General features: G+C 42.9%; 5 protein-coding genes and 1 pseudogene across 7 annotated transcripts in view; 3 read left to right on the forward strand and 3 right to left on the reverse strand.

Annotated features, from left to right (window-relative positions):
- Nucleotides 1-1,062: 1,062 nt before the first annotated feature.
- Nucleotides 1,063-7,192, reverse strand: LOC310788514 (galectin-2-like; the record flags this gene model as incomplete). Its single annotated transcript, XM_083650056.1, has 5 exons — nt 1,063-1,209; nt 1,639-1,810; nt 2,522-2,601; nt 2,799-2,866; nt 7,096-7,192. The coding sequence occupies 5 exons, from the start codon at nt 7,190-7,192 to the stop codon at nt 1,063-1,065; spliced, it is 564 nt and encodes a 187-aa protein (XP_083506182.1).
- A 480-nt stretch (nt 7,193-7,672) lies between these two features.
- pick1 (protein interacting with prkca 1) lies at nt 7,673-107,546 on the forward strand. 2 transcript variants are annotated; one of them, XM_083649681.1, is made up of 13 exons: nt 7,673-7,723; nt 98,972-99,037; nt 99,230-99,341; nt 99,617-99,745; nt 100,687-100,753; nt 100,979-101,068; nt 101,245-101,298; nt 101,607-101,669; nt 101,763-101,896; nt 102,393-102,485; nt 102,623-102,673; nt 103,120-103,264; nt 105,217-107,546. In XM_083649681.1, exons 2-13 carry the CDS (start codon nt 98,997-98,999, stop codon nt 105,489-105,491), a joined length of 1,254 nt encoding a protein of 417 aa, XP_083505807.1. In that variant the 5' UTR covers nt 7,673-7,723; nt 98,972-98,996; the 3' UTR covers nt 105,492-107,546. The 2 variants fall into 2 exon arrangements, with proteins under 2 accessions (XP_083505807.1, XP_083505806.1); XM_083649680.1 differs by lacking the exon at nt 7,673-7,723 and adding an exon at nt 98,376-98,512.
- Nucleotides 84,239-93,730, forward strand: LOC310788516 (interferon-induced very large GTPase 1 pseudogene; annotated as a pseudogene). The gene is made up of 3 exons: nt 84,239-84,316; nt 87,948-90,987; nt 91,883-93,730. The product of its transcript is annotated as an interferon-induced very large GTPase 1 pseudogene (transcript).
- LOC310788628 (galectin-2-like) lies at nt 96,117-97,481 on the reverse strand. Its single transcript, XM_083650153.1, has 4 exons — nt 97,415-97,481; nt 97,139-97,218; nt 96,702-96,873; nt 96,117-96,288 (listed from the first exon to the last, which is right to left on the reverse strand). Exons 1-4 carry the CDS (start codon nt 97,421-97,423, stop codon nt 96,142-96,144), a joined length of 408 nt encoding a protein of 135 aa, XP_083506279.1. The 5' UTR covers nt 97,424-97,481; the 3' UTR covers nt 96,117-96,141.
- Nucleotides 107,547-108,182: 636 nt separating the features above from the next.
- plbd1a (phospholipase B domain containing 1a) lies at nt 108,183-117,422 on the forward strand. The gene is made up of 11 exons (XM_083648726.1): nt 108,183-108,305; nt 109,763-109,985; nt 110,323-110,406; nt 111,258-111,399; nt 111,606-111,746; nt 113,478-113,622; nt 113,995-114,195; nt 114,447-114,587; nt 114,685-114,870; nt 116,054-116,160; nt 116,322-117,422. The coding sequence occupies exons 1-11, from the start codon at nt 108,233-108,235 to the stop codon at nt 116,496-116,498; spliced, it is 1,620 nt and encodes a 539-aa protein (XP_083504852.1). The 5' UTR covers nt 108,183-108,232; the 3' UTR covers nt 116,499-117,422.
- An 8,854-nt stretch (nt 117,423-126,276) lies between these two features.
- Nucleotides 126,277-144,179, reverse strand: part of gucy2ca (guanylate cyclase 2Ca) — a gene marked incomplete at both ends in the record, with an annotated part of 21,056 nt that continues 3,153 nt past the window's right edge. The window contains 22 exons of the mRNA XM_083650058.1: nt 126,277-126,487; nt 126,744-126,820; nt 128,389-128,483; nt 128,577-128,675; nt 128,774-128,948; nt 129,705-129,897; nt 131,800-131,958; nt 132,145-132,236; nt 132,380-132,468; nt 132,721-132,858; nt 133,325-133,457; nt 133,731-133,817; nt 134,422-134,526; nt 135,626-135,697; nt 135,825-135,887; nt 139,513-139,606; nt 139,934-140,015; nt 140,248-140,368; nt 141,521-141,606; nt 143,061-143,205; nt 143,374-143,479; nt 143,624-143,717. Coding sequence (XP_083506184.1) covers nt 126,277-126,487; nt 126,744-126,820; nt 128,389-128,483; nt 128,577-128,675; nt 128,774-128,948; nt 129,705-129,897; nt 131,800-131,958; nt 132,145-132,236; nt 132,380-132,468; nt 132,721-132,858; nt 133,325-133,457; nt 133,731-133,817; nt 134,422-134,526; nt 135,626-135,697; nt 135,825-135,887; nt 139,513-139,606; nt 139,934-140,015; nt 140,248-140,368; nt 141,521-141,606; nt 143,061-143,205; nt 143,374-143,479; nt 143,624-143,717 — 2,516 coding nt within the window. The remainder of the gene's footprint in view (nt 126,488-126,743; nt 126,821-128,388; nt 128,484-128,576; nt 128,676-128,773; nt 128,949-129,704; nt 129,898-131,799; nt 131,959-132,144; nt 132,237-132,379; nt 132,469-132,720; nt 132,859-133,324; nt 133,458-133,730; nt 133,818-134,421; nt 134,527-135,625; nt 135,698-135,824; nt 135,888-139,512; nt 139,607-139,933; nt 140,016-140,247; nt 140,369-141,520; nt 141,607-143,060; nt 143,206-143,373; nt 143,480-143,623; nt 143,718-144,179) is intronic.

Genomic DNA, 144,179 nt, shown 5'->3' on the forward strand with positions numbered 1-144,179 from the left:
AAGCCAATGTTTACCCGTTTGTATCAGGAATACAAGCAACGATTTGCTTTTTTTATTACCTTTTTACTATTATCTACAAATATTATCTGAACATGACATAATTTTTATTTTTTATTTTTTCGTTTTAAAAATGGATCAAACATAACTGATAAAGGATTTACATTTTCAAACGTATTAAACTATGGTGTGCTTTAACTGTCAGTTAAACCATTAATATTAATACTTTTCATATGTGCATATCAGTAAGTCTTTCTTTGTATTTTTTTTTCTTCTACTTCTTTTTTTACTGTTATCTTAGTCAACGCCAGACCCATGAGAGTTATTACGCTGGTACACTACGTTACTGCATGCTGCAGATCTCTCTTTGGGTCTGGGACACTCCCCTCACCAAACTGGTCACGGAATGTTGGCCAGTGATTGGCGAGTGGTGGATTCACCATTCACCAATCAGTAATGACTTTGCGACCAGGGAGGCCCACCCACCCTGAGACCGCCTATCTACGTGCAACATCAAGCATTTTGAACCACTCTCTCATTGGTGCTACAACCTGTCACTCATTCAATTTCAAACCCCCCTAAACTCACCCTCAAATACCATGCTGTTGCTGTGAAGGGGCACAGAGTCATTTATGCAGTATGCGGAGCGCAGCGATTCAATGTAATATTTGAGTCTGGACAGACTACTGTTATCTATCACATCTGGAAGAATTGATCAAACAACTGATGAAGGCTATTATATTTTGTTATTTTATTTGTTATGTTATTTGTATGTTATTTTAATTCTTTAGTATTGAACTACCGATATGTCAATGTGGTAAACTAATCAATACAGTTGACAATTCAATGACAACCCAACAAGATCACTTGATTTGAAACATTTTATGTTGTTAACATGCAGAATGGGAATTTGTGAAATAAAATACATATTTCAGATCATATCCCTTGAAAGCACTGATCTCTTATTGATTGATCTTTCTGATTATAATTGATAGTATTATCATACATTGAACATTGAACTAGACTGATCAATACAGCATGCATGTGTGAAGATAGTTGTGTCTCTTAGCATATCTGGAAAGAGGTGAGTTTGAAGTCCCCTCTGACTCTGATGTAGCTGATGATGTCCATGCCCTCACGGTTGGGGAACTGGACTTCCTGTCCATCAGGAAGCTTCACTTCAAACATGTCTCCAGCCAGCTTCAACACAATCTACCACAAGAAATGTGTTCATTACAATAACTTTATGCCAAGAAAGTGTGACACTGTTTAATACAATAATTCACTGTCACTCGCCACCTCTAAAAGTTATTTAGTAAGCAAATACTGTAAAAACAAAGAGAGCAAACACATCCCTGTCAATAGACTGTTTTCACAGCAGCCATTTTGACATGTTATAGCAGGGTAAACACAGGTGTGTAACTAATGTTAATGATGGTTCCATTCCATTTAGGTGTTCCAGTGTCATTCCAATGAACCGCATGCACAATGCCCAATGACCTGGATTACATAATGTTATTAGTTCCACAAATATATGCATCACCACTTAAGCTGTATAACAAGATGCTAAATGATCCAAAACCTCCACAGTACTTCTCATTGGGTCACCACATCATCTCCTCCTCCATCCGTTTGTCTCACCTTGACCTCCGAGCCCCTCTGTAGGGGGTTGTGTAGTTCTCGCTGCTCATCTCCCCAGCAACCAGCAGTCTTTGAGTTGCACACAAGTACAGCTCCATCATCGTTGTCAAGGAAACGTGGGTTAAAGTGCAGTGCCAGCTCATCTGCATCACAGCCGAGGTCAATCTGGAACCTAATCAGATCATGGATTAATACCGCATTCATGACAACTCGGACCGCTGGAAGTTTCAATTCGGAACCTCCGCCCCAGGCATATTTGGGTTCATGCTGCACTTCCCGGTCGGAGGGAAAACACAGGGAAAAACCAAGGAGGGTTCTGGGAAGTGGAGGCGGTAATGCAACATTTTGGATGAGATGTGTGGATATGACGTCAACTCGGACAAAGTGGAGCTCTGAATGATACCCGAATTTCCGAGCTGGAATTTCGGCCTGGACGACCGTTCAATTCACTTTTTACAGGTCGAAACGGAACCCATTTTTTCCGGTCGTCCGAGTTGTCTTGAACGGGGTATTAGTGTGTGTGTGTGTGTGTGTGTGTGTGTGTGTGTGTGTGTGTGTGTGTGTGTGTGTGTGTGTGTGTGTGTGTGTGTGTGTGTGTGTGTGTGTGGTGGGGGGGGTGCAGTACTTTGAACAAGGAGTAGATTATATGTGAACATCCTCACTATAGTCATACAAACAGGTCTCTACAGTAGGCTATCTGCCAAGGTTTTAACTAACATGCTCCACTTCCTATGAAAGTCATAATTCTTCCTGATTTATAATTGTCCATCTCAGCAAAGACCCAGAATGCTTTTGGAGATAAGTTTTATCCATTAAAAGGTTCCAAGGGTGAATAGATGCAAGTAGGTGTTTCTAATGTTCTGTAGGCCTACTGTAAGCTTACCTGTCAGCATCATGCAGAACTCTCCCCTTCAGTTTCAGCTGATCTCCAGCTCTCAGATGCACATTCTTCAATTCCAGTTCCTGCAGGTCAGGGTTCCAACAATGTTCATTTGAAAATGTGAGATTTCACATTTTCATTGTTCATTCATAATGGCAGATTACAGTAAACTATGTGCACAGCAACAGGATGCCTTTTTTTTTTACACAAAAAGAGCACAGAGTGCAGAGGCAAAGTTCATTCAGATACAGTAAAATAAAAACGTAAAAAATAAACTTACCATGCTCATTTTGGCTGCTGGTGTTGAGGAATATCCTTGGAGCAAGATGGTCTTGGGTCCAGACACTCCTGGAAGACAGAAAGTGGTTTGGTCATTTTCAACTCCTTATTTATATGTTGAAGCCAAAGGGGTCAAGAAAGGAATGTGCCTGTTAGGGCCTAATCATCATCATTATCATCATTATCAAGTCTATTCAGTGCAGACAGAGCACTTTCAACCACTCTGTTCATTCATTGCTGATGAACTTACTTTGAAAATATGATCAACTGCCTCCTTGATCATTGAGTAAACAAAACTGTGAGTAATGTCACTGTAAAGTGATTAAACCAACTCATCTACTGTTGTATCTGAAAAGCTTTGTCTTTTTATGGCCTAAGGAAGTGGTTCTGGGTTCGGGGACCCCCAATGGTCCTTGAGGGGGTTCCAATGTGTCCCCAGCAAAGAAAGGGAATAATTTAGCTTCCCTATAATTCCATCCCTAAGTAACACAATGACAGGATCATGACTATTTTGGTCATGGGTTTCATACACTATAATAAAACATCTAAAAGCACAAATCTTATTAGATGGGGGACCCTGGGTCAAAATCTTAATCAAATCAAATGCGGTCTAATTTGCGTCCATTTAGGGCTCCTCCTTTACGTGAAAAGGGTTGAGAACCACTGTGCAAAGGAATAATGATGCCTTTATAAAACATATCTAAACACAAGCAGTTTGATCAAGATTGATTTATTAATTGCATGACATTGATTTTGAAAGTTGTTTTTGTGTGCAAATGTGCATTTGCGTTCTCTGACAATGGCGGAAGTGACGGAGGCAGTAAACAGAGGAGCTGTCAACTGATCCAGAAATGAAGCATTTTAAGACAGATATTTTGGGTTGTATGCATATTTGTTTATTTTTTTTTTAAAAGGATCCCCATTAGCTGGACGCCTTGGCGTCGAGCTAGTCTTCCTGGGGTCCATGACAGACAAACATAGAACATTAAAACATTCAAATCATTAGTAAAATCATATCAATACATTAGAAACATTAGAAACATACATTAGAAACATAGCCTACATTAGAAACATCAATACTTTCATAACATTAAAATTACATTAAAATATAGCAGTCCTACGGTCATGTCAAAACATTCATAATCAAAACACTGGAAACAATTGCTACCACATATTTGGTTGGTCCTGCAGGTGTGATCGTAGGCTTCTCTTAAAGCAAGCCAGTCCACTGATTAAAGAAATGTTTCCTGGAAGATTATTCCACATCTTCACAGCCCTATAATTTAAAGCTCTTTTTAAGCTGTTTGACCTTGGAAGGGGAAGGGTCATCTGCCCCCTGCTGGCCGCTCTAGTAGCGTGCAGGTGAGTCTCAGCACTGTAGACAATTGTTCTAGAAATAAATCCAGGTATCTGAGTGTTGATGACTTTGTGAAAAAACACAAGTGTGTTGGATGTCAGTCTTTTCTCCACACAAAACCATCTTAGCTTTCTATGCATTTCGGCAACATTGGTCCTCGAGGAGCAACTTAGTGCAAGTCTAGCTCCTTTGTTTTGAGTTATTTGTAACTTCCTTATGAGGCCCCTTGATGCAGATGACCACACACCAGAACAATAGTCTAAATGACAAAGAACCAAGGAGGAAACAATTTGATTAAACAAAACAGAAGGAAGAAAATGAGCACACTTTCTCGCAGCAGCGACTGCCGCTCCCATTTTGCGGACAATATTGTTAACATGGTCAGACCAGGACAATGCACTGTCTAGCCAAATACCCAGTAGCTTTGCCTTTTTCACTTGTTGGATAGGGTGACCCTCTATGATTAGATTAAGTTTCGGATCTCGAGCTAGCTTTAGCTTTGATCCAAATACCATTGTAACAGTCTTAGATGGATTCAGTAAGAGCTTGTTTGTTTTAACCCAAAGATATATGCAATTCAGCTCCCTTGTCAGAACCTGCTTGAGCTCTGTGCATGTGGGGGAAGCATAATAAAGGGTAGAGTCATCCGCATACATGGTCAGAGACGCCTCTTTAACTGCCAATGGCATATCGTTTGTAAAAATTGAGTAGAGGAGAGGGCCGAGGCAACTCCCCTGTGGAATTCCGCAGTTTAAATCCCTACTTTTTGATAAAGAGCCATTAAAAAAGCATCTCTGTGACCTGGATGTCAGGTAGCTCCTCATCCATGAGATGGCAGAGGGTCTGAACCCATAGTGTGTCAGTTTATCGATTAAAAGGTCATGATCTATCAAATCAAAAGCAGCACTAAAATCAAGCATAACTGCGCCAACAAGCATAGATTTGTCAATTGATGCCAGCCAACTATCAGTCATTTGAAGCATGGCAGTACAGGTTGAATGACCCGCCCTGTATGCATGTTGAAATTCAGTAGTAAGACTGTTTTCACTGAAGTATAGCTGAATTTGCTCGTAGACAATCTTTTCTAATAATTTGCTAAGTACAGGTAAAATGCTGATCGGTCTACTATTTGGACCATTGAACGGTAATTTTTTGTCCTTGGGAAGAGGTAAAATTTTCCCTTCCTTCCATAATGCTGGGCAGACCCCACTAACTAGACATCTGTTTAAGATGTGACAAACAGGCTTGGCAATGTGTTGTGCTGATATTTTCAACAGTTTACTGTCTAGAAGGTCTGTACCTGCTGACCCATACAGTGGAAGGGCATTTAACAATATTTCCACCTTTCTGACATCCACCTGAATAAACTCAAAACTGCAACCTTTGTCTTTTATGATTTCCTCTTTGATTAATTTTTCAGAATTAGAGATGACAGTGTTGTCCATGCTCTCTCTCAGCTTGGTAACTTTATCAACAAAGAAATCATTAAAATAATTGGAAATATCTAGTGGCTTGGTCAAATAGGCACCTTCAACTTCAATGAAAGAGGCCTGACCTTTCCCTTTGCCCATTATTTCATTTAGAACGTTCCATAACTGTTTGCTGTCCTTACCACAATCAGTTATTCTCTGTTGGTAGTATGTCTTCTTTTTTTGTCTATTTATTTTAGTGACCTGGTTTCTTAGTTTATTGTAGTACTGCGTATCACCACTAGAGCACGAGAGAACGGCAACCTTCTTAGCTTCATCTCTCTGCTGCATTAATTGTTTTAATGGATCATCAACCCAAGGTGCACATTTAGTTTTAGCAGTAAATTTCTTTAGAGGAGCATGTTGATCAACAATATTCATAAAACAGTCCATAAACATTTTCAAAGCCTGCTCTGCATCTCCAACAGTATATAAGTCATCCCACTGAATGTTATCAAGTTCAGACAGAAAGGTATCCTCATTAAATCGCTTATATGATCTAGAACATATAATCTTAGGTCTCGCTTTAGGTAACTTAGTTGTTCTTGTTACAGCAATTAGATGATGATCACTGAAACCGACTGGGATGGACACTGATTTAGAACACAAAGCAGGGGTATTGGTATATATGTGATCAATGCATTTTGAGGACTTGGCTCCTGTCTGATTCACAGATATTCTGGTCGGTTGTAACATTAATTGGGATAATCCACAAGCATTTACATTGGATACAAGCATATTCTTCAAGGAGCAGTTTTCAGACAACCAATCTACATTTAAATCACCAAGCAAATACATTTCTCTGTTCTCTTCAGTAACCTTGTCCAACATCACACACATATCTTTCAAGTGCTGTATATTAGAGCTAGGAGCTCTGTAGCGACAACCCACTAGTATGGGCTTCAAGTGTGGCAGTTGCACCTGTAGCCATATTGCCTCAATGTCATTTTCACTAAGATCATATCGTTGTTTTACAGGAAAGTGTTTGCGTATGAAGATTGCAACACCACCACCAAACCTGTTTCTATCCTTTCTATATATTGAAAAGCCATCCATTGTCAGCTCCGAATCCTCAAAGGTGCCATCCAAGTGAGTCTCTGAGACAGCAAGAATGTCAATCTTGTTTGATTGCAAAATGAAGTTAAGTTCCTGCGTTTTATTCCTGAGGCTACAAATGTTAATATGTGCCAAGATTAAGCCTTTAGGTAGTTTATTGATAGACATGTTCATAATGATGCTAGCATATGTCAGATGGAGAAGGCCTCACGCCTCTCTCTAGTGGCCATAGCATGAGAAGCTGAAATAGATGCCACGAATGGAAGAAGAGGGGGATAGGTTCACTCATTTGGGGGGAGCTGGGGATTCACGAGGTGGGTGGACGACTAGCTGGTCATATCGTAGATAAGCCACCATTCCCTGGGCGCGCGCCTCTTTGAGCTTTGGCCAGAGTTCAGCTCGCTTCTGTCTCACACGTTCTGTGAAGTCCTCATTGACGTAGATCTTGGTGCCTTTGAGTTTTTTTCCTCTCCTGAGGATTTCCTCTTTGTCCTTGAATCGAAGTAATTTCATGACGATTGTCCGAGGCCTGGTGGATTGTTCATCATATTTTCCATTGCGATGTGCACGTTCAATCTCAATTAATTTTGGGTCAAGTTCCAGCTTATCAGCCAGCAGTTGTTTGGCTTTGGATGCTGTAATTTGCCATGTTTCATTTTTCTCATCGGGTATTCCATCAATGAGAATATTGTTCCTCCTAGACTGACCCTCCAGGTAATCAGATTTATCATTGAGTTTGTCAATACAGGATTGCACAGGCAGAGACATGTCAGAGATGGACTTAAGGTCGGCAGAGTTATCATAGACCTTTTTTTTTTAGCTCATCCAAATCCTTCTGAGAGTACTGCAGGCTGTTTTTAACATCCTGGATGTCTCTCAAAATGTTGTCAACCCTTTGGTTGGTGGATTCGACAAACATTTGGACAAAGGTTTTAAAGTTTTTCTCTTGTTGATCCATTAGCTCTTTAAAAAAATGTTTCTGTTGTTCCAGCAGCATATCAGGGGACATTTACATGAGAATAGACAGTTCGTTTTGTAATCAAGGTAAATTGTGACTATTGAACCCCTGTGTTATGTCATTTCTCATGTAAACATCAAAGTCAGATGTATGTAACATTATGGGTTTACCACAGGTAGGAGTGACACTGTCAGCAATGTTAACAGACATGGACTATGAGTTGGAGGAGGACAAGTTGTAAGGCACAAGTATATTTGTCCTTTTCATGATGTGGGCCACTCATCATCATCTGACCTTTGCCCTCCTCACTATTGGTTGTTTGTCATTTTGGTAATTGAGGAATGATTCTGCTGATGCAATTACTGTAACTTTCCCAATAATTGTCAGCTAAATGCGTGAAATATTAATATAAAATGTTGATTCCTAAACAGGGGGATACCAACTGTACCTGGCACCGTGTCTCGGAAGAAAGATGGTCAGAACCTGACCTGATCAGCATTGGGGGTGGGATACAGTACTGTCTCTACATTGTAGACTCTACAAGCTGTCTGACTGCACCTACCTCTACAATGTACAGGTAGGCGCAGTCTGACAGCTTTGGGGCTTTTCACACTACACTCTGGGGTAAGTAAGTCTGTTAGCCTGGGGCTATGAGAGCTGTTAGCCCAGGGCTAAGAAAGCTTTCACACTTGCACAATCCTGGGCTACTCAAAAAGTGGGCTAACCCCGACTTCAGCCCTGACCAGCTGGCCCTGCTCTGGAGCAAGGTCAATCAGCCTTATCATTAGCAGTATTACTGAGTCATTAGTACCTTTTTAATCTGGTTTCTATTGTTTCACAGGTCTTTGACAACACCCCAGCAGCTCTGGGTGGGACGCTGGCAGCTGGTGATGAAATCACAGGGGTCAACGGCAAACCTGTGAAGGGAAAGACAAAGGTGGAGGTGGCCAAGATGATTCAAGCTGTCCAGGTACACAGGCACTGGGGTTGGAGTCATAGGCTACTCCACAGTCATTTACAGTCCTATCTTAAAATGTTTTTGACCCTGTATTCTGTGTGGGTACACTACACAGTACAGATTGTGACCAATTCCATACAGCCTTAATATTTAGTGGTTGAAATGGGTGATCAGCAAATTGGAAAAGACCTGCCAAATGCAGGCACATTTGTTACTCTCTGATGAATTTGTTTACCAAGCACATGCTCTTAAAACCACATTGGCTGCTCCAACAGTTCCAATTGTGGAAACCACTGTGAATGATTAAAAACATTCTTCCTTTTTTTATATATATATATATATATATATATATATATATATATATATATATATATATATATATATATATATATATATATATATATATATATATATATATATATATATATATATATTTCATTTCTATTTTATTTTTCAGAACAATATACAGAAAGACAAACACGCTCAGACACGGTAAAAGAAAAGAAAAAGAAAAACATACATATTATCAAAATTCAATACTACATCATAATTACCAGCCGCATAAGGTGCTTATGTGCTTATGAGAGATATTATGCCTGAAGTCCCACATAAGGGGACAGTGAGAAACTGTCCAGGCGAGCGAGTCACCCGTCTCCCCTAACCTCATCGAGGTATGTTAGAAATGGGTCCCAAATGGTAAAAACATTCTTCCTCATTGAACACCAGTGCCTAATTAGTCACATGTTAATTGTTGTACAGCCATGGAAATCATCAGGAAAAGATTTGATTTCATGTACTTGACTGCCCTGGTACCCCCTTGGTTCTTGGTTGTCCCTGTTTAGCCCTGCACAGCCCCCCACATTGACTGGTCTGCTGTCAAGGTAATATCTTGGATTACATTGTGTCATGCTATTTGTCTTTTCGCTGCCCTTGCTCCTGCTTCTCCTGTGCCTGTAATAACATTGAATCTAAGCAACAGCAAGCCTGAAAAGCTGTGCCAAACAAACATTAATATCTCAAAAACTATACATCATCACTTAAATTTAGACTTTGTGAGTGTTAGCAGAAGTAGCTCAAGGGTCTGATCTATAATATATGTATAGTGTTAAAGTTGTGTGAACTGTTGCAGTTGTAAAATGTGTTACTATAAGGCTCTTTCACACACAGATCACGCAAAATTGTAGTTCGGGAAGCCCGTAAAGCCTGGCAGCCTCGCCAGGCCCGTAGCTACCATTGAGGACACCGAGGTCATGACCTCGGTATTTTCCACACCAAATTTTTTTTTTTTTTTTTTTTTTTTTAAATAGCCCTGGTCCCCTATTAATCTGTCATTGATGTTTTAATGCGACAGTTGATCGGAAATGCAACAATTTGCTTCCTCTCTGTGTGCTATAGAAGGAAGAGAGATAACTCACAACATTCAGATTTTGCATTGAGGCTAGATTGGGGCTAGACTTTGGGAACAGTTCTATTGAAGTGAATGGGTAAGTAAGTCCCCTGTAAGTGATGTTTGTGTAGATGGGCCATTGTATTTAATTGAGCAGTATTCTGCCATGTGACCTGTATGCAGAATATAAATTATATCATATGGGGAGACATTTATTTTTTGTATCATTTTAAAGCAACAGCACAGTAAAGAGGATATTAATCTAACATGATGTATGTAGTTCTTTATAGATCTAGCCTCTTCATTTTGCTCTCAAAGTGCACCAGATTGAAGCATTTTACTTTAAAATGGACAAAATTTTCTATCCGGGGGGGCATAGCCCACCCTGGTCCCCCCACGCCGCGCTAAAATGACCTCGGTATTTCTCAAACCCTTGCTACGGGCCTGAGCCTCGCCACAGAAATTGCTTTCATACAGAGCCAAGCAGCAGGGCCACATTCCCGTGCTGCTGTGTACTTTCAGGTGAAATCCCCTGCTCCCGGATTGAAAGGCGAGCGGAGGGATTTCCAGCTCCTCCTAGCCAAAATGAATATTTTCATAGGTTAGTGTAGCCTGGCTACTGTATGATGAACGAATTCATTCAACAACAATACTTCCCTCCTTCTCCTAGTCCGCTGAGCTGGGAGGATAGGTGCACTCGCATGGTGGGCGGACTCGCCAAAACGGGCTCCGCCGCCGCACTCGCATGGTGGGCGGGCAGATCGATATGGTGTCCTACTAAAATTGAAACGATACACGACCGCCCGCATATCAAACAGCTGCAGTCTGCATAACGTTCGTCGGGGGAATAGTATAGGCTATAAATGCACATGACTACTTAACGTTAGTAGTTTTTGTAAGGGAATGCACAGAGCTGATTTCGAGGGGGAATATCATCAGACCAACTCGCCACAGACAGCTATAGCCCTCTGAAGCTTATTATTATATCCGTTAATTTTACCTACTAATGTCAACATCGTTTGAGCATAAAGCCTAACCGCACGGAGCATTCCTCCTGGCGTCCCTGCAGTCATGATTGTATAGGCTACTTTTTTTACTTTCACTCCTGCACTTTCTTGATACATGAGGTGATTTCCCCTGTAATTTTTTTATGAATGAGCTGACCATTCGCACCTTTTCCGGCTCGCTGCGACGACGCTTTCAAATGGAGGCGGGTTGCCAATCTGCATGATATTATTCTTAACCAGAGACATGGTATATTTGAAAAGAAATGAATAAAAAAGTGAATACGATGGAGCCTTTAATGAGCAGTTACATACAGCTCTATGAGATCATGCGGTGTAACTCCTTCACCACAGGATGGCAGTATATAACAACCCAATGTGAGCTCTTCCTGAAGGGACAAACTCATATGTCTCCTGGACACTTCAGGCTCCAACTGTAGGGAGGAGGCAGGAAACAGGACATGCAAATAGATCAAACAGGACACCAGTGGAAGAGGGAGAGAAAGGGAGAAACAGGACTTCATATAGACACAAATGTCAAGTGAAATTAAAGTGAACAGGACTTTGGAGAAAGAAGAGAAAGTAGTTAAATCTCCCAGGGGCCAGGGGTATAAAAAAAAACGGTTCCGAGGGATCAGGATGTTGGTAAACAAATGGCTTCAACAGCTTTCCGGGGCAACTGCCATTCATTTAAACAGCAGTTTATAAAACCACACCCCCTGTAACTACTTCATACTCTTGCATTGCACCGTAACACGGGCGTTACGTTTCTGATTTTTTGCTGTTCATCTGTCATTAATGTGATGAATTAGGTGGTTAAATCTGCTACATACATGCTACATACCAAATTAATCGTCTGAATCTTGCGCATCGAACCCTGTCTTCCTTTTTCGAATCAGATCAACACAGCGGAAGTTATAGCCGTCTTTGTACAAAGACAAAGACAACATTTCAGATTATTTGGCTTTTTCAAATGGCTTATTGGAAATCCGCCTAGGTATCTCCCTACAAAAACCACTGCCAAATACTCATGTTTTGGTATTTTTTCATCTTCTTTGAGTTGGGATGTGGTAAGGCCTGGGGCTATGTCTCCATTGGGTTTCTAGCCATAAATACAACAACCACAGGTAACTGTTTACACTCTAAAAGTGTTTTTTATTCTAGACGAGAATCAACCACTGTGTTTGAGCTGGTGTTACTCAGGGTCAGTAACACATAGAGTCAAGTCTGACACTTGGAACAGAAACTTCAAAGTCTTACCTTTCAGAAAAGGTCAGTCAGTTGTCTGTACCCCTAGCGGTTCAGCCACAGTAAGCAGTTTAGTTTGGGTATGTCGTTTTCACCATTTTCTTCAGAAATAGGTGGCTTTAGAAGAGCTAGACATTCCATACAAGTGACCACTTTTACGACTCTATTACCTTAATTCAGCTAACTTCATGTTGTCTACTGTTTGAGAAATCACAGTTTATATTTTATGTTTTTTAGCCTTCATAATGGGTCCCTATGGAGCCAGCCTTGGGTGTGTCTCACTCTAGCAGGCTGTACTTTTGACTAAAGGCTCTTTCACACCGGCCTTGAAAGCCGAAAAATGCACGGAAAATAGGATTTGCGCATCCGATGTGAAAGTCGTGAACGCGCTTTGGTGGATAATTGTTTTACGCCTTTTGTCCCGCGACTGTAGGTAGTAACAGATTGGCCAATCAGAATTACTCAGAAGCACTCAGATAGAGAAGAATATAAACATAGAGACATTATATGAACCATAGAATAGACATAGAACACACACACACACACACACCACACACACACACACACACACACACACACACACACACACACACACTCACACACAAACATACACTGTATATATACTGTATATATACGTGTGTGTCACACACACACACACATATATATACAGAAAGAAAGAAAGTATATACAGAAAATAAGAAAATATTAAAATAGAATTAGAAAAATACATAATAAAGTGCATACAAGTGAATGCATTGGATAGAGATACTGCAGGTCCACACATGACGCTCCCACACTGCATTACAGTGCAAGAGCATCATGTGTGAACCCACAACACATCCACCCAATGCACTCCCTAAAGGAAACAACCTAGCAAAAGTTCTTCATTCAAGCCCTTGGGGTGTTCTGTCTGTAAGGTATGTATCCAAAACGCCTCTCTTTGTAACAGGGCCTTGTCTCTGTCACCCCCCCTCTTTAGTGGACTGACATGTTCTGTACCCTGGAACCTGAGGGAACACACGTCGTGACCAAACTCATTAAAATGCCTGGCGACAGAGGACTTTACATCTCTGTTTCTAATGCTACTCTTGTGTTCTGAAATGCGAGTTTTCAACTCTCTGATAGTTTTTCCAATGTATACTAGCCCCAGTGTTGGGAGTAACTAGTTACTAAGTAACTAGTTACTGTAACTTAACTACTTTTTTCAGTAAGTAGTAATCTAACTAATTACTTTTTCAAATTCAGTAACTCAGTTACAGTTACTAAAATAGTAACTGGGCTAGTTACTAGTTACTTTAGGACATGAAAATAACGGACAACTTCAGAGGATTACCCAGTTTCTGATCCTCAGACCTAGTCCGGGGAGAGAGCTGCAGCCAGAGCCCCAGAGGCTAATGACCTTGATAGGCTATAAGCCTCCCCAATAAGCGAAGGCTCAATGCCACACTGTGGCACAGCAACACTAACATAATGTGTGCATTAATAACAATCGAAGCGGACTTTTAAAAGTAACGCAAAAGTTACTTTCCCTAGTAACTAATTACTTTGAAGTAACTGGTAACTTTAAAGTAATTAAATTACCTTTTGAGAGAAGTAACTAGTAACTGTAACTAATTACCAATTTTCAGTAACTTTCCCAACACTGACTAGCCCACATGGACACTTCAATAGATACACAACAAATTTAGTTTTACACGAAATCCTACTCTTAATCGAGTACTTTCTTCCAGAGTGAGAATGGAAGAATGTCTCTCCTCTGATCATAGCATTACATTGAATACAGTTAAAACAAGGAAAATTACCATTCTGTACATCAGACAAAAAATGGGAGGGGCCAGGGGGGCGTGTGTAACAGTCAGCTCTGACGACCATATCTCGGACATTTCTAGCCCGTTTTTGAGCAAACAAGGGAGGCTCACCAAATAAATGGCCCACTTGGGGGTCACTTTGCAAAATGTTCCAGTGACTTAAAATACATTTTTTTATTTCCTGAGAAGCAGGTGAAAAAGTAGCGGCACACACTATTCTAGACCCTCAGGCAGGGGCGGACTTCGGGACCAACAGGTCCTCACGTTTCAACCCCCTAAGGCCCCTATCGTTGCATCGGCCTAGTTTCTATGACGAGCGCCTGGCGCAGTGGGCGTGGACCAGCGCACTTGATATCTTGGTCTTGGCGCTAGACGCAGCCTAAAGCATTACAACCACGCCTTTTAAGCGTAAAATTATGCACCGTCATGCTCATTGGATAAGTGCAATAAACGAATCGCACGCTTGCCTTTTAAGCTCCAATTCCACTGGTCCAGCAAAACCAGACAGAAGCCAGGCGCTCTGCCCCCCCCCCCCCCTCCCTTCAACCAGTCTGTCTGTCTCCATATAGGCTATTATTCCATATTATTATGCTTCTCAAACCAATCTAACTGCAGTTTAAATACTGCAAGCATGTAAATAGCTACACTATAGCAAGATCAAAGTGAAAAGAATGTTCTAAAGGCATCAGCTAGAAAAATATAGCCTATCCCTATATGATGAGATTAATTTTATATTGGTGAAAGTTTGTCCAGAACGATATCGTTTTCTCTCCCCTGCTGCAGGTAGAATGATGCACGTAAATATACCCTACATTATGTAAAGTCATTGCATAAATGTGTTTTTATTGTAAAACTAAATGTGAAGTAGGGCCAAGTTATTGGAGCGGACATCACAGTATATAGGCTAGCACATGACAGTAGAAGCGTTCTGCTATCACTTATCTAAATCACGTTAAATCGACAAGGGATATATATAGGCCCAGGAGGACATATATGTTTCACTTAGGGTGGTGTTTTAATTTCGATGTTTTATTTGGTCCAATATTGAAATGTTCTACAATTGCAGGCTGTGTTACCATTACACATTATTTTAGATCGACCTTTTATATCTATTTCCCCTCATTTGGTTGCTATTTAGTAGCGAAATGGAGTACCCAATTGCATGCTGGGACATTCACAGGCAGTGAACTTACAACTGCTATTTCCTATAGGACGTGTGTTGTGTCTGTCTGAGCGAGGGAGTCAGAGAGAGACAGTCGTATTGTGCCTGTCAGACTGAGGAGAGAGGGAGAGAGTAACACAGAGAAGGGTGACAGAGGAGAGAGCCAGAGGGGAGGGAGAGAGCCAGAGGGGAGCGCTCCGCGCAGCTGGCGCACTGAATAGGCCTGCTTTTCAAAAGCGCAAAGCGCTAAATTTACGCCAGGTGGGAAGATAGCAGTACGCCGAGATTTAAGGCCGACACGCCCACTTTGGCCCATTCTGGGACTGCGCCACGCCCATTCGGCCTAAAGCGCATTTGGCAGCGTAAAGCCATATTGATATCGTCCCAAAACAGGCGCAAGGCACGTTTTTTTGCGTTTAAGGCCCGTTTTATCGCCGAAGGCCTGTGGGAGAATAGGGGCCTAACTCTCGTAGGCTGTTCTCAAGGATTGTGTTGTTAAAACCTTTTGCCCTAAACCTTGTACATAGTTCAGCAGCCTGCTCTTCAAACATGTGGTCAGAGCTGCAAATCCTCCTGATCCTCAAAAGTTGACTGTATGGCAAACCTCTTTTGAGGCTGGGGGGATGATAACTAGAGTAGTCCAAAAAACTATTCATGTCTGTCTGCTTTCTATACACCTTTGTCAGTAGTTGTTCAGATTTGTTTACAGAAACATCAAGAAAGGAGACAGTGTCTTCATTGTATTCTAGTGAGAATTTAATAGATGGTAGTCTGGAATTAATATATATATTGAACTCCTCTAGTTGAGAGTGTGTCCCAGAGAACAGAAAAAATATATTATCAATATATCTGAACCAACACTTCAAAAAAATGGAGAAGGGGTTGTTATTATAAACAAAGTCTTCTTCAAACTTTCCCATAAAGAGGTTTGCATAATTAGGGGAGCATGGACTACCCATAGAAACCCCCTGACATTAAAGGTATACAGTAAGCATTCTCAAATTTAAAATAATTGCTATTAACTCATTCACCGCCAGTTTAGGACTGCCAATATTTAGCACAGGCCAAAGATTTTCATAATTGTTGGTCATCTTTCAAGACTCACAGTAAATTATCTATTAGCACCAGAGTGATTTGCAATACCTCAAAATGAAGATGTACGTCTCTGGGTTCACCAGGGAAAAAAAAGTGAGCTTTTAGCATGTTCTGTACTCTACTTATAGCCCTTTATATACACCCTGTTTTCCCCCAAAATGTCTCTCTGAGAAAAGAAATTGCAGAAAATGGCATTTATGTATTTATGCACACAATCTCATGCAGAACTCGCTCTCAATTCTTTTATTTTGAACTGTATTGACATCAGACATGTAAATATTATTCGTTAGGACACAAATGACAAAAAAAAATATATATATATATATATATATATACACATGAAGTGCTTTTTTTTTACATTCAACAATACAGTTTACTCGGTGTGAGTGAGTGTGCAGACAGACAGACAGACAGACAGACAGACAGACAGACAGACAGACACACCGACAGACAGACAGACAGACAGACAGACAGACACACACACACACACACACACACACACACACACACGATCCCCCTTTTAGATTTCTAACCCCACATATGATAAGCAATAACCACGCCCTGTGGCGCTGGGATTGGCCAGGAGCAACACTGGAGGGCACGCAGCCCAGCGATTACATGAACCAACTGAATAGCTCTTGAGAAAGGACAGCGGGCTGCTCTGACTCCCGCTTCTGCCTTGTGCCTTGCTGTTGTGTGTTTATTTTGCACCCTTCCTCGTCCATGTCTCCCTGTCATATCCCCTGCTATCTGATCGTTCCCGTTTTCCCCTCGGCTATTCAACACGTCCTCACCGCCCTCGCAAACTGATCGATCATTTCCTCATTCCTCCGATGATCAAACACATCTCTTGATTACTTTCTCCCGGCTGGCACAGAGGAAGGCGACTCCAGCTCGTGCAGCGCGCCGAGGCGCGTTTCAATGGCGTTTCTCCTGTCTGCACAAGGAAGCGTTACCAGTTTTCTGCTTTTCCTCCTGCTCAATTTCAAAACAACAGCTGCGGTATGTGTTTGTTCACGTGTTGTCTTAGATGATAGGGACCTGATACCATGTGACAGGCTGGGGAAGTGTTTAAACTACGCCCTGCAGTAATAAAAACAAAAACACGTCATTGGCGGGGAGGGCTATTTCTGATAACACGTCAAAGACGTCATTGGCGGTGAATGAGTTAAGGATCAAGCTTGATAAATCAACCAAAAAGTCAGTGGGGGGCTGAAGCGTCTGTCTTCTATTCAAAAAATGTGTTAGAGCTTGCAAGCCCTCCACATGAGGAACATTAGTGTAGAGACTGTTGGTACATAAAAATACATTCTCATCAGTGAGCTGTACAGCACCTAACCTATTCAAAAAGTCAGTGGTGTCTTTTAAATAAGAAGGAAGATCAGATACCAACACTTTAATGTGTCTGTCAAGATATTGAGAAATAGGCTCAGTAAGAGACTGTGTGCCAGCCACAATAGGCCTACCAGGCACTGGCTCAACACAGCTCTTATGGATTTTAGGCAAAGTATAAAACACAGGTCGCACAGGGTGCTTCTGTAACATGAATTTGAATTAATTCTGGCTGATAAGAGAATTAGAAAGGGCTGTACTAAGAAATTGCTCAACATTCTGAAAAAATTTAAGTGTGGGGTCACCCATTAGGGGAGTCCATCCTCACTCTGGAAGAAAGTATTCGATTAAGAGTAGGATTTTGTGTAAAACTAAATTTGTTGTGTATCTATTGAAGTGTCCATGTGGGCTAGTATACATTGGAAAAACTATCAGAGAGTTGAAAACTCGCATTTCAGAACACAAGTGTAGCATTAGAAACAGAGATGTAGGGCCCTATTCTCCCACAAGCCTTCGGCGCTAAAACGGGCCTTAAACGCAAAAAAACGTGCCTTGCGCCTGTTTTGGGACGATATCAATATGGCTTTACGCTGCCAAATGCGCTTTAGGCCGAATGGGCGTGGCGCAGTCCCAGAATGGGCCAAAGTGGGCGTGTCGGCCTCAAATACCGGCGTACTGCTATCTTCGCACCTGCCGTAAATTTAGCGCTTTGCGCCTTTGAAAACCAGGCCTATTCAGTGCGCCAGTGCACTTGTGCCTCTCCCCTGTCACCCTTCTCTGTCTCTCTCTGAAACCAGGCCTATTCAGTGCGCCAGTGCTCTTCTGCCTCTGAGTCACCCTTCTCTCTCTCTCTCTCTCTCTCTGACTCCCTCGCTCAAACAGACACAACACATAGCAGCACCCAGCTTCCCATAGGAAATAGCAGTTGTAAATTTACTGCCTGTGAATGTCCACTCCCAGCATGCAATTGGGTCCTCCATTTCGCTACTAAATAGCAACCAAATGAGCCGAAATAGATATAAAAGGTAGATCTAAAATAATGTGTAATGGTAAGACAACCTGCAATTGTAGAACATTTCAATATTGGACCAAATAAAACATCGAAATGAAACACCACCCTATGTGAAACATATATGTCCTCTTGAGCCTATATATACCCCTTGTGGGTTTAACGTGATTTAGATAAGTGACAGCGGAACGCGCTTCTGTGATGTGCTATACTGTGATGTCTGCTCCAATAACTTGGCCCTACTTGACATTTAGTTTTACAATAAAAACACATTTATGCAATGACTTTACATAATGTAGGGTATATTTATGTGCATCATTCTACCTGCAGCAGGGGAGAGAAAACGATATCTTTCTGGACAAACTTTCACCAATCTAATAGGCTATATTTTTCTAGCTGATGCGTTTAGTACATTATTTTCACTTTGATCTTGCTATAGACAGTGTAGCGTATTTACATGCTTGCAGTATTGAAACTGCAGTTAGATTGGTTTGAGAAGCATAATAATATGGAATAATAGCCTATAATGCAGACAGACAGTCTGGATGAAGGGAGGGGGGGAGGGGCAGAGCGTTTGGCTTTCGTCTGGTTTTGCGGGATCACTGGAATTGGAGCTAAAAAGGCAAGCGTGCGATTCGTTTATTGCAGTTATCCAATGAGCATGACGGTGCATAATTTTACGCTTAAAAGGCGTGGTTGTAATGGTTGAGGCTGCGTCTATCGCCAGCACGACGATATCAAGTGCGCTGGTCCACGCCCACTGATTTGAGCTGCGCCAGCCGCTCGGCCTAGAAACAGCGCCGATGCAACGATAGGGACCGTAAAGTCCTCTGTCGCCAGGCATTTTAATGAGTTTGGTCATGACGTGTGTTCCCTCAGGTTCCAGGGTATAGAACATGTCAGTCCACTAAAGAGGGGGGGTGACAGAGACAAGGCCCTGTTACAAAGAGAGGCGTTTTGGATACATACCTTACAGACAGAACACCCCAAGGGCTTGAATGAAGAACTTTTGCTAGGTTGTTTCCTTTAGGGAGTGCATTGGGTGGATGTGTTGTGGGTTCACACATGATGCTCTTGCACTGTAATGCAGTGTGGGAGCATCATGTGTGGACCTGCCGTATCTCTATCCAATGCATTCACTTGTATGCACTTTATTATGTATTTTCTTACTGATTTTTTTTTATTTATTCAAATATGTTGATTTTCTATCTGTGCTTATATAACACAAGTGTGGCCATCCAGCCTCATTCTTTCCATATGCAAAACATTGATGCATTCCTGCTGTTTAATATATACAGACTTATCTATACAAGTGTACTGTTTAAATTGTACCTTATCTGTTTGTTGATATTCTCTGATGCTTTTGATATTGTATTCTTTGATATTTTATGGTGTGAGATATTTCCAGTACTTGATAATGTAATTGATTGTACTTCCGGTTTGACACTATTTATACGTCATGTCCGTCTACTGTCAGCACAATGCTGAGGAAGGCTTACGCCGAAATGTCCATTGTCACTGCTGCTTGAAGGTATTAAAAAACCCCAAAAGGATTTATTTTGAGTGCTGGCTTTTTTGTCCTTCAGAACATAAAGCCGCCATTAGGAACGGCAACCTGGACTACTCCATCGCCAGGCATTACAAAGAAAAAAAATCATGGTTCGTAATTTGAGTTAGTGTGGACCAGTGATGTCACTGGTCCACACTTTAACACTCAATAACTGTCAAATTAAATGACAGACTTCAAAACAGTTTACAGTTTTCTGATATACTACTGATGTTCTAATGATACAAAGCTGATTGAAAATGGGCAGAGTGTTCCTTTAACCAACAAGACACACATGTCACATTTACTTGCCCTGAGATTCTTACCCTAACCTTAACCAACAAGACACACAGCCTGCGCTGCCTCTGATTGACTTGCCCTGAGATTCTTACCCTAACCGTAATCATTCCTAGTCAAGTATTTACTGTTTATTTGTCTGACAAAACAAAACCCAGAAGAACCCAGATTTGTTTACAACAAAAATATAACATTGAATGTATTGGGTGTCAACTATTGCAATAAACTCAATTGAGAGGCATATTTTTGTTAGCATTGTGCTTTTTTGGAGGCTATTATATTTTATTTCATATGTACCTTCACATTACCTTGTTAATTTAATGCTTTTTTTTTTACAAAGTAGTTTGAATCAGTGGTGGAAATGGGGAGGGGGGGGGGGGGGAAGTGGGAACAGAGTTCCTAGAGAGGGAAAGGTGATAACAAGAGGGGGGAATGGCATTCCTCCTCAGGTTCCCCTTAAAAATGGATTGCAATGCAGTGGAGAGCAGAGCAGAGCAGTGGACAGCAGAGCAGAGCAGTGGAGAGCAGAGCAGTGGAGAGAAGAGCAGTAGAGAGCAGAGCAGAGCAGTGGAGAACAGAGCAGAGCAGTGGAGAACAGAGCAGAGCAGTAGAAAGCAGAGCAGAGCAGTAGAGAGCAGAGCAGAGCAGTGGAGAACAGAGCAGAGCAGTGGCGAGCAGAGCAGAGCAGTGGAGAACAGAGCAGAGCAGTGGAGAGCAGAGCAGGGGAGAGGAGGCAGCATGAAGGAGCAGAGAATAGTGGGAAAACATGTATTTGGAAGCTGAATAAGTAGTGTCAATATCAATGTGTCATCAAGTCTGTTATGTATAAAATCAAGGGGAAATAATCAGTAGATCTCTGCAATCTTATTTAACTTTTGTAAGAGATTCTTGGGCCGAACCTAGGGATAGGAAGGTAGTAGAGAGTCGGGATTGAGGGGTAGGTAGACACTTGTTATGTAGATCTAATGGTCATGAGTAAAAGCAATAAGAAAAACAGTCAAGCATTGTTTATTGTTTATTGAAAGGATCCCCATTAGCTGACGCCATGGCGACAGCTAATCTTCCTGGGGTCCACAAAAAAAAAACGACAAGACATACAAAGTACATGCAATACAATACATAACGTAGAACATACATTAAAATGATACTGTGCAATCAAATGCTTAGGTGCACAGTATCAGTGCAAACAATACAATAGAATTTAGAACAGAATAGGAAAAGTATCAACTACATTTAGTCACATGGTCAGCTGCATTAGGTGTGTCTTGAGTTGATTTTTAAATGACGATTTATTTTGTGTCTGAGTTATATGAGGAGGTAGTGAGTTCCAGGATGTTATTGAACGGTAGATAACTGTGCGTTTGAGAAGGTTTGTTCTTGGGGTTGGGGGTATTAACTCATTCTCTGCCAAAGACGTACCCGGACGTACTTTTAACAATGGCGTTCTGTGCCAAAGACGTAGGCTACTCGGACGTACTTTCATGTTTTGGCTGTTTACATTACATCAGACACTTTCCCAGCCTGTGACATTGTTTCAAGTCAAATAGTTTAGTATTTATGGGTGGAGCCTGTGGTCGAAACAGAGTCCGATCCAGAGTTCTCGGCTGGCGACGATGGCGAGGAAGACGCCAGCGTTTTTGTTATTGCTCCACGACGGAGCGCCATGGCGACGAAGGCTCCCCTTCACAGCGTTCTGTGACACAGATGAATCGGAGGAGGAGAAATGGGTGCCACTTGGAGAGAGCAATGACGATGGTAAAAAGTAGCCTATTTTTTGTATCGCGTTTGAGATGAAATGATCACACACACAACATTCGAGTATAATTGTCACGCATTGTTTATAACTTATGCCGCCGGCGGCATGACTCGCTTCACGTTTCCTCTTGCCAGTCACTCAAGGGAGGGGGAATCACATGGATACGTCAAACGCGTCAAACCGCGTCACACACCCGTCCCCAGCAACCAAGGCGAAACATGTGTCACATAAACATTTCAAAGTTTACAGCACCAACGTAGCTATTGTGTGATCTTCTGTGCTAACATTAGTTATGAGAGGTAACGTGACAGCAGGTAACGTTACAGCACTCGTTATTCCTGTGTGTGTGTGTGTGTGTGTGTGTGTGTGTGTGTGTGTGTGTGTGTGTGTGTGTGTGTGTGTGTGTGTGTGTGTGTGTGTGTGTGTGAGAGTGTGAGAGAGAGAGAGAGAGTGTGTGAGTGTGACCACATAAGGGTTCGTTCCATTTGTTTATGCTTTTATCAAGCTAAGACCGACACAGCTCCCTCAAATACATTCTCTTATTTTTTATTTATTTATTTGGGAAAACAAATACTGTATATGTCTGATGTGTCACTGAGGCAAAAAATAAAAGGCTCAAAAGAGAGTTCTGCTTGAAACGGTGCCCTTCACTAAAAACCTCTTTTTCTCCCATTTATGTCCCAAGGAGGGCATTTTTCGTGAAAACAAGCTAACTTCCACTGCTTGTAACTAAACAAGGAAACATGGTCGAGTTTCAGTTTTTTACAAGGGGTAAGAAGAGAGTCTCTGCTTTATTGTGAGATATGTTGTGTAATTTTATTCCTAGCACAGAATATTCTGTGGGTCCTGGAAGATCAGGAAATATGCTCAAAATCCTGGCACTGGGAGCACACAGACCGAAATGACCCTGGCAGAGAATGAGTTAAGTGTCCTGAGCTGGCATTCCTGGTGTAATGGTTGTGTCTGCTGCTTATGTTGACTATCTGATGGAAGAAATATTCAGGTGTCTGATTAAATAATACATTTCTAAAAAACATGATGAGGCTAAAGTAAAGTTTAATTTCAACGGGGAACCAAGACAGGCGATCATGCATATATGCTATATTTGTGCGTGTTGAGCAATGAAGTGCCAATCTGGCAGCTCGATTTTGAACTAATTGTAATTTGTTTATGTCTTTCTTAGCTGCTGCTGACCATATGACTGGACAGTATTGCAGATGACAAAAGACCAAGGATTGTATTACTTGACAGATAATATTGAATATATTGATAATATGAATTGACATTCATCTCTTGATTTGAACAGAAATAATACATTGCATTACAATCAACTGCACAACACAGTCTGCATCAGCTAAGACTTTTTAAATACTTGAAGGAATAAGCAGCATTTGTTAATTGTTTTTTTTTAGAAGAGTGGTTAGTTCAAGAACGGTCCAGGTGTAAATCGTAAGTTAATAATGGACATGGATGCTAGTATGTGTGGGGACATAATCCATTTTTTTTTTAATAATCCTATTGATTTATAATCCTTGGACACGCCAAGGCCTGCATGTAGTGCAAAATGTACTATGAACCTGAGCTCAATATCATAAGATACAACCATCTTGATTACACAGACTATACGAGGGTAAACTATTTAATTGCACTGCTATAATCTATATTTGCGGGGGAGGGGGGAGTCATTGACGGCTACCATATGGTTGCTTCATTTGAATGATTAGCTTCCTATCAACATGACATCTTGTCCTCTGGCAGAAAGTCATACGAATTGATATCAAAGGTTGTCTTTATAGTTGTTGACACCCGTTCTTTTCAGACAGTTGACGTCACATAACGGGCGATGAGCTGTATCTCATGGACAATTGCCATCTTCACAAGTGTGAACCTTGCCTAAGTAGGGTTCCCACAGTAAAACCTGCCCATTTCCACCACTGGTTTGAACTACGTTTTCTCCGTAGCTTGTAGTTAATTTCTCCCAGGGTAGCTTTGCTATAGTTTCAACTACTTCCATTGTGAAGTAGTTGGTACTGTAGCTTCCTAAGCTATACTTTCAAAGTAGCTTCCCCAACACTGCCGCTAGCTAGCAAACTAGCAACCTGCACACTGATAATGGCAAGTTTTTATGAAGATTTGGATTGTACAATAAACCAGGCCTGCTTGTACTTTCGGTGGATGGTTGCAAAGATAACAGGGACCTTTTCTCCTGCTAGAGCAGAGAGAGAGTAAGAGGAGCCAGACTCTCTCCCTGCACTGGTACAGTGCGAAATGGAGATAGTCTGTGAAGTGAGACTAATTTTGTTCCCCTGTTTGAGGAAAGGCACCACCACCCACTGCCTTTGTCTTGAGCAAGGCGGTGAACGGAGGGGTCATTTTGAGAGGAGAGGAGGATCTCATCTCTCATAGAATTTAGCTATACATCAAAAGTTATGTTAAATATAATATGCAAAGTAGCCTACATTTGACATCCCACAATCACTCGACCTCAGTAGTAGTAGTAGTAGTAGTTATTTATTGAACAGAAATAACAAGCATACAAACGCATACAGTTCAACTCTGTCAATGGGACAGGCACAAGAAAGCTCAAGAGCTTGTTTCCATTGTGGTCCCAGAAGTGTGAGTGCATAGGTCAGTGCATGACAATGTGTGCAGATGTAAGCCTGTGTGCAAAACATAAAACATAAAGATAACAATACATACATTCACATTTTACAAGACAAGACCATTTTTAAAGCATTTTAAGATTATAAAAGACCATTTTGTATAAAACCATTTTTTTAAAACATTTTTAAAATTTGTCAAGGAATCTATTGCTTTCAGTGCTGATGGTAGAGCATTCCATTGAACTGCGGCAGAGTATAAAAATGAATTTTTCCCCATGTTGGTTCTGAATTTAATGGGAACCAAATCCGTGGAACTCCCCCTGGTGGAGTACCTGTGTACTTCACTGACATTGGAGAAGTAGCCCAATAAGTAGTTTGGGACTGTCCTGTTCTTTATCTTGCGCACCATGCACATTTTAATGTGTGAGACTCGATCTTCCACCCTGAGCCATCTAAGACCAGAGAAGTGCTCGGGGAGGAGATGAGTCATGGGGTGGAGATTGAGGAGCAACCGGACTAATTTGTTCTGGGAGGTCTGGAGTTTGATTTTAAGTGCTTTGGTGGTGTTTGAGTACCAGGAGATACAGGCGTAATCAAAATGGCACTGGATGAGTGCACCTGCTAGCACTTTCATAGCCTCTCTGTTGATAAATGATGATATTCTTGCTAGGAATTTTGTTTTTTGGTTGACTTTAGAAATCACCTTTAGAGCCATTTTCTCACCAGAGAGTTTATTGTCCAGGATGCACCCCAGGTATGTGACCTCGTCTTTATTTTTGATTTTATTTGCACCTACATTAATTGAGAAGCCAGGAGATTTTTTGAGATTGGCACTTGACCCAAACAGAATTGATTCTGTTTTGCCGAGATGTAGAGATAGTTTGTTATCAGATAGCCAGGTGCCAATTTTCTCTAGTTCGGCGCTAAGGACGGTTTCAACCAGCAATTTGTCCCGGTGTGAGAATAGGAGAGCAGAGTCATCTGCGAATAAGAATAAATTGCAGTTGCTTGCCGAGTGCATGTCGTTCATGTATATGAGAAAGAACATAGGCCCCAAAATGCTTCCTTGAGGGACCCCACAGTTTACTGGTAGAGGGGGGGGACAAGGTACCATTCACATCTACCACCTGTTCTCTTCCCTCCAGATAGGACCGAACCCATTTGCATGATGTGCTGTCAAAGCCGATGGCCCCCAACTTACTCAGCAAGATGTTAAAGTTAACGGTGTCGAATGCCTTTTGCAGGTCTAACATGACCATGCCACAATAATTGCCCCTATCAACCTCATGTCTGATGTGGTCAGTGAGGAATAGCAGACAGGTGTCCGTGGAGTGTGATTTTCTGAAGCCCGATTGGAATTCAAATAGAAGCTTGTGTGATGTTAGATAGTTATCTATTTGTTCGAAAATTAACCTCTCTATGACCTTTGAGATGACACAAAGGATGGAAACAGGACGGTAGTTCCCGGGGTCGAGCTTACTTCCTTTTTTATGTAGAGGGGTAACTCGCGCCATTTTGAATTCCTGTGGGACATGACTCTGACTAATGGACAGGTTGGCTATATGGGCAATGATGGGAGAAATAACCTCAGCTGAGTCCCTCAAAAACCTGGAGGGGATGTTATCGAGACCAGTTGCCTTTGAGGGTTTGAGAGCCCGCAGCTTTGCCAGCACATCCTCCCTAGATACCCTCGAAAAAGAGAATTGATCTGCTTGCACCCCGAGGTTTTTATAAAAGGACTGAATATGCTTATCGCCGTAACTACCGGAATGATCAGGTAATTTGTTCACTAGGGTGTTAGCAATTGTTGTAAAATAATGATTAAGACAATTTCCCACCTTAGATTTCTTTGAGATGAGTGTTCCTCCTACTTTTAAGTTCAAGTTGGTGGTTTTGGTCTTAAGTCTATTGTTGTGACCTAGATGCTTTAAGGATTTCCATAGTTTTTGTTGATTGTTTTGGTTTTCTGTGATCTTTTCATTAAAATTTAATTTAACTTGGCTTCTTTGACCATTCTGATTACTTCGTTTCTAAATTTTTTATAGTCGTTAAAGATTTAAAGATGTAAAGACAGAAAGCAGTAGTAGTGATAACATGTTAACAGACATTGGCTGAGTTTCCCAACAAAGAAGCTTCTTAAGAGTTAAGAAGCTTCTTAAGGAGTTAAGAAGCTTCTTAAGGAGTTAAGAAGGCTCCAAAGAAGTGTTTCCCAAACGCCTTCTTAACAGTCGAGAAAAATAAAAAAAATAGAAGGCTCTTAAGAAGCATCTTAACTGGAGCGGCTCACTTGATGGCACTCTGAGCCCAGCAGTGGGCCACGACTCAGTGGTTGAGAAACACTGTTAACACCTAATCATGGTCATGTTAAACTTTATTAAACCTTATTTATTTCAGACATGGACTGCAGTTCAAATTGCTTTATATACACAGCATACAACAAAACAGAGAAACACTACAGAATTTAAGCGACCTTGGGTTCTGTGAAAGGTGCTATATAAATCCACAACATTATAAAAGGAATCCATTCTGATTAGAGAAATATAGCCTACGGTAAAACATTTAAAACACAAGTAACCATACATACAGGGGAGATTTTCAAGTGTTCCCCAATTTTAAACACTAAAGGGTGCATGAAAGAAAGGAAAAAGGGAAAAACACAAGAGGAACAGTGGACACAAGTATCTCCTTTTGCCTGACGCGGCTGGATCTGCCAGTGTTTTGTCATTAAGAAGGTGTTAAGAAGGCTCCAGACCCTTCTTACAAAACCTTCTTAACGAAAGATCATCTTAGCGCTAAGAAGCTTTTGGGAAACGCAGCCTTCTTAACGGAGGATAATTGGAAGATAATTTTAGGCTAAGAAGCAATCGGGAAACGCGTTGGCTTCGTTGGCTTCTTACGGGAGCCTTAAGAAGGGTCAAAGAAGCTTCTTAGCGCTAAGAAGCTTTTGGGAAACGCATGCCTTCGTAAAGAAGCAATTGGGAAACGCGTTTGCTTCTTAAGGGGGCCTTAAGAAGGGTTGAATTAGCTTCTTAGCGCAAAGAAGCTTTTGGGAAACCCAGCCATTATATGAATCCTCACATCATATGGATAATCAATAATTTATCAAAACAAAAAATGAACTTTACTGGCTAATCATTTCATAAAATCAATGCAGTAAAGCCACACATTATGTCAGGTGATTAAAATCTAAATCTAAATGATTAACAATTCTATGAAGTTTATGTGAAGGAAGGAGCATTAACTAGGGTAAGCGATCCACTGATTCTACATATTCAAGAACAGTATAACAGTATAACAGTATAATAATATTACTGATATTAATAGTAATAATATAGTAGGCTATAACTAGAATATGCTAAACTTCCTAATGAAAATTTAATTGTGCTTGCTGTCCCCCTTGCAATGGCCCTGCAGCCCCAATCGACAATGTGTAGGTAGACAATGTGTAGGTAGGACGTCTGTAAAATCAGGAGGAGCCAAGGAATCTATCTAAGGGCCAAATAATTGTGAAAAGGCTTGAGAACCACTGTGTAAAGGAATAATTATGCCTTTATACAACATATCTAAACACAAGCAGTTTGATCGATTGATTTATTAATTGCATGACATTGATTTTGAAAGTTGAACACATCACAGACACTATATAAATAGATGGATCCTTTTTTTATCATATTTTTGTTGCTATGTTTTCACCTCTCTGTCTGTCTGTCTGTCTGTCTGTCTGTCTGTCTGTTAGTTAGTTATAGTTAGCGAGATATCTGTAAAAGTTACAAACAGATTTGGCTGAAAACTGGTGGACAGACTTGGCTACGTCTTTTTTTGCTGTAACGATGCATTCGTGCTGGTGGAAGAGAAACAATAGCAACAACAAACTATAGCTTGCAGTTGGAGAATTGTTCAGCATTGGCAGATGTTTGCGCTTGACTCAGTGCATTATAATAATATAATTGAAAATAACTGAAATAATTGAAAATTTGGTAATGCAACCTTGAATAACTTAAATTCTAAACACTTTAGTAAAATCTAATTTTGACAATGTCACTTTTTAACAAGATTGATAACAGACAGAAAAAATCTAATTGCTAGGGCCCTCTTTCAGAAAACAGGTGAGCTCTCTGTATGAGTTTATACTGACATCCTCAACCGTCGTCACTCTGCCCCGCCTCTCCCGCATGGACAGACAGTTTCAAGACGGAGACATCCAGAGGGGGTCGTTACCGGACAGTGGTGGCATCACGCTGACATGCTCAGACTCCTTCACCTCATTCACTACACCCTGCTGACATTGTTGAATCCAGATGATTAAAACTCTTCTGTATGTGGACATTTTCTGACTGATGAAGATAAAGCTACAGTCAAAGAAAATAACAAAAATGTGATTCCCAACCCTTCCTAACCCTAACCCTAACCCACTAATATTGACTATTGTTCTACACTATGTCAATAACAAGGATTTAAATATGAGACGTCTGTATTAATTGTTTTATTTTATTTTATTTTTTGACAAAAGAGAATATTGAAGAACATTGAAATGAGATATTTTTCATTTATTTGGTTGTTTTTTAGTGTCCATACACCTAACATGCTGTAGCGTAGCCTACTCATCATGTTTAGCAACCAAATTATATTCTTCACAAGTTCACAGACATGTTGACAATGTTGTGTCAAAGCTCTATAGCATTCAACTGACATTGAGTATTCCCCCCCTGATTTGTTATCCCATTCTTATTCTTAGTGCTAAGTTTTAATTTATTTATCCTAGTTGCTGCTCCACCCTCTGCCGATCTGGGGAGAGCCGAAACTAGCTCCATGCTTCCTCCGAGACATGGGCAGTAGCCAGTGCTGTAGTGGTAAAAAAAAAGTGGGTAAACTATACTTTTGACTCGAGGCAGCTTTCTAGCCTTGCCCCTCAAGGGGGGTCCGGGGGGATTCTCCCCCGGAAGATTTTTTTTTTACATTTTAAAGTAAAATTCTTCAACCTGGTGAGCATTTGAGAGCAAAATGAACTACACACATCTCTAATGTGTTGTGACTTTACAAATAATTAGGCCTAAACAATCAATATAAAATGTATTTATTGAACATTTGTTGAATTTCTCCAGGTATGAAAAGTTAAATTATACAGTAGGTAGCCTACTTTAAAGGACCTTGTATGAACCCAGTATATACAGTTTGAAGAGTAATATAGTTCTCTCTCTCACACACACTGTACCTGTGATTGTCAGCTTCAGCTTTATAGCTAAAAGTATGTAGACAGATTGAATCTGTGATTCTTGAATACCAATATATAATTCAAACTGTCCACAAACACATTGGGCAAGGATAGGTAGACAACATACTGTACATGGAAATAAAAGTGGTTCTGCCACTCTGGCCACTAAATTTTAGTCAGCCAATATTTATTTATACAGATCTCGGCACAACAAACACCAGTATGTTTCTAGATAGTTTTCAACATGGTCGTATTATATTGGCTTTATACAGTAGCACCTGGACTATTCAAGTCGACTCGCACGCACCTAGTGTTACAAACGTTACTTGATCAGAGGGAAATCAATCATGTTTCTTACACCAGTGATTCACTCTTCAGTTGTAAAACGGTGAGCCTATATGATTTTCCCCACTCCGGACACACATTTTTAACCAACCTTATATGTTCAGCTCTCCAAATGCGCATTGCGCATCGCTGGCACAATGGCACCGTTAAGTTGTTTGAAGGGAGCGCTGTCTGGGCAGGCAAGCACAGCTCGATAAAGGCACCAACGTGACCGGGGCCGTGTACCTTTCCCGCGGAGCGCTCCACAAAAATAGGCTACGGTTCGCGGAGATCCTGGTCAGTGCCATGCCCATGTGTAATCTTTTTTCTTTTCTTTTGGTGTGTGACATGCTTGGCGTGGTCTCCGCATCAACGGAGTTTACGAGAACGTGTTAAAACTCGTGCAATAATAAGTGTGCATAAACGATTTAAACATGTGAGTAAACGATCTTAAAAGGTGCCTAAACGCTGCAGAGCATTGAAAAAGGTACGTAAACGCAGTTTACGTGCGTTTAGCCACCACTACAGCCCTGGCAGTAGCCAGCCGCTTCTTTTCACCTGACAGGGGAAGCTTCACCGGTAGGCCATAGCACATGGGAGGATCACGCTATTCCAACAAGTTCCCCTCCCTTCGAACAGGTGCCCCTAACGACCAGAGGAGGCACCACTTCAGCGACCAGGATATTGCATGTTTTGGTGAGGGGTTCCTATATGAAGGAAACCCCCAGGCGGCACGGGGAGAACATGCAAACTCCACACAGAAAGGCCTTTTTGACGACTCCACCCGGGCGGTGACATTGAGTATTCTTGCCTGTATTTCTGGCGTGCGAGGCAATATAGAAATGAGCACAAGCTCATTTCTATATTGTCTGCTTTCTCTGCTTTTCGTTTTGATCCAGCCAAGGCCAGATTAGCACCCCCAGGGGCCCCTGGGCACTGACCCCGCCGATTGATTGCAGCTGAACGGTGAGTGGAGAAATATCACCAAACTGGCATAAAAAGGTTACATAAACGTATCCAAAGCTCACGGTGCCGTGTGCGCAACGGAGATGAGGCTGACGTTGGGTTGGGTCCTACAGTACATGCCAGAATAGCCTACTACATCTAAGCAATTTAATATGGGATCGCCTGCACACAGATTATTCATATAGGCTACTCCTGCATTTTGCAGCTGCAACTGTGTTGCTTTTGGCCTGTATGTGATTGAACTTCATATTATTTCCAGCATACTCCTTGTATGAAATATGGAGATATGCGACTCTCCTGCCAATATATGTGACCACAAAATAGGCTATTTTTATCAATGAAATCTATGCCCGCACCGTGTCGATTCAGTTCAGCAGCGTTTTTGCATTTTTATTATCATTATTTTTTTATTGATAGCCTATTATAGGAATTATTCAATCAGTGCGACCCAACACATCATGAGATCATTATTATTCATTGAGCCTAAATGGTCTAAATACGCCTACAGATTTTGAAAATTTAGACTGAGATATATTAGCCTACACATTACTTCCACTCGCAAAAAAGACATGCAGGTTTTACTGAGTTTATTTAGAGGGTGAATTGAGCTGCTGTAGGATCATACGTGGAGGCAGAAACCGCTCTTCAAAGAAATGACTGATGTGAATAAAAGCGGTAACTTTAGACAGTCGGGAACAGACTAATTAGCCAATGCGGATTTTGATTCTGACATACAGTAAAGCTTCGCTTTGATTTGCGCTTTGAATGAATGAGGAAATAGGCGTTTCTGGTGGTGTAAAAGCTGGAGCTGTCCATATTGCATTCTGATTGGCTAGTTGTTAAAAACCACGCCTCTTTCATGGGCACAAGCTCCTGTGCATGAGCATTTTCATGTGTACGCGCTCTCAGCTGGATTAGAAAAACCTGGATCCACTTCCCGAGTTGAAAACCAGAGTCGTGGTACGGGTTAGCTAGATTGCAATGATCTGGTTAAGCCAAACCAGATCAAGGGACAGATCCTGGATCTGCTTATCCTACATTTGTGGTATGGGTTTCTGGGCACCTGCCCAGGTTGCCCATATGGTAGATCCGGCCCTGGATCCAGCACAAAAATCATATAGCTGGGTGAGTTGTCGTCCTCTCTTGCAGAAGTTATCAAAATCCTCAGCGGCTAAAGATGAATGAACAAATACATCTTCACTGTTCTCTCAAACACAAAAGGGAAACAAACAGTAAATATTTAACAGTAAATGTTTACGACTACTATTTTCCTACATTTACTAACATTTATTTTCCTCCTGAGACCCGCCAGATTTTATTTTAATGTATTCCTTTTTTATAGCCTTTTTTAGCCTACTCATCATGTTTAGCAACCAAATTATATTCTTCACAAGTTCACAGACATGTTGACAATGTTGTGTCAAAGCTCTATGCAGGGGTGCCCAATACGTCGATCGCGATCGACCGGTCGATCGCGAAGGTAGTGTGGTAGATCGCATGGCATTGAGGGGGGGGGGGGGGGAAGAAAAAAATATATATATTTTTTTGACCCCAGGCGTTTTTCTGACCCCAGGCGTTTAAAGGAGACCAGGCGGCAATTGGAGTCAGGCGGTTATTTCATTATTGTACAAAATTGACCCAGGCGATTATTATTTTTTTGTACAGATTTCCTGGTCAGCAGTATCAAAATGCTCATAATATGGTAAATATACCCCTACTTGCACAACTCCACTACTTCCTGAAATGAGTAGGGCATCTTGGTTTCCTGTCCTACACTATTGGATGAACTGATTAATGTAAGGTGTGCCTGATCACTGTTGTTGTCATTTCAGGAAGTAGTGGAGTTGTGCAAGTAGTCTATTGGGATCACTGAATTTTTTTTCCTAATAACCGCCCCCGGCTGTTATTGGAAGACCGGCGCTTATGTGCAAAATTGACTTTGACCCCAGGCGTTTATTGGAGACCCGGCGGCAATTGGGGACCAGGCCCTTATTGGAAGTTTTACGGTATGTCATATTCAGATCATGGCCGTAACTACCATTGAGGACACCGAGGTCATGACCTCGTTTGTTGTTGTTGTTGTTTTAAGAAAAATAGCCCCGGCCCCCAGATCTATTCATCTGTCATTGATGTTTTAAAGCCCTCATAAATCTGAGGGAGGGCCACCGCTCGACCCAGCCAAGTCTCGGCCAAGGTGCTGGAAAAATAACTAGAGTTACAAATATAAAAGGAATTTCCGCACACTTGAATCTGTACAGATTTCACATTTCACAAAGCCCTCATAAATAACATGATATACATGTAGGACATAGTTGATCAGAAATGCAACAATTTGCTTCCTCTCTGTGTGCTATATAGAAGGAAGAGACATAACTCTCACCACAATGTTCAAATTTTGCATTGAGGCTAGATTGGGGCTAGACTTTGGGGACAGTTCTATTGAAGTGAATGGGTAAGTAACTCCCCTGTAAGTGATGTTTGTGTAGATGGGCCATTGTATTTGAGCAGTATTCTGCCATATGTGACCTGTATGCAGAATATATATTATGTGGGGAGACATTTATTTTTGTATCATTGTAAAGCAACAGCACAGTAAAGAGGGTATTACGGTAATCTAATATGATGTCTGTAGTTCTTTATAGATCTAGCCTCTTAATTTTGCTCTCAAAGTGCACCAGATTGAAGCATTTTACTTAAAAAAACACAATTTTCTAACCGTTCCCCCCTGGTCTAATGAAAAAGTACTACTGAATCACTACTCATCATAGGACTAGTTTAAGATAGGATTTTTTCTGATTTCGTATTACAGAAGCAAATCCGGTAACGCTTTAGAATACAGCCCGCAAATAAGCATGTAGTTATAGTATAACAACGGGGTTTAGGGCTGTAGTTATAGTCTAACTACGGGGTTTAAGGAGTGAATTATAAGATCTGTACTTATAGTCTAACTACGGGGTTTAAGGAGTGTAGTTATAGTATAACAACGGGGTTTAAGGAGTGTAGTTATGGTATAACAACGGGGTTTAAGGAGTGTAGTTAGAGTATAACAACGGGGTTTAAGGAGTGTAGTTAGAGTATAACAACGGGGTTTAAGGAGTGTAGTTATAGTATAACAACGGGGTTTAAGGAGTGTAGTTAGAGTATAACAACAGGGTTTAAGGAGTGTAGTTAGAGTATAACAACGGGGTTTAAGGAGTCTAGTTAGAGTATAACAACGGGGTTTAAGGAGTGTAGTTAGAGTATAACAACGGGGTTTAAGGAGTGTAGTTATAGTATAACAACGGGGTTTAAGGAGTGTAGTTAGAGTATAACAACAGGGTTTAAGGAGTGTAGTTAGAGTATAACAACGGGGTTTAAGGAGTCTAGTTAGAGTATAACAACAGGGTTTAAGGAGTGTAGTTATACTCTAACTACACTCCTTAAACCCCGTTGTTATACTCTAACTACACTCCTTAAACCCCATTGTTATACTCTAACTACACTCCTTAAACCCCGTTGTTAGACTATAACTACACTCCTTAAACCCCGTTGTTATACTCTAACTAGACTCCTTAAACCCCATTGTTATACTCTAACTACACTCCTTAAACCCTGTTGTTATACTCTAACTACACTCCTTAAACCCCGTTGTTATACTCTAACTAGACTCCTTAAACCCCGTTGTTATACTCTAACTACACTCCTTAAACCCCGTTGTTATACTCTAACTACACTCCTTAAACCCTGTTGTTATACTCTAACTACACTCCTTAAACCCCGTAGTTACCCTGTAAGTACAGTGTGGTACCCCGTAATTAGCCTATAAGTACAAACATTTGTCCCCTGCTTCATAATACAGCCCGCGACCCCGTAGTTAGACTATAAGTACAGATCTTGTTACCCTCTAGTTAAAGTATTTTTTCACTCCTTAAACCCCGTAGTTATACTCTAACTACACTCCTTAAACCCCGTTGTTATACTTTAACTACACTCCTTAAACCCCGTTGTTATACCATAACTACACTCCTTAAACCCCGTTGTTATACCATAACTACACTCCTTAAACCCCGTTGTTATACCATAACTACACTCCTTAAACCCCGTTGTTATACTATAACTACACTCCTTAAACCCTGTAGTTAGACTATAAGTACAGATCTTATAATTCACTCCTTAAACCCCATAGTTAGACTATAACTACAGCCCTAAACCCCGTTGTTATACTATAACTACATGCTTATTTGCGGGCTGTATTCTAAAGCGTTACCGCAAATCCTAACTAACTTTAGGAATCCTATCTTATCTTACTAAATCCTATCTCATGTCTTGTTAGGAAATCTTAAATACTCATCCAGCATCGGTTATCAACTTTTCTGTCTGTTACCCTAGCAACCAACCACTAGCAACAACAGACACCTCCTCCTTTCTCAACTCGCGGGGGAAGTAGGAGCGCTAGTAGCCTGCTATTAGCTAGTAGGCTAACGATGTGTGTTGTTGTTGTCGAACATTTTTGTGGGGCAATGGACCAAAAACGAAGGCCATTTAACTTCAAGGCAGATGAGTTGGAGGTCTTAGTGACCGCCGTAGAAAAGGTTAAAGACGTGCTTTTCGGAAAGTTTTCAGCCACCCTCACGTGGGAGGTGAAAGAGAGGGAATGGGCTAATAGCAGAAACCGTCTCTGCCGCATCAGGCATTCCTCCCCCCTTGGAAACTGTATGTACCGAGGAGCCAAATTGCTGATGGCTGTTGCTACCTCAGTTAAATTTTGTGACATAGCAGGCTGAGATATTTTGGATATGTCGGCCACTTCAGTTTGAAAATCTCCCTTCGCAAAAAACCGAAGTGCATTTGTAAGTTGTACTACAACCGGCAGAGCCCAGTGTCGCCTAGTCGGTCTCTCCAACACAGGTCTCAGCTCCTCGGCTAGCTGCAGTATCATGTCCCGGGGCAGTCTGTATCGATTAACGAGCGTTCTGTCATCAAAAAGCAAAACGTCATTCGGGTCCCGCATGAGCCTTTCGGCAAATAAATTGCGCCTGTTGACATTTTGTTGGTTTTGCAAATGTAATAACAGCGCAGGCATAACGTAGGTAGGTAGGCTATAAATAGACTATAAATTATAACGAGATGCAAGATGGCTGTTGTTCCAGTTGAAAATAGCGTAAATTAGTTAGGACAGTGTCGTGTTTTAAATACATTTGGGAGACGAAGAGATGAACCACAAGACATGATGTAGTCTATTTGAAGTGTTGTTTTATTTGCAGAATGTGATATTGACATGGCTCTGCCTCTGCATGCCATGGAGAGGTCTCTTGGTTCTGCTCTCTGAGTGCATCCTCTGAACTTTGACCCTGCATCCTCTGTATTTAAAAACTTCCTTAGGTTAAGTTACCTCCTACTCTCACACTGTCATGCCCCACTCTCTCATCCAATCAGCCCCCTTTCCTAAATGTGTGTGTGTTATCTGTGGAGCAGCTGCGTGTGTCACTTGTCAATCAAACCCCCTCTGACAGTTGTCTCTCTCATCTTTGAAAGGAATGCACAGCTTCTTCCCCCCTTCCTGCCTTTCTTGTCCCAACCAAATGGTTTTATCTCTCTTTACGACGGCCTGAAGGGTTATTTCCCCCTTCAGCCCCCACTATCTCCTTCAAAATCACACTGTCTAGAATGCGTGCATGTGACTGTGTGTGACTGCGTTCATCTCTCGTACAAGTCATCCTCCTGTCTTCTGTTTGTGTGTAACAGTGTGATATCTCCTAGTCTCACCCAGAGATGCTAATCAAACCATTTTGTTAAATCCTGTGTGTTTCTGTGTGTCTCTCCTGAGGCTATCAACTTTATTGCTTCTTTCCCATGCTTCAAAGAGGAGCCTGCCTGAGCTTGTTTCCCAACTGACCTCCACTCCTAGTCCTCTTTAGTTAACCTCCCTACACTTCATAACTGCACTCCTCTCTTAATGATAAAAATAGAAGATAATATAAGATAATAGAGGGTAGATGCGCCAGATACGACAACAGCATAGCTGGCATCTTAAAATTAGGAGAGCTAATACGCTTTTCCCATTTTAAATTAGGATGAGAATATTGACTTAGGAACTGTTGTTCTGTAATGGGTGTTTTCCTAAATCAAGTCCTAACTCTAATTACCATGGTTACCAATCATTTAGGATAGGATTTGGAATTTAGGAAGTTTCTGTAATGTCGCCCCGGACCAACTCACTTAAGAAGTTTTCGGCTTTCTGGGATCCATTTCTGGCCTACGTCGATGAGGTTAGGGGCGACACGACAGTTGAGTTGCCTGGCTGGTATCTCGTGGACCCATTGCGTGGGATTCCACGCATGTTCCTTACAAGCACATAAACACTTTGGGTGGTTAGTAGCACCACGTTATATCGAATGTATGTATCCATTGTTTTGTTTTTGTCTGTTGTTTTTTTGTTGTTTTTTCTAATGCCTAATCTGCAGAAATGCTGTTTCTACTCACGTTTGCATCATCTTCTCAGCTCTCTGCAGAGTGTTTAGATAGGTAATTTAATATTTATTAATTTATTTTTATACCCCCCCCCCCCATTTTTTATCCCCCATTAGTGCACATTTTTTAAGTTATTTATCCTGGTTGCTGCTCCACCCTCTGCTGATCTGGGGAGAGTCGAAACTGGCTCCATGCTTCCTCCGAGACATGGGCAGTAGCCAGCCGCTTCTTTTCACCTGACAGGGGAAGCTTCACCGGTAGGACATAGCACGTAGGAGGATCACGCTATTCCAACGAGTTGCCCTCCCTCCGAACAGGCAACCCGAACGAGCAGAGGAGGCACCAGTTCAGCAACCAGGATATTGCATGTTTTGGTGTGGGGTTCCTATATGAATGAAACCCCCAGGGGGTACAGGGAGAACATGCAAACTCCACACAGAAAGGCCTTTTTGACAACCCCCGGGCGTCAAACTCAAGGACATGTGGACGGGCACGCACTCCTTCAGCGCTCACAGCGTCCCAGGTGGGATTCGAACCCAGGACCTTCTAGCTGTCAGGTGACAGTGCTTACCACTGTGCCTCCGTGCCCCCGTAGTAATTCAATAATAATTGTGAAAGGATGAGTAGTGTTTATATAGTCATTTCCCAAAAGCCAAATAGTGAGACAGAAGTAATTAACTAGAAATCATGCAGTGATTTAAATAGTCATTATGTAGTAATCACCAGTAGTGATCAGTAATGAAAGGGGTCAATTCTCTACTCATTACTACTGAAATCACTACATAAATCAGTACACATCTCAATAGCAATCAAGTAGTGGAACAGTAGGTTTTGTGTAGATATTGTGTAGTAGTGATGAGTAGTGATTCAGTAGTACTTTTTCATGACGGTATATAGATTCTTTGATCCCACCCCCTTCGCTTGTCTCAAACCAAAACCAAAACCTTTATAGTTCGAGTTCTCATAAACCACGTGATCTCAAGGAAAACTGATAGCCTACTGATAACAGTGCAATGTGTCAAAGGGCAAGAGCTGATTTGAGTTTCTTAAGGACATTGTATCCTACAGGTTGGCTACCAAATGAAAAAAAAAGCAATGTGAATTTCAAATAACACAATTAGAAATAGTGCTAACATGGAAGTCATCTTAAATCGAATGGCAATTAGCAGTAGGCTATGGCTGTTTGTGATTTACATTGATTTACAGTAGGCTATAGGCTACGTACAGCAGTGATTCTCAACCTGTGGTACAGGGACAACTGGTGGTACGCGGGGTCCCTCCCGGCCTCTCATACTTTCATGGTGGTAATTTCTGTATACTTGATTGAAAAAGGTTGAGAACCACTGGGCTACAGTATGAGTTCAAAGCAACATTGGAATAACAGATTTCCAAAGACTGTATGATACAATGTCCTTAAGAAACTCAAATCAGCTCTTGCCCTTTGACACATCCTGTTATCAGTAGTAGGCTATCAGTTTTCCTTGAGACCACGTGGTTTATGGGAACTCGAGCTATAAAAGTTTTGCTTTTGGGTGGTGAAGGGAAGGGGGTGGGGTCAAACACTATATAGGCTCGTGATAGTCACTACAGTAGGTAGGATTTGCTACAAGAAGTATCAACAGGACTGGACAACACTCTGCACGAGCTGAGAAGACAAAGCAAAAGTAAGTTACAGCATTTCTGCAGATTAGGCTGGAGATTGGCCAAACAACAATGTGTTGCTAAAGGACTGAAGTCATGATCTTCTTATGTTTGTTTGAAATAGGCAGCTACAGTATTTCTACTCCTCCAAGGGACTGTGCAAACCTATTTTAATTCTCCCCAAACCAAGATAAAAAATGTAAGTTAATTGATTTGCCACAAAACGTTAGCATGCACCAAAATATGTTTTAGTCTATTGTTTTGATTTGCTTGCTTATCTGTTTGACTAGCCTAATAATTATCTAGCCTTGATCAAAAGGTAGTCAAGATCGGTAAGATCATGACATGCCATGCCATCTTCAAATTAATTATATTTTTGCTAAAATATTTTGCCTAAGAATAAAGGCTATATTTTTTTTATTTTTTTTATACCCAGACGTCACTTCATGGACAAAGTGACAAATAGCAACAATATTAGCATCTGTAAATTATTTTAATTAATAACTATAATTAGGCTATTGGTGGACGGTTGTTTTTCTTTAATCATAATGTATTTCTGTAGCTTTGATCATGAAGGTGCAGGTGCGTGAAAAATAGCAACATATTCACTATTTGTGGCTAATTTTACTTGTAGCAATCTAGCCTATTTACTCAAATTTTTACAGTAGCCTAGCCTGCTACATGTGTTATAATGTGCCAAATTCCAAGTGCGCGCCTTTTAAAGGGAGTGGGAGATTACATTTTATTGGTTGAATAATGTTATGCTGAATTGGCTACAACCTAGCTACAACCCATTTGTGCCGTTTGCGCTCAGATTGTGCGTCCCCAAATGGACTTGGACACGCGCCCCCTAACGCAGTTTTCGCCATGCCCACCATAGCCATAGTAGACCATGCGCTATGATCATTATTACAGGTTCGGTTACAAGCTCAAGTCTAGGGGCAATCAAATGGCACCGCAACTCTGCAACATAAAAGAAATACAGCTGTCATCAAAGAGAATGGAAAGGGTTGCTCACCTGGCAAAGCTATCGCAGTCCAGCCCAGATGTAGTGTTGAGGCGCTCTTCCTCGGGACAGCTCAAGCGGTTGAGGATGAGTGGAGGTCGGCAAATCCACTTCTGATCATTTAGACATGTTACAAAACTCAAAACACACACTGGTGAGCAGGCCCATATTCAGGGTTTCGAAATTGGGGAGGTCCAGCAAGCGGGCCCCACCGCAAAAAATTTGAGGTCCCCCCCCCCCCCCCCTTTTTAGCCATATTTAGAGTAATATATCATTTTAAATAAAAAAAAATGTTTTCTTTTAACCTTTTTTAGCCATATTTAGATAAATGATATATGATATATTTATCATTCTAAATCAACATTAGGATTAGGATTATACTGTTGTGATGTCATTATTCAGTATATTCTCTTTCATGTCACCACCTGCTCAGCTCTCCTGTCAACATAATTGTAACTAACAAACACAAAGGCCCCTATTCTCCCACAGGCCTTGGGCGCTAAAACGGGGCCTTCGGCGCAAAAAAACGTGCCTTGCGCCTGCCTCGGGAAGATATCAATATGGCTTTACGCTGCCAAATGCGCTTTAGGCCGAATGGGCGTGGCGCACTCCCTGAATGGGCGAGAATGGGCGTTTCGGCGTTAAATATCGGCCTAATGATATCTTCCCACCTGGCGTAAATTTAGCGCTTTGCGCTTTTGAAAACCAGGCCTATTCAGTGCGCTGGTTGCGTGGAGCGCTCCCCTCTGGCTCCCCTCTGTCACCCCTCTCTGTGTCACTCTCTCCCTCTCTCCTCAGTCTGACAGGCACAATACGACTCTCTCTCTCTGACTCTCTCGCGCAGACAGACACAACACACTTCCCATAGGAAAAATAAGTTGTAAGTTCACTGCCTGGCATGTCCCAGCATGCATTGTGGTACTCCATTTCGCTACTAAATAGCAACCAAATGAGCCGAAAACCTATATAACGGTAGATCTAAATAATGTGTAATGGTAACACAACCTGCAATTGTAGAACATTTCAATATTGGACCAAATAAAACATCGAAATGAAAACACCACCCTATGTGAAACATATATGTCCTCCTGGGCCTATATATATCCCTTGTCGATTTAACGTGATTTAGATAAGTGACAGCGGAACGCGCTTCTACTGTCATCTGCTATACTGTGATGTCCGCTCCAATAACTTGGCCCTACTTCCCATTTAGTTTTACAATAAAAACACATTTATGCAATGACTTTACATAATGTAGGGTATATTTATGTGCATCATTCTACCTGCAGCAGGGGAGAGAAAATGATATCTTTCTGGACAAACTTTCACCAATCTAATAGGCTATATTTTTCTAGCTGATGCATTTAGAACATTCTTTTCACTTTGATCTTGCTATAGTGTAGGGCAGGTCCGGACCTCCCTGTGCTCATAGCTAGATACGGGCCTCCTGGTGAATAACGTGACATAAAAGAAAAACAAGACGTGGGTCCCTATCGTTGCATCGGCGCTGTTTCTAGGCCGAACGCCTGGCGCAGCTCAAATCAGTGGGCGTGGACAAGCGCACTTGATATCGTCGTGCTGGCGCTAGACGCAGCCTCAACCATTACAACCACGCCTTTTAAGCGTAAAATTATGCACCGTCATGCTCATTGGATAACTGCAATAAACGAATTGCACGCTTGCCTTTTTAGCTCCAATTCCAGTGATCCCGCAAAACCAGACGAAAGCCAAACGCTCTGCCCCCCCCCCCCCCCCTCCCTTCATCCAGTCTGTCTGTCTGCATTATAGGCTATTATTCCATATTATTATGCTTCTCAAACCAATCTAACTGCAGTTTCAATACTGCAAGCATGTAAATACGCTACACTATAGCAAGATCAAAGTGAAAATAATGTACTAAACGCATCAGCTAGAACAATATAGCCTATTAGATTGGTGAAAGTTTGTCCAGAAAGATATCGTTTTCTCTCCCCTGCTGCAGGTAGAATGCACATAAATATACCCTACATTATGTAAAGTCATTGCATAAATGTGTTTTTATTGTAAAACTAAATGTCAAGTAGGGCCAAGTTATTGGAGCGGACATCACAGTATAGCACATCACAGAAGCGCGTTCCGCTGTCACTTATCTAAATCACGTTAAACCCACAAGGGGTATATATAGGCTCAAGAGGACATATATGTTTCACATAGGGTGGTGTTTCATTTCGATGTTTTATTTGGTCCAATATTGAAATGTTCTACAATTGCAGGTTGTCTTACCATTACACATTATTTTAGATCTACCTTTTATATCTATTTCGGCTCATTTGGTTGCTATTTAGTAGCGAAATGGAGGACCCAATTGCATGCTGGGAGTGGACATTCACAGGCAGTAAACTTACAACTGCTATTTCCTATGGGAAGCTGGGTGCTGCTATGTGTTGTGTCTGTTTGAGCGAGGGAGTCAGAGAGAGAGAGAGAAGGGTGACTCAGAGGCAGAAGAGCACTGGCGCACTGAATAGGCCTGGTTTTCAAAGGCGCAAAGCGCTAAATTTACGGCAGGTGCGAAGATAGCAGTACGCCGGTATTTAAGGCCGACACGCCCACTTTGGCCCATTCTGGGACTGCGCCACGCCCATTCGGCCTAAAGCGCATTTGGCAGCGTAAAGCCATATTGATATCGTCCCAAAACAGGCGCAAGGCACGTTTTTTTGCGTTTAAGGCCCGTTTTAGCGCCGAAGGCCTGTGGGAGAATAGGGCCCGTGGACTCCAAGCTAAGGTGACCAGATGTCCCCGATTTGTACCTGAAAATGACCCTGATTTTCGACTCCTCGCCCGCGGCCGACATTACTGTTGTATACATAACTACAAACTAGAGGCCTGCATGGGTTTCCTATAGGTATATTCACAATAAGGGGATTTCCGAGCAATTTCCAGAACAGTAGTGCTTGCCACCCAAAAAATGCAAGTCTTACATAAATAAGATAATATAATAATAATAATAATAATAATAATAATAATAATAATAATAATAATAATAATAATAATAATAATAAAAAAATATTTTTTTATGCCAAATCACAGCATGAAGGACTTGGTGTCTTAATGTGGTATTTTAATGGGATATCAGTCAGCCTGCACCATAGTTTATTATAGTAGTTTATTGATTGTAAAGCGCTTTGGATAAAAGCGCTATATAAATGCAGGCCATTTACCGTTTACCATTTAGTAGGTGGTCAAATTACATGAAACCAGAATTGTCCCCCTTTTTTATTTCATAAATAATAATATTGGATATTTGATATATTGACTGCAGAGCTGGAAATGTCCCAGATTTTCATTTCAGAAATCTGGTCACCTTACTGCAAGTGAGTGGCTGATCTTGGCTCCTCTTCTACGTTGATTTCAGAGCAATCGCCTTTTCCGGGCTCATTAAATACCAGCCCGCACATCATTTCCTGACCCAACCCCTTTCTCTCAATGACAGCCATCAAAATAAGAATATATATACAATACATATAAACAATCAGAGCGTCCTATCTGAGAGGGAGAGTAGCAAACTGTCACATACCCCTACCCCCAGAAAAAGAGATAAACAAAAACATTTATGTGTCACAAAAATTACACTTAGCTCATATAATTAAATACATTTCCGAGTTAACTCCAATTTTCTCTTGTTTGTTTTTCTCTTAATTTCCTAAACTCGTACCATCACCAAATTTACACACAAATATCTAAAGCTGTTTTCCCACATGCGCCTTTTACCGCTAAATGACCGGAACGCGGTCTAATGCCTTCATGTGTGAAAGTTGTTGTGCCGGTATAAGCGCGACCCCGTCGTCGCGGACCTTTCACCAGTTTCGAGCCAGTCAGAAGAGCGGTATGCGCGATAAGGAACACAAATGTAGAACGGGTCCAGTCATTTGCCGCGACACCGGTCCTTCTCTGGGCGAGGTGTACACACATTGCTTAACGTTCACTTCCAGCGTGCATCATCTAATCATTCGCGCACATCAAAGCAAACTACTTCCACATTTCGCTTTGTGCATTTGCTTTCTCTACATACATACAAGCGTTGGGCAGCTTGCAAGCCACTACCATTCTCGCTGTGTCTGTCCTGTGTGGCTGCTGCGAAGTGCGGAGGACTGGCCTCTCTCGAGCAGAGAGGGGAGGGGGGAATATCGGCTGTGTTTATTATGCTGGCTTGATGCTGCTCTTAAGTCAAACGAGTGTGATTTATTGTGTGACAAGCGAACTTATTTCACCATGGAGTTTTGCCGACCCCCAAAATAAGCTCCCTCCTCCCCCCGCCCCCCAACATACAGGCAATTTCGCTGCTATATTCCCACTTGCGAGCGCCCAGGTGTGAAGGGAAATTCCGGGAAATGTCCGATATTGACTTACAGGTAATTTTCCGGTACGCATGTGGGAAAACGGCTTTACAAACATAATACAGGTATTCATAAATTTACGGTCGAAAAGAAGAAACGATATTCTCGAAATCTCGTAGAACCAGAGGATTCACTCCCACTCTCTCCTACAGGTGGGAGGATCACTCAATTTATTTAAAGCAGAGTCAATTCTTTTTTCTTTTTTTCCAAACTTCCTTCACCCTCTAGACAGAGCGTCTGCGATTCTGTTCTTCTTGCCAGAAATCTGTTTGAACAGCAGGTTGTACGGCTGCAGGATGAGACTCCACCGAAACACTCTAGCATTGACAAAGCGGATTGTGATCAGAGTGGACAATGACAGTCTACTGCTAGCAACGTAAACCTCAAAGTGTTGGACGGCTATGCTAACACCAAGGCCAAAGCCTCCTTCTCTATCGTGGAATACGAACGCTGATGTTTCTTCATTTTCTTAGAGAAATACACCATCGGCTTCTCCTCCTCTCCTTCCCACTGGAGTAGCACCGCCCCTACTCCCACTTCGGAGGCATCCACCTTGGTGACTTGATTCACTTTCCTATAGTCAACACAAAAACATTATTTTTCCTCCTGAGCTACCAGCACTACTGGTGAGCTCCACGGACTGTCTGGCGGCTTGATCACACCAATCTCCTGCATATACAGTACAGTACTCTCCAATGCCCCCGATCTCGCCATCTTGACCATTCTTCACCGTTGTTACATTCTCAATGGGTCCTGGACCCTCTGTAAACAGCTCCTCCAACCCGAGATCTAACCCCTCAGCTAAAACATCCTGCTCTGCATCCACCACAGGCTCTTGGTGCTCACCAGATGCTTGGGCTTCCACCTTCACCTGAGCTCGAGTGACCACGACCACTGGAAACAGCTCTGGATACAGCCCCTCTGACTGCTCCCTTTCTGGAGAGCCCCCCGGTGGCAAGACACAGGCATCAGTGCATCATTACCCAGGATCAGATCTATTCCACTAAAGGGGAGGGTTTGCACCTCCGCTACTGTTACATAGCCGCGCATTAGCTCAGAGCTCAGATAAATGCGAAGGAAAGGCAGCCTGTTAATCTCACTACATACTCCTCGCACACCCACAAACCGTCCAGTAGAGGTGGCCTCAGACAGCTCCATCACCCCCTTACAGATCAGCGTCTGCATGGCCCCGGTATCTCTGTATATACAGTAGTAACCAGTACCTCTGAGCCATGCGCGTAGCCACGGGTGTGCCAGGGTGTGCAAATGCCACCCAGACAGGCCGCTGGCACACCTAAAAAAAATGGGGTAAAAAAGGTTTTTTGTTTTGTCTGCAAAACACATCAACGCTGTCATGCACTGTGTCCAACTTATCCTATGTGCGAATAGAAATCACGCTCCGCTGACCTATGTGCCCCGGAGCATCATGGGAATAGTTAAGCTGTCGTCCACGTAAAGTAAACAAATGCACGCACAGCTCTAGCAGCAGCAGCAGCGCCAAATCAAGAAGACATGAAACAAAGCTCGCTTTTAAGCTTTTTCGGCAAAGGCAAGAAAGAAGATGACTCGTTGTCACCCTCCCCCTCAACAAGTGCGGATTGTAGTGCACCCGCGTTCCCGCACCTGTATTGGTGGTGTACAGTGGAGAAGAGACAGACGATTATGAAGAAGATGATGCAGCCGAAACAATGACGTTAACAGCGGGGAACGCAGCCAACAACACACTGGAGGTTTGTGCAGAGCCAGAGGACACTGAGAACGCTACAGATCTCTCTGCAGTAGACGAACCTTCATGCCAACCAAATTTGCGTTCTTTCCCGACTAGAACACTCATTGGAAAAAGTAGGTGAGACTTTTTTGAGATACTAAACAAAGTGGTTTTACATGTTGCCAAAAAATACAATTTAATTGACTGCTTCTACCTGCTAATAATGAGTGTGAAAAGGAGCAAACAACACACAAATATTCCTCTAAATCTGGTTTGAAAAGACCCAAAAAAAAATTGGCGGCGGCTGCCGCCAAATGGTCCGCCCCCTGGCATACCCTGGCTTTCTGTGGCACACCCAATGAGCCAAGTCTGGCTACGCTACTGCTCTGAGCCACCCAACAGGTGGTGTTCCTCTGACTCCTCCAAAGTCCCTTGTGAGACAAACCGTCCATAGCTCTCGAGGTCACTTCGCCCGTCCTGCACCAGATCTATGAGCCCCACTGGCTTCCAACTTGGGCACTGATCCTTCTTGTGGCCCACTTTCTGGCACCTGTAACATCGGATCTCCATGATATCAATGGGACGCCGCTCAAAAGGTATAAACGAACCACCAGGCCGGGACTGCCGGGGCCCTGTTGGAGGAGCACTTCCCCTTCGCACCCAGGTGTGGTGTTGAGGCGCTTTTCCTCGGACAGCTCAGGCGCTTGAGGATGAGTGGAGATTGGCAACTCCACTTCTGATCATTTAAATGCGTTACAAAACTCAGAACACACACTGGTAAATAATGTGACATTAAAGAAAGACAAAACGGGGACTCCAAGCGAGCGACTGTCTGGCACTTCTACGTTGATTTCAAGAGAGAGCAATCGCCGCTTCCGGCCTCATTAAAAACCAACCCTTAACGTCACTTCCTGAGCCAACCCCTTTCTCTCAATGACAGCCATCAAAAATATGAATAGATATATAATACATATAAACAATCATAGCGTCCTATCTGAGAGGGAGAGTAGCGAACTGTCACAGTGGTAATACAACAAGTTAAAACTAGCAGATTAATCACAAGTATAAATCATAATGAAAGATCTCATGACAAACACAAAGTTATTTTTGTTTCGTTTAGTCAAGTTCTAAATAGGTTTTGACACCACGAACCTGCTGGTGAATTATGGAGCATTTAAATACAGCAGTTTACATTGGTCTCTTTCATGTGATGCTGACTGTATTTTTATTTTATCCAATGTTTCAGCTTGCTTTTTCTTTTATGCCATATTGACTGTATTCTGACTTTGTACATAGTTGTGTATTGTTGGTATTCAACTTGTCAGGGGGACTAACCTGATTAAATAACATTTCCTGTTTTCTTAGTGTGATCCAGTGAGTGAAGGTGGTGACAACAAACACTCAGAGATGGAGGATAACCTAAGCCTAATACCTAAGCCTAAAACAGTCTGCCTGGATACATTTTGTTGTGGCAAATGTTTTTGGAGTAAGTGCTTTTGCCCCTTTTTTCAGAATCAGTTCAACTTTCATTATCTGGAGTTATTTACATTTCACAGTATGTCTTTTACTTTACTTTACTTTATTGTCATTTAGCAGACGCTTTTATCCAAAGCGACGTACAACAGATAAAATACATCACACAATAAATCATAGCAGAACAATGAAAATAGATTAAAACAGACAATATCTGATCATGATAAAGATATGCATAGATAAATGATGATCAAGAGTGCCGATTATTCACAGTGTATAAAACAATTCAGGAGTCACAGGTGCAGTAGAGGGAGAGGTAGGAAAGTGGAAACTAAACAGATGTGTTTTTAGTTTTCTTTTGAATATGGGCAAAGATATGGCCGTTCTAGGGGGGGAACTCATTCCACCATGTCAGGGCGAGATCTGAAAAGAGTCTCGATCGAGAGTGACCTGTAGGCCCGCGCAGGGAGGGAGGGGCAAGACGTCATGCACTAGTGGAGGGGCGGAGGGAGCGGTGGGAAGTTTGGAAACTGACCATTGGCTGTAAATATGGGGGGGCTGTTTGGTGGACTGCTCTGTAGGCCAAAACCAGGGTCTTGAATGTGATACGAGTCAGAATGGGAAGCCAATGTAGATCGCGTAGGAGGGGGGTGACATAGCAAATTTTATTTGGATTGAAAACCAGACGGGCTGCAGCATTTTTAATGAGTTGAAGTGGTTGGATAGCAGAGGCAGGGAGACCGGCAAGCAGAATGTTACAGTAGTCAAGGCGGGAAATGACAAGAGATTGAACCAGGAGTTGTGATGCTTCTATGGTGAGAAATGGGCGGATTTTTCAGATATTGTAGAGGGCAAACCGGCAGGAACATGCGGTGGCAGCAATGAAAGGGGAGAAGGAGAGTTGATTATCGAGTATCACTTCGAGGTTCTTGGCTGTTAGGGAGGGTGATACAACACACACAATGTCTTGAGTGTGTAATAACAGTTTAAATGGAAGAGAAACCAAAAAACAAAGATTGATTTGAGAGGTTTTTATTATAAAGCAATATAATTCCACAGATCAAAGTATTTACATCAGTTGAATTTGAAAATTAACTTGTTATCAAACTGTCAGTAAAGTTTGTGCCCCCAGGGCTTCTGGAAAGAGGTTCTTCTGCTTCTTTTTCCTCATCAGGGAAAATCGCTTTTTGTGCCTTTCTTTTGCACAAACTGTGATTTCACATTTACAGGTACACATGTACATGTACACTGAAATTGAAACTTTTTTTTTTTTTTGGAAACTGAAAATTTGAACTATACAAACTATTTACAATGTCCAACAAAGACTGTGAGCTCCCTGGCCTTTTTATTGTCTTTCCTAATTTCCAGACGTGTTCTGGCCTTTTCCATGTTGGTATTCCTTGAAACAGTTCCTGTCTGGCCGCAGACACAGGTCCACACCGCACACGTCACACTTCAAGGAAGGGCCTGGTTCTTAATCAGCTGGTTCTGGATCACCCTGGTCAGCAGAAGGCAGTCAAGGCACCCTAAAAATATAGACATAAGATAAAATATAAATGTAATTGACTGCATGACATCCACCACCCACACACCAGTTATTTTTGTCCTACTGATCAGTGATGTCATAAATCCCACTGTGACATCATCAGTGATGTCATAAATCCCACTGTGACATCATCAGTGATGTCATAAAAAAACTTTCACACACACTTTTAGATGAAAAGAAAATAATTACTGCACATATTGTGCTTATAGTTTCTTAGTTGCTTAGTTTCTTATAAAATATAAAAGTAATTGACTGCATGACATCCACCACCCAGCACAGGAATATAGTGGGGGGTTACCCCTAGCCTCAACGTGAGACTCTTCAGTCATTCTTCCTTCAGAGTCCCCTCAGACACTGCAATGCCGGCTAAAGGCCACAACAGACTCGTCCGTCAGAGCCTCGCCCCGCCCTCCCCGCATGACGGCGGGTGGACGCCGTCATGCGGGGAGGGGGTGCCGTCGGCTGACGGGGGCTGCTCCAAAATGTAACTCAGCGGTGACGATACGTGCGTGGCGTCAGCTGCACGAGAGTTGTGATTGGCCGTTGCCTTGGGCCTGTAACAGAGATCTCCAAGGTAGTCAGCGGAGACCTGATGTGATTGAGTTCTTACCGTCCTCATCGTCGTAAAGTCGGCTTCGAAGCATGACGTTAGATTATAACAAACTAGTTGTGTGGCTTAGCCTTCCCAAATGTTGAGGGTCGTTTTTTAGAATTGAATACATAGAATTGGGAACGTTACATTAAATTTCATTCAGACTGCCTGGCACTAATCGCCGCCATTTTCCCACGGAGCTTCCACAGGAGGAGGGAGGGTGGGAGGAGGGAGGGTGTAGTGACATCCTAGGGTGTAGGGCTCGCTGGCGCCGGCAGACAGCTCCAATTCGAGGCGGATGGACGAGTCTGTTGTGGCCTTAAGTGGCCGCACGCGATATACACGCTATCAATCACAATAAAACTGTACTTACCTCCGAGACAATGTTGTTATCGAAGCTAGCGGTGCCCTGGCACTCTCAAATAGTGCGGTTTCCAATACCGAGCACTTCTTCACATGGCGGAGCCGATGCTCAAAATTGTAAGCTGCACTACACCCTCCCAACCACTGAGCACCGAACCGATAGGCTACATCTGGCGCTGTGGAGCACCTAAAAACTTCGGCACTGTTCGTCGTAGTTCCGGGTTGCTCCAGAAGAATGATTTTCGGTTTTTCAAACACAGAAAAGTATGAGCGAGAAGCACCCGGCTAGCGGGGTAATGTATTTACTATACATATTGCTATTACTCCTGCTAGGTCATTATATTGAGAAGTAGGCTATTATTTCACTGAAGTTGAAAGTTTTCGTTTTAGTGAAGTCAATATCCACTGTATATTTACTGAAAAGTATTTCACAGTACTTACAATGGCGTAGCATCAACGTGTTTGTCTTCACTCTCGCTGAATTTGCGAGGTGGCTTTGTCCTTCTGCCTGACTGCCTCGGCATGTTGACACTCAAAAGTTGTCAAAACTAAACTGACACAAAACATTGAAAGACAACGGACAAACACTGAAATAAAAACGAATACAACACTGATAAATCCTTCTTCTTCCTCTGTTTGGACCGATAAATCCTGCCTCCACTTCCCTGTTTTCTGCTTGCGTGGTGACGTCATTCTCTGCGTCATACACCATAGAGACACTGCAAAACGCATCATCATTCAGAAGCCACGCCCAAGAGGGGGGAAAATACAAGGAAGCACTGCCTGACTGACGACTGCAGCTAGCAAAGCAAACCGCGGCTAACCGGGGTGAACGGAGGAACTCTCGTCAGATAGAAATAGTTTTGCGGGGTTTTACAGGGATTTGGACAGTTTTCTTTTTAGATAATGTTTAGTTTTCACAAATGGGATAAAAGTTTCACAAATCAGATAGTGAGTGAATACCATAAGGTTTATTTTCAGATGTGGAGGGAAGTCAGATTTGACCTCAAATCCAAGATGGCCACCATTTTCACTGAGATTGCATTGTTTCTTCGCATCTAGACCGCATAAAACCAGGTCCAGTTCAAAGACCATTACATTTACACATTTCAAATCTGGGCTAGATCACCAAGGGGACTGTTATGGGTGGTATTATAGCATCACCCAGCGGATGTTAAGAGTAATTAACAGCCTCTGCTCTTGTGTGTCGTCCTTGAGCTCCCAGCATGCTTTGCACAGACAATTTGTAAACAGCTCCGTTGTGGTTGCTACTCCAACTAAAAGCTACTTGTTAAACCTGATGTTTGGTCTCATCATTCATGTTATTTGTACGAACCCAAACATGGTGTCAGAAGTGGAAGCTGGATCAAGCATCGGTAGGAGTTCGGCAAGTTTGATCGCTAACTAATGCTAGCTAGGGCTGTCACGATTCCTCGAGTACCTCGAATAACTCGAGTAATTAAAATGATCGAGGCCAAAATGATTCGCCTCGACACGGCATTTAGAGAGTAGAGACTGTGTTTCTCACGGACGCTTACTGGTGTGGCACAGCGCTCTTCCGGTGTAAACACGTGAGAACACCCCGCAAAATGGAACGAGGCGGCGGAGAAAGCAGACAGAAGGGAAGAACCAGGGCCGACAAAGCGACCGAAACTGTCTAAAGTGTGGGACCATTTCACGCTGAAAAAGGACACAAACTCAGTGGTGTGCAAGTACTGTAGACGATACTTGCATATCACAACAGTACCTTGTCAATGCTTCAGCACCTGAACCGTAAACATCCAGTCTACGCATCCACCAGCGCATCTACGTCGAGCGGAGCAAGGTAACGTAACGTTAACTATACACAACGCTAATGTAAATGTATGCTAATGATTGCTACTTGATATTAAGACTAGTAGTAGTTGTGCTGCTGGCTTGCCACGTTGCCAATATGACTATTAGTAACTGCATTCACGCTGCATTTTTTTGATGTGGCTTGCCGTTTTCTGTGAGAAATACAAAGCTCAACCTAACGTTAACATTAGCGGCTAATTTAACAGCGTTGTGTGTGTGTGTGTGTGTGTGTGTGTGTGTGTGTGTGTGTGTGTGTGTGATCACACTAGCCTGTTGGTGTGTGAGAGAGAAAGAGAGAGTGAGTGTGTGTGAGAGAGAAAGAGTGTGTGTGTGGAGAATGTCAGAATGTACACCCTAGACCGGTCGACTCTTCTCATGATGATTGCATACAACTATTTAATTGGTGCATTTTAGGCTCCAATTATTACACCACCTGACCTGTTATCTTGCTATTCTGATATTTGTGTCAATAATAGGCAACAGGTCTAGGGTGTGTAAATGCGCATTCTACAGTTTTGTTATGAACTTACCTAATAAATATCAATATTAATTATTATTTCACCTCTTTTTCAGCGGCTCACAGCGTACTATGGACAGCTTTGTAAGGACGGGTCCATCATGTTCAAGTGAACAAGCAGCTGAGTTCAGCAATAGCATTTTGAATATGATTGTGACAGACATGCGCCCTCTGTCCATGGTGGAAGATAAAGGATTCAGAAAGATGATTTCGAGTTTCAACCCGAACTACACACTTCCCTCAAGGACCTTCTTCACGAATAAGATGGAGAAAAAGTATGAGGAGGTCAAAGGCAAGTTGATCGAGACGCCAAACATGATGGCACTCACTACTGACATTTGGACAAGTGTAGCGACAGAGGCCTATATGGGGGTGACGTGTCACTTTCTGAGAGAGGATTGGGAAATGGAGTCCCACTGCCTTACACCATGCCCCTTGAAGAGAGACACACGGGTCCACATATTGCAGAGTGGATTGAAGAGGTTATTGCCAAATTCGAAATTCCACCAGAGAGTTGAAAAGATGAATGGTGCCACTGCCAGTTCTATGCAATTTAAAAATAAAAATGTTGTTTTTTCTAAGAAAGAAACTAATGTAGTTGTTTATTTGAAGAGATTTATCTTATTTTTTGGTGTATATTTACGATAAGCCTTTGAAAACACAAAAAAGGGTTCTTATCCGATATTCGATTAATCGATGGATTATTCGGTAGAATACTCGATTACTAAAATAATCGATAGTTGCAGCACTAATGCTAGCTACCGCGGCTAACTACAGCTGCTCCAGGAAATAGCCATGGCCGCGTCGATACCTCCGCCAGCCCCGATGAAGCTCAGTGGCAATCTGAGTGCGAATTGGGAAATCTTCAGAGCGGAGTTCGAAGATTATGCTGTGGCAACAGGTTTGCTGGATAAAGAAAAGGAGGTTCAAGCGGCAACGTTGAGGAGTATTATGGGAGCTGAGTGCCGGCATGTATACAGACACAACCTGGATCTGAGCGCTACGCAGTGGCAGGACGCAGATGCCATACTGGAGGCACTAGAACAATATTTCACACCAGCAAAAAATGTGATATATGAACGCTACGTTTTTGGATGTTGCAAGCAGGAAGACGGTGAAACAATAGACTGTTTTGTGACTCGACTCAGGGAAAAGGCTGCTACATGAGTACGGAGCCCTGAGGGACGAGTTAATCAGAGACAGAATGGTGATTGGAATCACAAATGAAGGCACGCGCAGACGGCTGTTAAGGGAGAAGGACTTAACATTAGCCAGTGCCATTGAAGCATGTCGAGCAGCAGAGCTCAGTGACTGGCAGCTGAAATCCATGGAGCATGAGAGATCTCTTTCTCTTTCGGACAATGTCAATGTCATAGGGAAACAGACATACAAAAGACAAACTAACAACACAGAGAAGATGAGTGGCCAAGCTAGGTCACAGAGCGAGGGCTTCTCCATGTGTAAGTACTGTGGCACATCACATGGGTGGGGAAAAGAGCACTGCCCGGCATATGGAAAGACTTGCAATGCGTGTGGCACAGCCAATCATTTTGCTAGAGTCTGCAATAAAAGCAAGAAAAAGGATGGGAAACTCCACACACTGGAGGAGCTGAACACAGTTCATGACATGACGGTGATGGAGACAAGTGATGTGTATGCCACAGATGCCACCAATGAAGGGAGATCAAGAGGCAAAAAATGGTTTGTCAATCTTCGACTGAATGGCAAAAGACAGAGATGCCAAATTGACTCAGGAGCTACATGCAACGTAATGAGTCTCAGGGACAAGAGGAAGCTGGCTCCGAGAGAGAAGCTGAGACCCAGTAGCACGGCGCTGAAGATGTACTCGGACCAAGGGCTGCCATCGCTGGGGGTCTTCACCACAGAGTGCATGGTACGGAAAAAGAGATATAGACTGCGCTTTGAGGTTGTAAATACTCAACAGTTACCACTGCTCTCAGGTTCCATGTCAGAGGAGATGGGGCTCATACACTTCACCATCCCGGAGGAACTCAGAGTTGAGGAGCTTCACGCAGTGGTTGACAGTCTCATCATGCCTCTCACGAAAAGTTCAGTCATCGGGGCATATCAAGATGTCTTCGCTGGTCCTGTGGAGGCGGTCCCCGGGGAGGTTCGGTTCGAGTTGGACCCAGCAGTGAAGCCAGTGCAGTGCGCGCCACGTAATGTCCCAGTGGCCATGAAGGAGGCGGTGAAGGCGCAGCTTGACAAATACGAGAGGGAGGGCCATATCACATCAGTCAGTGACCCCACAGACTGGATCAGCAATATGGTCATTGTCAGGAGACCCGAGAAGCTGCGTATATGCCTGCAGCCACACCATCTCAACCTTGCACTCCGGCGTTCACACTACATCATGCCCACGCTGGAGGATGTGCTTTACAAGCTGCCTAAAGCCAAAGTGTTTACACTGGTCGATGCAAGGGATGCGTTTCTGCAGTGCAGGCTGGATGAGGCTAGCAGCCTCATGACGACTTTCTGGACCCCCTGGGGTCGGAAAAGGTGGCTGAAGCTTCCGTTTGGCGTGTCGGTGGCCCCAGAGGTGTACCAGAGGAAACAGCATGAATTGCTGGAAGGGCTCGAAGGAGTGGAGCCTATAGCGGATGACATTCTCGTAATAGGATGTGGCGACACTGATGAGGAGGCGGGCAAGGACCATGACACTAAGCTGGTGGCTCTGCTGGACCGCTGTCGACAAGTCAAGCTGCGGCTCAGTGTCAAGAAGCTCCAGTTCAAAGTGCCGGAGGTGCGTTTTCATGGTCACGTTCTAACAGCGGTGGGTCTGAATCCTGACCCCGAGAAAGTCAGGGCTGTTTCGGACATGCCAGCCCCCTCCGACGTCAAGGGTGTGCAAAGGCTCATTGGATTTGTCACCTACATGGCAAAATTTCTCCCGCGGCTGTCAGAGGTGTGTGAGCCTTTGCGGAGACTCACAGACAAGGACGCTGTGTGGCATTGGCTGCCGAAGCATGATGCGGCTGTCAGGGAGATAAAGGAGCTGGTGTCGTGCACGCCGGTGCTGCGATACTATGATGTGGCAAAACCTGTCACAGTGCAGAGTGACTCTAGCCAGCATGGCATGGGCTGCTGTCTGATGCAGGAGGGACAGCCCGTTGCTTTCGCTTCGAGGGCGCTCACACCGACGGAGCAAAACTATGCGCAGATAGAGAAGGAATGTCTGAGCATAGTGTTTGCCTGCCAGCGCTTCCATCATTATCTGTATGGGCGAGGTAATGTCACAGTGGAGACGGATCACAAGCCTCTCATAGCAATCTTCAGCAAGCCCCTCCTTAATGCTCCCAAGCGCCTGCAGAGCATGCTACTGGCTCTCCAGGATTACAACCTGCGGGTTGTGTACAAGCCAGGACCTGAGATGTTTGTGAGTGACACATTGAGCAGGGCTGTCACGGCCAAGGCCCAACCGGGATCTATGCATGCGGGACACACAGTCTGTAGTATGGTGGACGAGCAGCTGGCGGTGGAGCACATAAATATGGCTGACTATCTCAATGTCACTGACAGAAGGCTGCTGCAGATACAGCAACACACAGACAATGATGGACAGCTGCAGTTAGTGAAGGATACGATCCTGAGGGGGTGGCCAGTGGACAAGGATGAAACCGAGCTGGTGGTCAGAGAGTACTGGCCTGTCAAGGAGGAGCTAAGTGTCCAGAATGGACTGTTGTTCAGGGGTCAGAGGGTTGTGATTCCGAGATCGCTGCGTCCTGAGATGCTGGCCAGAGTTCACGGCAGTCACATCGGCGGCGAGGCCTGCTACAGGCAAGCACGCGAGACCCTGTACTGGCCGGGGATGCAGAGTGAAATAAAAGACTTTGTCGGTAAATGCACAACGTGCAATGAGTACGCCATAGAACAACAGAAGGAGACAATGCTGAGCCATGAGCTGCCCACACGCCCCTGGCAGATTGTGAGTCTGGATCTCTTCCAACACAGTGGGAAAGACTTTCTGATGGTGGTGGATCACTATTCTGATTTCTGGGAGATCGATGTTCTTCCAGATCTCTCCGCGGAGACGACAATAAAGCGATGCAAGGCACAGTTTGCTCGCTATGGCCAGCCCGACAGGGTCGTTTCAGACAACGGGCCTCAGTTTGCTTGTGCCCAGTTCCGCCATTTTGCTGGGGAATGGGAGTTTGAGCATATCACATCGTCGCCAAGGCATCCCAAGGCCAATGGGAAGGCGGAATCGGCTGTCAAGATCGCAAAGAACCTCTGCAAGAAAGCGCTGCGGGAGGGCAAGGATGCCTGGAAGGCTATCTTACAATGGCGAAATACCCCGACAGAGGGCATGGACAGCAGTCCTGCTCAGCGGCTGATGTCGAGGCGTTCGAAGTCGGTTCTGCCAGAGGCGCCCGCCCTTCTTGAGCCACAGGTCGTCACGGACGTGGTCGGCAGATTGCGGCACAGGAAACAGGTCTCGAAGCTCATCTATGACAGGACTGCTAAGGACCTACCGGAGCTCGCGGTGGGGGTTGCAGTTCGGATGAAGCCACTGCCAGGAGACAGAACGGGCATCTGGCGGAGAGGACTCTGTCTGCAGAAGGTGGCGCCGCGGTCATATCTGGTGGAGGTGGAGGGCTCCCTCTATCGGCGGAATCGAGTGGATCTACGTGTGGCAGAGGCGATGCCAACCCAGAGCCTCAGGGTTGGTTCAGAGGCGCTTTCGTCTGGAGGCGGTGAGCGTCAGCCACAGATGGAAATGGCTGAGGGTGGGGGGACATGCGAGCTCTCTCCTCAATCAGCTCTCGGCAGACTCAGAGGCGGTCTGCGTGCTCCGGGCTCCCCACAGATAGTGGACTCCCCTGCTGCCCCAGCTTCAACTTGTTCCCCGGTTCGGTCTCGGTTTGGTCGACGGATACAGCCTCCCGAGGGACAGAATCTGTGAGTGACTTTGGGACTTTCCGGGAGGGGGGTGTTTGGTTGAAAGAAAAAAAACAAAAAAAAAACAAGAGGGAGGTAAACAGGGATGTGATGATGTTTATGTTTTCTCACACAGTATTGTATTCGGGTCTGGTTGCTTGGTGTAATGGTTTATGTTGGCATGTGTTTATATTAATTAATTATTTTATATACCTAGTATCACTGGTCACAGGTTCAATGGTATAACTAAAAAGAGTTGTTACTTAAATGTTTACTTAAAGAAAAGGGAGATGTTATGGGTGGTATTATAGCATCACCCAGCGGATGTTAAGAGTAATTAACAGCCTCTGCTCTTGTGTGTCGTCCTTGGGCTCCCAGCATGCTTTGCACAGACAGTTTGTAAACAGCTCCGTTGTGGTTGCTACTCCAACTAAAAGCTACTTGTTAAACCTGATGTTTGGTCTCATCATTCATGTTTAGGGGTGTCACGATACACTCAGTTCACGATACGATACGTATCACGATACTGGGTTCACGATAACGATACGATACGATACGATTTTAACAATATTTTTTTTAACTTGAATAATGACAATATATGACTGGAAAAGTAGTATTTTATTTGAAATGCACAAATACAAAACATGCTGTTGTGGGAAATTGTTATTACAATAACAACTAGAAAAAACATGAGATTGGAGATAAGGCTTATCTTGAAATAGAATGAGTTACACCGTCACTTAGATTTACTTTGAACTAAAAGGTTTCTCAGCAGTATAAATTCTCATTATGCATCTTCAGTTTTTCTTTAAACTCAAACAACAAGACTTTTCTTAGTCTATTTTTTATGCATCTTCAGTTTTTCCCGTCAAGTAAACAGTTTTGCCAGAAACTCAATTGAATGGTTTCTCTCCTGTATAACTTCTCATGTGTCTCTTCAGAGACTTGTTCAACTGAACTACTTTCCACACATTGAACTTCAACAAACAAAGACGTTTCTTTGTCTATTTTTGGAAAAAAAAAAAAAAAAAAAAAAAAAAAATTTTTTTTTTTTCACGATATGAGATTTCATCTCAACGATACATATCGTGACGTTTTACTATCGCGAAATTTCGTGGGACGATATATTGTGACACCCCTATTCATGTTATTTCTACGAACCCAAACAGGGACCCACTCTCACCAAGAAACACTTTTGATTTGTGAAAATGTTATCCTATCTGTGTAAATGGAAAAATGGAAGATTTCATTGTTTTTCCCCATCTAGACCGCATAAAACCAGGTCCAGTTCAAAGACCATTACACTTACACATTTCAAATCTGGGCTAGATTACCAAGGGGACCCTAGACTATCACCAAGAAACACTTTAGATTTGTGAAAATGTTATCCTATCTGTGTAAATGGAAAAATTGAAGATTTCATTGTTTTTGCCGCATCTAGACCGCATAAAACCAGGTCTAGTTCAAAGACCATTACACTTATACCTTTCAAATCTGTTCTAGAGTTCCAAGGGGACCCACACTCTCACCAAGAAACATTTTCAGATTTGTGAAACTTTTATCATGGTATGAGCACACTTGAACATTAGACTAGGGAGGGATGGTGGCCATCTTGGATTTGAGGCCAAATCTGACTTCCCTCCACATCTGACAATAAACCTTATGGTATTCACTCACTATGTGAGAAATGTCATGCTTTTTTGAAGCAGTGCACAAGTGTTATAAGCACATTTGTACACCGGGGGAATGGCAGCCATCTTGGATTTAAGGCCAAATCCGCCTTCCCTCCACATCTGACAATAAACCTTATGGTATTCACTCACTATGTGAGAAATGTCATGCTTCTCTGAAAAGGTGCACCATTTTTATAAGCACATTTGTACATTGGACTCGGGGAAATAGTGGCCATCTTGGATTTGAGGTCAAATCTGACTTCCCTCCCAATCTTAAAATAAACCTTATAGTATTCATTCACTATGTGAGAAATTTCGTGCTTTTTTGAAGAAGTGCACAATTGTTATAAGCACATTTGTACATTAGTCGCAGGACAATAGCGGCCATCTTGTAATTTTTGTCAAATCTGACTTCCCTCCCAATCTTAAAATAAATCTTATGATATTCCCTAGCTATGTGTGAAATTTCACGCTTTTCTCAAAAAGTGCACGATTATTGTGCTTATCCGCTCTACTAACTGTACTCATTTAGTATTAGAGGTGGCTGGATTAGACAGATGTGTGTGAAGTGATATCTAGTGAGCCAACACATGCATTTCAGTTTCATCTGCTCTTTAGACAGCAGTCAAGCCAAAGAAGTATTTGAGTTCAAATTGGAAAATTTACTTTAATATCACAACATCTAACAAAAAATAATCTGTTCTTTCTTCCAATAACCTGCAGTAGATGAAACAGAGGAGATTACAGCTGAACCCCAGGTTAAGGTATGATCTTAATACAATGGTTTTGTTTTTATGTTGTTGTTGATAACATTATCCCACACTTTTCCCCCTTGAAAACAGACAGTTTTTTAAAGAGTTTAAACCTGTAGAATGTGTGAAGTTCCCCAACTCCAATATTTTGTATACAAGTACAAATTTATGATGGTACTTGCAGTATATTCAACTGTTCAGGATGATGGTCAATGCAACATTTCAACCACAGATAGCCAGACACCATGGGCCCTATCATTGCAATCGGCGTAGAAACTGCGTTTAAGGCCTGGCGCAGCGCAGATTAGTGGGTGTGGACCAGCGCACTCGATATCTTGGTGTTGGCGCTACACGCGGCCTCAACTATTATAACCACGCCTTTTAAGCATAAAAATTATGCACCATCAGCTCATTGGTGAAGTGCAGTAAAGAGTCACAAGCTTGCCTTTTAACACATTCAGTGCCAGCGACGCCATATGGCGTCATTAGAAATTTACCGTACAGTGCCAGCGACGCCAAATGGCGTCATAACTCGATTTTTTTTTTTGACGGGGGGGTGTCGATCTATGCCTCTTACATCGCCTCTTACAATATTCAGAGGTATTGAATGTGTCTAACCTATTTTACAGAACCCTTAGGTGGCGACAGCGCTCTCCAGATGAGAGAACGTGGAGTGAAACACACAGAAGAAGTCATTGGGGGGAAGGAAATCGCATCGCATCCGTCCGTATGCAGCGGCTTCATTGAAGCAACGTTTAGCTGTGCCCCTGCAGCAGCCAATCTGCTATCACAATTGAGCACCTCGATGTCCGCTGCAACAGCCTCCGTGTCCGCTGCAACACATGATCAGCCGTGGATTTGTTATTATTCTCAACTCGAAGCATGGGAGCTGGTACACGCGGCTGTAAAAAAGCAGGATCTAGCAGACTTTTTCAGTGCTGAGCACAGGCAGAGAAAACGAGAAAACAGCAGAGCAGAGAGACACTCCCACAACGGGGGGGGGGGGGGGGGGGGGGAGGAGGGCACGCAGAGCCAAGTACACAACACAGACCCAGACAGCAGGACAGGGTTGGCAAACGCAAGCCAGAATATCCGATGCCCACCAGCAGCAAAAGATCAGCAAGAAGCTGCAACCAGCAGCGCATGCAGGCGCCAGCGCTGCTGGTTTCAGCTAAAAATATTATTCTTCCAAACAAAATTCCCTTGCCTTCACTGTTTTATTGAAGGAAATTATTTTTGAGGTGTGACTACATCAGAAAATTAGCTTCAGAGTCAGTGATGTGCTTGAAATGTTTAATTTCACAAAAGGCTCATTATCTCAGCTCGTAGAAAAAAAGCTATTTTTTTCGTTCAATCAAGCTATCTTCTCTGGCTCATAACTAAAGAACGGAAAATGGGATCAATAAACTTTTTTTTGCAGGTGATAGAAGAGAGTCTCATCGTTATTTGTGCGTGTTCAGTGTTTACATAGTAATTATTAAAGAAATTATATGACTGTTTTAAAATGCATTGCGGCCTATGTGGCACAGCAAGCAACCTTTTGCCCAAGGGCCGTGGCACTGAAAGTGTTAAGCTCCAATTCCAGGAGAAATTTGGTAAAACCAGACAAAGCCAAGCACTCTGCTCCCCCCCCCCTCCCTTCATCCCATCTGTCTGTCTCCATATATAGGCTATTATTCCATATTATTATGCTTCTCAAACCAATCTAACTGCAGTTTAAATACTGCAAGCTACACTATAGCAAGATCAAAGTGAAAAGAATGTTCTAAAGGCATCAGCTAGAAAAATATAGCCTATCCCTATATGATGAGATTAATTAGATTGGTGAAAGTTTGTCCAGAAAGATATAGTTTTCTCTCCCCTGCTGCAGGTAGGATGATGTACATAAATATACCCTACATTATGTAAAGTCATTGCAGAAATGTGTTTTTATTGTAAAACTAAAATGTGAAGTAGAGCCAATTTATTGGAGCGGACATCACAGTAGGACATGACAGTAGAAGCGCGTTATGCTGTCACTTATCTAAATCATGTTAAATCGACGAGGGATATATATAGGCCCAGGATGACATATGTTTCACATAGGGTGGTGTTTTCATTTCGATGTTTTATTTGGTCCAATATTGAAATGTTCTACAATTGCAGGTTGTGTTATCATTACACATTATTTAGATCTACATTTATATCTATTTCGGCTCATTTGGTTGCTATTTAGTAGCGAAATGGAGTAGCACAATGCATGCTGGGCCATTTCACAGGCAGTGAACTTACAACTTCTTTTTCTATGGGACGTGTGTTGTGTCTGTCTGAGCGAGGGAGTCAGAGAGAGACAGAGAAGGGTGACAGAGGAGAGGCAGAAGAGCGCTCCTCGCAACTGGCGCACTGAATAGGCCTGGTTTCATAGAGAGACAGAGAAGGGTGACAGGGGAGAGGCAGAGGAGCACCCCGCTCAACTGGCGCACTGAATAGGCCTGGTTTTCAAAAACGCAAAGCGTTAAATTTACGCCAGGTGGGAAGATATCATTAGGCCGGCATTTAAGGCCGAAACGCCCATTCTCGACCATTCAGGGAGTGCGCCACGCCCATTCAGCGTAAAGCGCATTTACCAGCCTAAAGCCATGTTGATATCTTCCCGAGACAGGCGCAAGGCACGTTTTTTAGCGCCGAAGGCCCGTTTTAGCGCCGAAGGCCTGTGGGAGAATAGGGGCCCATGTTTTCCCCCTCCATCTATAAAAAGGACAAACAAATGAGGTATCTGTTAGCATCTTTACAATGGTTCCATCTCAACGTGCAGTTGATTGCATTCCCATTTTCTACAGAGCAAATTCCAAAACAAAAGATCCAGTTTGAAAAGTGACAACTTATCTTTATTGTCAGCTGAAAAGTAAAATTCACAAAAAAATCATATTAGCTTGTTTTAAAGGTCAGCTGGATGACTGGCATGTAAAGGAGTATGGCCTCTTTTGTGAATGCTGCCACACATGTAGTAACAACAAATGTCTGGCAAAAACAAACAAACATGGTTTTAGTATAAATAAAAACCCGTTTATTTCAGTCGTTTTGTTTATGACACTCCTGTTGTATTTATTGTATTGTAAAGAGAGTCAGTATTCAACAGTGGTAACACAAAAAGTTAAAACTGGCAGATTAATCACAAGTATAAATCATAATGAAGGATCTCATGACAAACACAACGTTCTTTTTGTTTCATTTAGTCAAGGTCTAAATAGGTTTTGACCCCATGAACCTGCTGGTTACCTAATGAATCAGTGAATTATGGAGCATTTAAATACAGCAGAGTTTACTTTGGTCTCTTTCATGTGATGCTGACTGTATTTTTATTTTATCCAATGTTTCAGCGTGCTTTTTCTTGTATGCCATATTGACTGTATTCTGACTTTGTACATAGTTGTGTATTGTTGGTATTCAACTTGTCAGGGGGATTAACCTGGTTAAATAACATTTCCTGTTTTCTTAGTGTGATCCAGTGAGTGAAGGTGGTGACAACAAACACTCAGAGATGGAGGATAAGGCTGAAAAGGATGACAAGACAACAGTAGGAGGAGAATCTGAAGTAAAGTCTGTAATCACATCTGCTACAAATGAGAAAGGTACAACTTTACAGTTCATGATAACTCAGATATAAAGGGTATGCACTGACGTCACTTTCCCACCGGAACACGCCCCCTCAATCTGGACTGAGTGGCAAAACATTCAGCAGGTTCCTCCCTGTTGTTTATAGCAGGTGTCATTTATCTAGTCTGATTACTGTATCAAGCTCAATGCTGCCACTCAGTGGGCGTGAGCCTGCAGTGACTTCTGCCTCTGTGACGTCACGTGTTTACCTTCTATTCTGAAACTAAAACTACAAGCTTTTATTATTCCATCTTTCTTGATCACCTGCAATGGCAGAATTTAGCACACAGGCTATCTGTTCAATCTCACATGCAATTTAGCACATTTTATTTGAGAGCTTAGTTGTGGTTCTGACCCAGACCGATTAAACATGCTGCAGTGTGACCTGTGAGTCCTACTGTACTCATTTAGTATTAGAGGTGGCTGGATTTGACTGATGTGTGTGAAGTGATCTAGAGCAGTGGTTCTCAAATGGGGGTCCGCGGAGCCCCAGGGGTCCGTGGCACTTTGCCAGGGGGTCCGCGAAAAGTTTTCAGGTAAAAAAAAAAAAAAACTTTTTTATTTTATTTTTTTTATTAAAAAAGAAAATGCTACATGTTACTTATTCTTCTCAAACTACTTCCTTCCTACATGGTGCTAGTCTATCAAAATATCTTGGCTGTCATTGATTGTGTTGCATAATGGTTTTCTGTACTGTTGACAAATTGTGATATTGTAAATCGCTTTGGACAAAACAAAAGCGTCTGCTAAATAACGTAATGTAAATGTAATGTAATAAAAAATAAAAAAAATAAAAAATTGCAAAATCTTCATAGTTCAACGAAAATAGTTTATGCTTTAAATCTAAAATGGTTTGTGGATTACATTCTAATAACAAACCTATCAAATTAAAAGTCAAGCACATTACCGTGGAAACAATTAAGCTTAGCCCAAAATCACAAATCAGAATGAGGGGGTCCCCGGTATATTTTCTATCTTGTAAGGGGTCCTTGGCTGAAAAACATTTGAGAACCTCTGATCTAGAGAGCCAACACATGCATTTCAGTTTCACCTGCTCTTTAGACAGCAGTCAAGCCAAATAAGCATTTAAATACAACATGGAAACTTGACAAGTTCTTTAGTAGGCTATCACATCATCTCACAAAAATGTATCTGTTCTTTCTTCCAATAACCTGTAGATGAAACAGAGGAGAGTACCGTTGAAACCCAGATTGAGGTAAGATCTTTTGATGTTCATCATCTTCAGTTTTGATGTTTTTGTTGTTGTTGTTGTTCTTGTAGTAGTTGTAGTTGTTGTTCTTGTAGTTGTTGTAGTAGTTGTAGTTGTTGTATAACATTATCCCATATATTTTTACCACTTGCGCAGCACGCAGTCAAGAGAAGGGTTTTTGGGGTGAATTTCTTCAAATTTGGCTCAAACATCCACTTTGGACTCAAGGATGAACTGATTAAATTTTCGTGGTCAAAGGTCAAAGTTCAAGGTCACTGACCTCACAACTGCCATTTTGATGTTTGTCAATGCAATATCTCAGGATCACCTTCATGGAATTTCTTCAAATTTGGCTCAAACGTCACTGTTTGAGAGCAATGCAAACCAAAGTCAAATTCCTTGTACGTACTTGGCCAATAGCTGATTCTGATTATTTATTGGAATTAAATTCAGTTAATGGGGTGGTTATTGTTGTTATTTTTTATTCTCGCTTAAACCGAATGTTTTATCGTCACTCACGATTCTCTGGAAGACTTTTTGACTTGGTTCAAGTCTTAAAACTCGTTATATTTGGATTTATCAAAATGTCTACGGAGAAAATATGCGGAACTTACTTCCACGGCAAATTACATCACGAAAAGTCACGTGCCTGTTGAGCTCTATGCTCCTGGACCTTAAAAGTAGTATGGTTTGGCAGAGGCATATTTGAGTTCTGGTATCGGACTGGTTTTTAGGCTGGTTATTGGCCATTAGGCTACTTTTGGGCTAGTTTCCAATGGTCACTGGGCTTTTGTCTAGTGGGCTAGCTCTCAAGCTTCTGGCATACTCTTTGCGCACGCGCTGGAGGCGGGGCTCCGAGGAGGGCGTGCGCACTCTGCGCGGGCCAAAACAGAACATACTCAGTGCGCAGCTCCAGGCTCCAGGCAGTCTGAATGAAATTGAATGTAACGTTCCCAATTCTATGTATTAAATTATAAAAAACGACCCTCAACATTTGGGAAGGCTAAGCCACACAACTAGTTCGTTATAATCGAACGCCATGCTTCAAAGGCAACTTTACGACGGTGAGGACTCAATCCCAGCAGATATCCACTGATAGCCTACCACAGAGATCTCACAGGCACAGGCAGCAAAACCCGACGCGCTGATAGAAAAATCTCCATGGACGCGCCGCGCTGCGCTCAGGCCTCGCCCCCCGACACGCCCCGTGCGATGATGTCATAATCGCCTTGCGCCCTATGCACTTGGCTGGGCGCGAAGAGTATGCCACAAGCTTTATGCTCCGTTTGTGAAGTCAATCTGGAAGTAACTTAACCTGCATTCTTTCCAATGGCCTACAAGAGGCGACTCTACTGCATGGTTGCAAAAAGTCTGGTTACATGGAAGTGAATGGGAAAATGGCCGTACTTCTCATTTGATATTCATTTAGTATATTATGGCCCCATTTCCAATAAAATAGAAGATAGAAAAGACAATGGGCCCTATCTTCTTACCTGCGCTATTTGCATTTTGCGCCTTCGAGCCGACTTACACGAGCCATCAATGAATAGTTAAATTTGAAAATGGATTTTCAAAATCACCTATTAAACAGTCAAATTAAAAATGGAATTATGAGTACATCTTTTAATTGGCCATTTAAAAGGTCAATTCCTTATTCATATTTGAAATTGCAATTTGAAAATGGATTTGAAAATGGAACTTCAAATTGCGATTTGAAAATGGATTTGAAAATGCAATTTCGAATCCATTTTCAAATCGCAACTCGAAATCCCAATTTCAAATGCTATTTACACTTTCCATGACTCTCCTCGTCCTTGTCTTTCCAAACTGTGCAAATGAATGCAAATGAGCAAATGAGCTATGTAACAAGGTCTCTGATTGGCTAGAGAGCTTTTAGACACTTGGCTTTGTTGTGTATGAACAGGAGCTCCTGCCCACGAAAAAGGTGTGGCTTGTAACAATTAGCCAATTACAATGCAATATGGACAGCTGCAGATTTTACAGCATCAGAGACGCCTATTTCCTCATTCATTGAAAGCACACATCAAAGTGTTAGCGGAGCTTTACTGTATGTCAGAATCAAAGTCTGCGTTGGATGTCTGTTACTGAAGGACTGTCTAAAGTTACCACTTTGATTCACATCAGTCATTTGATTTCTGCTGCCGTTTCTGCCTCCATGACCTGCATACAGCAGCATAGCCTAAAACCCGCATGTCTGTTTTGCGAGTAATCTCAGTCTAAATGTCCAAAATCCGTAGGCCTATTTAGATCATATAGATTTAATGTTAGAAATATAGGATCTGTCTGAATCAACACGGTGCGGGTGTTCAATTGATAAACATCGCAGCTCTTGCACTTAGTGCGCTTTGGAGACGTACCTTTTTACGCAGGTGATTTAGTGATAGTGTGGTATGAACTGTGACTTCTCTCATCACACCAGCGGCAGGTAATGAACTGATGAGCGTCATGTGTGACTGATTACACAGCCATGGGACTCTGAGACAAAAGGGGAAAGCCAGACACTGTGACTTTGTTCTGGGGAGCGTGCTGATGTAGGTACTGTGGCTGCTGTGTTCACTATGGGAGCAGGTGGGTGCATTCGCAGTTTAGGGCTGCCGCCGGTGTGAAGAAAGAGGGTGGAGTGGGTCCGATCCCTGGTTTGGAGGGGAGGTCTGCTGCCTCTTGAGCTCGGGCTGGCAGGACCGCAAGTTGTCACCGCCGCTATCCAGCTTTCCTCTAGCCTTCGGCCCGCTGCTGCTGGTGTTTCCCTACCTGTCAATTAATTCCTATTGACTGACTTCTGCACCGTCCGATGAAGCCGTGATCCCCCGGGGCAATTGGACGGTGCACACAAGCCTTGACGCGGAGGGGGGGGGGGGGGGGAGGGTTCTAGTCGACCACAAAAGTTCAGTATAAACTCGGGCCCTATCTTGGTACAGGCCTTAGGCTCAAAAACTGGCGTTAAACGCAAAAAAACCTGCCTTGCGCCTGCCTTTTTTTCTTTCGCTAGTTCATGAGTAGTTAATGGGTAGTTCCTAGCTGTGGCTAATTTTACTGTGGCTAATTTGACTTCTAGCAATCTAGCCTATTTAATAAAGATTTTACAGTAGCCTAGCCTGCTACATGCGTACAGGGAGTGGGAGATTACATTTTATTGGTTGAATAATGTTATGCTGAAAACACACCTATGAATAATTAAAGGACTTAATCGGCTACAACCTAGCTACAACAACCCATTTGTGCCGTTTGTGCTCAGATTGTGCGTCCCCAAATGGACTTGGACATGCGCCCCCTGACTGTTACGTTAATATATCATAATAACGAGATAGAGAGTGAGGTTACTATTCAGTGTTTACTTGCAGCTTGTAGGTAGGCAGTACAGGTTATACATGTCACTGTATGTCACTTCCGTATATTCCACAACATGCCATCTCATTGGCTACGGGCTCTACAGCCTTAACGTATAGGTGATTACATTAGCTTACACAACATCTCCCCCTTTTAAGTAAGAAACATTATTATTTTAGCATTTACCAATACTAACCCAAATGTTTAACCTTACTTTGTTTATCTTTCAACATGAAAATATTCCTATTAATTATTTTCGAACATCACATTAGCTGAACCAGTCATTTCCATCACTTCCCCCCTTTCTTTCTTTTTTTCTCTTTTTTTTTTTTCTTCTTCTCAGAACATAGTATGTTACATTATTTCTCTTCTACAACAGTTTTTTTTTTTTTTTTTTTTTACTGTTAGTTCACAAATCCAGTCTCTGAGGCGGACGTGAGTGTCTGCCTGAGCTTGTAACATATGTGGCGTCTGGCTCAGCAGCGGGTTGGTCAGCACAATCTGAGTCAGTGTCATTTGTGTCCTCGCGGTTGGTTGTATCAGATGATGGTTGCAGGGTTGCACGCAGGTGGATACGGTTTCTCCTCAACAGTCCATCCTCTGTTCTGACGAGGTACGACCTCGGGGCAGCTGTCTGCTGTACGACTGTCCCGTGAGTATTCTCTGTGGAGATCCATACACTCTGGCCTGGGGGTAACTGGTAGATTGTGTGTCCTGTGGCGTTTGTTGTAGCGTCGCTCTTGTTTCCATTTTCCTTGTGTCTCTGTGCTCCGGAACTGTTTGATGTTTGGCCAGCGTGGAGACAGTGTTTTGGGCACTTGAGGGAGTGTGGTTCTTAGCTGTCTCCCCATGAGTAGCTGTGCTGGAGAGAAGCCGTTCTCCAAAGGGGTGGCTCGATAGCTGAGTAGAGCTTTTGCGTAGTCTCCTCCTTCTTTCCATAAGCCTTTCACTGTGCCCACCGCTCGCTCCGCTTCTCCATTGGCTTGTGGGTATCGTGGGCTGCTGGTTATGTGCGTGAAACCATACTCACTGGCAAACTCTTTGAAGAGAGTACCAGCATATTGCGGCCCGTTGTCTGACATCAGCACTTCCGGAACCCCATGCCGAGCAAAGATGTTCTTCAGAGCCGATATGACTGTGTCGGCCGATGCAACATGGAGATGGGCGACTTCAATGTAGCGGGAGAAATAGTCTACCACTACAAGGTAGGTGTTCTTGTCCCAGGTGAATAAATCCGTTCCGACGCGTTGCCACGGTCTCTCGGGTATGGGCGTCGTCAGCAGAGGCTCCCTCTGTGTGGTTCTGTGTTTTATGCATATGGGACAGCTTCCCACTTTCTGGTTAATGTCACCTGAGAGCCCTGGCCACCAGAGCGACTGACGGGCCCTGGCTCGGCACTTGACTATTCCTTGGTGGCCCTGATGGAGGATGTCGAGCATTTCTTCTCTTAATGAGCTGGGGATGACAATCCTCTGTCCTTTTAGGAGAAGGTCCCCAGCCAGGGACAGGTTATGTCTCTCGTGCCAGAAGGGTCCTATATCCGGTGGCAGGCGAGCTCTGTCAGGCCACTTTGTTTGACAGTACCGGATTAGTGTACTGCAGACGGGGTCTTCTTTCTGCTTCTCTGCTAGCTGTTGCAGTCTCGCTTCAGTTGCTGGGAGAGACTGTCTGATGGAGTCCACGAAGACTTGAACGTCTGCCTCCAGCTCTTTCTCTTCCTGGTGGCTGTGTGATCCACCGGCGCTCGTGACAGCGTGTCTGCAGTGATGAGCTGTTTTCCGGGCACGTGTACGATGTCGTAGGTGAATTTCAACAGTCTCAGTCGGAATCTCAAGACTCGAGGAGGAAGATCATCCAGCGCTTTGGTACTCAGCAGGGGGACCAGGGGTTTGTGATCTGTCTCAATTGTGAATCTCATACCGAGCAAGTATGATTCGAGGCGTTCACATGCCCAGGTCGCTGCTAGTGCTTCCTTCTCGATTTGAGCATAGTTTTTCTCAGCATCAGATAAACATCTGGAGATGAACACTACTGGTTTCCAGTCATCATTCTCTGGCTGTTTCTGGATCATGACCGCTCCAATACCAAAGGACGATGCATCCGCAGACACACGCGTCTCTGCATACGGCGAGTATACAGCAAGGACTCTGTGTGAGCTCAGTTCAGATTTTAGCTTCTTGAAAGCTTCTCGTTGTGGTGTTCCCCAGCACCATTCTGTCTTCTCAGACTGAAGACATGTCAGAGGCTGTGCGTATGAGGAGAGGTGAGGCAGGAACTTGCCCAGGTAAGTAGCCATGCCCATCACTCGTCTAACGTCAGCGACACAGGCGGGCTCTGGCATTTACAGAATGGCTTTGACTTTGCCTGTGTCAGGGTTCACTCCTTCTGTAGTGAGGCGGTGTCCAAGGAACATGAGTTTGCTCTTGGAGAACTCACATTTTTCCTTGTTCAGTGTCAGCCCCTCATCTCTCAGTCTCCTCAGTACTTGGTGCAGCCTGGCATCGTGTTCAGCTTGATCTTTGCCATAGACCAGAATATCGTCGGCGTGGCACACCACTCCTTCACAGCCCTCCAGCATTTGTGTCATTCGTCGCTGAAAATGTTCTGGGGCTGAGGATATCCCAAACGGTAGCCTGTTGAAGCAGTAGCGACCGAATGGGGTGATGAAGGTGGTCAGGAGAGCGCTGTCTTCAGTCAGGGGAATCTGCCAAAACCCCGACGTGGCATCCATTTTGGTGTAGACTTTTGCTCCTGATAGCATCGCTAGTGAGTGATCCACATTTGGCAGGATATGTCTCTCCCGCCTGACCCACTCGTTGAGGTGCGTCAGGTCTACACACAGTCTGAGTTTCTCCTTCGATCTCGGTTTTGGCACAACCACGAGGCCAGCGCACCATGGAGTGGGTTGAGTGACCTTAGATATCACCCCCATGGCCTCCATCCGCTCCAGTTCTGTCCTCACTTTATCCCGTAGTGGGAGAGGGACACGACGTGGGGCAGACAAAGCATATGGTGTGGCCCCTGGATTCAGTTCAATTTTGTATGGGTCTTTCAGCTTCCCCAATCCTTTGAATACTGTGGGGTAACAATTCTTGATGTCTTCTCCCACATGAACTGTGTGCACTCGCTTTACGAGAGTCAAGGCCTCAATGGCTGGAAGCCCCAACAGCGGTTTCATTAGCTTGCTCACCACATAGATGTCTTGTTTAGTTTTCTTGTTTCTCACCTTCAGTTTTCCTCTGAAGTATCCTCTGACATCCAAGGGCTGCCTGCCCGGACCGTACAGGGGCATCCTGGGCGGCTGCAGTGTCCCATGTTTGTCTGTGGAGTAGTGGTGAGTCGGGATAGCTGTAACTCCAGCTCCAGTGTCTAATTTGAACTCTGTTATCTCTCCGTTCAATTCAAGATTTTCTGTCCATTCATTTTCCACACTGTCAATCTTAATAATCACCTCTCCGAGAAAGGCGATTTCTGATTCATACTCTGCAGAATCCTCTGTGATATCGTGAATGCCACCGGCTGATCGGCATTTCCGAGCAAAATGTCCTTTTCTTTTGCATTTGCGACATTCTGCCTCTTTGGCAGGGCAATCCTTCCACTGGTGCCTTGTTGTATTTCCACATCGTCCGCAGCCTGTGGCTCTGTCTGTATCTCCTGGTTTGAATCGTGCTCCGTATTTCTGTCCGTCTTTTGGGCCTCTCTGTTGCTTGGGCCGTGCACTCATAGCATCTATGTTTTCTGATTGTCTTTCATTTATGCTGCCACGCAGTACTGGCTGCTGCCTTTTTATTTCTTCACTGTGGCGCACTCTGGCTATGGTTTTTACCAGTGTGAGGTCAGGATCCATCTGTAATGACTCAGACAGCTTTGCGTCTCTTAGTCCAACGACAATCCTGTCTCTGATGAGCTCCTCTCTTAGCTCTCCAAACGTACAGTGCTCAGCTAGGCTGTGGACAGCAGTGATGAATGCTTCAGCGCTTTCTCTTGGTTCTTGATTACGCCTGTTGAATCGTGCACGCTCAAAAATCACATTCTTCTTACTCACGCAGTGGTTCTCAAAAGCTTGTTTCACATCTGCATATTTCTTTTTCTGATCATTGCTTAAGGGCAGGACGCTCAATATGTCCTCAGCTTCATCCCCTAGAGTGTACATCAAAGTATTTACTTGATATTCTTCAGACTGTTTGTCCAGGCTTGATGCTATTCTAAAATGCTCAAAGCGTCTTATCCACTTTGGCCATTCATTTGCATTACTGAAGTCAAACTTGCCTGGTGGAGTCAGTTGCACGCTGCTAGCTGGCACTGGTGGTGTATCCGCCATGTTTATTTCACTCCTTTTTTTCCGTCTGTATTAACTGCTCCTTATTTTATTTTCCTCTTCTTTCGGCTTTATTTATAGCCGGGTAGCCTGTTCACGTCTTCTCCGACGCACGTTCGGCTGGATTACCTCGTTATCTTCTATGCAGCAGCTCCCGCTAGCTTGTTTACTGTTAGCTGTTGCTGTTAGCCTTTAGCGTTAGCCGTTTCAGCTACTAACGCTAGCTAATTACCTCCCGTTCGTCAGGAAAGCTTCACTTTTGGAGACGCATCTCTCCCCTCGCGTCGGGTGAGTTTAGATTTCTTCTCCGAGTTTCATTCTGACACCATGTTACGTTAATATATCATAATAACGAGATAGAGAGTGAGGTTACTATTCAGTGTTTACTTGCAGCTTGTAGGTAGGCAGTACAGGTTATACATGTCACTGTATGTCACTTCCGTATATTCCACAACATGCCATCTCATTGGCTACGGGCTCTACAGCCTTAACGTATAGGTGATTACATTAGCTTACACAACACTGACACAGTTTGCGCCATGCTATGATCATTATTACAGGTTCGGTTACAAGCTCAAGTCTAGGGACAATCAAATGGCACCGCAACTCTGCAACATAAAATAAATACAGCTGTCATCAAAGAGAATGGAAAGGGTTGCTCACCTGGCAAAGCTATTGCAGACCAGCCCAGGTGTAGTGTTGAGGCGCTCTTCCTCGGGACAGGATGAGTGGAGGTCGGCAAATCCACTTGTGATCATTTAGACGTGTTACAAAACTCAAAAAACACACAATAACGTGACTTAAAAGAAAGACAAGACAGTGACTCCAAGCTAAGGTGACCAGACGTCCCCGATCTTCAGGAACAGTCCCTGTTTTTGGTGACCTGTCCCTGGCTGGAGCTGTCCCCGAAAATGTCCCTGATTTTCGACTCCTCGCCCGCGGCCGACATTACTGTCGTATACATAATTACAAACTAGGCCTGCATGGGTTTCCTAGGTATATTCACAATAAGGGGGTTTCCGAGCAATTTCCAGAACAGTAGTGCTTGCCACCCAAAAAATGCAAGTCTTACATAAATCTCCAAATATCAACAGTTTTTGATGCCAAATCACAGCATGAAGGACATGGTGTCTTAATGTGGTATTTTGATGGGATATCAGTCAGCCTGCACCATAGTTTATTAGTAGTTTATTGATTGTAAAGCGCTTTATAAATGCAGGCCATTTACCGTTTACCATTTAGTAGGTGGTCAAAATACATGAAACCAGAATTGTCCCCCTTTCCTATTTCATAAATAATAATATTGGATATTTGATATATTGACTGCAGAGCTGGAAATGTCCCAGATTTTCATTTCAGAAATCTGTTCACATTACTCCAAGCGAGTGGCTGATCTTGGCTCGTCTTCTACGTTGATTTCATGAGAGAGCAATCGCCTTTTCCGGGCTCATTAAATACCAGCCAGCACATAATTTCCTGATCCAACCCCTTTCTCTCAATGACAGCCATCAAAATAAGAATAGATATACAATACATATAAACAATCAGAGCGTCCTATCTGAGAGGGAGAGTAGCAAAGCTGTCACATACCCCTACCCCCAGAAAAAGAGATAAACAAAAACATTTATGTCACAAAAATTACACTTAGCTCATATAATTAAATACATTTCCGAGTTAACTCCAATTTTCTCTTGTTTGTATTTCTCTTAATTTCCTAAACTCCTACCATCACCAAATTTACACACAAATATCTTACAAACATATACAGGTAGGCTATTCATAAATTTACGGTCGAAAAGAAGAAACGATATTCTCGAAATCTGGTAGAACCAGAGGATTCACTCCCACTCTCTCCTACAGGTGGGAGGATCACTCAATTTAGTTAAAGCAGGGTCAATTATTTTTTCTTTTTTTCCAAACTTCCTTCACCCTCTAGACAGAGCATCTGCGATTCTATTGTTCTTGCCAGAAATGTGTTTGACCAGCAGGTTGTATGGCTGTAGGATGAGACTCCACCAAAACACTCTAGCATTGACAATTCGAAACCTTGCCAAGAAGACCAGCGGATTGTAATTAGAGTGGACAATGACAGTCTCACTGCTAGCAACGTAAACCTCAAAGTGTTGGATGGCTAACACCAAGGCCAAAGCTAGCCTGGGTAAACCCATCCCCCACGTGACCTGCTCTCAGACCTGTTCTCAGTCACTAGATAGTGACTGGGAACTGAGAGAGCAGGTCACGTGGGGGCTGGGTTTACCTAGGCTAGGCCAAAGCCTCCTTCTCTATCGTGGGAATATGAACGCTGATGTTTTTTTATTTTCTTAGAGAAATACACCATCGGCTTCTCCTCCTCTCCTTCCCACTGGAGTAGCACCGCCCCTACTCCCACTTCGGAGGCATCCACCTTGGTGACTTGATTCACCTTCCTATAGTATACACAAAAACGTTATTTTTCCTCCTGAGCTACCAGCAATGCTGGTGAGCTCCACGGACTGTCTGACAGCTTGATCACACCAATCTCCTGCATATACAGTACAGTACTCTATCTCTGGCCGGATGACATCCTTCTTGTTCGGCGTGCACCTGTATGGGTGTTGTTTCTTGGGGCCCAACCCCACAATCTCAACATCGTGCACTGCTACAGTTCTTCTCCCCGGAATGTCACTACACAAAGAGGGGTAATCGTCCACTACATGTAGGATGTCCTGCCGCTGTGACTCCGTTAAATGACTTAAGTTTCCTTCTAGCTCCGCCCTAGCTTGGGAATTGTACAACCGGGGACTGACATCCTCTGATGGAGGTCCGTCTCCACCACCACGCAGACAACTACTGCCTCGCGCTCCTCATAAGCTTTTAACAGATTAACGTGGCAGAGCCTCGTCTTCCTCTGCCTATCAGGTGTACTGAGGAGATACAACACCTCACCAACCTTCCCCACCACTCGATACGGCCCCATAAACCCAGGCCCCAGAGGATCCCTCGACTCTGGAATGGTCAACAGGACCTTCTGCCCCAGATCGAAAGAACGCCTCACCGATCTCTTACCATAAGGAGCTTTCATCTGAGTCTTGGCCCCAGCGAGATTCTTCCCAGCCACTTCGCAGGCTTCAGCTTCAGCCTAGAACAGAAAGTTGATACGTACTGCCCCGCATCCCCAGGCTCTGTCGGTTCCACGATCATCTCTTTAAACACGCTTAACGGGCCTCTCACTTCATGACCGAAAATCAGCTCAAATGGACTGAACCCTAACGACTCTGATGGAGCTTCACAGACAGCAACCAGGAGAAAGGGGATAGCCTCATCCCACTCCTTCAGCTGTGCCACCACAAACGTTCGTATCATGCTCTTTTGAGTACTGTGAAACCGTTCTATCACTCCCTGGGACTGTGTATGGTAGGCCGTGGAGAGCTTGCGCTTAATATTACAATTTGCCATCACCTCCTTAAACAACACTGAAGTGAAGTTCCTCCACCAAGGTCTGATGGTTCAGGAGCCCTGACTCCGCCCCTACCGTAGCCGTAGGTCCTCCAATGCCCGCCATCTTGACCATTCTTCACCGTTGTTACATTCTCAACAGGTCCTGGACCCTCTGTAAACCGCTCCTCCAACCCGAGATCTAACCCCTTCACCTGAGCTCGAGTGACCACGGCCAATGGAAACAGCTCTGGATACAGCCCCTCTGACTGCTCCCTTTCTGGAGAGCCCCCCGGTGGCAAGACACAGGCATCAGTGCATCATTACCCAGGATCAGATCTATCCCACTAAAGGGGAGGGTTTGCACCTCCGCTACTGTTACATAGTATTAGCTCAGAGCTCAGATAAATGCGATGGAGAGGCAGCCTGTTAATCTCACTACATATTCCTCGCACACCCACAAACCATCCTGTAGAGGTGGCCTCAGACAGCTCCATCACCCCCTTATAGATCAGCGTTTGCATGGCCCCGGTATCTCTGTATATAGTAACCAGTACCTCTGAGCCACCCAACAGGTGGTGTTCCTCTGACTCCTCCAAAGTCCCCTGTGAGACAAACCGTCCATAGCTCTCGAGGTCACTTCGCCCATCCTGCACCAGATCTATGAGTCCTACTGGCTTCCAACTTGGGCACTGATCCTTCTTGTGGCCCACTTTCTGGCACCGGTAACATCGGATCTCCATGATATCAATGGGACGCCGCTCAAAAGGTAGAAACGATCCACCAGGCCGGGACTGCCGGGGCCCTGTTGGAGGAGCACTTCCCCTTCGCACCCAGGTGTGGTGTTGAGGCGCTTTTCCTCGGACAGCTCAGGCGCTTGAGGATGAGTGGAGATTGGCAACTCCACTTCTGATCATTTAGACGTGTTACAAAACTCAGAACACACACTGGTAAATAATGTGACATTAAAGAAAGACAAAACGGGGACTCCAAGCGAGCGACTGTCTGGCACCTCTTCTACGTTGATTTCAAGAGAGAGCAATCGCCGCTTCCGGGCTCATTAAATACCAACCCTTAACGTCACTTCCTGAGCCAACCCCTTTCTCTCAATGACAGCCATCAAAAATATTAATAGATATATAATACATATAAACAATCATAGCGTCCTATCTGAGAGGGAGAGTAGCGAACTGTCACAGTGGTAATACAAAAAGTTAGAACTGGCAGATTAATCACAAGTATAAATCATAATGAAAGATCTCATGACAAACACAAAGTTATTTTTGTTTCGTTTAGTCAAGTTCTAAATAGGTTTTGACCCCATGAACCTTCTGGTTACCTAATGAATGAGTGAATTATGGAGCATTTAAATACAGCAGTTTACTTTGCTCTCTTTCATGTGATGCTGACTGTATTTTTATTGTATCCAATGTTTCAGCTTGCTTTTTCTTGTATGCCATATTGGCTGTATTCTGACTTTGTACATAGTTGTGTATTGTTGGTATTCAACTTGTCAGGGGGACTAACCTGGTTAAATAACATCTCCTGTTTTCTTAGTGTGATCCAGTGAGTGAATGTGGTGACAACAAACACTCAGAGATGGAGGATAAGGCTGAAAAGGATGACAAGACAACAGTAGCAGGAGAATCTGAAGTCAAGTCTGTAAACACCTCTGCTACAAATCAGAAAGGTAAAACTTTACAGCTCATGATAACTATATAGAGCAGGGGTGGGCAATTATTTTTCATGGGGGGCCACATGAGAAAACCAGATTGTTGCCGGGGGCCGAACAAATATTGTCATGACGTAACCCAGGAACTTTGATGATAGAGAGGACCACAAAAAAAAATCCTCGCTACCAAAGGGCCAGATTTTGCTGAGGGTTGGGGGCCGAACGGCGCTGGCGCGGGGCATTTGAAGTCAGGTTTAGAGGAATAAGTCATTTTAAATAAACAGTTGTCATCATTCAGTCTTAAACACCAATATTTGATCCTTTTCTCACTCACTCCTATGTCACCACCTGCTCTCCCTGCAGGGCTTGAAATTAACTTTTTTGACCACCTGACAAATATGGCTGCTAGATTTTAAGGTTACCATCCAATTAGAATTTCCACTAGCCAAAATGATTTTCTTGAAATAAACCAGAATATGAGTGGGTTAATTTAAGCATAAGTATGAGTAAAGCTGCGTTCACACCAAGATATTTATTTTTCGCTCTGTCGCTTGATTCAACCCTTTGGAATCGCTCTGTCGCTCTGTTTAAATCGCTCATCAACAGGCACAGGAATTGACGGACATGTGGGGGCTATAACGTTACGCAATGTCATGATATTTGTCCACTACGAGCCACCGTCATTGTTTACAAGCTAAAGCCTATCAGCGTGCTCCTAATGCGAGCTCCATACCGGTAGGACAGACTTCACTTCATGTCAGCTGTCAGCCTGTCAATGCGGTTTGTTGCCACACAATAAACCAGCGGTTTGTTCCAAGCCAGTGTGATCCTTGACTCGCTCTCACACGGCAGCCAATCAGCGTTGAACAGCAAGCGACTGATGCCAGCGTATTTTCGCTCGAGTTGGGATATTTCATCTCGGGCGACGAGCGAATTTTCTCCCTATCGCTCTGTCTCTGCCGCTCGGACGCCCAGCGATTTTTCTCCCAGGCGAATATACGCTCAATCGCTCGTTTGCATTGACTTTGTATGTAAACTCGACGCCAGCGAAAAACTTTAATAGGTCGGTGTGAACGCACCTTAAGTGGCACGGCATTCTCAAAGCCTGTGTTGAGGGTCATACGAACAAAAATGCACTCTTGAAGCTAACAAAAAATCCAAAACCAACAAGTTAATTATTTACATTTTTACTTCAATGTAGAACAGTCATTTCTTACACATGAGATTACTTTTAGCCTTTTAGTCTGTAGTATTGGCCAGAATGACATGAACATTTGGACACTTATTCAGCAGGTATCTTGCATGTTGCGTTCAGGTGCACTGTAAAAAAAAGAAAAAGAAAAAGAAAAATTGCAATTCAAGTGCGGGCCACACAGGTGGCGTCATGCGGCCCACGGGCCGCCACTTGCCCAGGTCTGATATAGAGGGTATGTACTGACATCAAAACATTCAGCAGGTTCCTCCCTGTTGTTTATAGCAGCAGGTGTCATTTATCTAGGCTGATTACTGCATCAAGCTCAATGCTGCCACCCAGTGGGCGTGACCCTGCAGTGACTTCTGCCTCTGTGACGTCACGTGTGTTTACCCTCTATTCTGAAACTAAAACTATAACCTTTTATTATTCCATCTTTCTTGATCACCTGCAATGGCAGAATTTAGCACACAAGCTATCTGTCCAATCTCAAATGCAATTTAGCACATTTTATTTGAGAGCTTAGTTGTGGTTCTGACCCAGACAGATTAAACATGCTGCAGTGTGACCTGTGAGTCCTACTGTACTCATTTAGTATTAGAGGTGGCTGGATTTGACTGATGTGTGTGAAGTGATCTCTAGAGAGCCAACACATGCATTTCAGTTTCACCTGCTCTTTAGACAGCAGTCAAGACAAAGAAGCATTTGAATACAACATGGAAACTTGACAAGTTCTTTAGTCTCACAACATCTCACAAAAATGTATCTGTGCTTTCTTCCAATAACCTGCAGGAGATGAAACAGAGGAGAGTAGAGCTGAAACCATGACTGAGGTAAGATCTTCATATAACTGTTTTGTTTTTATGTTGTTTTTGTTGTTGTTTCTAACATTATCCCACATCTTTTTTGGGGGAAAACAGACAGGTCGGATTTATTTTGTCAGAGTTTAAACCTTCTGTAGAATGTGTAAAGTTACCCAACATATAAGTACAAATTTACGATGGTACTTACAGTATATTCAACTGTTCAGGATGATTGTTAATTAACAAATTTACCACGAGAGGGAGGGGGTTGTGGCCACATTTACCACTGGTACAGGGTTGTGGCACGAGGCGAAGCCGAGTGCTATAAACCCTGTACCAGTGGTAAATGTGGCCACAATCCCCGACCTCGAGTGGTAAATTTGTTTTCTACAACAGCTACCAAATAATATAAAAAATACACAATTGTAACATCCAATTCATTTATTTATAATCATTACTGGTTTCAGAATACATTTATCCTTCCGCCACAGAATATAGTTCCATACACAAGATCAATGATTGCACTAAACATTTAGTTGCCTTTGAGCCAAAAAACAACTAACCTATTCCTTAACGGGATTCACAGTTATTGATACATTGCCTGTAAAAGTACAGTTATTTAAACAGTTATCTAAAGCAGCCCGTTTTGGTGGTGGTGTGTTGATATCTGGTGACGGCAGAGGGCGTTTGTTTGTTTGACAGTCCCAGGTTCGGGGTCCGGGCGCTAGTCCGACCTCCCGCTAGTCCGACCTCCCGCTAGTCCGAACTCGTGACAACTCAAGCTCAGCCAGTTCTCTCTCCCCAATTTCACCATGTCGTTCTTTGTTCACTTCACCTTCATCTTCATCTAACCACTGCTCAAAACTCAATCCACCCAGTAAATCAAACGTTACTACGAAATCGGACATTTCCTTGTTAGAGATCGGCCATTTCCTTGTTAAAGATTTGCAGACTGACAGGCTAACAGTGGGCGGAGTCAGCACAGGGAGCGGAGTCAGCATCAGGGAGCGGAGTGATACTGCGGTTGGAGCCGAACTGTAGATTGTTGGCGTATTTACCACTGTTGCTAGCCAATCAGAATCCAGTATTCACTCATGCTGTTGTAGAATGCAACATTTCAACCACAGATACCACGTTTTTGTCCTCCATCTATAAAAAGGACCAACAAATTAGGCCTCTGTTAGCATCTTTACAATGGTCCATCTCAAAGTGTAGCTGATTGCATTCCCACCATTTTCTACAGAGCAAATTCCAAAACAAAAGATCCAGTTTGAAAAGTGACAACTCGTCTTTATTGTCAGCTGACAAGTAAAATTCACAAAATAATCATATTAGCTTGTTTAATAGCTCAGCTGGATGACTGGCAGGTATATAAGTATGGCCTATTTTGTGAATGCTGCCACACATGTAACAACTAATGTCTGCCAAAACAAAAAAGCATATGGTTTCAGTATAAATAAAAAACCTATTTACGTCAGTCATTTTGTTTAGATGGCACTCAAGTTGTATGTCTTGCATTGTAAAGGGAGTCAGTATGCAAAGGTGATAATACAAATGGTTAAAAGATTTTCTGGCATATTAATCATAAGTATAAATCATAATGAAGGATCTCATGACAAACACAATAAAGTTGTTTTTGATTCGTTTAGTCAAGTTCTAAATAGGGTTTGACCCATGAACCTTACTTTGTTCTCTGTCATGTGATGCTGACTCTATTTTTATTGTATCCATTATTTGTATTGTATCCATTGTTTTAGCTTGCTTTTTCTTTTATGTCATATTGACTGTATTGTGACTTTGTACATAGTTGAGAATTGTTGCCATTCAACTTGTCAGGGGGACTAACCTGGTTAAATAACATCACCTGTTTTCTTAGTGTAATCCAGTGCATGAATGTGGTGACAACAAACACTCAGAGTTGGAGGATAAGGCTGAAAAGGATGACAAGACAACAGTAGCAGGAGAATCTGAAGTAAAGCCTGTAATCATCTCTGCTACAAATCAGAAAGGTAAAACTTTACAGCTCATGATAACTATATAGAGGGTATGCACTGACCTCACTTTCCCACCGGAACACACCCCCCTCAATCTGTTCACATTTTATTTGAGAGCTTAGTTGTGGTTCTGACCCAGACAGATTAAACATGCTGCAGTGTGACCTGTGAGTCCTACTGTACTCATTTAGTATTAGAGGTGGCTGGATTAGACTGATGTGTGTGAAGTGATCTCTAGAGAGCCAACACATGCATTTCAGTTTCACCTGCTCTTTAGACAGCAGTCAAGACAAAGAAGCATTTGAATATAACATGGAAACTTGACAAGTTCTTTAGTCTCACAACATCTCACAAAAATGTATCTGTTCTTTCTTCCAATAACCTGCAGTAGATGAAACAGAGGAGAGTAGAACTGAAACCATAACTGAGGTAAGATCTTCATATAACTGTTTTGTTTTTATGTTGTTTTTGTTGTTGTTGTTTCTAACATTATCCCACATCTTTTTTTGGGGGGAAACAGACGGGTCGGATTCTTTTTTTGTCAGAATTGAAACCTTCTGTTGAATGTGTGACGTTCCCCAACATACAAGTACACATTGACGATGGTACTTAGAGTATATTCAACTGTTCAGGATGATAGGTAATGCAACATTTCAACCACAGATACCCAGATACCACGTTTTTCTCCTCCATCTATAAAAAGGACAAACAAATTAGGCCTCTGTTAGTCAAGTCAAGTCAAGTCATTTATTTATAAAGCACATTTAAAAACTCAAGAGCCAACCAAAGTGCTGTACAGTCAATGGCATAAAAATACAGGATAATGCAGAGGACACACAGAGGACAATGCAGGACAGAGGACAGTACAACACAAACACAATACATCACATAGGACCGAGGGGACAGAACAGTGGGGAAGGGGCAGGATAAATTACAAGGGAGTGTGTGAGTTAGGGGGTGGGAGAGTCAGGGTTTATTGAAGGCTAGGGAATAAAAGTGAGTTTTTAATCTAGACTTAAATGTATCCAGCGAGGGAGCAGATCTGATCTCCTGGGGTAGCTGGTTCCACAGCTTGGGGGCCACAGCCGAGAAAGAGCGATCGCCCCTCGTTTTGAGTTTGGTGTGGGGGGGGACCAGCCGAGCCTGGGAGGAGGATCTTAGAGACCTGGGTGCTGAGTGGGGGGTTAGCAGCTCTGTAATGTAGGGGGGTGCTGCACCTGATAAAGCCTTAAAGGCCAGGAGGAGGATTTTAAAGTTGATCCTAAATGGGACTGGGAGCCAGTGTAGGGATGCTAGAACTGGGGTGATGTGCTCTCTTTTTCTGGTGCCAGTAAGAAATCTAGCTGCAGAGTGTTGGACCATTTGGAGGCGGGACATGGCTGCTTGACTAATGCCGGTGTAGAGAGCATTGCAGTAGTCAAGGCGTGATGTGATGAAAGCATGGGTTACTCTTTCCAGGTCAACGGGTGAAAGAATTGGTTTTATTTTAGAGATGTTTCGCAGTTGGAAAAAGCAGGATTTAACGACAGCATTTACCTGTCGGTCGAATTTGAGCTCTGGGTCGAAAATTACGCCCAGGCTCTTGACGTGGGGCTTGAGGTGGGTGGAAAGTTGTCCTAAGCTGTTTGAGAGTGTCTTGGTGGAGGAGGGGGGGCCGAACAAAATTATCTCAGTTTTGTTCTCGTTGAGCTGTAGGAAGTTGTGGGCCATCCAGCATTTTATGTCCTTGAGACAATCCTTAAGGGAGTCCAGGTTAGCTGTGTCAGAGGGATTAAGAGGAAGGTAAATTTGAGTGTCGTCGGCATAAAAATGGTAAGAGATATTGTATTTCTGGAAGATTTCGGCCAGGGGGAGCATGTAAGTAGAGAAGAGTAATGGGGCCAGAATGGAACCTTGGGGGACCCCATACGGTAGGCTAGCTGTGGGGGAGGAGAATCCACCCAAACTGACTGTAAAGGAGCGGTCAGGTAAGAAGCAAACCAGTTTAAGGCTGACCCCCTGACACCGAGCCTGTGTTCAAGACGATCGACCAGGGTGGAGTGGTCGACCGTGTCAAACGCGGCGGAGAGGTCCAGGAGGAGGAGCATGGCACAGCTACCTGAGTCGATGGTGAGGAGGAGATCGTTGTAGATTTTGACCAGGGCTGTCTCAGTGCTATGGCCTGCCCTGAAACCTGACTGGAATTTATCTAGAAAGCTGTTGTGATGTAGGAAGGGGGTAAATTGTTCCAGGACAGCCTTTTCTAAAATCTTTGAAATGAAGGGTAGCTTAGATATGGGTCTATAGTTGCTAAGGAGAGTAGGGTCCAGGTTGGGTTTCTTGAGGAGTGGCTCGACCAAGGCGTGCTTAAGGGAGGCGGGAACAGAACCAGAGTCCAGAGAGCTGTTTATAATGGACAAAATACTGGGGCCTACTATGTCCATGGACTCTTTTAGGAGACGGGTAGGGAGAGCATCAAGGGGGGATGTGACAGTCCTCATGCCGGCCACCAACTCTCTGAGAGTGGTTAGAGAGATGGGTTGGAAGTTAGTCAAAAGAGCCGGGCAGGAGGGCTGGGTAGGAGAGGGGCAGGGGAGGGGGGCTGGGTGGGAGGGGGGGGGGTGGGCAGGAGGGCTGGGTAAGAAAGGGGCAGGGGAGGGGGGCTGGGTGGGAGGGGGGGGGTGGGCAGGAGGGCTGGGTAGGAGAGGGACAGGGGAGGGGGGATGGGTGGGAGGAGGGGGGTGGGCAGGAGGGCTGGGTAGGAGAGGGGCAGGGGAGGGGGGCTGGCTGGGAGGGGGGGGGTGGGCAGGAGGGCTGGTTAGGAGGAGGGGTAGGGAGGGGGGCCGGGCAGAGGGGCTGGGTGGAAGGGGGGGGCGGGCTGGAGGGTTGGAGGGGGGTAGGAGGGGGGGCCATGTAGGAGGGCTGGCTACGATGGGGGGCCGGGCTGGGGGGCTGGGTAGGAGGGGGGGTGGGGGTGGACGGTGAGATGGCTGCTCTGATGGTTTCCACCTTCCTAATGAAGAAGTTTAGGAATTCTTCACATTTAGAGGGGGAGGCATCAGGACAGGGGGCGGGGGGGGGGGGAGGTGAAAGAATTTATGGTCGAAAAAAGGACTCTGGGGTTATGGCAATTTTTGCTAATCACTTCTGAGAAGTGCTTTTCTCTCGCCACCTTAACTGCCTCTTGGTATTGTTTGAGGTGAATTTTGAGGATGTCATAGTGGATCTGCAGTTTATTGAGTTTCCACCTGCGCTCAGCTTGCCTGTTAGCATCTTTACAATGGTCCATCTCAAAGTGCAGTTGATTGCATTCCCACCATTTTCTACAGAGCAAATTCCAAAACAAAAGATCCAGTTTGAAAAGTGACAACTTATCTTTATTGCCAGCTGACAAGTAAAATTCACAAAATAATCATATTAGCTTGTTTAATAGCTCAGCTGGATGACTGGCAGGTAAAGAAGTATGGCCTCTTTTGTGAATGCTGCCACACATGTAACAACTAATGTCTGGCAAAACAAAAAAGCATATGGTTTCAGTCAGTGTTGGGGGTAACTCATTACAAAAGTAACATATTACATATAATATATTACTTTTAGCAGTAACTCAGTAATATAACTTATTACTTATAGGATTTCAGTAATATTATACCAGTTACTTTGTCAAGTAACTCAAGTTACAAATTGAGTTACATTTTATTAAATCAAAGCACATATTTAAAAAAGATACAATAATTTCTTAATCAAACTGTGTGTTTTTATGCAAATAACCACTATAGATGACAATAACAAAGGAAAAGAATAACATTTAGAATTTTGGATGGTTTACACTGACTTCAAGGCGGTTGAAATTCTTTTTCAGGATGTTCCGGGGTGGCAAAGTCATTCTGCTGCTGCTGTTGTTTTGATAAAAGTAATGCAAAAGTAGTGTAATAAGTAATGAGTTACTCTACACCGAAAGTAATATTGTAAAGTAACTTATTACTTTCAAATGAAAGTAACTAGTAATATGTAGTATATTGCATTTTGAAAGTAACTTGCCCAACACTGGTTTCAGTATAAATAAAAACCTATTTACTTCACTCATTTTGTTTAGATGGCACTCCTGTAGCCTGTACTACGAAGCTAGTTTACTGCCTTATCCGAGTAAGTTTGAGTTTAAACCTGGTTTAGCCGTACTACAAAGCAAGTTAACTTTCAATCACCATGGCAACTGACGCTGCAAAGCTAACCTGGTCGCGACCAGGTTAGCTTCAGAGGATAAGATCAAAATCCATGACAGACCCATATAATCGGCTCTCTGGAGTCACTCACCGTTCATATAAGATCGCCATATGAAAAATAGATTGCAGTCAACTGAGAATATAACAAGAAAAACATTTGTGGCTCTGTAGGCTACATAATTAAATTAAGCCTACTTACCACTTTATGTCTTAACAGCTCAACTATGCGTGGAGAAATATGATCACTATTAATCACCGCAGCGCATATCATAGGCTAAACGGAGCCTCAAATGGAGTGAGGGTGATATTCTCCTACATGCCAGAAAAGCCTATACATATAATATAGATGGGATAAATATGGGATAGCCCCAATACTAAATATGCAGGCTTCTTGCATGTTTCAGCTGGAACTGTGTCCTGTAGGCTGTATGCCAATATATGAGCAAAAATAGGCTAGTTTTTATCAATGAAAAGTATGCCCGCATCGTCTCAATTCAGTCCAGCAGTTTTCTCTTTTATATTAGGATATCATTATTATAGCCTATATATGAATTATTCGATCAGTGCAACCACACACACATAATGAGTGATAGAGATCATTATTCATTGAGCATGCTTTCTAAATCTATGGTCTAAATAGGCTTACAGATTGTGGAAATTTATAGACTGAGATTACACATTTAATGTACATTTACACTCGCACAAAGCTGTAGGAGACAGAAATCGCTGATCAAAGTAAATCAAATGACTGATGTGAATACAAGCGGCAGCTTTAGACAGTCCTTCCCCCAACTATATCCAACGCGGATTTTCATTCTGCCATAGGTTACATTAAATATCCGCTAAAATCTCTGATCCCACTGTGGCTGCGCTTTTTCATTCAATGAGGAAATGGGTGTGGAAATGGGTGTGGGCGTGGATCAACTCAGCTGTTCATAATGTGATTGGCTAGCGCACCTCTTTCGCGTGGACGCGCGCGCCATAAGTATAAATCATAATGAAGGATCTCATGACAAACACAATAACGTTGTTTTTGATTCGTTTATTCAAGTTCTAAATAGGTTTTGACCCATGAACCTTACATATATTTACACGGTTTGTATTATCAGACAGACCCTGGCAACCCTCATGCAGCATGAATCAAATGTGGAAGTCATAAAAACAAATGATGTTGTGATAGACGAAGGATCCTATGCATACTCAAGAAGCTGTCTTTGTTTAGTCAATATTTAAGTATAGGTTTCGACCACATGCTGATAGGGGCCTTTTTGAGTTTACATTGCTATCTTTTATGTTATTCTCATTGTATTTTGTTGTTATACATTGTTCATGTCATATTGACTGTATTGTGACTTTGTACAATGTTGTTGGTCTTCAACTTCTCAGTGGGACAAAGCTCAGTGAATTAAATAAAATCACATGTTTCCTTAGTGTGATCCAGTGAGTAAATCTGGTGACATCAAGCACTCAGAGACGAAGGATAAGGCTGAAAATTATGACAATACAACAGTAGCAGAGGAATCTGAAATCGGTTCAAATAAGAAAGGTAAAACCTTCAACTTAATAATTATTGGATGTTCTTAAAATTACTTTTAAATTCAATTTTAAACCTACCAAGTAAGGAAATGCTAAATTGAGAACATGGCACTAACAAGATCAATAATAAGGGAGACCAAATAAAATAATCAATCAATCAATCAATCAATCAATCAATCAATCAATCAATAATGAAAATTATTATAATAATTCAAATGAATTAAAGTATTTATTATAGTATTTATAATAGTAGTAATATTTAATTGTTAGTGGAGATAATCTTTCTGTCCCTCTATTGATGCAATTCAATAGGTACCATAGATGAAGATTCAGGTGAAAAGGATAAGGTAATAAACTATTTGATCATATCTGTGAGATCTTTAGCAAATATTTACTCCATGTCGCATTGCATGAAGTCATATTTTTCTACATGTTTCTTATTTACTTTAAAGGTTGGAAAAAGCGAAAAGATTGCAAAGAATTCTGAAGAGTTCAAGCTGGAGCAACGTAAAAGTGAAACTGAATCACTGCTTAGCAGACTTCATCTTAATTATCAAAAGAAATTGACACCCGCAGATTTTCTTGAAATAGGCCCATCTGTGAAACAGTACAAGGCATCTGAGAGAGATTTGTCTCAAAGTTTTCTACAGAGGTTGATGATGCTGGACTATAGAGCCAGATATATTCCTGTAAAAGAGAACAGTACTGAGGGGAGCCATTCAAAGCATGTTCCTACATCTGATGATGGTGATACAGAAGAAAGTGATTTTTTCAGCACCAGTCCAGACACCAATCAAACAAAACAAACCCATGTTCATCCAATGGATGTTCAAATGGCAGTATTTCACTGCGCAGACAGTTTTCTAAGGCAGAACATGATTACTAAGTTATCACAGTGTCAGTATGCCGTACCTTTGCTTGTGCCTGACCCATTCACAATGGAGATTGAGTGTCCTCTGTGGACACTTAGACAAATAAGAAAGAGCTGGAAGCTGACAGATAACTCAAAAGTTGTCGCAACTAAGAGTATGCATATGTGCAAAGCTGAGACACCCATGGTGTCATTCTTCCGCCTTGGTTCAGTATCAGTGTCTAAATCTCAGCTGATGAACACCTTAATCAATGACCGTCACAGCACTTTCTTTCATAAGAACTGCCCAGGTAGCACCAAATCTCGCTACCTGATGGACGGTGTGGCAGAGATTGCCTGGTACTGCCCTGCTGGGAAACTCAACGATGCTTTCACTGACTGCACTGCCTTCTGTAATCTTCATGGTGATGCTCAATCTAGTGAAAAACAGCGTGACATACTGACTGAAAAGGCTTCAGTCAATGTTGTTCTGTTACAAACTCTGAAAAAAGATCCCATCATATCAGCCCTTTTCAAGTCTCCAAAGCCTCTCATTTGTCTCATTGTTGATAATGAGAGTGTTGCAGTTGAGATGAAGCCAGGAAAATACAAGTTGGGTCTGAAAGACAGAAGCCAGTCAGAAGTATCTGAAGAACTGAAAGGAATCATTAGAAAACGTTTGTCTAGACCATATCTGGCCTTCCAGCTTGAAACATTGGCCAGTGTCCCTGGGATCAGAGTGGATGAAGATGACAAGGTCTGCCAAACAGGCAAATCTGCTGCTTCACAGATACTGAATTTGCTTCAGATGTCGGATGTTTCCACGATCAAAGACACATTTCTCCCATGTCAAGGCCAATTGTGGCATGAGTGGTGCAGAAAAAACAAAGAGCTGTATCATCTCAAAGGAGATCTTGAGAAGGATAAAAGTGAAAAGGAAAAGGAAATGATGCAAATACGACAAAAACAATGTGAAGCTTCCTCCAGTAAACTTGTGCAGTTGTTTATTAAAAACCTGCACGCTCTGCAATCAAATGAGAGAATGTATTTCCTGAAATGGACTGCAGTCTTATTGGATGACCTCTCCACAGACGATATTTCTAAAATTCTCCGCGAATATGATAAAAAGTGGTCTGAGGTCTTGGCTTTGAAAAATAAACATGACAAATCGGATCAGTTAAAAATCAAGCAAACTGAGCTTGAGGAAATATCAGCAAAACTTCAGTCATCAAATTTTGGCTTTGAGCACATCTTCAGGGAAATTGGACAGATCTATGAAGCCCATGCATCTCAGATGAGAGGACCAAAGAGAGGAGCTTCTCTGAAGACTAGAGAATCAAACACTGGAGAGATGAACTGGTCTAAGTACCCTGAGATGGCTGCAGAGCTTATGATAGCAGGACACCCAATGGAGCTGATGGATGGTGATGCCGGTCACGTGCCTTTAACATGGATCAGTAGTCTTCTAGATGAGGTCATCAAGAAACTGGAAGACCAGCGACAGCGAGTTTTTGTTTTGTCAGTTCTAGGCATCCAAAGCAGTGGGAAATCAACAATGCTGAATGCCATGTTTGGGTTACAGTTTGCTGTTAGTGCTGGCAGGTGCACAAGGGGAGCCTTCATGCAGCTAGTGAAAGTGTCAAAGGAGATGCAGAAAGACTTTAGGTTTGACTATGTTCTAGTCGTGGACACTGAAGGACTGCGTGCTCTTGAGTTGGCAGGGAACACCACTCTTCACCATGACAATGAATTGGCAACGTTTGTCATTGGTCTGGGAAACATGACTTTGATCAACATCTTTGGAGAGAATCCTGCTGATATGCAAGATGTTCTTCAGATTGCTGTTCAAGCTTTCATGAGGATGAAGATGGTTAAACTGTCTCCAAGTTGTGTGTTTGTTCACCAGAATGTGTCAGATATTGCAGCTGCAGAGAAAAACATGGATGGAAAGAGACGCCTACAGGAAAACCTGGACAAGATGGTCAAACTAGCTGCTGAAGAGGAGGTACGTGATTTCGATTGCTTCACAGATGTCATTGCTTTTGATGTACAAAAAGATGTGAAATACTTTCCCCAACTGTGGGAAGGAAGTCCACCCATGGCCCCTCCAAACCCAGGTTATAGTGAGAGCGTCCAAGAGTTAAAAAGCGTCATCCTCTCAAAAGCATCAAAGTCTCAAGGAATGTCTCTTTCAAAATTCAAAAGCAGCATTCGGGACCTCTGGAACGCCCTGCTGAACGAACAATTTGTCTTCAGCTTCAAAAACACACTTGAAATTGCAGTGTACAGAAAGCTAGAAGTCCAATATGGGAAATGGACCTGGGCTTTGAGGAGCACAATGTTGACCATTGAAAACCAACTTCATAACAGAATTGAAAATGGAAAACTTGACAAGATTCAGCACAGTCATCTGGTTAGAGAGATGAGAAATTCTCTTGAAGAAGTGGAAAAAGCTATGACAACATATTTTGATGATGACGGAGATAAAGAAATGTTGGTTCAATGGCGAAGTCAATTTGAAAACAAAATAAAGGAGTTCCATGATGAGCAGATGAAAGGAGTTAGAAAAAAACTGGAGGAAGTTATCCAGCAGAAGAATGCTTGCAAAAAGCTAGATGATAAGAAGACAGAGTATCAGGGCCGTAGCCAGGGTTCCGAAATAGGGGAGGTCCAGCAAGGGGAGGCGGATTCGGTGGAAAAAAAATTGAGTTTTTTTTTTTCCTCTTTTTTAGCCATATTTAGAGTAATATATCATTTTAAATCAACATTAGGATTATACTGTTGTGATGTCATTATTCAGTATATTCTCTTTCATGTCACCACCTGCTCAGCTCTCCTGTCAACATAATTGTAACTAACAAACACAAACTGTTTTAGCCAAATTCATATCAAAATGACACCTACAAACACAGGTACACAACCCAAGCCGTACACAACACACAAAGTCATCATCGATAATAAAAAAAACATACAGAGGGACATTTATTTATTCCTGATAGGAACGATTGAAAAATAAAATAAAATATATTATGTTGTTTTTAACTTTACACCACCTCTTTTTGTTACTTATTGGGTCATGAAACTGAAACCATGCATATAGCCACCTGCATACCTGACTTCGGGAGCTTGGCAATTGGCATCATGCATGATTAGCCAGTAGCATCCCAACGTGTCACACAGGTAACATTACTTAAGAGACAGACTAGACACTTACTTTCTTGGTTGTTGCTAAAAAATCTGTCAGTGTCACTCACTGTCTGTCGTTCACTTCGCTCACTGTCTCGCAGCTCGCTCACCTTCAATTATCTCGCCAGGCAGACAGAGAGTCATCACTCACCACCATGCTGCTGCTCTCTCAGAATCAAGTTACCGCGGACGCGGCGTCAGATGACTTCCTGCCTGACCTGCCTTTCGTTTCAAAATAAAAGAGATCCCGTGTTTTTCATGCTTTTCCATGCAGATTGTTTTATTTTTTTCTCTGAAATATTAGGGGAGGTCCGGACCTCCCCGTCCTCATAGCTAGCTACGGCCATGCAGAGTATGAGAACAAGCTAGTAGAAAAGAGCAAAGAGCTTGCTCATTTGTTAAAAGACAAGGCAAAAGATAAAAAGGAACTTGAAAAACAGTTCAACCATGTTTGGGATATGTGGGTTGCCGAGTTAACTGAAGGTACACCTGCCATAAAGGATATTGACATACAAGAAGATGAGTTTGGTATCATTAAAGACCTTGGTATTGAACCATCTCTCATAAATGACCGCAAAAGCTGTGGCAGATACAAAAACATGTCAAAAATAGGAGACTATGTTGAATATGTAACTGTAACCAAGCACCAAGATCTCCTTAACAAATGTAAACAAGCTCAAGATATGGAGAGGGAAAACAGGGAGAAAAGAGAACAAGGAAGAGCAGCCAGGGTATGGGGGACTATCACAAAATTGATTGGATTTGGCTCACAACAAATTGTACACCATGGCTCAAGTTCTTTTCCTTATGAAGAACAAAAACGCATCAGATCCCTCATTGACAGTGTTGAAAAACAGTCCATAGCCATAATCAACAGCAAGCCTGTAGCTACAAGAGGCTACAGTACTGGATACTTGCATGAAGTAGCCATTAAGGTCAGAGAGAAATTGAAAGATTTTCAAACAAAGAGTAAAACATATACTCTCAAGAATGAGTTTTTACTTTACTTTTACTTTACTTTTACTTTATGCCTGTGGCATTGCAGGGAATCGGCTTGTAGAGTCCCACAACAAATCCAAGAGGAACAATGATCCACTAACTTATTTAGAAAGCAAGAAAATGCAATATTACAGCATATTTGCGAGCTTTTGTAAGGGTAACTCATCTGCCGTTGTGCTTGGTGAACTGATCTGTAGCAAACTGAAGGTTTCCACATGTCAGGCTGTCTATGACAAGACTGCCATTGATCTGGCTGGAGAGATGAAGTGCAGTTTCCCACCATTCAGTGGGAATAAGGTGAACTTGGAGAAACACATCTTAAAATCACTGGCAGAGGAGGAAGACTTTGAAGGTTACATGAACTACATCAGGCACCCAAGGGAACAAGCAGAGACTTTCATAGAAGAAGCCGTAAAGAAATACATCTTCACTGAACACAAAGATAAAGCACTGAGTCTACTCAAGAAAAATGCTGAAGAGACAGGGAATCAAGTGAGACGAGCACTGTATACTGCAACACAGGAAGTCAAAACTGAGGGAGGAAACATTAACAAGTGGCTGGAGGAAGTTTCCAGTTCACTAGAAGCTGTGGTAAAATTTGATACCAACTGCTGTCAAAATGTCAGTGATATAAACAACTTTGACTTTCTTAAGGAGGAGATAGAGAAAGGCCTTGTGTCCATAATTGAGGAGATGAGTAGTCTCTCATTATCCAATATGGAGGAATCCAGGGTGAGACCTGATCAAATCCTTATTGATCAACTTTGTAACAGCTGTTGGGTGCAGTGTCCATTCTGTAGCGCTGTTTGTACAAACACCTTGGAGGATCACAGTCCTGCTGATCACAGTGTCCCTTTTCATCGCCCCTCTGGGATCAATGGATGGCACTTTAGCAAAACAGAGGACCTGTGTATCAATTTCTGCACAACATCAGTTTCAAGTGATGGACGTTTTCGACGTAGTCATGATTCAGAAGAGTACATTCCTTATAAACTGTACCGAACTGGTGGCCCCAAGTATGCTAACTGGAGTATCACACCTGATGGGTCTAAGCTGACATACTGGAAATGGTTTATCTGTCGGTTTCAAAAGGAACTGGAAGAACACTATGGGAAACAATTCCAGGGCAGTGGAGCAATCCCCAGTGAGTGGAAAACACACAGCAGAGAGGAAGCTATTAAGAGTTTGGCAAACATGTAATATCTGAGTGACCCAGAGCCAAAAAAACAGCCCTCCTCAATGTAACAATACTCTCATTCCAACAGCAAGAGATTCACAAAGTCTCATGTTGTTTTACTGAGAGATGAACTTGTCTGTGAATGAGAAATGGGAACAGATAGGTGCTTTGACTCAATAGAAACCCAATATTTGTATAATGAACAAGTAAAACAAAGTAATGGAGGGCAAAAAAAAAGGACTGTGGAGGATGCAGTCTTCCTCAAATTACTAAAATCTATTCATTTGGATTCTTCATGAAGTCACCAAGTGTCAAATCCATGAAATGAACATGATGTATAGGATTCCTGAAAATAATGATATATTGCGTGGAAGCAAATGAGAATACAAAACATATAATTCTAAATCATCAGTTTGTTAGCCACAAAGGGTCCGTGTAGAGAGTCATGGCATTTTTTTCTATTCTTTTTTAAGTTGCATTGTTAAGTTCCATGATCAAGGAAACAGAAGTGCAAAGTTGAGCTGAGACATACGTTGTCAGAAATTATGGACTTATATTCATTCATTTAAAATAAGGAATACAAGCAACAATTTACTTTTTTTATTACTTTTTTTTACTATTATCTACAAATGATCATGACATTTTTATATTTTCATTGTTTAAGTTTTAAGAATTGCTCAAATACCTGATAAAGAATTTCAAAAGTATTGCTTTGTCTTTTAATATTAGTACTTTTTATATGTGCAAAGCAGACCTGATCAAACATAAGTGATGAAGGCTGTTATGTTTTGTTATGTCATTTTATTTCTTTAGTATTTAACTTTGCTGTTTTAAACATTTAAATCAATCTTAGTATTTTTCCTTAAGAACACTGCTATCTTTCATTTGTGTGGATTCCTGAATATGGCACTATGGGCCTATGTCTTGGAAGCACATGAGAATACAAAACATAATTCTAAATCATGAGTTTGTTAGCCACAAAGTGATGATGATGAAATGTATAAGACGCAGTGAAATTAATGGGTTTTTTTGCCGTGTTATTTCTGAATTTTAACAAGATGCTTGAGATTTGTGACAATTGTGAAGTTCCAAGATCAAGGAAACAGAAGTGACAAGTTGAGCTGAGACTTATGTTGTCATGATGGACTTATATTCATTCTTTTTTTTTTTACTATTATATACAAATCTCATCTGATCATGATTTGTTTTCACTTATTTTAAGTTTTAAGAATTGATCAAACAACTGATAAAGGACTTGTATTTTAAGTATATTGAAAGTATTGAACTATGTCATGCTTTAACTGTCATTTAAACCATTAATATTAATACTTATATGTGCATATCAGTAAGCCAATGTTTACCCTTTTTTATCAGGAATACAAGCAACAATTTGCTTTTTTATTACCTTTTTACTATTATCTACAAATATCATCTGAACATGACGTCATTTTAATTTTTTCATTTTAAGAATTGATCAAACATAACTGATAAAGGATTTACATTTTCAAACAAATTGAACTATGGTGTGCTTTAACTGTCATTTAAACCATTAATATTAATACTTTACATATGTGCATCTCAGTAAGCCTTTATTAGTATTTTGTTTCTTCTACTTTTTTTTTACTGTTATCTTATCCAGACCCATGAGAGTTATTACGCTGATACACTCACTGAGCTATATTACAGTAAATAGGATACACCATGTTACTGCATGCTGCAGATCTCTCTCTGGGTCTGTGACACTCCCCTCACCAAACTAGTCACGGAATCTGGGGCAGTGATTGGCAAGTGGTGGATTCGCCATTCACCATTCAGTAACGACTTTGCGACCATGGAGGCCCACCCACCCTGAGACCGCCCATCTAACTGGCTCCTGCAACATCGAGCATTTCGAACCACTCTCTCATTGGTGCTACAACCTGTCACTCATTCAATTTCAAACCCCCTAAACCCACCCTCAAATTCCATGCTGTGGCTGTGAAGGGGCACAGAGTGATTTATGCAGTATGCGGAGCGCAGCGATATAATGTAATATTTGAGTCTGGGGAGAGAGACTACTGTTATCTATCACATCTGGAAGAATTGATCAAACAACTGATGAAGGCTATTATATTTTGTTATTTTATTTGTTATGTTATTTTTATGTTATTTTAATTCTTTAGTATTGAACTACCGATATGTCAATGTGGTAAACCAATCAATACAGTTGACAATTCAATGACAACCCAACAAGATCACTTGATTTTAAACATTTTATGTTGTTAACATGCAGAATGGGAATTTGTGAAATAAAATACATATTTCAGATCATATCCCTTGAAAGCACTGATCTCTTATTGATTGATCTTTCTGATTATAATTGATAGTATTATCATACATTGAACATTGAACTAGACTGATCAATACAGCATGCATGTGTGAAGATAGTTGTCTCCTAGCATATCTTGAAGGAGGTGAGTTTGAAGTCCCCTGTGATTCTGATGTAGCTGATGATGTCCATGCCCTCACGGTTGGGGAACTGGACTTCCTGTCCATCAGGAAGCTCCACTTCAAACATGTCTCCAGCCAGCTTCAACACAATCTACAACAAGAAACATGTTCATTACAATAACTTTATGGCAAGAAAGTGTGGCACTGTTTAATACAATAATTCAATGTCAGTCCCCACCTCTAAAACCCTCTGCCCAGAGTTATTTACAGATCCCTGTCAATAGACTGTTTTCATAGCAGCCATTTTGACATGTCATAGCAGGGGAAACACAGGTGTAACTAATGTTAATGATGGTTCTATTCCATTTAGGTGTTCCAGTGCCATTCCAATGACCCGCATGTATAATACCCAATGACCTGGAATACCTAATGTTATTAGTTCCACAAATATATGCATCACCACTTAAGCTGTATAACGAGATGCTAAATGATCCAAAACCTCCACAGTACTTCTCATTGTGTCACCACCTACACATCATCTCCTCCTCCATCCGGTTGTCTCACCTTGACCTCTGAGCCCCTCTGTAGGGGGTTGTGTAGTTCTCGCTGCTCATCTCCCCAGCAACCAGCAGTCTTTGAGTTGCACACAAGTACAGCTCCATCATCGTTGTCATGGAAACGTGGGTTAAAGTGCAGTGCCAGCTCATCTGTATCACAGCCAAGGTCAATCTGGAACCTAATCAGATCAAGGATTAAATGTGTATGTGTGTGTGTGTGTGTGTGTGTGTGTGTGTGTGTGTGTGTGTGTGTGTGTGTGTGTGTGTGTGTGTGTGTGTGTGTGTGTGTGTGTGTGCGTGTGCTGGCTAAATAGAAGAAACATGAATGAAAATACAAGTCATACACACAGGTCTCTACAGTAGGCTATCTGCTAAGGTTTTAACTAACGTGCTCCACTTCCTATGAACGTCTTCATTTTTCCTGTAGGCGTACTGTAAGCTTACCTGTCAGCATCATGCAGAACTGTCCCCTTCAGTTTCAGCTGATCTCCAGCTCTCAGATGCACATTCTTCATTTCAAGTTCCTGCAGGTCAGGGTTCCAACAATGTTCATTTGAAAATGTGAGGTCATTGTTCATTTATGATGGCAGATTACAGTAAACTATATGCATAGTAACAGTATGCCATTTTTTACACAAAAAAGAGTATATTACAGAGTGCAGACGCACAGTTCATTCAGATACAGTAAAATAAAAACAGCCCTAAAGTAGTTAAACTTACCATGCTCATTTTGGCTGCTGGTGTTGAGGAATAATCCTGGTGGGAGCAAGATGGTCTTCGGTCCAGACACTCCTGGAAGACAGAAAGTGGTTTGATCAATTTCAACTCCTTATTTATACGTTGAAGCCAAAGGGGTCAAGAAAGGAATGTGCCTGTTAGGGCCTAATCATCATGATTATCAAGTAGCCTATTCAGTGCAGACAGAGCACTTTCAACCACTCTGTTCATTCATTGCTGATGAACTCACTTTGAAAATTGCCTCCTTGATCATTGAGTAAACTAAACTGTGAGTAATGCCACTTTAAAGTGTTTCAACCAACTCATCTACTGTTGTATCTGAAAGGCTTTGTCTTTTTATGGCCTAACCCAGCGAGCATTTTTCGGTTGAAAAGACGTTTAAAAAACGTTTAGGGTCAACGTTGAAAAAACGTGCAAGGAAGGTTTGAAAGTGAAAGTTTTTTCACCCACTATTTGCAGACGTTTATTGAAGTGCTCGCTGGGAAGGAAGTGGTTCTGGGTTCGGGGACCCCCAAGGGTCATTGAGGGGGTTCCAATGCCTCCCCAGCAAAGAAAGGGAATAATTTAGCTTCCCTATAACTCCATCCCTAAGTAACACAATGACAAGATCATGACTATTTTTGGTCATGGGTTTCATACACTGTAATAAAACATCTAAAAGCACAAATCTTATCGGATGGGGGACCCTGGGACAAAATCGTAATCAAATCAAATCAAGTCAAATTAAATCAAATCAAATCAAATGGGGTCTTAGTGTGTCCGTTTAGAGGTCCTCCTTTATGTGAAAAGGTTTGAGAACCACTGTGTAAAGGAAGAATGATGCCTTTATACAACATATCTAAACACAACAAGATTGATCAAGATTGATTTATTAATTGCATGACATTGATTTATATTTTTTCTGACGTGCATTTCCGCTCTCTCTGACAACAATGGCGGAAGTGACGGAGCAGTAAACAGAGGAGCTGTCAAATGATCCAGAAATGAAACATCCGCGGCTAAAGGCAACATTTTAAGATAGATATTTTGCTTTGTATGCATATCAGGGGACATTTACATGAGAATCGCTTCGTAATAAAGGTAAATCTGTGACTATTGAACCCCTGTGCTATTCAACCGCAGTTTCACCTGCCACTGTAGCTAATAATTAGCCAGCGTTAGCAATCAATTTTCTTGCTAGCTAGTATACGTCACCATTTGGAAATGTTTCAGATTTAACTTGTGCTTTCCAGATTGGTCCATGCATGCAATCATATTACACCTTCTTTCGCTTACTAATTTCACTGGCTAACACATTAGTTAAGAAGCAGTAACGTCACCAGCTGTTTGCCCACACAGTATGCAGCAACTAGGTTAGCAGCCTGTTGTTCCCTTCCCTTTTCACTGAGCAGCCCCAAAATAAAAATGGTTAAGGCGAGCGCAGCTACAGTAGTTATCACTCACTGGCTTGATAGCAGCTATTTTATTTTTTGCTTCATTATGTCAGTTCTCATGTAAACATCAAAGTCAGATGTATGTAACATTATGGGTTTACCACAGGTAGGAGTGACACTGTCCGGCAGCAATGTTAACAGACATGGACTATGAGTTGGAGGAGGACAAGTTGTAAGTCACAAGTATATTTTTCCTTTTCATGATGTGGGCCACTCATCATCATCTGACCTTTGCCCTCGTCACTATTGGTTGTTTATTTTAGTAATTGATGAATGATTCTACTTCTGCAATTATTGTAACTTTCCCAATTAAGGTGTTGGCTAAATGCGTGAAATATTAATGTAAATGTTGTTTCCTAAACAGGGGGATACCAACTGTACCTGGCACCGTGTCTCTGAAGAAAGATGGTCAGAACCTGATAGGTATCAGCATTGGGGGTGGGGCACAGTACTGTCCGTGTCTCTACATTGTACAGGTAGGTGCAGTCTGACAGCTTTGATTATATCAGTTTTTTTTATTGACCTGTGTCAACACATGCCTATCACATTGCAACACATTATTCACTTCATGGCCATGTTAAGTGTTTTAGTCTCAGTTTCTGCCATTGTTTGGCATTGATTTAATACAGTGGTGATATAAGCCCATATTTGATTGAGTCAGGGGAAGTATCAATCATCAATCAGCCTTATCATTATCAGTATTACTGAGAGTCATTAGTACCTTTTTAATCTGGCCTCTATTGTTTCACAGGTCTTTGACAACACCCCAGCAGCTCTGGACGGGACGCTGGCAGCTGGTGATGAAATCACAGGGGTCAACAGCAAACCTGTGAAGGGAAAGACAAAGGTGGAGGTGGCCAAGATGATTCAAGCTGTCCAGGTACACAGGCACTGGGGTTGGAGTCATACTCCACAGTCATTTATGTTTTTTAAACTATATTCTGTGTGGGTACACACAATACAGATTGTGACCAATTCCATGCAGTCTTAGATATTTAGTGGTTGAAATGGGTGATCAGCATATTGGAAAGTTAAGATCAGTCACCTGCCAAATGTAGGCAAATGTGTTACTCTGATAAGTTTGTTTAACAAGCACTTTGGTAAACATACTCTTAAAACCAAATTGGCTGGTCCAACAGTTCCATGTGAATTTTGGAAACCACTAGACATCACTGTCAAGGATGAAAAACATTCTTCCTCACACCTGGGCCTAATTAGTCACATGTCAATTGTTGTATGACGTTTAGTATAATATTAAATATCCACATTATCTAATGACCCAAATGGAAACACACAAAAATAATGAAAAATTACTCACAGTTGACTGCAGTGTTTATAACATGCGTCCCACGATTTTGGATCTATCAGTAAATTGTGCAGCAGTATGACTATGGGTGCAGTCTCACCATCGGACAGTGAAGAAGAGGGACCGTGCGAGAGAGGTCAGGACATCCGACAATAGGCCGCAGTGTGCGTCATAACGTCACCCATGCAGAGTGGCTGTGTTGTTTTTGGGATGCATTGTGAGCGCACAGGAGGTTGCATGACTCCCCTCATGCTGGATTAGAGAGAGGGTCCAATGTGGGAATTAAGGGATTAGATTGTGGTGCTGTTGCCCCTAACACTGCACATGGAATTCATTAGGTAGCTGAAAAGTTCACACTTCACAGATGACGAATTTTACTTGTTGTTTAATGTTTAATAACACATAATGTTGTACTTCTGAAATAAGATGGATAGAAAATGATTTTGTTCTCTGGGTGGTCTTCCATCAAATGCAGTACCGTATATACAGTAGATGTTCCTCTTGTGTTTTTGCAGGGAGAAGCAACAATCCACTATAACAAACTGCAGGCAGACCCCAAACAGGGGAAGTCTCTGGACATAGGTAACTGCTCCAACAGAGGGATAATTGAAATAGTTTGGCAGTTACTATAGACTGGGTTTATTAAATGTGTTTAGTATTACTTTTGAATCATTATTTATATTCATCATTACTTACTATAAATGACTTGTTTTAGCACAGTATCCCCCATTAATAAATGAAAGCCATTGCAACCTTTATATCTTTATGGAGAGGTGTGTTAAGCACAGGTTGTTCTGTGTGTTTCAGTGCTGAAGAAAGTGAAACATCGTCTGGTGGAGAATATGAGCTCAGGCACAGCAGATGCTCTTGGACTCAGCAGGGCTATTCTATGCAACGGTGAGATTATAGTCTTTCATTATTTTTAAAATAATAAATGTATGTCATGTACTAGTTGTTGTGGGGGTTTTTTATTAAATATTTATACTATAAGAATGTGCTGCTGCTAAATTAGAAGCTTATATCTCAAATTTTACTCTCACTTGCTAATCATTTGAATTCATTTTACTTTACAGATGGGCTGGTCAAGAGACTGGAGGAGTTGGAGAAAACAGCAGAGCTCTACAAAGGTAAATTGAAAAAACAAAACAGTTTGAATCAGCTGGTTCTGTTGCAACCGATAGACTTATCATTGTTCTGGCCTTGATTGTATGTTACGGTAGTTTACTTTCCCTCTATACAACAAGTACTGTAGCTTTAGTGTGGCAACTCAGAATTTACTCTCTACTAAGTTTTGTTATCTGAGAAGCAGTAACTTACAGAAATGAGGTAACTTGTCTTGGAAAAAATACTTGATATTCTCATCATCAGACATAACAAACCATTGTGAGTAAATGGAAATAATTTTCATTTAGTTTCCTCCTCTGCTTCCTTGTAGGGCTGATGGAGCACACAAAGAGACTGCTCAGAGCCTTCTTTGAGCTCTCCCAAACTCACAGAGGTGAATGACCCTGCTCAAAACCAACACGTATAGCAAAGTATATGAATAAAGTCTCAGTCATTTGATATTTGATCGTCTTTCTCACTCCTCCAGCGTTTGGGGATGTCTTCTCTGTCATTGGAGTACGAGAGCCCCAGGCTGCAGCCAGTGAGGCCTTTGTGAAGTTTGCCGAGGCTCACCGCAACATTGAGAAATACGGCATCCAGCTACTAAAGACCATCAAGCCTGTGAGTGCAGGTTATCATTCAGCTACTAAAGACCATCAAGCCTGTGAGTGCAGGTTATCATTCAGCTACTAAAGACCATTAAGCCTGTGAGTGCAGGTTATCACAATCACAATAACTTTATTGATCCCCGAGTGGAAATTGAGTCATGCAGAATGCAAAGTACAGAGAGTTGTAGAAAGTAGAAGAAAATAGATTCTAGAAATGTGGAAGTACCCAGAGACAGTCCTCAATATATGTTGCTGACCTAATATGAAGAATGCCCCAACGGGTTTTCAACAATATTAAATTATAGACTTGGACATACTGTGTCTCTGTTCCTAACACGGCTGAAAACTGGGTCTCTTCAATGTATATGTTTATTGTACTGTACATAAGAACAGGGATAGCACAGCTTTTAGAACCTGTTCTGTTTTGGCGTGCGTCTGTCTTGTATGGACTTTGTATCATTTGACATCAAACCCATGATTAATCATAGTGAATGTATCTTGTTGCACAGATGCTGCATGATCTGAACACGTACCTTCACAAGGCCATACCAGACACCAAGCTCACCATCCGCAAGTACCTGGATGTCAAGTTTGAATATCTAGTAAGGCCACACCACTGTGTACTTTGTTTGTTTGTTTGTTTGTTTGTTTAGTGTGGCATCTCAAGTTTTCAATCGATGAAAAACAGCTGATAAGCAAGTTGAATGTTAATCAACAGATAATCCTTTGTGTCTTTCAGTCATACTGCCTGAAGGTGAAGGAGATGGATGACGAAGAATACAGCAGTATCGTGAGTAGACGTTGCAGTTCTACAAAATGTGAAATGAAATAAATGTGCTATACTGTAGGATAAGACATCGTTTTTGAATTACATTTTAGGAGCCATGGTTGGGTATTGCACACAAAGATCGTATATACGGAAGATGAACACTCCAACTTACTTCATTGACAGCAACATCCACATTTTTCTTGTCGCCAATTCTCAATGGCTTCCTTGTTTTCCTCGGGAGTACAAAAAAACTTTAACTGGCGATTTTTCACATTTGTTGTCTGCACAGCCCACACCACACAACAGCTTTTAGATATGTTTAATTCAAGGAATATGACACTGGTGTGTGGAAGTGAACGGAGCTTTTCCCCTGTGATGGGCGTGGCCAATTTCATGCAGTGTCTCTATACATAGATTGCATGTGTCGTCTAGTAGTTTAAGCATTCTCTATACTTTTGTTCCCACAGGCCATGGGAGAGCCCATGTACCGCGTCAGCACTGGTAACTATGAGTACCGCCTGGTGCTGCGGTGTCGGCAGGAGGCCCGTGCACGCTTCGCCAAGATGAGGAAGGACGTCCTGGAGAAGATCGAGCTGCTGGATCAGAAACACGGTCTGTTTTTTCCCTTTCTCATAGTTTCTCACTGTTTCTACTCTGTCAGTTCATCAGCAGGTGGAAGCTGGTACCCACAGGAAATGGATAGGTCAGCTCTTTACAGTCAATTTCTACTTATAGAGAGCCGCAGGGATGACGTATTTTTGTAGTCAGAATGCGGAAGTCCCGGACTTCCTGGTTCTTCACTGTTTCTGTCTATGGGATTTTTCAATGGGTTTTTGCCGCGATGCTTCTAATAATCTCTCTGGGCAACGCTGGCTTAATCAAACGCGAACCAGAGTTCAGTCGGATAATCTTCACACATAAGGACCACTTTCATGAGTTTTGTAGCGTAAATGTGAGCCCTTGAAGTAAAAAGCTCGAGCTAAGCTAATCCAGAACTACATACACACTGTCGCATAGGCTTCCACGTCACGTCAGCACTCAACCTGGACTGTTGTTGATGTGCACTGATTACCCCGGGCTGAACTGGGCTGAACCAGGTCAGGGAAAGAGAATTTCCGTGTTCGTCCTTTGAAGTGGTGACGTTATTGACGTATATATCTATATCGACTCAACAGTGTAGTCTCATTTAGCCGTTTGCTAGCTAGCCGCCCTTTTAACGGCACGTAAAAGCTTCAAAACTCATAAAAGTGGTCCTCGTGTGTGAAGATGATATTACTAAACACTGGTTCGCGTTTGATTAAGCCAGCGTTGCCCAGAGAGATTATTAGAAGCATCGCGCCAAAAACCCATTCAAAACTCCCATAGGCGAAAACAGTGAAGAACCAGGGCTGTTAGCATCGATGATTTCCGGACTCATTCCTGCGGCTCTCTATTCACCTTAAATGTAATCTGTGTGTTCTCTCTCTCTCTCTCTCTCTCTCTCTCTCTCTCTCCCTCTCTCTCTCTCCCTCTCTCTCTCTCTCTCTCTCTCTCATTGTCTATATCTATCTTTGTTTCAGAGTCTCTGTGTGACTGTGCCTACCTGTCACTAGATTATATTAACATCTACACCCCCCCTTTTTTTCTTCCATCCACTCCTCCATTCCCCCCTGTGCCTCCCCTCTCCCTCCTGTGTCTCCCCTCTCCCTCCTGTGTCTCCCCTCTCCCTCCTGTGTCTCCCCTCTCCCTCCTGTGTCTCCCCTCTCCCTCCTGTGTCTCCCCTCTCCCTCCTGTGTCTCCCCTCTCCATCCTGTGTCTCCCCTCTCCCTCCTGTGTCTCCCCTCCATCCTGTGTCCCCCCTCTCCCTCCTGTGTCTCCCCTCTCCCTCCTGTGTCTCCCCTCTCCATCCTGTGTCTCCCCTCTCCATCCTGTGTCTCCCCTCTCCCTCCTGTGTCTCCCCTCTCCCTCCTGTGTCTCCCCTCTCCATCCTGTGTCTCCCCTCTCCCTCCTGTGTCTCCCCTCTCCCTCCTGTGTCTCCCCTCTCCATCCTGTGTCTCCCCTCTCCCTCCTGTGTCTCCCCTCTCCATCCTGTGTCTCCCCTCTCCCTCCTGTGTCTCCCCTCTCCCTCCTGTGTCTCCCCTCTCCATCCTGTGTCTCCCCTCTCCCTCCTGTGTCTCCCCTCCATCCTGTGTCCCCCCTCTCCCTCCTGTGTCTCCCCTCTCCCTCCTGTGTCTCCCCTCTCCATCCTGTGTCTCCCCTCTCCATCCTGTGTCTCCCCTCTCCCTCCTGTGTCTCCCCTCTCCCTCCTGTGTCTCCCCTCTCCATCCTGTGTCTCCCCTCTCCCTCCTGTGTCTCCCCTCTCCCTCCTGTGTCTCCCCTCTCCATCCTGTGTCTCCCCTCTCCCTCCTGTGTCTCCCCTCTCCCTCCTGTGTCTCCCCTCTCCCTCCTGTGTCTCCCCTCTCCATCCTGTGTCTCCCCTCTCCCTCCTGTGTCTCCCCTCTCCCTCCTGTGTCTCCCGTCTCCATCCTGTGTCTCCCCTCTCCATCCTGTGTCTCCCGTCTCCATCCTGTGTCTCCCCTCTCCAGTCCAGGACATTGTGTTCCAGCTGCAGCGCTTCGTGTCGGGCATGTCGCGTTACTACGACGAGTGTTACGCCGTTCTGAAGGAGGCAGATGTCTTCCCCATTGAAGTGGATCTCTCGCGCACCATGATTAACTACGGCAGCCAGTCCCACTCCTACACAGAAGACGAGGAGGAGGACGAGGACGAGGAGGAGGAGGGTGGTAGAGGAGAGGAAGGCGGAGGCGGCGCAGGCAGACAAGCGGAGAATGGCGCTGAGAAGCTGATCGATGATGAATGAGAGTTTGCTGTGTGTGGTGGTTTTCCTCTGGATCTTAAAGGGACACTTCACCGAAAAACACTGCTGATTTATTTTGCACATGATCTCACACATATCAGAAAATGGTAAACCATTTTGCACACATTCATTTAGTTTGACAGTTGTTGAGAGTTGACTTGAGTTAAGTGTGGACCAGTGATGTCATCACAAGACTGGACACAATGAGTCAGTGCCTTCTGATGACATCGCTGGTCCACACTTAACTCAAATCAACTCTCAATAACTGTCCAACTAAATGAATGTCTCCAAAAGTGTTTCCAGTATTGGGATATGTGCAACATAAATCTGCATTATTTTTAGGTGAAGTCTCCCTTTAAGTCTACCTCTCACTAGCAGCTCATCTCCATGCACTCACAAAGCAGTGGTCTTGGGAGTAGGGTGTGGCAGTTGAAATGGTTAACACTGTGTTGACACACTGGACTCCAGTGGAGTATACTACTGAAAAGTGCTGCTACTGTATACCACTGTATATCGGTTTGTAGCGTTTCTTCTATACATCTCAATGATGTACAGTATATCATCTTAAAAAACAATTTTGCAATTATCTTTTACTATAGTAGATTTAGGATTCGCTCAGAAAATAGATTTCCTGCTTTTTGACGTTAAAGGCAGTTTCAAGTCCTCCAGACATTAAGTCATTGGTAAAATGAGTGTCAAAATTACAGAGTAACAGAAGACGACTTCATTTTACTCTGAAGGCTGTGGAGTGGTTTTGGTGCTTCACAGTAGGATTATATGCATATGGGGTGCACCACCTTCCATCATGTTTGAATTAAATCTGATGGAGTCTGGGCTGTATTCCAATGTGCAAAACATTGTGGATTGTTAAATGTATACCTTGACATTTTCATTTTTCATTTTCTTTGCCAGTGACTTGTCACATTATTGGGGAGAATCTACAATTTGTTTTCCAGCTACCTAAAAAGTTATTTCTGCGAATGCAGGCATTTTCTCCACATTGTAACAAATGACAATGGTAAATTTGAAATAGTTACTGAAAATTGAAAGTTTTTTCAGCTAGAAATATATCACAATGACTGAAGCAGATACAGTATGAATCTGTTCATAGATGGAGTGTTGTTACATGCTGCAGTTTGTCTTCTGTCTGAACACTGGCCGATATGTCTTTTCCACTACGCTTCTTTTCCAGCTCCAGCACCTTTTCTTTGTTGTTTTTGAAAGGGAGAGAGCATGGACACTTTTTGCTTCACACGTAGGCATCCCAACACTGCTGCTGCACCCCAGCATTTTTATTTATTTATTTTTAACCAGGAAAAGAAACCTAGTGGACACACACCCAGACAGAGCTTTGTCACTCTGTGGAAATGGGTTGAAAAGCATAAACACTAAATGTAAAGTATTTAAAAAGGGAACAAGTGTGATTTTAACTAAATTTGAGTTTTTCAAGACCTAATGATGTTTTTGTTGATATTCCAACTGAGTTGATATTCTTTTTGTCAACCTGTATTTAAAAGTTTTGAAATGTAAGTGTGATTTCTCTGACTATTTGGAAGGACCTTAATGATTGTTGAAAACATATATTTTCTATTTTGATTTCCCCCCCCTTCTCTTTTCTGTGGGTGAGTGAGACTAATTTGTCTGTGCTGATCTGGGATCAGCTTGTACATTTTCATACCCCATATTCAGTGTTGGAAAGCTGATATTATCACTAGGGGGCAGCATCACATCAAATGACCTTCGAGCTCTGCACTTTGTTGAATAACCGAGTGTACTTGTGTTCGTGGGGGGAGGGGGTTGTTTTTGTTTTTCCCAAATACCTAATATATTCAATAAAAGGGACCTATATTGTCTGTTCTATCTTGTTTACACAGCCCAGTTTATAGACAACTATATTGGCTTTGATGGAAGAGACTTTTATCTATTTAATGATGGCAAAATGGCACATTTCTTCTTTTCTGTATGTGTACTACAGTCCATGATCTGTACCCAATAAAGCATACTAATACTAATTAGTCTATTTTAAAATAAATATCAATCAGTGAGATTGTACACATAAGTAATAATAGACCAGATTTTATCAACATTTTAACTTAAGAAGCTAAAGGCATTTATTTTATATTAAAAGCATATACAATTCTATTTTTTAATGTGTTTAATCGTTTGTTGAGATATTAAAAAACAAATTTTGCAATGAAAATCTTGAGTTGTCTGAGAAATGTAGAATTGCTGTTACAGTAACTCTACTGTGACACTGTATTTAATAAATACCCATGCGACATGTGTAAGCTGCATCAGAGCCCCAGTGGCCTAATGGATAAGGCACTGGCCTCCTAAGCCAGGGATTGTGGGTTCGAGTCCCATCTGGGGTGAGACCTTTTTACAGTTTCTTTTCGATTGTAAACTTCTCCCGACTATCTTGAAATCGCCGAATACTGTTACAGAGGCAAATACGCCATATTGATCCATAATGTAACTAACCCCTTTCACTCACAATACATATAGACAACGAAACCAACCCGTTCCCTTTCCACTCTGCAGAAATCCCCTCTGCTGGACTACAGCAGCCAATCAGGAGCCGCTCCGCTCCGTTTCCACCAATAAGGAAACCAGAAGCTGCCTCGAGACTTTCTGCTTCTCTCGTCTTGCGTGACCAAGGCTTCTGTTTCTCCTCCAGCTTTCAGCTGTCTCTTTTCCTTTCCACTCTCCGACGAACTTTTGTCCTTTTCAACTCCAAACAAGCCATGTTTTTATTACAGAAGAGGCGCTGTCTTTTGGTTTTACTCAGTGTGGCTGCGACCTTCGCCACTGCTGACAGTAAGTGGGCCGGCTTTAAATCACAGCTTGTAACATTGTAACAAGTAACCGTGCTAGTGTGTAGTGAAAGCATGTTGTGAATGATACAAAATATCACAACTGTTGGTATTCAATTTTCACCCTCCTTTTAATTTGTTGTCATTCTGGGCATATTGGATCGGAGTTGCCAGTCTGAGTTGTATGTAACGTTATTTAACTCTAACGTTACTTCACAGTAATGCACCAGGTTCAAGGTTCAAGGTTTCTTTATTAGTACCCGAGGGTAAAATAGTTATGCAGACGGGAAGTTCAGCTGTCCAGAAGATAAAAAATAACATACGAAATCACAAGACATCAAACAAGCATCAATACAATAGAGCACATTAAAATACAGTAAGATCAAAGTAAGACCATGATAAAGTGCTTTGTGACAGGACACTAAAGTGCTGAAAGACTAAAGTGCTTCTGCACACACACACACACACACACACACACACACACACACACACACACACACACACACACACACACACACACACACACACACACACACACACACACACACACACACACATATGTAGCTACTCATGAGACCCTCAGAGTGTCATGTATGTGCGGAGTAAGAATGAGAAATAAAACAAAGAAATCATCCTGTAACAGCTTTGTTTAGCAGTGCAATGGCAGCAGGTACAAAAGTACTTTTGTAGCGTTTGGTCCTACAGCGAGGGACCGCAAACCGCCGGCCAGAGCGAAGGAGCTGGAATTCACTGTGTAAGGGATGGGAACAGTGTTGTAGAATAGAGATGGCTTTACACTGCAGCTGTGAGCAGTAGATAACTGATAGGTTGAGTTGAGGCTCACCTATAAGCTTACTAGCCCACTTCACAATTTGGTTCAGAGCGTTTCTGTTTTTCAGTGACAGGTTACCAAACCATGACACAAGAGAGAAGGACAGGATCGATTCAACATAGGCCCGGTAAAAGAGGGTCAACATGGTTTTGTCTATGTAAAGACGGGACAGTTTTCTCAGGCAATAGAGACGTTGATGACCCTTTTTGCACACTGCCTCACAGTTCTTCTCAAAGGTCAGCTTAGAGTCTATGACTGTGCCGAGGTACTTGTAGCTGTCTACACAGTCCACGGCCTGGCCTTTAATGACCGTGGTAGGCCTGTCGCCAGTGCGGGTTCTAAAATCAATAACCATTTTAACCACACACCATGGTGTAACGTTAGTGGTCAATAGTTTACCCGCCACCTTGTTTCCCTTCATTGTCTGATACAGACAGTTGATGTGAAAATAGATGAGTAAACTCTCAGCCTCATTTCAAAGAGGTGGGTAAACTGAGTTTTGGGTTTGCCCCCCACTACGCCCCCTGCACCACACTCCAAGCCCTAATGACCCTCCCAGTGCTATTTGTACCCTAACTTCATTGCCCTAAATTACAACAACCTGTTGCAAATAATTCCCTTCTTCTCAGAGATGACAGCAGCCACAGTGTACTGGGATCCCACACACAAGATTGTCCTACTGAAGGAGGGGGTGATGGAGAAAGAGGGGGATGCATACGGGTACCTGAACGATACCCTGTCCAGTACAGGCTGGAGCGTCCTGGAGGTCCGGGCCGGGTACGGGGAGACCCCCGAGCCGGATGAGGTCACCTTCTTCCTAGCCGGCTACCTTGAAGGCTTCCTCACCGCCCAGTAAGAGACAGTCTGATATATTCCTACATTAATAAAAAAACAAAGCTAGTGAAAGAGATTGAGACGAAGATTATGCTTATCTCAAGGTGGGTTTTTTTAATACTTTTTTGACTCCCGAAGGAGAAATTTGTCTTTTCGCTTGCTCCTGTCCCCTGCTTCACAGGAACGTCAAGACCAGCTCCCCTGGAGCTGGTAGAGACTCACTGCCTTGCACTTCAGCAGGGCTTATGGTTCCTGTCACCAGGGACATGTACCTGGGCGTTCTGCTCTCCCTACTCACTGCACCATCCTCAGTTCATGACAATCTGTTCAATCTGTCTTTCTTTCCTTCCAACAGGCAGATGATCGACCACTACGCCAACATGTATCCTCAGCTGATCAACGACCCGAAGGTCTTAGCTGCGGTCCAGAGTTTCATGAAGTGAGTCTGTTCTCTTTTCCTTATAAAAACAACCCCACATCATTGTCATCAGCTTTCATATCCTCAGCTCATATTGTCATGATGCCAAAATGGGAGCTCCCTCTGTAATGGCAGTAGGTTGGTAGCTCAGTTGAATTTAGGCCTTACAATGATCATATTGTCAAATTCAGTGATGACCGTTCTTGTATGGAGCACACAGGCTGACCAGAATGTAAAAGGCAGTATTGTTCTACTCTCGTGGATGTCAGCGTTTCAGGAATAAAGAAAAAAGTCTCGTTTAGATTGATAACTAAGCATTTTTCCCCACATAGGTTTAAAAGTGTTTCACAAGCCAGAGTATGCTAGTCTTTCTTCCTCTAGTGGGCCCTGTGGTTCCTCAATTCAAGTCAAAACTGGGACAAGTATTGACAACAGCAATCTGCTGAAAGTCATGGCAGTCAAAAACGTAGCTGTTTGACTACTTGTCTATGATGAGTAAATCACAGCTTTTGATTATAACGACTGCATGTGTGTGACTCTTCTCAATTGCGTGTTTAGTATTGTACTAGTCGTCTTGTACGTTGTCAAAACGGAAAGGGGAACTCGGGGGAAATAATGAGCGATGATAGGTGGGGATGTCCCGGATGTCCCGCCTTTAGCTGGGACATCCGCTCGTATTTCTCCAATCACCTGCATCGGTTCGAACTTTTCTCCCACCCGACTTCCTTTGACCAGGCTCTGTGGCCGTGAAGTACAGACTGTCTCTGCTGCGTTTGAAGAATGTGGAAGAGACTTGAGAGACTAGTATTGTAGCACTTCACATGGAAATGAGAGCAGTAAACAGGGAGAACACGTTGCTTTTTTGCTTTCAGGAAGCAAGACTCGTGGACCAGGGAGCAGGTGAAACTGAACAAGGCCTCGGATCCTCTGTGGAAACACACTGGATTCATCGTGGCTCAGTTGGACGGACTCCAGGCCGGACTCGCACACTGGGCCAAGGGAAAAGGGAAAAAGGTGTGGGGGCCATTTCTCAGAATTTAAAAACACAAATGATTACGTTCTCTCACATGACTAGTTTCTTAGCAAAGATCTCCAAATCGCTCATAATTCCAGTGCCATTTAGTATTTTACTTGAAATGCCGTCTGTCTCACTGTGGAAACAAAACGCTTTCATGTTTATTTGTGGACTAACAGCTGTTTATCTGGTGTCCTTCCCGCAGCCCTTGTCCCTGTTTGCTGTCCAGTTCCTGAACGCAGTGGGAGACATGTTGGACCTGATCCCGGCCTTGGTCCCCTCCTCCAAGCCTCCACTCAGAGACTTCAGAATGCCAGGGATGGGACACTGCTCCGCGCTCATCAAGGTCAGAGGTCACAAAGTGTATATAGTGGTCAAGGTTTAAGTCTGCTAACTTAACAGAGCTAACAAATTCCATGTGGCAGTAAAGCAAATCCGATATACAGTACATCCATCCATGCTTCTTCATCGGTGTACGTTCTTTGTTTCTAAAGATATTCAGTCACCTCAACAGAAAGCTCAGAAAGTGTTTCTCACGCTTGTTAATTCTCTCCAACCTGGAGAATACACAACAGCTTTATGGGCAGTGCAGTTTTGTTCTGTGCTGTTCTAACCATGATATGTGCCTATTTCATAAACCTGTTCACAATGTTTGTGCCAAATGTATTGCAACATAATGCAAGATGAATGTTACATGTATTTGACTTGATTATGTAGCTGCACTAGCACATTATTTAAGCATGTGCAATAGGAAGCTTGGTCAGTTTATTGACCCCTCTGCCCTTTGAACTTTGACCCTAAAATGGCTCATTACATGAAGCATACTGTATCGTGCTGAGGCAAATGTTTAGAACCTGTGTCGCATTCTTGTCACCAACAAACATTCGCACCTCCAGTAGGTGTCAGCACAGGTGCACAGGATTAGGATGAGGCATCAAGTCAAATAGAAGAGTCTAGCACACTGTTCTGAAACCAGTTCACATTTAGAAGAGTCCAGCACACTGTTCTGAAACCGGTTCACATTTAGAAGAGTCCAGCATACTGTTCTGAAACCGGTTCACATTTCGAAAAGTCCAGCACACTGTTCTGAAACCGGTTCACATTTAAAAAAGTCCAGCACACTGTTCTGAAAAACCGGTTCACATTTAGAAAAGTCCAGCACACTGTTCTGAAACCGGTTCACATTTAGAAGAGTCCAGCACACTGTTCTGAAACCGGTTCACATTTAGAAGAGTCCAGCACACTGTTCTGAAACCGGTTCACATTTAGAAGAGTCCAGCACACTGTTCTGAAACCAGTTCACATTTAGAAGAGTCCAGCACACTGTTCTGAAACCGGTTCACATTTAGAAGAGTCCAGCACACTGTTCTGAAACCAGTTCACATTTAGAAGAGTCCAGCACACTGTTCTGAAACCGGTTCACATTTAGAAGATTCCAGCATACTGTTCTGAAACCGGTTCACATTTAGAAGAGTCCAGCACACTGTTCTGAAACCGGTTCACATTTAGGTTCAAATTAACCTTTGTGAAAGCGCTCATCTGACTCACATGGACACTACCTTCCATCTATCTTCCAACTTCCTTCTACTTTTGTTACCACGCCCTGAACTAATGCATTATCATTATGCAACACACTTCCTCTTTATCTTCAAAACGTTCCCGGGAAGATAGAATTTAAGAGTTTAAGTTTTTTGTCTGCACTTCTTTTACCATTACACGATTCAGTAGTGTTTGTATGGTTTTAGTAGCGTTTTTAGTGTTCAAGTTTTGTGTTGTATTTTGTTACTCTGTTGTTGTATGTCCTAATACGGTAGGTTTGTTGTAACTATGGTAGTAGCAGTTGCATTGTTGTAATGGGTAATCATAATTTGACATACATGTTTAACTTTGACTGTTTTGTATGGATATTTTAAATTTATTTTATATATTAATTTATATTTTATTTTAAAATGGACCACAGGAAGTCTAGTCTGTCGCACGTGTGCGTCGACTAAGGGAATCCACAATAATAAATGACATGTCATTTCCGTACCATATTCAATCTTGAATCTGAACTTTACTGTCACCTGCACCTCAGATGCTGCCGGGCTTTGAGAACCTACTGTTCTCCCATTCCAGCTGGTACACCTACGCTGCCACCATGCGGATCTACAAGCACTGGGATTTCCACATCAGTGAGCCCCACACAGCCACTGGGAGCCTGTCCTTCAGCAGCTATCCTGGTACGCACTGAAAACTCCTCTTAAAGAATCACACGTTTTTGGTTTGCAATGTGTTTGGTTGTTGCTATTTTGGGTAGTAAAGTAAATCTATAGTTTGTCTCTTCTAATCTCTCATACCTTGTGCAATACCCCATTCCACGCGCACACACACACACACACATGCACGCACACGCACACGCACACACACACACACACACACACACACACACACACACACCTTTTCTGTGATATGTTATCATTAAAAAAGCATTGACATGAGCATATATGAATCCCACTTTTGGAATGCGTCCTGCTCATGAACATTGTCGCGTCTGGAATCATCTCGTCAGCTTACCATTTGACTTCCTCTCCCTCTCTCCGTCCCTCCTGCAGGTTTCCTGGTGTCTCTCGATGACTTCTACCTCCTGGGCAACGGTCTGATGATGACCCAGACCACCAACAACGTCTTCAACACCTCCCTCTTTGCCCTCATCACCCCCAACAGCCTGCTGGCGTGGCAGAGGGTCAGGCTGGCTCACAACTTGGCACATACCGGGGAAGAGTGGGCCAAAACCTTCTCCAAGTACAACTCTGGTCAGTAGAGAGTACAATAATCTTCTTCATTTGGGGAGGTCAATGACATTTAATTAAAGAAGACTGCATTACAAACTCTATAAAAGTGGGCTTTAAGAAGTGATGTGACGGATGCAGGTCATTACAAAGTCTAGGAATCCTGATGCCATTTCCTCTTGTTTTCAATTCATTGCCTCTTGTTTTCAATGTAGACTTTTGGCTTTTGCACCACCCTTCTTCCATTCACCACCACCCACCCTCCACCCCTCTAGGTACCTATAACAACCAGTACATGGTGGTGGACAGGAGCAAAGTGAAGCTCAGCCACAGCATTGAGGATGGAGCTCTGACTGTGGTGGAGCAGATCCCGGGGCTGGTGGAGTACTCCGACCAGACCGCGGTCCTGCGCAGAGGTACTGTAATAACACATACATAGAAGTTACAATGCAGTTTTGTGGTCTCTAGATGTCTCAAGGATTCACCTTTCCCGGCTTCTTCTCCTTCCTGTAGGTTACTGGCCGTCCTACAACATCCCCTTCCACCGCAGGATCTACACGCTGAGTGGCTACACTGAGATGTGGAAGAGATACGGAGACGACTTCTCCTATGACCTCTGTCCCAGAGCCAAGATCTTCCGCCGGGACCAGGCTGAGGTCAACGACCTGGACTCCTTGAAGCACATCATGAGGTTCAATGGTGTGTGGCTTGTTACATCCACTCTGTGTATGTTCACGCTGTGGTGCACTTTTCTGCAGCGGGAACCTCCATTCCTGTGTGTGTGTGTGTGTGTGTGTGTGTGTGTGTGTGTGTGTGTGTGTGTGTGTGTGTGTGTGTGTGTGTGTGTGTGTGTGTGTCTGTGTGTCTGTGTGTGTGTGTGTGTGTGTGTGTGTGCGTGCGTGTGCGTGCGTGCGTGGGTGCGTGTGTGTCATAGCGCCATTCTGGCTTCTTTTTTTTACATTGCTCTGATTGGCCTAAGGGGGGCATTAAAACATTTGTTTACTTGTTGACTTTTGCCGAAATACTGGGAAATGATGCATCTCACCTCCTCCTCATCATACATCATCTCATCATCTGTGTTTTCACATTTTCAAAGTTACACTGATCAGCCCAAGGTGGAGCACTACATTGTATATTCGCTCATCCATGTCATGTGTCATGTGCAGCATCACAGACACCAGTGGTTTGTGATTCGGACTAAACCTGGGGAAATTACGCATCTCAAAATTACACTGATTGGCCCAAGGAAGAACTACAATTACGGATCTAAACTAGTGGCATTTGTTAATGACTGGTCCAGATAATGGCTTCATCAATTGCAGAGGATGACATGTTTATTGTGGTTTCTATTTAAAGCCCCACCATGTAGAAATCTGCTGAGCAGCAGCAACAAGTGGTAATTACAGGATGTTAATAATGCTACACTTCCACAATTTGTACGTTCAGATATCAGCATTATTTTACTGTTCCTGTGTGTACTCTCTACTGTGCTAACCTCTCTGCAGTGTTTACGACTGATTTGCTGGGGTGTGTGTGGGGGAGGGGACCGCTCCAAATACCCCCAAATTATGTTGTGTCGACTTATGCTAACTCAGAGCGATAAAACACATTTCACTTGCTATATATTCTTCACAGTAAAAGCATACCTTTATTTTGTCAGTGGAAAGCTTTTAATATGAAGGAGATGCCGCAGGAAATGGAGACTAACAGGTGTTCAGGCCATTCTCCATAGAAGTCAGTGTACCATCAAAATTATTTAAAAGCTGTCATATTAAGGTAAAATAATTACATATCGTGGCTGTAATCCTCATCAGTCTTCCCCTTTTTTTCCACATTGCGACTGATGAATTACTGTTGATTGTTTTTTTGTTTTGTTTTTTAGACTACAAAAAGGATCCGTACTCCAAAGGCGACCCCTGCAAGTCCATCTGCTGCCGTAACGACCTGAAGGCAGTGCACCCTTCTCCAGGGGGTTGCTATGACACTAAGGTAGGACCTCTCACCATGAAACTCTTTCTTTTGGTTCAGCTATGACACTAAGGTAGGACCTCTCACCATGAAACTCTTTCTTTTGGTTCAGGTCACACAGGTTGAGAAACGGATCTAACGCTTTTAGTTTTTCTATTGTCTCTGTATGTCCACCTGCCCAGGTGACAGACTTCCACATGGCCGAGGGGTTCCGTGCCGAGGCGCTGAACGGGCCGACCACACAAGACGGCCTTCCTCCGTTCTCCTGGGACCAATTCAACAACACTGCCCACCAGGGCCTGCCGCCATACTACAACTTCACCTTCGTCAGCATGCAGCCCCGCCTCTTCATGCCCTGAGGTGTGTGCGTGCGTGAGTGTTTGTGTGTGTGTGTGTGTGTGTGTGCGTGTGTGTGTGTGCGTGTGCGCGTGCGCGTGCGTGTGCGCGTGTGCGTGTGCGTGTGTGTGTGTGTGTGTGTGTGTGCGTGTGTGTGTGACTGACTGTGTAGAGGAGGGTAAGGAAGATTCATGAATGAATTATAAGGTGAATACATTGCTCATTCATGTAAAAGGCCAAAGGCACAATCTGTTGTTTTTATTTTTATTTTGTGATGTAGACATCAGTCCACAGGACATGAAAAGAAAATACAGTGATTTCTTGATTTGGTTTTTCAAACTATTGCTTAAATGTTAGGATTCCGTCCTACCAAGATGTTTTTTACGCCGTCCTAAAGAAATGTGAAGCATGGCTCTCAGCCTTTCAAACTAACAATCATATTGTAAATATCTTAATGAATATCTGTCTCAGGGTAAAATGAATGATCACGTTTGGGAATCAGTAGAGATCAATTGATTCTTAGTCTTTTTTATGTGCTTTAAATACCTGCAACCATGTGTGCCTCGGACATTGAGGGTAATGTGTTTTTATAAGATGCTGAATCGATCCAGTACTAAATCAAAGAAGCAGCCTGCGTTTGTGTTCTGCTGTATCGAATCTTGTTTGTTCTCTGTTGAGATGTTTGTCTAAACCTAAAACTAGATCAGTATTTGACAAACCTTTTTCATTGCAATCATGTGGTTGAATGTCTCGCTGCCTGCGAACACTATATTTTTAGTGCTATAATGGAACATTCAGTGCAATGTCGTACTCAGGGCTGTTGATCCAGTCAGCTGTCTGCTCTCCTGCCTGATTCATGCATCTATTTTTCTATGTATTAATATGTGTTGATGAAATGCTGCACTTTCAAAATGATACGTATGTTCATTGTTTATTAAAATTGTATAATTCTACCCACACAGTCCTGCATCTTGTTTTATACATGAGTAAAAACTAGCTGTTGGAGGTTTAGACAATTGCCCAAACGTCATTCGATTGAGCTTCAAGTTGAGTCACGCACATGACCCAGCTTGGCAAGTTTTTAATTTCAGCCTGACAAAGAGGAAATGAGTCGGATCAGCAGATTTCAATAGTATTCTGGAGAAGAACCAATACTGCCAACAGAAATGGCTTGCTTTTTTGTTTTGTTTTTGCATGTGAAATTTGGACATTTTGCTGCTGTTAACCGCCGTGACGTGCAATGAGTAGGACAGAAAAATAATCTTGCTATCTGCATAGCCAAGTGACCAAAATAAGGAGGGTAAAGGTCACGACCTCGGTGCCCAATGCCCTTACAGTCTTCTTGTGTAACAGAGACGCAGACCCCCTCACCCTCTCCCCTCACCCCCCAACCGCTGTCTTTCAGGGGCCAGGGGCCCATGGGGCACATTGAGTGATTCACCCTTTCCTATCAAATGGAGGAACTGAAACGTCTGTTAGGGTGCTCTATATTCATTTAGCAAATCCTACCCTCTCATCCCTTCTCTCTCTCACTCTATCTCTCACTCACTCACTCTCTGTCTCTCTCTCTCACGCCATCTGTCGTAGTTCAGGTTTCACTACGCGTTTTTTTCCCCTCCAACATCTTTTGCCTACAGAGGAGGGTAAGAGAGCAGCAAGCCTCCACTAGTGCTCACCTTGCTCCAGCCATGGCGAGGAAGGTTTGTCCTCCTGGCACCACATGGGACAAGCTGCTCCTTACCTGCATGCCCCCCATACCGCCCCCCATGCCCCCCAGAGTAACCAGACCACAGCCTAAACCCACAACAGGTGAGTCCAACTGAAACTCTCGCTCACATTCTTCTTCAAGGCCATTTTTCTTTGTTTCTATGAATTCAAACGATCTATTCTGTCGTTTTTTGTTGTTGTTTTTCTTTCCAAGATATGAATGTGTTTTTGACGTTGATGTTTTTTCATCTGCCTGCTTGAGTCTGGCTCAGGATTTGGTCTTGCCCACTTTTGGATGTTGACTTGACCTTCTTCTAAACATTTGAAGAGATATGTTCTTTTCCACCTCCCCCACCTTTGTTTATTTTGTTCCCAAAACTACAATGTAATGGATTACTCATGTATGTAATGGATTACTCATGTATGTAATGGCTCTCAAACTTCTGTGTGTTGATCAGTCAAAATCCTACACATGAATTAGTTGGATGTTGAAGGGGGCCAAGCACATAGATCTACATCTCTGTTGATCCTCAAGAAACTCCTCAAGCACCCTTTTTCTTTTAATTTAATTTCAGTTGTAGTTGCCCTAAAATTATACTACTTTGAGTTTCAGCTACGGAGGAAAATCCACCAAGACTGCTGAGAGACACAATCGCTTCCTAGACCAGCAGTCATGCATGCATTCAGGTCCTATTTTTAGATGTTCGTAATACATAGGAAAATTAAAGAAATCCGTAAGAAACAAGATGAGACTGTTAATACAAACTAGAAACTGCTAGCCACCTTATTATAATAGTAGCATTGCACAGAGACTTCTTAAGAACTTTATCAACATTTTTCTTATGTAATTTTTGTTATCAAGTTTTTGTTGATTTTTCTCCCATATTTTCTCCCCAATTTTTACTTGGCCAATTCCCCTGCTGTCCCGTCTGCCGATTTGGGTAGAGGCGTACAATAGCACTTCCTCCGATACATGTGCAGTTGCCAGACACTTCTTTTCACCTGACAGCGAGGAGTTTCACTGACAACACGTGGGAACATCGCGCTATTTCCCCCAATTCCCCTCCCCCCCAAACAGGCGCCCTGGCCTACCAGAGGAGGCACTAGTGCAGCGACCAGGACTCATACCCCACCTGCTTCCCATCCGCAGACACAGCCAAATGTGTTCTGTAGGAACGTCTGACCAAGCCAGAAGTACCACTGCCAGGAATTGAACCCGGGTCTGCCCCGTGGTGGTAGGCGAGTGCTTTTACAGTACCTCTACACTACTCAGACATCCTTCCTCTGCCATTTGATCAGATCTATCTTCAGAACACATGAATTAATCCGGGCCAAGGTCTTGAAATGGACCTTGACTCGACTAGGTGGTCTTGAGTGCAGCCTTTTAAAACTGATTAATTCTTAGAAATCCCAATTATCTTCTCCTGAGTAAGAGCACGAATCATATCACTGTGGAACATGTAAACCATTCCCCTGGTGAGTGACTCCATCTTTTCCCCTCAGCATCGCCCCCTGCTGTTGTCATCCAGCTGAGAGCCACTGTCCCGGCGGCCCAGGCTGACCCGTTGCTGGTGAGTCCGGCTCTGTGGGTCTTCTCGGTGCTGCTGGCTGTGGGATCCATCCTGGCTGTGGTCCTCTGGTCCATCATATACAGACGACAGAACAGACACAGCAGAGCCACAGGTGAGGAGACAGAGACCGGAGGAAAGTACATTTACTCAAGTACTTACGCATAATTTTACTTGAACTTTACTCCACTACATTTTAGAGGGAAATATTGACCCTTTTAATCCAATAAGTAAAGGATTTGAGTACCATTTTCGCCACTGGATGATAGCCGATTTCAGAGATAGTCAGAGATGGAGGTTCCTCCCTGACCACGTCTACATAAAAACAGTAAACAAAACTTTGATCTTCTTTTCTATATTGCTTATTCATTTATTTTTTGTTTCTTTAAAAAAAAATATAAATTCTTCATTTAAAGGGCTAACGTATGCCCAAAAGTTGAATAGGTACAGCTGGCCTTCAGTAGTTGCTATTCGCGTCAAAGAATTTCAATATTCTGGGTTTCAGTGGACAGGTGATATCTAAATGATCTACACTGAATACTTGTAACTCTTTCACATGAAATAGGTCATTTGCATTGGCTATCAGTTGATTGAACACTAGTTATTGTAATAACAGGGACTTACTAAATAGGATTATATACTGTATACAGTATTAGATATTGGGTCACCATCCTGGTGTCTTTTATTGCTGCACTGGTGTGGTTGTCTTTAATGGTGTCCAGTTTATTTATTTATTTATTTATTTATTTATTTATTTATTTATTTATTTATTTATTTATTCATTTATTCATTTATTTATTTATTTATTTATTTATTTATTTATGTATTTATTTATTTATTTATTTATTTATTTATTTATTTATTTATTTATTTATTTATTTATTTATTTATTTATTTATTTTAGTTAGACAACACAATGTTTTTCAGTGTTAATGAAGTAGTGGTGTCTCAAAGTGTGTCAGCCAGCCAGGGGCTCTGACACACAGACGCAGTGTTTGAGAGCAGTGTGGAGGAAGTGGGGTAGCAGGCTGGCAGGTGATGAGGCGTGACGTTCATCACACCAGAAACTCCACAGTTTCTCTTCTCTTCTCCTCGGGGGTCCCATGGGGTCAGCCCCACTCCCTGACGAGCTATTCTCGGTTCAACACGCATCCGCTGGTTAAAGAGGGCAAACAGGGTCTTTAAAGGGCCTTGAAAACACATCAACTGACAAAAAGGCACGCAGATCGGGTGTAACATTGCACACAGAGAGATGTGAATGTTGCACACAGAGAGATGTGAACGTTGCACACAGAGAGATGCTAACATTGCACACAGAGAGATGCTAACGTTGCACACACAGAGATGCTAACGTTGCACACAGAGAGATGCTAATGTTGCACACAGAGAGATGCTAACGTTGCACACAGAGAGATGCTAACGTTGCACACAGAGATGCGAATGTTGCACACAGAGAGATGCTAACATTGCACACAGAGAGATGTGAATGTTGCACACAGAGAGATGTGAACGTTGCACACAGAGAGATGCTAACGTTGCACACAGAGAGATGTGAACGTTGCACACAGAGAGATGCTAACATTGCACACAGAGAGATGTGAATGTTGCACACAGAGAGATGTGAACGTTGCACACAGAGAGATGCTAACGTTGCACGCAGAGAGATGCTAACGTTGCACACAGAGAGATGCTAACGTTGCACACAGAGAGATGTGAACGTTGCACGCAGAGAGATGCGAACGTTGCACACAGAGAGATGCTTAATGTTGCACACAGAGATGCGAACGCTGCACACAGAGAGATGCGAACGCTGCACACTGAGATGCTAATGTTGCACACAGAGAAATGTGAACGCTGCACACTGACATACTAACGTTGCACACAGAGAGATGCTAACGTTGCACACAGAGAGGTGCGAATGTTGCACACACAGAGATGCTAACGTTGCACACAGAGAGATGTGAATGTTGCACACAGAGAGATGCAAACGTTGCACACAGAGATGCTCACGTTGCACACAGAATCACATGCAGCCATTATTCTAACATTACAGCTTTATATGAGGAGAGGCTTGAGAAAAGGTCGATGCTCCACACGCCCTCTGCCATTAACCTCCTCACTGAGGCCACTGTTCAGCTTCTGCCTGCATGTCAATAGAGCTTTATATCTACGAAACAGCCAGGAATGTAAAAAAAAAAAAGGCTAGAGGTATTTATCTTTGTCCATTTACTGGTTGTCACACACAGTCCATGTTTTGTGACATGTGCAGAAACATGTGTGGTTTTTGTGGTATTTCACTAGTCAACAAAATGTCTTAGGCTAGAATGTATGTACTTTCTACAGTTTAATATGTATAAAAACATGTTAAAAAAGCAGAAATCCTCCAAAGTACTTATCTTAACTTGTAACATCTATTTGAGCTGTTAAGCCATTTGACTGCCACGCTGACCCTCCTATATAGAAATATATGTTGACATTTAAAGATTAAATTTGGCTTATTTTAAAATAATATATACATAATATGTACAACTACATTTAAGGAATATATATTCTGGAAATATGTTTATCAAAATAATAGGCTACATTAGTAAATAATAGTAAATAATTTTTGCCTTAATATGTCTGCCTACCTTTTCTCTCTTTCCACTCTGTATATTGCATGACTTTCTTGAATAATCAAAAACAATAAGAAATGCCCAAGAAGAAGAAACTATATCAGTGCATTTATGTTTTCCTATGAGCAGTGCCCACCAGGTGTCCGAATTAGCAATACAGAATATTCATTGTCAATATTCAATGATATGCATGTTATTGTCTTTTGTTGCAGGAGACTTGGAGGCAGGAGTGGAGCCTCTTGCCAAACCAGAGCCGTCCATCAAAATGCCCTCAGTGCCTTTAGAAAGAAACGTTCAGGCAGAGAGGCTGCAGAGAGCAGTGCAGTGCCCCTTCACCTGTTCTCACCTGGATGTTGGAGCCCAAACAGGCTCCAGGTGGGAGGGGGGCTTCAGCCCCTATAGGGGCCCCACAGAGCATGTCGGGAGTAATGGGGGCTTCACTGCCTACAGGGGCCCCACAGAGCATGCCGGGAGTGAGGGGGGCTTCACCGCCTACAGGGGCCCCACAGAGCATGTCGGGAGTAATGGGGGCTTCACTGCCTACAGGGGCCCCACAGAGCATGCCGGGAGTGAGGGGGGCTTCACCGCCTACAGGGGCCCCACAGAGCATGCCGGGAGTGATGAGGGCTTCACCGCCTACAGGGGCCCCGCAGAGCCTGCCGGGAGTGAGGGGGGCTTCACCGCCTATAGGGGCCCCACAGAGCATGCCGGGAGTGATGGGGGCTTCACCGCCTACAGGGGCCCCGCAGAGCATGCCGGGAGTGATGGGGGCTTCACCGCCTACAGGGGCCCTGCAGAGCATGCCGGGAGTGATGGGGGCTTCACTGCCTACAGGGGCCCCACAGAGCATCCTGGGAGGGAGGGGGGCTTCACCGCCTACAGGGGCCCCGCAGAGCCTGCCGGGAGGGAGGGGGGTGGGGACCCGGGGGCATACAGCTCAGCCAGAGAACACACCATCCCACTTCCTGCCACAGAGCTGGGTGGCACTGCCTTAGTCACAACCAAAACTATTTAGGAGTGTGTGTGTGTGTGTGTGTGTGTGTGTGTGTGTGTGTGTGTGTGTGTGTGTGTGTGTGTGTGTGTGTGTGTGTGTGTGTGTGTGTGTGTGTGTGTGTGTGTGTGTGTGTGTGTGTGTGTCAGGGGCGCCGGAAGCAGGGGGACATGGGGACATTTTGTCCCCCTTAAAATTTGGTCCCCCTAAAAAAAAAAAATCTAAATCTGAGGGGCCAACTGCCCCTGACACTGTTTACACAGCCTGTGATGCTTGTTAAAGCCGTGATCGTTGTGGGATTATTACACCTGAGAGACAGACAGACCCGGACTCTGTACTGCACTCACTAACGCACTTTAGGATGGCTTGAATGTGTTGTCATTGGCTGCAGCTATAATCGTATACGGTTATTGTTATTTTATTTTTGTGTTGAGAGGATTTTTGTGAGTGAGAAAAGGAGAAAATACTGAATAATGACATCACAAATTTTTCTCCGCCGGCAAAAAAAATTGGAGGGGGGAAAAAAATGTTTTTTTTTTATTGACTAATTGCAAACTCGTTCCGGCGCCACTGGTGTGTGTGTGTGTGCGTGCGTGCGTGCGTGCGTGCGTGCGTGCGTGCGTGCGTGCGTGCGTGCGTGCGTGCGTGTGTGTGCGCGTGCGTGTGTCTGTTCTTCAAATTACTTTTTATACCCGTTTTTTATATCCAGACTTGGGATCTTCTTCTATCTCTACCACTGAGCGCATACACTCTCTGGCATGGGAAGTTTGTTTACTATTCGTTCGGTTGTGTGTATTATTTATGAGGCTGTTAATTGAATACCCGTTATCTTCTTAGTGAAGTGAGGAGGCACGTGTTACTGGGATTAGTGATTTATTCTTCTGTCTTATATTATAGAAATGGCTGACAATTTTGTGCTTGAATTTGCCCACAGCCGGATGTCACTGCTTGACTGACGTATTGTTTGAGTGTTTGAAATGCAATGTGCACAGATTTTTTGAGTAATTCATATTAAGTACGCACTTGAGCGAACTGGCTGGCTAATGAATTTGAATGCATATAATTGTTTCCTTAATGTGGTATGGAATATTTCTGTTTGCATAATTTTCCCCAGAAACCAATACTTCATGAAATATTGTCAGATAAAATCGAATGTGTTGTGTGGTTGGACTCCAGTAATGTCATGTATATTGTAGGATATTTCTCATCTTCTCTTTTATACATGTGTTGCTTTATACAGTTTTATTTGTACAGTAACCATTTTCAGAGACTGGTTTCTTTTATAAACAAATATACAAAATCAAACTGTATTGTGCATACTATGATGAGCACATTATGACAAATTGAATATAAAAACATGCTAAACAATGGCACATTTAAACCTAACAGTGTATCTCACCCATCACTTAATACATCACAAAACAAAAATCAGCATATCAAAATATTTCTAAGTTTATTAAAACATGAGGAAGCATAGTTTTGATACAAAAGAGAAATATTCTCAGATGTCCGATATATTATGACAAGTATTGTTTGAAAGTCTTTACAGTAGAACTAGCTATTTACACGGTAAATAATTGTCACATATTCTGAATCAAAAAGCTTTCTGCAGCGCAGGCAATAGCTATCTAAATATTACAGAGAACTATGTCGAGGTAAAGGTAGCCAATAGTACATTCAACATCTTGCCTCATTTTGGGGTTTTCTTCTCAGTTGGACATAAAAAAAATAAGTCTTTTGAGTGGAATTGTCCACAGGCTGGATACAGTATACATAAGTATATATGATATAAGTATATCTATAGACAGGTTTCTCTTGGATACTCTTATGTGTAGGGATGTAACATCCCAGGTAGTATGACGACAACAAGTGCATTTTTCATTTGAAAAAAATTAAATAAAAAATCCACCCAAACACTTCAACCTTGCATTTCAGAGACCATTTTCTTGTTTGGTGTATTCTTCTTATTCCAATCGATAACTGGTCAAACAAAGATGATGACGATGCGTGAGATCTTTCCAGCACAGTTACGATGGAGTTTGATAGCAGACATTTTTCACTTATCTCAAACATCAACAGTAAACACATCAGGTGTGAGCTCCACAGAATCAAAGAGCAAGAACTCCTTTCTATATAGGGCCACCATATTGCACCCATGTTCAACTCGTACAGGGCAAACCCCTCGATTTTTAGAGCGTCGAAGTGGGGTCACAAGCCAAAAAAGGTTGGGAACCCCTCACCTGTTTGTGTGAGTGTGTTGTTCTTTGAATTCTGCTGGCAACCAGATTGTAGGTGCTGCTGAGTGTGTGTTAGAGATGGAAACGGAAGTTAAATGCATTGAATGAAAAGAAAATGTAAATCTTGGGGGGCCCCTGGATCATGTTTTTTAGGGCCATTCTGAGATTTCTTGGGGGCATTTTTGCCCTTGCCCCTGGCTAAATTCCTACACTGATGCTGGCCGGGACACTTCTCTGGTGAGAAACATCAGTTCCTTTTAGGTGGTTGATGGATCTTCAGGTCTCTTGTGGGGAAATACGTACAAGTGGAAATGGGGAAGTTGGTGATGAGAAGTGAGAAACGAGTAGAGTTAAGGGTGCAAACAGAGAACTGTCATGGCAGAAGTCTCACTTTTCAGGCCGAGAACTAGCAGGTTTTACAGAAGCTCACAGACAATTAAAAAGAGAGAGAGGCTTGAATGTGTGAACAATTCTCAACTGTGCTGTTACGCATTTTAAGTAAAAAAGAAATAACAAAAGAACTTAAATTTCTATTCTTTTACAAAACATATACATTCAAATACTTTCAATGACCCATGTCTATTTTCAAAAACCTTCAAGGCCTTGATTTCTTTTCTCAAATTCACAAACTTTCAAGGACCTGTGGGAACCCTGCTATACTACCACAGTGATGTGGTGCATGATCACAGGTAGGTGCTGGGGCTGTCAGTCACAGCCAGGTGAAAGTAGTCCGGCTGGCCGTCGGAGCCCTGCAGGCTGCTGTTGGTCTCCCTGCGGCGGACCCTGGTGGACAGGGTCTTCCTCTTGCTGAAGCTCTCGCACCCATTCGCCCGCTTCTCCAGGCAGGACACGATCATCTCCGCCAGGTCCTCCTTCAGCCGCTGGAAGTTCTCCCTAACGGAGAGGGGCCGGGATTTATTACTATTATTGCACATTTTTGCTTTTGTGTTTGTGCTTGACCTTATTATTGTATGCTTTGCATGTAAAAACCTCATTCTACAAAATAACCAATAAGTCCAGCTGTCAGATGTAGTGGAGGAAAAGTACAAAGTCTCACAAAATGAAAATACTCAAGTGCAAGTACTTCAAAAATTGTACTTAAAGTACAGTACTTGACTTCTGTTACTTTCCAGGATTGTGTTGTACTCACGCCGTCGGTGGTGTTGGTAAGTTGTATTCTGCCCCCGTCACACCTGTTAACCAGTACGTCATCTCATTGCCTTTACCCTGTGGACCAGGTACACACGGACACACACACACACACACAAACACACGCACGCACGCACGCACACACACGCACACACACACACACGCACACGCACACACACACACACACACACACACACACACACACACACACACACACACACAGTATCAAAGTATTACTCAGGATCTACACTTGTGTTACTGTATGTAGACTGTACATGAATAACCAATTCCACTTTCACATAAACCCAAACCCTGCATACCTTCAGGGAGGTATCTCCTCTCTGCTCCTAAAGCCAAACCCTGCGTACCTTCAGGTAGGTCTCTCCTCTCTTCTCCTAAACCCAAACCCTGCGTACATTCAGGTAGGTCTCTCCTCTCTTCTCCTAAGGCCAAACCCTGCGTACCTTCAGGTAAGTCTCTCCTCTCTTCTCCTAAAGCCAAACCCTGCGTACCTTCAGGTAAGTCTCTCCTCTCTTCTCCTAAAGCCAAACCCTGCGTACCTTCAGGTAGGTATCTCCTCTCTTCTCCTAAAGCCAAACCCTGCGTACCTTCAGGTAAGTCTCTCCTCTCTTCTCCTAAAGCCAAACCCTGCATACCTTCAGGTAAGTCTCTCCTCTCTTCTCCTAAAGCCAAACCCTGCGTACCTTCAGGTAAGTCTCTCCTCTCTTCTCCTAAAGCCAAACCCTGCGTACCTTCAGGTAAGTCTCTCCTCTCTTCTCCTAAAGTCAAACCCTGCGTACCTTCACGTAAGTCTCTCCTCTCTTCTCCTAAAGCCAAACCCTGCGTACCTTCAGGTAAGTCTCTCCTCTCTTCTCCTAAAGCCAAACCCTGCGTACCTTCAGGTAAGTCTCTCCTCTCTTCTCCTAAAGCCAAACCCTGCGTACCTTCAGGTAGGTCTCTCCTCTCTTCTCCTAAAGCCAAACCCTGCGTACATTCAGGTAGGTCTCTCCTCTCTTCTCCTAAAGCCAAACCCTGCGTACCTTCAGGTAAGTCTCTCCTCTCTTCTCCTAAAGCCAAACCCTGCGTACCTTCAGGTAAGTCTCTCCTCTCTTCTCCTAAAGCCAAACCCTGCGTACCTTCAGGTAGGTATCTCCTCTCTTCTCCTAAAGTCAAACCCTGCGTACCTTCAGGTAAGTCTCTCCTCTTTTCTCATAAACTCAAAACCTGCGTACCTTCAGGTAGGTCTCTCCTCTCTTCTCCTAAAGTCAAACCCTGCGTACCTTCAGGTAAGTCTCTCCTCTCTTCTCATAAACTCAAACCCTGCGTACCTTCAGGTAAGTCTCTCCTCTCTTCTCCTAAAGCCAAACCCTGCGTACCTTCAGGTAAGTCTCTCCTCTCTTCTCATAAACTCAAACCCTGCGTACCTTCAGGTAAGTCTCTCCTCTCTTCTCCTAAAGCCAAACCCTGCGTACCTTCAGGTAAGTCTCTCCTCTTTTCTCATAAACTCAAAACCTGCGTACCTTCAGGTAAGTCTCTCTTCTCTTCCAAACCCTGCGTACCTTCAGGTACGTCTCTCCTCTCTTCCAAACCCTGCGTAGCTTCAGGTAGGTATCTCCTTTCTTCTCCTAAACCCAACCCCTGCGTACCTTCAGGTAGGTCTCTCCTCTCTTCTCATACTTGAACTTGCAGTCTGTCCTCTGCAGGATGTTGATGGTGGACTGGCTCACATGGATTCTCAGTGCTGGAGAGACGACGTGGGAAAGGTTGATCAGACTCTCAGTTTAAACGTGCGTTACTGTGAGGACATATGAGTTTGTGTTGTGTTGGCTCGTACGCAGGCCTGTGGACTCCATGCGCGAGGCGGTGTTGACTGTGTCTCCAAAAAGACAGTAGCGAGGCATCTTGTTCCCCACCACCCCTGCTGCACACGGCCCTACAAAACAAACACGCATTTGTAGTGTATACTGACACACTGACACACGTGAACACATGAAAAGCTAGTACGAGGTGCAGACGCTGGATCTTCGTTACCTGAGTGCACCCCGATACGGATCCACAGAGGGATGCCTGGCAGGTGCTGCAGCTGGAATGTCCCGACAAATGCCAGAATGTCCAGGGCCATGTGGGAGATGTCCACTGCATGCTTGTTTCCGTTCGGCTTGGGCAAACCTGATGCAACCATGTACGCATCTCCTATTGTCTCAACCTGAGAGACATTAAAAAAAGAGGAGAAATAATGTCGTTAAGATGATTATATGGATGTAGAATAACATGCTTTTGGGTTTTATACCAAAAGCAAGGATGCTTTTTAATTTTAGCTTTTAATTTTAGCCCAGGTTTCAACTACAGTACTTTCAATTTTTGAGGACTTTCTCCCATCCAGTCAAAATCTCTTTCAAATCTGTCCCATCCTATAGGAATGAATCAAGAGTTTATAATTAAAATGGACAAACTACACACAACAACATCAATCTCCCTTGGCCAGGGTGCTGCCCCTTTGACCGGTACGGTTCAGGCATGAGGGACCTAAGCTTAGTATGTATAGTTTTAACTAAATTGTTATAATGCTTTTTTTCGTTCAATGCCATTTCTATGCTGTACTTTTTCCATGTCAAGACAAATACCCCTAATTTATTCCACATTAGAGCCACAGACCCCCATGAGATTTTGTCTCCTTTTTTAGCTATATTTTATCCAGAATTCCATGACTAACTGTCCTGTAGGAAGAGAATGAAACTATGGTCAAAATAGTCACTCTACATTCTCTAATTGTGTTAACTTGAAATAATGCTGTAAGAATTTATCAATTTGCTGCAGAGCCCTTGGAACCCCCAAAAAGACCCCTGATGTTCCCTGGACCCCACTTTGAATACCACTGCCGTAAAGTGTAAGTTATTGAGAAACCGTTACATAAATAAAAAAAATAAACATAAGCTTGCCTCCTGTCTGTCACACTGAGTACCTTGTAGACGTCATGGTGGTCCAGGATGCTGTCGAAGTTCTTGTAGATGTCGTTGAGCATGTCGACCACCTCCATGGGCGTGCTGTAGTGGCAGAGGGTGGTAAAGCCCACGATGTCGCTGAAATACACCGTCACCTCCTCAAACAGCTCCGGCTGCACGCTGCCCGTCTCCTTCAGTGAACGCACCACTGGCCTGGAAAGGTGGGAGGGGAGGGGAGGGGGATTTCTTCACTGATGCCTTCTGATAACATGAATTACATGTAGCTTCTGATAACATGAATTACATGTAGCTTCTGATAACATGAATTACATGTAGCTGTCAGTTCCACTTTAAAGGCCTATGGTGAGCAAGATCAAGGGGTGGGCGTGGAGGAGACGTGCATACTATGAGATAGGATTCTCCCAGCGCCACTGCCTGGACCAGCCCATAGTTATGCTGCTATAGGCTTAGACTGTCTGGACCAGCCCATAGTTATGCTGCTATAGGCTTAGACTGCCTGGACCAGCCCATAGTTATGCTGCTATAGGCTTAGACTGTCTGGACCAGCCCATAGTTATGCTGCTATAGGCTTAGACTGTCTGGACCAGCCCATAGTTATGCTGCTATACGCTTAGACTGCCTGGTACCAGCCCATAGTTATGCTGCTATAGGCTTAGACTGCCTGGACCAGCCCATAGTTATGCTGATATAGGCTTAGACTGCCTGGACCAGCCCATAGTTATGCTGATATAAGCTTAGACTGCCTGGACCAGCCCAGTTATACTGCTATAGGCTTAGACTGTCTGGACCAGCCCATAGTTAGTTATGCTGCTATAGGCTTAGACTGCCTGGACCAGCCCATAGTTATGCTGCTATAGGCTTAGACTGTCTGGACCAGCCCATAGTTAGTTATGCTGCTATAGGCTTAGACTGCCTGGACCAGCCCATAGTTATGCTGCTATACGCTTAGACTGCCTGGACCAGCCCATAGTTATGCTGATATAGGCTTAGACTGCCTGGACCAGCCCATAGTTATGCTGATATAAGCTTAGACTGCCTGGACCAGCCCATAGTTATGCTGATATAAGCTTAGACTGTCTGGACCAGCCCATAGTTATGCTGATATAGGCTTAGACTGCCTGGACCAGCCCATAGTTATGCTGATATAAGCTTAGACTGCCTGGACCAGCCCAGTTATGCTGCTATAGGCTTAGACTGTCTGGACCAGCCCATAGTTAGTTATGCTGCTATAGGCTTAGACTGCCTGGACCAGCCCATAGTTATGCTGCTATAGGCTTAGACTGCCTGGACCAGCCCATAGTTTGTTATGCTGCTATAGGCTTAGACTGCCTGGACCAGCTCATGCTGCTATAGACTTTGACTGCCTGGACCAGCCCATAATTATGCTGCTATAGGCTTAGACTGCCAGCTGTGCCAGGGGGTATTTTTTTTCTTCTTACATGACATTTGTACAGATTCATGCCCCATTAATGCATGTTACTGACTTGGCATCCCACAGGGGCTGTGGACGTGGACGGAGGATGGACCATTCTTATTAGTAATAAATGATGATGATGATTATTATTATTACTATTATTATTATTATTATTATTATTATTATTATTATTATTATTATTATTATTATTATTATAATTAATAATAATAAATATTACTATAGTTGTTCTTAGTACTGCTGTTACTGTGCATTATTACTATTATTATTACAGTCATATTTTTAGTTTGACTAAATTTGTTATTATTATTGTTAATACTGTTGCTACTGTACAGTCTCTCCCTCCCTCCCCCACCTCTCTCTCAACCCAACTGATGAAGGCAGATGGCTCGAGTTTTTCCTTGCCGCCGTTGCCAAGTGCTGCTCATGTGTGGGAATTGTTCCAATTGTTGGGTCTAAATTTAAAATAAAGAGCCTGGTCTTGACCTGCGCTATCAAAAGTGTCACGACATAACTTTTGTTGTGATTTGTCACGATATAAATTAAATTGAATTCAATAAAATTTCCAGCTATATAAAATGCATTGGAATTTTGACCTTGTGCTTAAAGATGTATGTGGCTCCATCTCCCTCAGATGTGTATGGGTCGATGTAAAAACCTACCCAGGCAGCAGCATGAAGTTGAGGCGATCGGCCCTGTCCCTCTCAGCTTTGTACAAAGACGTTCTCTCCTCCACCAGATGCTCCAGGTTTCTGGAGTACATCTGCAGACGACGGATCAGATTGTCCATGTATGTCTCAGTGGCCTGGTTGTGCAGGTTGCTAAGTTACAGGAAACGGGCAAAATGCAAAAAAAATGATGGATTGATACTTAGTGCTTTGAATTATCTGATGCCATTGCTGAGTTATTTAGAAGGAGGCTAAAGAGCCATATAACACTGGTATATCAGAGTATCATTGACAATGATAGAGATGAACCTGGTCGATGGACGTGTGGTGTTGACGTACCTGAATATCTTACCCAGGGTTCCTTCTATCTTCTTAAAGTCTGGCCTCCGCTCTGGGTCTTCATCCCAGCAGTTCTTTATCAGCATGTACAACTGTATGCATAATGTGCATAAACATACACACATGGAGAGAGGGAGAGGCGGGGAGAGAGAGAAAAAGAGAGAGAGGAGTCAAATTGTTTTCCTTAATTTTATCCAAATTTGATGAAACCAAGCAAGTGTGTTTTGGCTCTTACCTCTGCCTCACTCTCTGACACACCGTTTAAGTTGAGGTCAGGTCTGAAGACGCTCAGCCCGCTGGGATACTGCACTCTATATATCTTCTCTAAAGAGCAGGTTTTAAAAGCAACTGTCAGTTTGGGATGATTGTATTTACATATAGTGACTAATAGGAGGCGCTGTTGCAACAATTTGTCGCCACTTTTTTTTTGTAGAAATTCTAGCTTTAAGCTTTTGCACAGGTTGCTGTTCCCAGGCAACTAAAAACGCGTCGTACTACAGTAACAGTATATAAAATAAACTGACTAATTACACAATCATTCTCATTCACTTGCATTGCCTCATGATGTTGGTGTACCTCTGCGGTCGGAGCAGGTCTGTGTATAGAACGGGGCACGCCTCATGACAATCTCATGGGCGATGATGGCAAAGCTGTACACATCGCCTTTCTGAGACACACCATCCTTACGGAGATGCTCCGGGGCCGTCCACACATCTGAGAGGAGAGGAGAGGAGAGGGGAGAAGAGAGGGGAGAAGAGGCGTGAGGATAGGACAGGAAAGGAGGAAAGGGGATTAGAGGAGTGAGGAGGAGAGGAGAGGGGAGGAGAGAGGATAGGACAGGAGAGGAGAGGAAGAAAGGATATTAAAGGAGAGGAGAGGGGAGGAGAGGTGAGAGGAGAGAGGGGAGGGGAGGAGAGAGGAGGAGAGGAGAGGGGAGGAGAGAGGAGGAGAGGGAACACATATGGCTATGAGAAATTAGTACCTTTAGGGTTTGATTGCAAAATAGTGTATGTATGACTTGATGACACTCTATTACATGATTGACATAACATTGAACACAGTTGAAGCACAGTTGCACACACACTCCTTGGTGCACACGTTTGTTTTAGATCATTTAGTTTGAGATATTTTTAGTATTTCTTTAGTCAATAATCAACCTCTTAGATGAAATGAAACTCACCTCTGCCTGGTTGGAGGATGGTGTGGCAGCCAAAGTCAGTGATCTTGACCACCATGCGGTTGTCGACCACACAGTGGGTGGACTTGAGGCGGCCATGGGCCTCAATGTTACTGGAGTGGAGGTACGACATGCCCTTTAGCAGATACAGGACAAAGAATAGCACTGAACACAATGGTAAATTGTCGACTGACACTTGGACTCATGTTTATTGCCTTCTTCCTCAAAATGAGGTTGAAGACAAACTATAATTGATTAGCACTCCTAATACAGTTACAATAGCCTGAATATATATATATATATATATATATATATATATATATATATATATATATATATACAGTATATATATAAAAAGTTACATCCTAAAAAAAAAGAAAACATAACAAACCCAAGGACCTATAAATACCTTTGCTATATCATACATGACTGATATCTTGAACTCCATGTCCATGAACGTTTCATCAGGGTAGGATATCCTATCATTAAGAACGTGCTGTAAATAAAACAAGAGAAAGACATATTTTTTTATATATATTATGATTTCACTGTGAGCACGTGCATTCATGCATGTAGAACTAGCGTCCAGAATAGTCTTTGCTATATGTGTAAGCAGTGTCCTGTGTGTCAGCGGCTTATCAGATGAGCAATAAAGTCCCTGTAAGCGGGCGGAAAACTGGTTGTAAAAACTCATGTTGTGCCCCTCCCCAAACCTTCAGCCACATGTCCACTCAGGTGTGTAACGTCATATGAGCAGGCATGAGGCATATTCACAATCAAACATTTTCTATCAATCAATCATTTTGTATGAATCAATCATTTTGTACCATCAAATGCAGTGGAATTTGCTTCATATTAAAGTACATCAGAAACAATAAAATGCACTAGAATAAAATTTAAATTAACAATACACGGAGAAAGACAACAGATAAAAAAGTGTTAAGATAAAAAACAACAGGAAAATAAGAATTCCTATAAAAAGGCTAAACAGGTAGTTGTTGGGCTTGTGTTTAAAAATGTCGATGGTGTTAAGTGATGTTGGTGCTGATATATTGATAGAAGAGTAACAGGAGCTCATATGTAGTGCAAAGGGAACTTACCCTGAGAGAGCCCCTCTCACAGAGCTCAAACACCCCGAACACGCCATATTCAAACTTCACCGTGCCGTAGAACTTGGTCAGGTTGTAGTAATCGATACGCAGGAGCTGAAATGTGGAGGAAAGGAGTGGGAGGGGAGTGAGTGAGTGACAGGGAGGTTAGACAAAGAGTGAAATGTTAAATGAAATATTAAAGTATATAACTTGATACTCTTCAACACAATAACATCTGACAAATGTGTATAATTGTAAACCATAGACATGGATGCGCTGAAAATGGAAGACTAGAATGGAAACCTCTCCAGATGACTTTTCTCACTCGTTTATTCGTGCTCAACTACTTTTACGACAGAGTTGTAAGGCAAAGCCCTTAATCTCATTTATTGGCAGGAAGATAAGCGGTTACTTGTTGTTGTTGTGTTAAGAAAGCCACAAATGACTCTTAAATAGGAAAATCCGTTAAAAAGTTACGATAAGCAAACTGTGGTTAAGGGCTGAGCATCGTCTGTTACGCTCGCAATGAAGTTGGCTTGTGCCAACTAACCAGGAAGAGAAAGTGGGATTAAGTGAGCTCACCAGACAGGCTTTGTTTACAGACCTGCCAAATGTGATTCACCACACGAAACTTGTACATTTCAAGACTATAGTCTACGCTTTTGGGATATTTTTGGCAGGACCGCAGCAGCAGGGCAGTCGTGAATGTCGCTGGGCGAGTGACTGATGAAGTTACACCATTGGTCAGCCGTGGCACGTGGTTTGCGACAGTTGGAGCATGCGCTAGCTGCTAGCCGTTAGCTACAGATCGTTAGCGGACAGGAATGCAACAGGAACGCAGTTTAACTTCATAGAGCCAGAGGACTGGCCAGTTTGGAAACAACGCCGTGAAGAGGCTCAACAATCCTCTAGTCTATTCAATGGACTTAGTGTTAGTATAAACACACACGGTCCAGTCATATGCTAGGTTTGACCTAGTCTTGTTGATGGTATATCTGCTGTAGATAGCAAACAGGAAAGCAGCAATAAAGATGAGAGATAGAAAGGATGATTCATGACAAAGGTCATGTGCTGGTCTCAAACCAGCTCTCCACAGCGTTCTTGGCATTTGTCTGCTGAGAGACCATATAAACCGCCATCATTGGCACCAAATATTAATGTATTTATTAATGTACTTCTTCTAATGCATGAGCTCAGAGTGAGGGGGTCTTACAGTGTTGAGCTCAATCTTCTGATTCTCGCTGAAGTTTCCGTCTGCGTGTTTCAGCTCTTTCAAGATCACAGGCTGAAGGACACGGAGAGAGGATGCATCAATCAGACAAACATCAAGAACCATAAACCATTTATTGTATTTTATTTCATTGTTCTGAAATCCAGATGTTGTTTTGGGAAGTTGTAACTCTCTGTGATACCTTTTTGTCATAGCGGCCCCGATGAATGTGATAGGTGCTGTCCTTCCTCTTATCCTCATCAATCTGCGCACACACAAATACACACACACACACACACACACACACACACACACACACACACAGTAATAATGATAAATATAGCCGCAAGCGGCGATGCGGGGTCCAAGCTTCCGGTGACTTGGGGGGTATATGTCAGATAGTGCACATTTATTCAGACTAATATGCACAAGTAAACAAAGTTTGGTTGAGATCCGGTGACCTGACGGTTTCCAAGCAGTAGTAGTAGCAGTAGTAGTAATAGTGTTGGTAGTAGAGGGAGTGGTAGCAGTAGTAGCAGCAGAAGTACTAAGAATAGTAAATGGTAAATGGACTGCATTTATATAGCGCTTTTATCCAAAGCGCTTTACAATGTGCCTACATTCACCCATTCACACACCGAAGGCAGCCAGCTGCCACGCAGGGTGCTGGCACAGCCATCGGGAGCAATTTGGGGTTCAGTGTCTTGCCCAAGGACACTTCGACGTGCGGACTGGAGGAGCCGGGGAACGAACCACCAACCTTCTAATTAGTGGACAACCCACTCTACCTCCTGAGCCACAGCTGCCACTAGTAGCCAATAGTAGTAGTAGTAGTAGCAGCAGCAGCAGTAGTAGTAGTGGTGGTTGGCTGTTATAGCGCCACCATCTGGTAGATTGGTGTAATTTTTTCCTCTGAGTAGTGGGTGATGTCTTGAAACTTGAAGTAGTACTTGGATAGAAAGCAGTTTTTGTGTACAATATCCCTTTAAGTATCTGGACAGAAAGTGGTATTTGGGTAGAACATACTGTCAATACGACAAGTACTTCTCTGGCTCTGCAGATACATATAATATGGTCTACAAAGTTAAATACAACAGTCTGGATAGCTCACTTGGTAAAGCACATGACTTATGCTAACTAAAGACCATTGCCGCTCAAAGTTCAAACCCCATGTGGGATGAAAAACTTTCAACTTCAGACAGTTAAGTCAGTGACATTAATTAAAACCCCACATGCTGCCTCCTTATTTTGCGGTGTTTCATGAACTTTTTCAATATCTTGGAAATGTTAGCTGGAGATTGCGTGGCTGTGTTCAAGAACGTGTTTTGCAACAGGAGAGGTTAGTTCTTGTCTCATGATGGAGCTTTTGTGTTCTGAAATCAGAATTTTCAGTTGTCATTGTGTCTTTCCCACACACACATCAAACCATAGGGCGTAGTGGCGTCCACTACAGAAGGTTGATGGGGTTTATCCCTGAAATTGCTTTTGGTGACTATAGCCAGCACCCTGCATGGCAGCTTGTCATGCAGTCCATTTACCATTAAGGACATTTTTGTATTACACACATAATGCACCACTTTACATTAAAAGTATGCCCTGAATGGAGGTGTTTGAACTAATTGGTGTGGGTTGTGCTGTTACAATGAGCACATGAGTGACAAGGATAATTCAGATTGAATTCTCTTTTTGGACCTTTCACATGTGAAGACACAATAATGTATTGGAATGTTTTTCCTCTCTCATCTGAAAGAAGGCTCCCAGCAAACACGATTACATCATGATGATGTTCTGATATCATCTTTCAGTGACGTCCAGGACTAGGCCAAATCACAGCCGATTTGAGGATCATTTAGACATCTACACAGGAATGTCAAGATGACGTCGAAATATGACATTACCATGAATAGGCATATTCAGTTATTCTGCTATGTACACAGTGTGTATTCAGCAGCGTTATACATAATTATATCCAGATTAACCTTTATTCTACATTTTCAAAAAATAAAACAGTTACCTGGCCGTGGTTTGAACCCAGGACCTCCAGCTTTGGGGTCTGCTACTTTACCCCTACACCATCCTTCCACAGCAATGACGAGGCACGGATGTAACCTTATTATGGCATAAACTTGTTTTTATTCAAACGTGGGTGTCAAGTCTTTGTGGATCGGGCATTACTGTGTGACATCTAAACCAACTGTGTATTATGTTACAGCAGATGCAGAACCCCAAAACACATTAACCCCACCCAAAATGCTACATTCCAACTTCCAGTAGTAGTAGTAGTAGTAGTAGTAGTAGTAATAGTAGCAGAAGTAGTAATAGTAGTAGTAGTAGTGTTGGTAGTAGTGGGAGTGGTAGCAGTAGTAGCAGCAGTAGTTGTAATTGACCGGTTAATGAGTTGTGGGCAATTTAGTGTTGGCGTGTGTTTCATTAAAAGTTTCGAGATTTAGCATTTCAAAACGGTTTCACGTATCCAAAATCCTTTACTAACCTTAGGTCGGGGTAGTCCATAGATGGCCCAGAAAAAGTTTTGTGTGATTTGGCCAAACGGTCTAGGAGGAGCTCGCAAAAGTAGGTTTTTGATCAAATTCAAAATGGCGGAAAATCTACCACGCAGAAATGGGCGTGGCCTAGTGGGTTAGATACATGATGCTCCAGGGAAACCAGTAGATGTGGAATTTTGATTCTACAGCTCGCAGTTCAGAAGTTATGGACCGACAAACGTGAAATTGGCTGTTATAGCGCCACCATCTGGTGGATTGGTGTAATTTTTTTACTCTGAGTAGTGGGTGATGTCGTGAACCTGTGTGGAAAGTTTGGGTGATGGGGGGTGTATGGTTTCTGAGATCCACACACTTTTAGGGCAGGAAAAGAACAAAAGTAAATACACAAAAGTTTAAACATTTATCATTTCAAGACGGTTTCAGGTATCCAAAATCCTTTAATAACTTTGAGTCAGGTAAGTCCAGAGATGCCACAGAAAAAGTTTAGGCTCATTCAGGCAAATGGCCTGGGAGGAGATAGCAAAAGTAGGTTTTTGATAAAATTCAAAATGGCGGAAAATCTAGGCACACGCAAATGGGCGTGGCCTATATGGATAGATGCGTATTGATCCAGGGAATACAGCCGAAGTGGAATTTTGATTCTACGCCTCACGGTTCAGAAGATATGGACCATAACGGGAAATGGTCTGTTATAGCGCCACCATCTGGCCGATATGGGTAATTTTTTGTTTTTGAGTAGTGAGGCACATTTACAATCTATGTGCCCAGTCTGGCTATGCTGAGCATTACAGTTTCTGCTGTACATACAGTTTTACCGGAGAAGAAGAAAAAAAAAAAAAATAATCGGAACAGATACAATAGGGATCCACGCACTTCGTGCTTGGACCCCTAATAATGAGTGATAGCCCAATACAGCATTTCCTTGCTTCATTATCACAACAAGTACTAAGTTGCTGAGAAAATGATTGCACTCAAATGCAATCATTGCAAATGCAATTCCCCTGATTTGATCTGATCTTGGTTTGTCTCATCTGATCTCGCCTGACATGGGTCAGATCACATCAACTCATGTCATCTTATCTCATTTTAATCTCTCATCTAGTCTCATTTTTTGGCAATTCATGTTTCTCGTCTCATCTTCATGTTCTCATATTTTATCTTGTCTCATTTCATGTGATCTCATATCGCTTCATGTTCTCATCTCCTATCATCTCATCTAATCTATCATCTCATCTAATCTATCATCTCATCTAATCTATCATCTCATCTAACTTCACGCGATCTCGTCTCGCCTCGTCTTGTCTGACTGCTTATTCATGAGCCCACAGTGAGAACCTGTACTGATCATCTAAGATGCATATAGACAAGTGTGTGGAGTGTGTTTACCTTCAGAGAGACCTCCTTCTCGTCCAGCGGGCCAATCAGGTCCGGGTCAATGTGGGACCACTTCTTCTGGATGAGACGTTCCTTTCTGTTCTGTCTGTCATGAGACACATGCAGGCACGCGCGCACGCGCACGCACACACACACACACACACACACACACACACACACACACACACACACACACACACACACACACACACACCACACACACACACACACACACACACACACACACACACACACACACACACACACACACACACACAAATAAAACATACACACACATACAGTAGTGCAGGTGGACTTTATGTGATAACCTTCTTGCTTCTTGTATGTTTAAAAATTATTGTGCTAATGATTTATTGATGTTAAAATGCCGCTGTAGTAGAATTAGAAAAGAGGTGTCTGCCTGTGTGTTTACCTGTAGAAGATGAGAGCGATGGCTGTCACCACGACCACACTGATACTCAGAACTATCATGATGGCATTCTGTGGATTCGAGTCTTGACACACACAAACACACACACAAGGGCATTGACAGGTATGAATCCACAGTGTTGCCTGGCTGGCATAAGCTCCATAAAACAATGCTATATTTCTATATGACAATACGACACCCTTGTTGACTGTATGGCGAAACAGTCTTTAGGTTGCAGGCAAGTGCAACATAAACCTCTAGCAGCCACTATCTACATCTGCACTATCTCTACATATCAGTGCTTATGTGTGTATTACCTCTGGGGCTGGGCCTATCTGGCCGGTCCTCTGGTAGCCCCACTCCCCAATGCAGGTCAGGGCTTGTGTCCATCACTGTGAATTCATTCCGAGACGTGTCGAACACAAACAGGGTTTTGTACTGGAGAGGGAGACAAAAAGGGACGTCTTAAAGCAATATTGAACTTTTTCACAGCAGCCATTTTGTGTCTAAATGGCAGGGTAGACACAGGTGCAACCAAAACATTAATGAGGGTTTCCCACTTCCAATCCATTTAGGTGTTCCAGTGCTGGGGCCCTCATTAATGTTTTGGTTGCACCTGTTTACCATGCCGTTTAGACACAAAATGGCTGCTGTGAAAAAGGCCCATGCAATATACCATAGTTTTAACATGGGGTAATTTTGGTACTTGACAGCCGCCATGAAAACCAGAATAGGATATAAACTACTCACCAAGATCAGATTCAGGTGGACGAGTTTGAAGCGTTTGGATTTTTGAGGCCACGAAAATAGCCTGAAAACTGACATTTAACACGTTGGTGAAGACAGCCAACAACAGATCCCGCTAGCGTGAGGTTCAAGTGACTGTGGCTCCAACATAGAACAGAATTTAGCTGAATTGAATTTTTATTGATAGAAGAGAACATAGTGGAGGAAGGGATAGTTTTGGGAGACCGGATCTACTTGTATTTTTAAAGAATAGAAATGCAAAATAATGAAGGCCCCAGAACTGTTTTGTTAAAAACATTTTTTTTTTTTTTTTAATAGCCTACAGGGGGAGTCTCACTGAGAGCAATGCTTTCTTTTTCAGGAGCAGCCTGTTCACATTCACACACACACATTCATACCTGGAAGCTGACCAGTACAACCACAGTCTGATCTGCTGGCCACTGATCAGCTCCACTGGAGCAGTTGAGGTTAGGGGCCTTGCTCAAGGGCACCTCGGTGGTGGTAATGAAGGATTGATCCGACGACCTTCCGGTCACAAGCTCGCTTCTCTAACCAATTGGGCCACCACTGCTGAATTGTTGAATATGATCACAAACATGAATGAATGGGAAGTCAAGTCACGTTAAAAATGGGAAAACTATACAAACTTGTCTCAGCTGCATGTGATCTTGGTGAGTATAGATTATATTCTCGTTTTCATGTCAAGGGTCAAGTGCCGAATAATCTCAATGTGAAAACTAACTGCAATATTGCTTTAATACTCAGTCGTTAAAGGAAGGCAGAGGAGTTCATGTTAAGCGGAAAATTGGACTATTTGAATGGCTGAAGGGATAGTGGTCTCACCTGGCCAGTGGTCTTCGAGGTGTAAATCACAGAGAAGTTGACGTCGATGTCCCCGAACTCATCCAGCTCATAGTATCCTGCTATACCTGCATGCAGCCACCAATCCCCAACCACCCCCGCACCCAACACACACACACACACACGTACACGCGTGTGCACGCACACACACACACGCATGGACGCACGCACACACACGCACACACACGCGCACACACACGCACACACACACACACGCGTGCACACACACACACACACACACACACACACACACACACACAGGCAGACGAAAACAAGGAGAACTTTTCAGTACACCATAGATTACATTTCAATTGCATTTAAAGTGGAAGTAGTAAGTCTTTATTATGAAATAAATCATAAGAGGTTATAATCATGTGTGACATCATATGTCTTTGCTCTGAGGGATAGTGTGAAAGAGTCATTAAACTTGTATTTACACAAGTCAACTGTCGAATCAGCTATTTTAGCATCTCTTCTCCCAAGTGTGAAAAATAGTAAAGGCTGATTCATCTATTAATCCAAGTATATGAACTAGTATATTGCCATCTCTCATTGTTTTATCAAGCGTTAACTTACAATTATAATGAATTATGAATTATTTAAGCAATATCACACCAGAGGGAGTGTTGTACTGTATATGATTCGGTCATACCAAGTGTTGGCAAGCAACAGGTAAACTTGCTGCCTGCAGTTTCCTGACTGCAAGCTAGCTAACGTCTGCTATGTGGTTAGCACAGACAATTTCAGCCTACCATTCATAATTAAGATCAAATGTAGCATATCGATGTTGCTACTAAGTGTGAACCCAGCCTAATCAAATTAGAACAGCTGTGAAGCGGAATGACTACATACACAGTGAAGCATCCCGTGCTTTTATCAGCATTCATGGAATGCCTCTTGTCCAATCAAACTGTTTTACCGGAACTGTTGTACAGTAATTACCAATATCTTAGGCCAACATCCTGGTAATTATTCCATACTATATTTGTGTAACCTGCATTGTGTAGTTCCTCGCAACCGGGAATCAAACCTGGAACCTTCGGCATGGGAGGCGGACGCTCTAGCAAGGAGGCTAAAGCCCATGCATGGGCTCTAACATCTGTTGCTAGAGCATCTCTTTGAGGTCTCGTGGAGTGAGTGAGGTTTACTCATGGCACAGCACTACCCCCTGGCTACTGCTACATTTGTAAGTATAAAGTTCCAACATTTCAATTCAATCAACACATGTAACTGATCTCAACACAATGTGACTGATCTCAACACAATGTGACTGATCTCAACACAATGTAACTGATCTCAACACAATGTGACTGATCTCAACACAATGTGACTGATCTCAACACAATGTAACTGATCTCAACACAATGTGACTGATCTCAACACAATGTGACTGATCTCAACACAATGTAACTGATCTCAACACAATGTGACTGATCTCAACACAATGTGACTGATCTCAACACAATGTGACTGATCTCAACACAATGTGACTGATCTCAACACAATGTAACTGATCTCATACCTTCAAACGAGGCGTTCCCAAACGGGTTTTCAATGTGGGGCAAAACAGTAGATTCTTGATTTTTCTGCTGACTGAGCATCCTTTGCCTCAGCACATGGCCGAACAGCAAAGCCCCGTCATGATACCCCGCCACATAGTCACTTATCTGCACAGTGGAGACAGACAGACAGACAGACAGACAGACAGACAGACAGACAGACAGACAGACAGAGCGGTAGTGGTGACATGAGGAACTGCTGCAGCTGTTGGCCTCCAGACTGATAACAGTGTTAACGTGACGTGGTCGCTACAGGTGTGGTTGGGTGTTGCTCACTGTGTTGTTGTAGGCTCCTCCATAGCTGTAGTTCCTCTGCGGCAGAGTGACCACCAGCACATCCTCCATAGCCACACTGGATGTGGTGTTGATGTGATACTCCGGGCTAGAGAAAGATAAAGGCATTGTTTTGATCACTCGCAATTCAACACACTGTCTGCATTCCATTCATGGTGAGAGTGAATTATTAAAAATATCATTGAATTCAAAACCTTTGAAAAACTGAAGGAGAAATCAGGACCAGGCTTACTTATAAATGTCAATGAGAATAAACATGATGTCCGGGTCAATCTTTTTCCTCTTTATTGAAACAATGTCATTGCGTGTCCCACACAGGATGAAAACTGAAAGAACAGGAAATCAGTTTGAAGACAACGGATACAAAATACTTTCTTAGTATTTAGGGAGATAGTGTTTTGGCAAGACAATAATGAGTAATAGGTCAGATTTGTACTGTCCCAGAGCACAAAATGGCCACAGTAGGCTATATCTACCTTGCCATGTGCTGGAATTTCTGGCTATAATTTCTATTTCAATTTTACAATTTCAATGCCGTCTTTAACAACAACACTGACCCCATTTACACCTGACATTAAAATGTGTTTTGGGTGATCAGATTGCCATCGGATAGTGCTTGACCAATTTAACCTGATTTAATTTACACCTGGTATTAATATGTGTCTCCAGTGTCCACATTGAGATCAGATTGCGATAAGATCAGGCAAGATCCATAGCGCAGAGCAGCAGAAAAACAGCGGTGACTGTTGTATGTGGATTGAGAACACATTTGAATTTACACTTGTGTT

The sequence above is a fragment of the Poromitra crassiceps genome, assembly GCF_964638095.1.
Source record: "Poromitra crassiceps genome assembly, chromosome: 13".
NCBI lineage: Eukaryota > Metazoa > Chordata > Actinopteri > Beryciformes > Melamphaidae > Poromitra > Poromitra crassiceps.

Bases quoted from the DNA above. Each gene is read 5' to 3' on its own strand.
- LOC310788628 (XM_083650153.1), bottom strand. The intron at 96,874-97,138 runs GTAAGCTTACAG...TGATCTGATTAG, and splicing joins GTTCTGCATGATGCTGACAG to GTTCCAGATTGACCTTGGCT. The intron at 96,289-96,701 runs GTGAGACAACCG...TTCTTGTTGTAG, and splicing joins AGAGGGGCTCAGAGGTCAAG to ATTGTGTTGAAGCTGGCTGG.
- pick1 (XM_083649681.1), top strand. From the start codon at position 98,997: ATGTTAACAGACATGGACTATGAGTTGGAGGAGGACAAGTT. The intron at 99,746-100,686 runs GTACACAGGCAC...GTGTTTTTGCAG, and splicing joins AGATGATTCAAGCTGTCCAG to GGAGAAGCAACAATCCACTA. The intron at 101,670-101,762 runs GTGAATGACCCT...TCACTCCTCCAG, and splicing joins GCTCTCCCAAACTCACAGAG to CGTTTGGGGATGTCTTCTCT.
- plbd1a (XM_083648726.1), top strand. From the start codon at position 108,233: ATGTTTTTATTACAGAAGAGGCGCTGTCTTTTGGTTTTACTCAGTGTG. The intron at 111,747-113,477 runs GTCAGAGGTCAC...CCTGCACCTCAG, and splicing joins ACTGCTCCGCGCTCATCAAG to ATGCTGCCGGGCTTTGAGAA. The intron at 114,871-116,053 runs GTGTGTGGCTTG...TTTGTTTTTTAG, and splicing joins GCACATCATGAGGTTCAATG to ACTACAAAAAGGATCCGTAC.